The sequence below is a fragment of the Pelophylax lessonae genome, assembly GCF_965119305.1.
Source record: "Pelophylax lessonae genome assembly, chromosome: 1".
NCBI classification, from domain to species: Eukaryota; Metazoa; Chordata; class Amphibia; order Anura; family Ranidae; genus Pelophylax; species Pelophylax lessonae.
In genome coordinates this window covers 357,921,914-358,066,092 of record NC_138768.1, presented here as the reverse complement: position 1 = coordinate 358,066,092, position 144,179 = coordinate 357,921,914, and positions in this window count along the sequence as shown.

Below are 144,179 nucleotides of genomic sequence, written 5' to 3'. Positions count from 1 at the left end.
TTACTTATACGGACTATTATTGAAACACACATATGTTATAACTGTTAAAAGCATTCAAGCACTTTAATAGAGCATTTCATTTGCTGATGTTTGAACATTATACATTGCTTGCACTTTTTTTGCATTTGCAATTTTTGTAGAATAGCACTTTTTGATATGCATTCCAAAGGAGTAAGATGGTGAGACCACTTAGTTTTTTTTATAGTATTGGTCATTATATTTATTTTGTGTTTAACACCAATAGTAGTGCACATTTTTTGGTGTGTGGACTTGCGCTACTTATTTTGTTTTCAATATCTATTTTTATTGATTTTTCTCAATAATTAGTGACAGCGACAGTCCAATAGAATAAATTTAGTACACCTGTCTTTGGCGCTGTTACCCTGATACATTGTTACCTTAAAACAAAAAGCTATTATAAATCACATTACAACATTCCGGTCACAGCATCTTTGACAAGGCATAGGCCCAGTGTCATTAAACCCATAGCTCTTAAGGCAAGCCTGCAAAATGCTGTCGTAAAATTGCCATGTCATAAATCCTGTAGTAGAGCTCTTATCAGTCTGTATCCTGGTCATAATTGGCTGTTGTAAAGTCATTTTGAAACAATATGCATTGAAAGTGATTGGTAAGGCAGAAGGTTTTTTTTTTTACCTTATAGCATTCTATGCTGTAAGGTAAAAAACCTTCTGCATGCAGTTTCCCCTGCAGCCCCCTTAAATACTTACCAGAACTCAATCTTGATACAGCGATACAGCGGTACAGCGATACAGCGATACAACGATGTGCACGAGATCCGAGGTTCTCTCGGCTCTTTCCCTCCTCATTAGCTCAGATAAAGCAGCAGGAGCCATTGGCTGAACTTCTTTGAATTTCGCTATATCCTGCTGGTACTGAACCCAAGGCAATTTAGCTATTTATTATCCCTTTTTATGTATCGACTACACCCCCTCTCCACTAAACTGCATTACAACGTTGACTTCCGCTGTGTTTATGTAACAAATTATTTTTCAAACTATGATGATAAAGATAATAAAACAGAATTATTACGTATTATGCATTACATGTCAAACTGCTTGTATTTGATGCACATATAAATAAACCTTCTTTTAATGAGCATACACACATCAGTTACTGAAACAGTGCATAATTTAATATTAAAGTATTAAGGCAACACTAACATGGGCATAGGACATGCCATGTCATCAGGGCCAGATTTAAATGACCTAGGCCAACTCTCTTATGCCACCCCTATCCTACCCTGAACCACTGGCTTGTATCAATCTAACAAAGAAAGAGACTTACTGAAAGAGGAAATTCTATATGATTAAACCTAAAGTTAGAGATCCCGCCTTAACTATACCAGGCCACATGCTGTCAACATGGGGGGTGAGTACTGTGGGGCAGGGGGGGGCTCTGCCACCCCCCCACCCCAAAGCACCTTGCCCAATGTTGAAAGAGACATGGGCCTCATCCTCACAACCCTGGGCTGTGGTTGTGGGGGTCTGTGGGCAGGGGGCTTACTGGATTCTGAAAGCCCCCTTTAACAAGGGGCCCCCTAGATCCTACCCCTACCTATTCACCAAAAAAAGTGTGACAAAGTAATGAAAACACAGTGACAGATTTTCACAATTCCTTTATTAAATTAAAAATTAAAAAACAGTGTCCCTCGATGTGAATCCATTGGAAATCACAACGCCTGGCCCACCGCTGGACCCGAAAAAGAAAAAAAAATGATCTAGGCCAACTCTCTTATGCCACCACTATCCTACCCGAAACCTCTGGCTTGTATCAAACTAACAAAGAGACTGAAAGAGGAAGTTCTATATGGTTACACCTAAAGTTAGAGACCAGAACAACAGGGCAGATTGTCACCCCACCCAGCCAGCTGTTTGCAGTGCACTATGCTATCAAGGACAATATAGGACATGTAAGGGCAGCAACAATAAATACTTGTCTGTATGTTGCTGACAAGCAAATGCATTTATGTATGAAAAGAATGACTGACTGATATGTTTGTGGCTGGGTACCTTCCATGGCACCCTGCAGTCTTAGGCCATGTCTACAGCAGCAGAGTTAAGCTGGCCATGATTGGACCATTTTTTTAACGGTTAGCTGGCTGATCAAAGAGTTAAAGATGAACGAATTCCCCCATCCACACATTCAAGATGGTTTGAGGAATTTCCCTCACTACACTATTGTAGAAAGCTTTTAATACAGTGCAATACAGTTATGTAGCCTATACACCCAATTTTAATAGCATGTTTTCTAGGTGGCGACTGAGAGAACTAGGGACACTGGACGTAAGTCAAAGCTTGACCCACAATAAAGGTCTTATTTATAGACAGTCTCGATTTAAACCACTCTGTAATTGATTTGGAATGCTTTTATCTATATTTAATTTGTCTGTGGTCTTTATTTTCTTTTTATGGCCTAAAATAAAGTAGCATTTCCATTACTATGTCTACAGCACAAATAAACATTTTCAGACATACTAGTAGGTAAGTAAATGCATTGTGATGAGATAATTTTTTATTTGTGTGAGTGTGTCATTTATCAAAATGATGGACTATATTGATGGTTTCTGATCCAACAGCAGGAAAAAAAGATATAAGTACCCTTGAAATCTGCTGCAAGAACTACTCAATAAACCAGTAATAACCAAATATGAAAGCCTATGCAATGTAATTTTATATTTGGTTTGGTGGTCAGTAGTGTACATCAAAAATATCCCACCAGGTATATAAGTGTATATAAATGTATATAAAAGTGTCTCTGGGTTAGACTGTTACTTTATCATGGAAAGATGACTTTCATACTCAGAAATATGTTAAAAGGTAACTCCAATTTTGTAGGGAACAAAATCAGCAAATAAAGAAAAAACAATATAGCGTATACAATTACGACACAAATCATATTGTAAATTAATTTTATTAAAAATTACCTTTCCTTTTCAATCTGCAGCTGTTGTAATTTTCTGAAAATGCAATGCAATATGGCTACCTGGAGCTGTTGTGTATACAGAATGTGTACTGACCACACCCCAGGAACATAATTTCCTGCTTGTGTGATTGGCTCACCTATTTTCCCAGAAGTCTGCCTAAGATACAAGTCAGATTTCTGGCATCTCTGCAACAAAAATGTCATTTTTGGTGAGATACTCCCAATAGGAACACACCTAAAGGGATGCAGGCCCAGCAGCTTCTCTCATTAGAGCTCTGCAACTGCCAAAGCTGAAAGATAATTAGGAAACCACTCCCATTAGACTCACACAGCACAGAGGCACAAATGAACAAACAATGATTTCTTCAGATTAACAAAAGGCAGGAATATGCAACAAAGTTTGTTAAAATCCTTGTAATGTACAGAGATCACTCAGAGGGGAATGTTTTTTTCTCAACAAAAGTGGAGTTACACTTTAAGCTTTGACAAAAAAAAAATGGAAGCTGATTGGTTTCTAGGCAGAGCCCAGTATTTGCACCATACATGTAAAGTATTGCCACGAGATGCACATCGGATACCAGGGAAGCGAGGGCCTCCTGGCTCTCCTCCACGCACCTTTATTCTGAGGTTCCTTCACTATGGTGACCGGGACACTGTTTTACGAGCAGCCCGCGCTCAGGGTGAAGTGAAATACGAGGGTGGTAAACTTTTTATTTTTCCAGATTATTCTGTTGAAACACAGCGTCAGAGGAAGTCATTTGATCAAGCCCGTTCTAAGTTAAGGGAAAAGGGGTTGAAATATAGTACTCTGTTCCCAGCTAAATTGCGGGTACAAGATGGTGAACATGTGCGTCTTTTTTCCTCCCCAAAAGAGGTGTTATCCTGGCTTGAGACATACAAGTAGGACTGAAACTGAACCCTTTTTTTTTTTTTTTTTTGTTTTTTTTTCCTTCCTCTTGACCTCTCACAGTTTGCTTTCCCAAATTTCACACGATAGTTGGGTGAATCAAGATACAAGTTTTTTTTTTTCCTTATCCCTTTTTGAACGCCGGAGTCTTCTCCCTCCCCCCCCTTTTTTTTTTTTTTCTTCTAAGGGGGGGGGGGTAATATAGCGCCTCTTTTTTGACACTTACCCCCTAGGGTGGACTATGAGGTCCGCGGTGGGTGGGATACAAACCCTCTCCAAATTTGGGGAGATGGGTGGGGTGGGGGGGATGGGGATGTTTGAATCATTACTCTGTTATTGTATTTATTGTATTTTTCAGTTGTTTTCCCCTTTTTTTTTTTTTTTGGACATTGGCACACAAATATATATTATTATATATATGTTGTATACACTGTTTTATGAGCGGATATGGAATCTTTAAGGGTGATTTCTTGGAACACTAGAGGTTTGAATTCCCCGCAGAAACGCTCTTTAGTATTTCAATATTTAAAAGCGTATAATCCCCACATATGTGTCCTGCAGGAGACCCACTTGTTGGGTACCCGAACGCTGGCTCTTAAGAAACCATGGGTTGGGCATCATTACCACTCTACGTTTTCTATGTATGCTCGTGGAGTCAGCGTTCTTATCCACAAGTCTCTCCCGTTTAGACTAATGGGTCTTTCCCTGGACCCGGATGGACGATTTGTTTTGCTCAATCTGCAGATATCATCTTTTACTTTATTGCTGGTAGGGTTATATATACCTCCGCCGGCTTCAGTCAGGCTGTTATATAAAATTTTTAAAGAAATTGCAAAATATGAGAATGATAACATACTTATTGTGGGTGATTTTAATATGGTTCCAGACCTGAACATGGATAGAATGACTGGAGATTCTTCCACCAGATCGGATCTTGCTGTATGGGCTGAGACCTATGGGTTGACAGACCTATGGCGTTGGCACCATCCCCATGCTAGGGAATATACCTGCCACTCCGCCACTTATAAATCCTTTTCTCGAATTGACTTAATGTTTGCAGGTGGGTCATTACTATCTCGGGTGCGGGAGATTCGGGTTCTTCCTCGTGGGATCTCTGACCATGCTCCACTTCTCTTAAATATGGAATTATCTGGTAACCCCTCTCATAGACTATGGCGTTTATCCAGATATTGGATCTCTGATTCTGATATAAACCCTTTAGTCGAACCCCAGATAGCGGCCTTTTGGGAGATAAATCCGGGCACGTCATCAGTGGCTATGGTCTGGGACGCTTTTAAGGTTTGTACCCGGGGGTATTATCAGACAGCTATTGGGAAGATCCAACGATATAGGCGAACAAATCTACTGCAAAAAGAAAAGGAAGCTAGAGATATGGAAAATCTATACATACAAACTAGAGACCCCACTCACTATACACGATTTCAATCCTTGACTAGGGAGGTAATGGCAATACGCACAGCCCTTACACAGAAAAAACTGCTTTCTCAATCTCAACATATTTTCGTACATGGAGAGTATAACGGTAAAATGCTGGCGCAAATTTCTAGGGAACAGACAAGTGGGTATAGTATAGCACATATTCAGGATCAATCAGGTACTCTTCACTCCAATCCAGAAACTATTAATCATAACTTCACTGATTATTATCGGGCCCTATATAATACTAGGGTTAATTATTCAGGAGATGAACTCGATCATTATCTACAGGCAGTGGACTTTCCAGTTTTAACTGGTAGAGATAGGGCCAAATTAGATGCCCCTATTACTCTTTTGGAGATCCAGGAAGTGGTGGCCTCCCTACAACCCGATAAAACACCAGGACCGGATGGAATTCCTGTTGAATTCTATAAGGCCCATATGGACCTTTTGGGCCCGCATTTATTAGCCACTCTTCTAGGATCTCTAAATGATGGGGAACTCCCTAAAACAATGAGCGAAGCGATTATTGTTGTGATCCCTAAACCAGGGAAGGACCCATCATTATGTTCATCATACAGACCTATCTCTTTATTAAATGTTGATGGGAAGATCCTTTCAAAAGTCTTGGCCACTCGACTTAATAGTGTTATCACAGGCTTGATTCATCCGGACCAAACTGGATTTATACCTGAACGGGGCACTGATATCAATATCCGGAGATTGTTTACACATATGGCCTTGGCGTCGGGGGAGGGAGCAGGGGTGGTCGCCTCCCTCGACGCCGAGAAAGCATTCGATTCTGTTGAGTGGCCATTTCTTTGGAGGATCCTAGCTAGCTTCGGGTTTGGCCCTAATTTTGTCTCATGGATTAAGCTTCTCTATGAGAACCCTACGGCTAGAGTACGCACTAATACATCTCTGTCGGATAAATTCCCTCTACTGAGGGGTACCCGACAAGGATGTCCGTTATCCCCAGCCTTGTTTGCCTTGGCTTTGGAGCCGCTCGCGATTATGTTGCGAGCGGACCCACAAGTCCGAGGCATTAAGGTGGGAGTCATTGAAGAGAAGTTGTCTTTATATGCAGACGACACCTTGATATATTTGGCGGATGCTTCCACATCATTACATAGGGCCTTACAATTATTTGACATCTTTGGTCGTTTTTCAGGTATAAGTATTAATTGGTCTAAGTCCGTCCTCTTTCCACTACACCCATCGATACCTTTAATCGATACTCAGACACCGTTGAAATGGGTACAGGATATGGTGTACTTAGGCATCAAAGTGGGCCCAACATTGGAGGTGTACCAACAAAATAACATTGACCCTTTAGTTTTACAATTAAATAAAAAGTGTGCGTCTTGGCGCATGCTTCCCTTGTCCCCCGTTGGCAGAATTAATTTAATAAAAATGAATTATCTTCCGAAATTTTTGTATCTTTTTCGTAATTCCCCCATTGATATGACTAGAACCTTTTTTTCGAGATTAGATAGTATTGTAACAACTTTTGTATGGGCTGGGCGAACTCCACGAGTCGCAAGGCGCACGCTATATCTTCCTCTTGCAAGAGGAGGTTTAGCGCTTCCTAACTTTAAATTGTATTTTTGGGCGGCTGTTCTGGTGACGGTCCGGTGGTGGTTCTCCCAGCCCAAAACTAACTCCGCAGTTACACTAGAAGCAGCACTACTGGGTTCATATGCGGCCCTTAGTAATCTTGTTTTTCGGGGTGAACAGGCACATCCTCAAATAACCAGTCTGATGAAGACTGTGCTGCGGATATGGACTCGGGCGCGGGTGATATATAACACACCATTGCACATATCCCCCCACACTCCGTTGTGGGGTAATCCTAATTTAAAACATCTATATCATCTCCCTGATCCACAGGTATGGGCTGCTAGAGGGATTTTGACTATGAAACATGTTATTAAAGATGGAAGACTTCAGGGCTTTAATGTTCTTCAGTCTACCCATTCATTACCTCCCACCATGGGGTTTCGTTACCGCCAGCTTAGTCATGCTATGCGGGCTCAGTTCCAGGGCCTTGTTGTCCTGGAATCAGACCCCTTGGAGAAAATGTTAACTTTTAAGGTAATAGGGAAAACTCTCTCTGCTATATATTCCATACTCTCAACAGATCATAGTCAATCCTCTGAGAAAACCTATAATAAATGGAAGGAGGACATTCCAGATCTGACTATTGAAGAGTGGGAGGACTCGGTGAATAATTATATTCCCTCAATGATAGCGGCCAGGGACAGATTTATACAACTTAAATTCTTACATAGAGCATATTATACGCCGCAACGTCTTGCTAGGATATATCCCATGAAAGATCCCTTGTGCATTAGATGTGGGCATGGAATAGGTACATTCTTACACGTTGTTTGGTCGTGTCCCGACCTGGCAACCTTTTGGAAAGAAGTGACGGACACTATTGGCGAAATCTTTGACATTATGATCCCTTTGGACCCAAAGGTAACTTTATTGAGTAACCTTACAGAACTGGCAGGGGACAAATATGCTAAAAAGTGCATTACATATACCCTGTTTTATGCCAGGAGAGAAATCCTTCTGCGATGGAAGTTACCCGAACCTCCTACCCGATTATCCTGGATAGCTGCCGTTACTAAGACACTTCCATTCTACCGTTTCACATACGGTAGTAGGAATTGCCCAAAAAAATTTGATAAAGTCTGGTCAGCCTGGATTGACGCAGTAGGTGTGCCAATGTCACCTGTTCCATAATGACATAAGTAGGTACTTATTAACTAATTAGATGATAATTAATTTTTTTTTTTTTTTTTTCCTGCTCCTAAACTGGTTTATTGATATTCCCCTTCCCTTCCCATCCCTAAAGAATATATTTTTTTTTTTTTTTTTGTGTGTGTTTATATGTATGGATAATATCATGTTTTGTGCAGAGTAATGTATTGTATTGGAATATTTGTGTTGTTTATATGTTTAACAATAAAATAAAAATTTAACTTAAAGGGTCGCCCATGGATAATTTTAGGTACCGTAGTTTGTCATCATTCTACTGGTGTGCACAATTCTAACTCTTGACATGTTTAGTTTCTATTTACTCAGTGCAAAATCATCTTTCACATTTTATCAAAAAAATTGGGTTATACACTATATTACCAAAAGTATTAGGACGCATGCCTTTACATGCACATGAACTATAATGCATCCCAGTATTGGGTCCGTAAGGTTTAATTTTGAGTTGGCCCACCCTTTGCAGCTATAACAGCTTCAACCCTTTAGGAAGGCTGTCCACAAGGTTAGGAGTGTGTCTATGGGAATGTTTGACCATTCTCTCAGAAGCACATTTGTGATGTCAGGCACTGATGTTGAACGACAAGGCCTGGCTCGCAGTCTCTGCTCTAATTCATCCCAAAGGTGTTCTATCAGATTAAGGCAGGCCAGTCAAGTTACTCCACCCCAAACTCTTTCATCCATGTCTTTATGGACCTTGCTTTGTGCACTGGTGCGCAGTCATGTTGGAACAGGAAGGGGCCAACCCCAAACAGTTCTCATGTTGGGAGCATGAAATTGTCCAAAATGTTTTGGTATGATGATGCCTTAAGAGTTCCCTTCACTGGCACCAAGGGGCTAAGCCCAACTCCTGAAAAACAACCCGACACCATAATCCCCCCCTCCACCAAATGATTTGAACTAGTGGGCAAAGCAAGGTCCATAAAGACATTGATGAGTGAGTTTGGGGTAAGGGATTTGAGTGGCCTGCACAGAGTCCTGACCTCAACCTGATAGAGCACTTTTGGGATGAATTAGAGCGCAGGCTGCGAGCCAGGCCTTCTCATCCACATTAGTGCCTGACCTCGCAAATGCACTTCTGGAACAATGGTCAAACATTCCCATAGACACACTCCTAAACCTTGTGGACAGCCTTCCCAGAAGAGTTGAATCTGTTATAGCTTCAAAGGATGGGCCAACTCAATATTGAACCCTACGTACTAAGACTGGGATGCCATTAAACTTCATGTGTGTGTAAAGGCAGGCGGCACAATACTTTTGGTAATATAGGGTATAACCAATTTTTTTTTATTGCGGCACAATACTTTTGATAATATAGTGTATATTGGTTTATTTACTAAAGGCAAATCTACAGTGCACTACAAGCATTTTTGCTTGCACATCATTGTATGATAGAAATAAGCAGAGCGAGGCGCATGCACGGTGGCTCCTGATACGGCTGCTTAATGCAGGAGCTGCATTTGGCTCTGGCAGACTGAAGCCTCCTGGTGCTGAAAGAACCCCTCGACAATAGCACTAACAGTGGCCAGACCTCTGGGAGAACCCTCCGGCCTCCTCTATGTTTGCAGGGTCAGCACGCCGGGATCTCAACAGCCAGTTTTCCGTAAGTGTAGACCGGGCCACGGATCCCTAGATGGTGGATGGCACACAGTCACACTCACAGGCTCTCCTACAGCCTCCGCAGGTGGTGTCTCCTAAGGTGAGCCCCGCACCTGCATCTTCTGTGAGTACTCCTTTAGTGGGCCCTGCATCCCCAGCCTCCACTGAGTCACTCATTGGGGGCACATTGGAATATCTATCATGCTCTCCTATGGAAGCAGGTGCTTTCCAGACCCACTTTATAACCCAATCCGCAGGATTTTCACCTGGTAACCAAGACCCAGTATCAGCATTGTTCACTAAATTTGCTGAACTACTAGATCGATGCCTAACTAATACTGCCTCCAAAATAACAGGTGACATTAAAGCAGACCTACAAAACATAGGGTCCCGCATAGAAGCTATCGAGCAGAAACTTGATCATACAGTAGCTAGAAAGCAGCAGAGCTTCCCCTCTTTTCAAATCTTCCTCTCAGATCTACAGCACTGCACTTCCAAATGCACTTGCTGTGCACTTGTACTGCTCAGTGGATTTGCCTTAAGTAAATCTACCATATTGTATTTGGAGGCACCAAAATTAATTTCGGTGTATTCTTTCTGAAAACGTGCATTTGATAATGGCTGTGCAAATATCTTATCAAACATATTTTATGTGACATAAAAAAAAATGCAACAATCCCCATTTAAATCTCCAGGGCCTCTGCTTTCAGAAAATATATACAATTTGGGGGTTCAAAGTATTTTTCTAAAAAATTAACATGTAAGTGAAAATTTTCAAAATTGCCCTAGACGACAAGTATTTGAAGTGTGAGAGTAATTATCCTCAAGTATTCCTGAATCACTACATTGTTGATCAGAGTGCTCTAACAACTAAAGAGTTTGGAAGAAAAACAAGTCTCAGTTTCCTGTGTTAATAAATAATTCAGCATTATCTTCCCTTTCAGCTAGTTTTTTTTAACACTAGTATGCTGTCATGTAGACATCAGTAAACTAGAACATTGTATAAATACCTACTGTAATTTTCCTGGTGCCTATTTATGACACCCACCCTCAGTCTGAACATCTTTACTAACAGGCATCAGGGAGGTTGCAGTATTACCTTATGAATGTCTGTAAGCTGCCATTCTTTGAAAAGGGATTAAAAAAAAAGTCTAGCCAAAGCTTCTTTTGCCATACTTCTCTTCTTGGTCATAATAATCCAATAATTTTTGTTCTACTGTGACCCAAAATCAGCCCTCAGTGTCAGCTGATGTCACAGACTGGCACCAGGCCCTGAAAGGATCCCCACCATATTGTTGAGATCGATCTGGATGCCCTTTTTGGCAGTTGGCTCAGTCTCTCAGGCATCACTGAGAGCCAGAGTCAGCTGCTCTTGCCTTCTCCCAAAGCCAGTACTCCAGGAGCGGCAGAGAGGAGAGCGATGACTGACAGTCACTGCTCTCATCTCCAAGTGGACCAAGGACTGAGTAATCAGCTGTCATGTGCTTGCTCAGTTCTCTGGCTTAGAGCCAGTGATGGCCAGTTGCAGCATCAGACTAATGCAGGGAGGTAATTATGTATGTTAATTTTTGACAAGTCTATAGTTCTCCTTTGAGTTTTACACTGGTCCTTCGAGTGGGGATAGGGCTAATGCTTTATAATAAGTATTCTGTCATGGATGGGCACCAGCAAAGGAAAATTACAATAGAATTATAGACAATTTTCTGGTTTCATGGACAAGTGCCATAGATACCCAAATATAAGGTCAGCACAAGTGATGTCCACCCAATAGATTAATTAATATGCTTTTCACTAATCGATAACAATAAGCCCACAAGATGATAGGTCTCTAAGATGTTCAGACTTCAACATGCTATCGAAATACCATAATTGTTTGTAAATCATTCTTAGGACAATTTATCCTTACTGCCCAGCATTTTCTAGTCTCACTTATAACAGAGCTGATACCAGTTGTTGTAGCATATTAAAGAGGACATAAACTGTGGAACCTGCTCCCAGCCCCCTAAATAAAAAAAAACAAAGGAGTAATTAACAGTATTGCCGGTGGTTTTCCTGCAGCTGAGCTTTTATTCTTTACTAATCCATCATGCCTTGTTCAGTACTGTGTCACTTTGTGGAGGCAGACATCTTTGTAGAGGCATGGCTTTTCTTCCTCATGTCAGAGCAGGGAGATGCAAGCACTGCAGATCCTCAAGTATGTAAATGTCTAGAGAGCACAACGCCTTAGGTCGCAAACTGCAGATATACAGCTATGAGGCTGTAGACATAGACATGCACTGGTCATTTTCAGGAAGAATTTAGGAAAAAGGGTATATTTTCAGAGTACTGCTTTGCTTTTCTAGATTTTTTCACTTTTTGCATTTAAATCCAAAACTGGTTTAGAGAAATCAATATTGTAGACCTCGATTTGCATAAACATTTTATGGAACCCACATAAGGATGATGAATAGAAGTATATCACATCATATTCTTGTTCAAGTTTTCTATTCGGCTTCCTCCAGTAAGTGCAAAAATTGTCTAGTTTCCTGGTCCATGACTATAGATTACAAGCTGTGATGGCAAAAAATAATAATTGCAATGTTATCTTGCATATAATTATTTGTCCTCATGACTGCTAAGGTGCTCTTGAACTCTTTATAATCAGGATGAAAAAGAACACTCATAAAGAAATGTGTACATGCATCTTGTTTAGCAGTGTGTGATGTAAAAGGAAAATATGCCTAATAATTCCTAATAATAGTATTATTTAGGCTGCTGTGTTATTTGAGCTATAGTTTAACAAGTATGAGCATAAAACAATTGAGCCTATGTATATTTAAATACTTTAAATATTATATCTCTTTAAAATACTTGGATTTAGTTTATAATTCTTATTTCCCGTATGTGCCAAAATTTACCAGGTCCTGGGGGCAGACACATTTAAATGTTTCCAACTGAAAAAGGTTTTGTAAACATAGTTCTCATAGCTTTCTGCAATTTATAAGTATATATTTTTAGACTGGCAGATAACATTAGAAGAGCAAAAAGGCAAACAAACATGTTTCTTAAACTATTAAAATGTAATCTTAGCACATTCTTGATATTTCCAATGGCTGTGCCCTTTAAAGCAGAAATACCATGACATTTGATCTACTGTCATGGTGGAAGATCATGTGATAGAGAGAGGGAAAGATTGATAAAACACCTCCGTCACCAGCAAGAGACGAATTAGATTGTCTTGTGCAGAATGTAAAATTATGATAGATGGAATAATTAGCCTGTCTGCCTTTACAAAGAAAAAAAATAGAACTGAAGGAAATGTTATACAATGAAACCAAGCTATCACAAAAATACTGAAAAAAAATGTATTTGATTTCAAAGTTATCATAATTTAAATAAAAAAAGTCCTATTAAAGTGAAACAATATAGTAAAATGCATTTATTTCTGATGCAAGATTTCCCTAATGTTGGGAATGGATGCATTTTCCAGAATGTAAATAATGAAGGTATTTTATTTGAGAAAAAGCTTATTAATGTAAGCCATATAGAGAAATGCATGTTTTCTATTTAAAAAATAAACATAAATACAGATAATGATAATAAAAATATAGTCATGGCTTTAAGTGCCGGTTCACACTTCCGCGTTTGCGGAGATCGCATGTAATTCGGAGCGCACTGCTCCTAATTACATGCGATCTGATGTGCGGATGCGAGTTCAGCCATACACTTTGTATGGCTGAATCCGCACTGTATCCGCACCAAACATGCACATGAGGCTTTTTTTGAGCCTCAGTAGAATCAGATCGCACAGTGGTTCACACTTGTGCGATCGGATTCTGTGCGTACTTGCAGATCGCACTGCGATATGCGATTGCAACTGGCGGTGTCGTTAACTTTTAATTGACACCCCCTGCGTATCGCATATGGCAGTGTGAACTGCCCGATGTGCGGATGCGATGCGGGAACACGCTGCATATTCGCAGTGTTCCCGCATCCCAGAAGTGTGAACCGGCACTCAGTCTCTAACAGCAATATAGGATAACCCCAGCCTTAATTACTAAGAAATTTAGAGATTAAATTGTCCATGGACGATGAATGAACTCACATTCAAGATTGATTGGGGATACTAAAGGACTGGTGTTGAGAAACTCTGCATTAAAGGAAACCTGTAAGAAATGTAAGGTCTGTCATTGCAGCACTTCTTCCTAAAATGTAGGTCACGTGGCAGTCATTTTGATCCTTTGATTTAAATCTATTTGGCTAAGGCAGTTATTGAGGGGATATATACATGCCATGGGCAGAATACTCTGAATTGTGGAGTGGCAAAAATAATCCCCCATCAAGTTTGATGGGCAATACAGGATGCCGAATGTGACCCATTAAAGTGAATGGGGCCACACAGTAACTGCCCTGCAAGCACATGAACTGTATGACAGGCATGTCTGTATGACTGTATGACAGGCTAAGTAAATCTTTGGCTTTTTTTATGTCTTGGAAATTTGCTGCAATTAGATCTCCTGACTCTCTTCCTGCCCACCTGGGAGTTTTCAGGTGTAACAGCTGCATAAGGAAAAATACATATAAAATCCAACAAGGATTGTAGAACCCCCTAAGAATGTTTACAGCAGGTATACAGACCCAGAATATTGGGACCAGATATTTTACAGATTCCTTAAAAATATAAAAAAAAACTTTTCAAGTGGTTTAGGGGCTCGTTCCCACAGGCATACATCCATGTGAGGGTGGTGTTTTGGCTGCATGGGATGCACAGGTGCATGGTGGGTGGGTGCATGTCCCTAAACATAGTCTATGTTTGGGGACATCTTTACCCACACAGATGCCAGACTAGGAGTAACAGCTGCATCTCAACTGACATGAATGGGATCACCTGCACTTAGATGCAGGGAACACCTGTGCATCCCATGCATGCAAAATACCAAACTCACATGTATGTATGCTTACGTACACCCATGTAAATGAGGCTTAACCTTCCAGATTCTACCAAAAACTGAAATATTAATTTCATTGGAATGTCCTAAAGAGCAGAGTTTTCAAATTAATGTTAATAAAATATAACAATCAAAATATGAAATGTGAAATAGAGTAAAATCAGAAATTATCTCTAGGTAAACTTTCAGCCCATTTTCCCTCCATGTTTCAATGCTTCCCTTTTCTATTAAAAAAGAGTTTACCAAGCACTACTTCCCTCTTCTTTATTTCAGCGGTAACCTCCAGTATTCCTCTACCACTACTGTTGGTAGAGTACTACAATGCTATGTATGACACACTCTTGGGGTGCATCTTCGCACAGTATAAGTCTGCATAGAACAGCACTAACATCACTACATAAGCACCATTCTATGGGGCAGTGAGGACCAACCACTGCCAAAGTTGACAGAGAAAAAGGACCCTGTTTGTTACTTAACTGTTAGAACACACACATCTGGAATTTACGTAATTATTTATTAAAATTAAAGTGAAGGGGTAGATTTTGGGGGTAAAGGGGTGTGGGGCAAGCTGGAGTTAGGGTTTTATCATAATTCAGAATATGTTCTTAAAATATACTATAGTTTTACAATAGCAGCTACTTACCATCCTCATTCCAGTGGTGCATCTCTTACACAGTTCCAAGAATTAGCTGTGGCAAATCAAGCCTATCTTTGTCATTCAGGTGAATCTCGAAAGGAATATCTAAATCCACTGTGTTTTGTGGACAGTCATCCATGCAAAATTTCTCCATGTGTTGTTGAGCCCCCACATGTTTCTCAGGCCTGCACCTCTTCTGATCCTGAGCCACCCTTTGCATTTATCACTGCTGCCTGATCCATGCAGTTTATAGATTATTGGAATTCTCCATAAACTATAGTTAATTTATTAACAACTATTCCACCTAGGTGGCCTCCATTACAGCCCTTGCTAGGAAGAGCTTAACGATGGCCTAAAAACATTATTATTATTACTATTAAGAAACTCAAAAAAGCTCTCCTTTCAGGTCTTGCTTTATCAAGACTTGACCCCAAAAACCTTTTCTTTTTGAAGTGGAAGTTTCTTCCTTTGGTGCCAAGTGGAGCTTCTTCATGCTTCATGCTTCTTCATGCTTTGGGCATCATTTTTTTTTTTTAACAATTATCCTGTCAGGAGCATGCAACGCTCCTATTCCATGGTAGCTGCTGGTCTCATTACAGCATCCTTGTTTTGGCTGAGCTGCACTCTTCTTGTCTGAATGTCCATCTGCAGGGTGATTGGTCTAGACTCTGGGTGGAGTACAAATTTGTTTTATCCTGCTAAGTCCTTAGTGTCATGCTTGTGATAGTGTTTGCAACACATGCTTTAAGTTCCCTGTTTACCTGCCTTGTGCCCGTGCTTTGACCTTTACTTTAGCATGATCCCGCTCTGCCAGCTAGTTTGGATTTCCTTGTTATTGATCTTAGATTGGACCTAAGACTACTCTCAGAACTCTGCCTGCCTTTTGATCACAGATTTCATCCTGGTTACTCTCTGAAAGCTGCCTGCCCTGAACCTGGACTGCCTTTAAACCACTCTGCCTGTCTGCCAACTGCAAGTACCTGTTTGTTGTGCTTAGCTCACGCCTGCACTGGCATGGTGGGCAGGCACTATAGCATTGTGTATAAGACCTGGGGGCAACTAAGTAATGGTAGGTCTGCTTGCCTTATGGGAAAGGGGGCTGCTATAGGTGAAGAACACCAGCTATAGTGTCTAAACACAAACACTAGAGGTAGGTGTGACTTATCCTAATTAAAACCTCAGGATGAGTCTTTTTTTTTTTTGTGGTTTTTAGGAAGCATCCTTAAAATCAACTCTTTTTTTTTATCACTTTGGAAATACCAGCTGCCACTCAATCTACTATATTTTGTCTAAAGTAACCAACTCATTCATTCAGGTAGCTCAACATCAAAAACGTTTTGTCAGTTTTTGCTGGGCAGCACCTATACCAGTGACAAGGTTTAGCTGACTATGAAAAATCCCCACCTCAAAGATCCCTCAATCAAGCTTGCACCTCTCTTTATTGGTCGTAATGAAGTATTTGCCAGAATTAATATGGTTACCAACAGAATGTTCCTTTTTCCCACCTTTCATATTCCCTGTTTTTTCATGATTCATTATTGATACCTTTGGTTTTTAATCAAAAAACCTCTCCAGCCATCTCTCCGTTATGAATATTTGGAAGAAATTGAGGTCCAGACCATCTTGAAGTTCAAGCTCAAGAACAAAAAGCTGAATTACTTAACTGGTTGGAGGGGCTTTGGCAAAGAAAAAAAATACTCTGTGCTGGCCTCCACTTTTTTGTTCCCTACCACATTTGCAAATTCCATCAGTGGTTCCCTCTTAAGTCAAGCCCCTGATGTGTGGGGAGACCCCAGAAGAGGTCTAATTACCTTCTCCTTCCTGCTGATACTGTTCCTGGTATCTTTTCCCTGTCACTCCTGGCTGAAGGCACTGTTCCTGGTACATTTAATTTGCCAGTCTCTGCTCCTCTGAACCCTTGAAGCTGGAGACATCTGTTCCTGGCCTGCTCTGTTCCTTAAACTCTGCTGTTCAAAGCCTTAACAGTTGGTTCTCCCAACAGTTTCCTGTTTCCTCACAAGTTTCCTGACCGTCTCCACTGATGGTCTTATTGCATCTTTCTTATACATCTGCCAGCATACGGGGAAGCAACCTGGGAGTAGGAGCTGTGAGGGGGTCCCTTGTGAATACTGTCAATTTCTTAGATTCTGCGGCTCCAAAAACACGACTGAAGTCTGGGTAGGGTCCATTTCACTCAATTCATGAGATTACGTTTCAATGTTAATATCTCTATAAAATATTTGATTTTCTTGTCGCCAATGGAGTTATTTTATAGTAGTGTTTCAAATAATGCAATTATATGCTAGGTTTTATGATTGTATTTCAAATTTCATGTGTCCTGTATTTGAAATTTGTGAAGAGTATTTAATTACAGTCGGATTTATCAAACACGAGTTCTGGTATTAAAACCTGCAAGAGTGGTTTAGTTTTATATCCTTTGGGAATGGCATAATGCTGAGACTGGATATGGTGTTTAACACTTTAATGAGTCATTAACAGAAAGAATTTAATCTCTCTGTAGCTCCTTAATGGATAAATTATATTTAGTTGTTTGGTAATTCCAAATGCTATGTGGCTATGGGGTTTTTCAGCTCTACCTAAAATGTCACATAAGAGACTGACACATAAAAGCATTACATGGTGAATTTTTATTTAGCTTAATAAATGAGGTGAGGCTTTGCTTACTTCAATCATCCAATCATATGCAAAAAAAAAAAAAATATGATATTTTTTTTTTTTAATCCTCCTTATGTGTAATTGAGCATTCTTCGCAAAATAATTTTATTTACCACAATTTTTAAGCTAGGTAAAAATTCCCTGGCAAAATGAAAATTCACTCTGGAAGTGAATATTCTCTATGCCTTTAGTGAATCAACTCCATGGTGTAAATGAATCTGTTTTAATATTTTAAAGCAGTGGCCACTGCAACAATAATTGTGAATCAGTCCACCAAAATCGATAATATAATGTAATTTATAGCTCTAGTTTCTGGAGAAAATAAAACTAGTGTTGCCTGAGTGTTTTTAAAATAAAAAAAGCAGCTCTGGCTACATTACTTACCATGCCTCAGTGCTGTCCTCCATATACATACCTTTCCATCAACTCTTTCTGGTCCTTTTCCTGGTTGCATGATGCCCAGCATCATTTCACCTTCTGTCTGTGAGTCCAGGGCATCAAGGACCTGTGCCCTATGGAGTTTTACCAAGCCTTCCTGTGCTCACATGGTATTATACAGAGAATGGCATCACCTCATTATGTGGTACCATTCTCTGTAGAGATCAGGATCTGCCTACCAGCTAGAGGAAGAAGCAAGAAAATGAAAAGTACCCAATGTATCATGTATAAGACAAGTAAAAATGTTTTAATTAAAAACATGAAAGGGTAGACTGATAGTCATAGGTACGAGGAACGCCTAACCTGGACTTGGGTTTCAATAACATGATGTGGGGAAATATAACATAGTTTAAAACGCAATACATTTTTTTCAATGAACAAAAATGCTAAATTCTACAGCCTACATCTCGTTCCTATCGCTCCATCACTCTCAAGGGGTGCTGTCTCAGATAGGACTGTAAAAGCATAGCATAGCTTTGTGTTATAAAGCCTTTAGATGATTCAGCATCCCTAATGAGACTGAAAATTAAAGTTGGAGATAGATGCCATTTCAAAGACTTACTCTGTGCTTCAACAGGGTGGTGTAACTGCAAATAATAGAAATGCATAGAAGGTGGTAAATTGTACTTGGCCTGTAGGACAGAGATTGTCAGGAGTACCCCATGGTGAAATATTTGCTTGAGGTGTGTCAATCCATATTTTTTCCACCTAGCACAAGACTGCAGTTTGGCTAGCTCCATAAAAGTGTCATTTAGCCAAATGGGACTGAATTTGGTGTAACCCCTTACCTTCTGAAGGTACTTGGTTATATTCCAAACCTTCGGAATGAGGTTATTCGTTTGGTAAAGTTTGTGGAGTTTTCTGAAAGCTTAAGACTCTAGAGCTTGGGGGATAGGACCCCTATGAGTAGTGTCCAACATCACTGCCAAAGAAGAACTATGCTCTGTGCCTACCAACTCCTTATTTGTGCTTATGGCGCCAATAAGGTGCTGTAGCTGAGTTGCCAAATATTACAACCATGGGTTCAGCAGGGCCAACCCACTGTCATCTTTGGGCCTCTGTAGTGGTAGTGTGGTCCTTCCAAATTAGGATACTGAAAAGGGAGTTGACTATTCTAAAAATCTTAAACGGGATTATCATGGGTGTATTATGAAGAAAGTAGAGTAACTGCGGCATAAGTATCGCCTTAATAAAATTCACCTTCCCTGCAATGGATAAATGGAAGGAGATCCATGTTTTAATTCGATCTCTCAAATGCTGGAGAAAAGGAGAGATATTATTTGGATGAAATTCCCGGGGTAGGGGGTCACCTGGACCCCTAGATACTTAAAGGAGGTGGTAATAGGGATAGGACACGCAGAAGCTACAGTTTGTGTGGCATCTCCATCTAGAGAACATTAGAGCAGATTTCAACTTATTAATAGTAAGGCCTGAGAATCCACCAAATTCTGTAATAGTGGCCATAGCTTCATATAGGGAGGCATCTGTGTCTCCTAGAAGAAGCAGTGTTTCATTAGTGTATAACATCCCCTTTTCCTGTATATTACCATAACAATACATGGATGGGACCCAATCCTAATTGCCAGAGGCTCAATTGCCAAGGTGAATAGGAAAGGAGATAAGAGGCAGCCTTGCCTTGTACCCCTACTCAATGCAAAGGTGTGGGACAGTTTACCAAACGCCCTGATAGCAGCTTGCAGTTGACTATAGAGAAGACGTAACCCAAATGTCTCAATACCGCCCACAGGTAGGCCCAGTCTGTGCTATCAAAGGCCTTTGTGGCATCCAATGATAGCAATGCCCTACTTCCAACATGATCATCTGGAGACTGCATATTCAGGAACAGCCTTCTTAAATTAATGGATGTTAACCTATTGGGCATTAAGCTGGCTTGATTGGAATGCACAATGAATATGACAACCCCATTCAGTCTGGTTGCTAACACTCTTGTCAGGATCTTCACATCGCATTGTAACAGCTAGATCAGCCTTTATGATCCTGGGTCATTTGGGTCTCTGCCCGGTTTCAGAAGTAGGATAATATTTGCCTTAGACATAGATGGGGCATAGCTCCCCATTCCAGGGACACATTGAAAACCCTCAGCAACCATGGCAGCAACACTTCAGAATATTGTTTATATATCTCTATAGGGAGACCATCTTCCCTAGGTGCCTTACAATTTGGAAAGGAGCTAATTGCCTCCTGGAGTTCCTCAGTGGTAAGTGGGGCATCCAACCTCTGCTTCTGGGCAACTGTAAATCTAGGAAAGGATAAACTTTGCAAGTAGTTTTCAAGTTCACCCAGGGATGTAGGAGGTACCAGGGAGGTAAAGAGTTTCATAGAAGCGTACCAATTCCTGCATGATCATGTCTGGTAAATGAACTAAAGGAACTGCCCAGGATTTCATCACTCCTAAAGGAGGGGAAAGTTGCTGAGAGGTAGCAATCCTCGACATATTCACACTTAAAATGCAACCGTAAAAGCAATATCACACTAACAGCTGAACTGAATACTGTTAACAGATGATGTTACAACATTTGCTTAACTAACACAAAGAATACCTTTCTGGTTTACTAAACAGTTTTTCCTATTCTCGAATTCCTGCCAAGCAAACCAGATGGTATTTATTATTGATCTCAAGGTAACCTATTGATTTGTCTTTTCACAGTAATGAGATATAATTCATTCATCAATTTACACTAAAGAAAAGCCGATTGTTCCATACAAAAAAGAGGAAGTACTGAGATACATGTAATAGGGAATAGTAGTTACCAGGTGACTACATATAGTGAAAAAATAGGTGTATGTTCTACAGAATTAAGATGAAATCCCTTTAGGAAGGTCCAAACAGCTTTATTTGAAGAGCATATTTGGATATAACAGAACAGCATATAGGAAACAGTGCATGCTTATCTTATTTTTTTTTTTTTATTCAGGTTACTTCAGACTTTATCCACTTCAGATTATAAATGTCTACACAAAAATGATATAGGGCAAGGCAATGCTTATAACATACGCCACCCATACAAAATATTCAGCTTATACACAAACAAATTAAATTATGAAAACCATTCATGATAAGCCCACATATTTTATGTGCTCAGTCATATTGTCCCTAATCACTGCGACACCAGTCATATTGTCCCTAACCACCGCCACACCAGTTACAGTGTCCCTGATCATCACCACACCAGTCATTTTGCTCCTGATCATTCCACACCAGTTACAGCTTCCCTGATCACTGCCACACCAGTCGCAGTGTCACCACACTAGTGTAAGCCAGCAACGGTGTCCCTGATTGTCACCATACCAGTCCCAGTATCAAATGACCAGTGTAAGCCAGCAGCAGTGTCCCTGACTTCTGCCACTCTAGTCCCCAGTTTCACCAGACCAGTGCAGCCAGCAACAATTTTCTAGATTACCCCCACACAAGTGCAGTGTTGCCTCTACCTGCTTCCTGTACTGCTCCTGGCCTGTTTATTGACCATATTTCTGCCTAGATCGATCCTTTACCTGTTTGCTGGCCATGTCTCTGCCTGCAGCCTGAACTGACTCATCTGCACATCCAACTAACTATATTCCCCTGGGGACTGCACTAGTGGAATAACAGTAACTCTTTTGTTCTTCTTTATTCCAGACTCCTGTACCTCCTGGCCAGTGAACATAACATCCCTGGGGGCAGCCATGTACCAGTAGGCTAGGCATGCATGGCTTATAGGAGCTGGGATTGCTATATGTGTGTGTGAGAAATATCTTATTAAATTGCCAAATTGCCAAAATTCTCATTTTCTTTCTGCTTTTTCCAAAAACTTGTGGCAAAAATTAAGTCTTCAAAGGTTTCATCATGGCAAAAATACCTTAGAGTGTTTTTTTTTTTTCAAAATATGTACCATTTGTGGGTGTTTCTATTGTCCTGGTGCTCTAGAGCCTCCAAAAATATGATAGGTAGTCAGGAAATCAAATGCATAATTTATCCCCCTAGAATGCCTGAAGGTGCTCCTTGGATTTTTGGACTCTATGTGGCTGGACTGTGTAAAAGGTCTCACACATGTGGTATCACTATACATAGGAGGAGTAGCAAAATGTGTTTTGTGGTGTAATTCTAATTATGCCTATGATGTATGTTAGAAATATCTTATTAATTGACAACTTTGTGTAAAAAAAAAAATAAATTTTTCTTTTCTTTCCTGAATTTTCCAAAAATGTTGGGCAAAAAGTAAAATTTTCAAAAGATTCACTATGCCTGTCAGAAATACCTTGGAGTGTTAGCTTTCCAAAAGGGGGTAATTTTGTAGGTGTTTGTACTGTCCCGGTGCTACAGTGCCTCCAAAATATGTTAGGCAGTCAGAAAATTAGATGCGTAATTTACGCTTCTTGAAAGCCCAAAAGTGCCCCCTGGATTTTGGGTCCCTCTTTGCATTTAGGCTGTGAAAAAGTCCCATACATGTGGTATCCTTATACCCAGGAGATATAGCAGAATGTGTTTTAGGGTGTAATTATAAGTATTTCAATGCTGTGTGTGAGAAACGGCTTGTTAAAATGACATATTTGTGAAAGAAAACAAATTTTATTTAAATTCTTCATTTTACAAAAAATTGTGACAAAAAAAAAAACAACTTCAAAGAACTCACAATGCCTCTTACCAAATAGATTGGGCTGCCTACTTTCCAAAAAGGGGTAATTTAGGGAGTATTTGTACTGTCCTGGCATTTTAGAGCCTCATGAAATGAAATATGCAGTCAGTACATTTTCAAATATATACATATATATATATATATATATATATATATATATATATATATATATATATATATATACACATAAAACAAAGTTTTTAGACTCTATAACATTCACAGAGACTAAATATTATACACTAATTTGAGTTATTTGTGCCAAAAAAAGTAGCAAAAAATAACAAAAACCCAGTTATTATTAAATGCCACTAAAGAAAGCTCTATCTGACTAAAATAAATATAAATATTCCATTTGGGTACCGTGTTGCATGACTGAGTAATTGTCATTTAAAGTGTAAGAGCACTGAAACCAGAAAATTGGCCTGGGCAGGAAGAGGATGAAAGTGTCCAGTATTGAAGTGGTTGAGCTGGATGTTCCACAAGCTAAGTCATGATGAGCTCAGTATAGACTTTATGCACAATTAACCCTCCATACAATTTCTTAACTCTTCCTTTAAGTCCTCTCAGATCGCTAAATATTACTCAGCAGGGACATCAAAAGAGAAGAGGAAGCCTCTCATAGTGTAAGCCTTTCATAGTGTTGCATGTAAACCTCATGCAAAAAATAGGTAAATATTGCACTTAAAGTGTGAATTTAGCTAAAGGCCATATGAAAGTGGAACCAGGAATGGCGCTGTGCCATCTAGCGTGCATTTCAAGGAAGTGAAAGTCCTTGGGCTAAGTTTTAATGCTTGCAAGGTGTTAGTGCTATTCCCCCCTATATGCTTCACCGTGTGTCTCTCCACTATTGTGGAAGTCCACAGTGAACAGTGAACCCCCCCCTCCCCCCCTTTTTTATCTATCTCTCCACTCTCTCCTTATATTCACCCTCCCTCCCCCTCCTAAGTTCTCCTCCTTTTTTTTATCTCTAAGACAAAAGATAAAACATAGAAAAGTTAAATTCTAAGGGAACCTATTTGTCATTCCTAATTTCAAACCCTTGTAACTGTTATATATTCTGTATCGCAAATCCTTCAATAAAGTTTATTGAAAAAAAAAGGAAGTGAAAGTCCAACCCTATGTATTTCGTCATTGGTATGCAACGTCTTCAGGAGCCTCCCTTTACCTTTTTAAGGCATGGGGTTTAATAAAAGCTGATTACACTATGAGAGGATCCCTGTTCTTCTCTTTTTGATGTCCCTGCTGAATAATTTGTGGTGGTCTGAGGTTACTTAAAGGAAGAGTGTAGTATTTTCCGTATTGGATGGAGGATGCGGTTAATGGTGCATGTAACCTATACTGAATTCAGCGTGACCTAGCTTCTGGAACATCCAGTTTAAATAAGCACAATCTGACTTTCTTGTTATATACAGGGGGTCAACATGATCTGGTGAGTGCGGTGTGGGGTGGAGAGGTTCATGCACATTTTTTTTTTCTTCTGAGCAGATGTGTCCTAGAGTAAGCATACAGAGCACATAAAATATGTACATTTATCATACATGGTTTTCATGATTTCATTTGTTGTGTATAAGCTGCACATTTTTAAGGTTAAAGGTAAAGGTTTATAATTTGATTTATAACAAGATTTCTTGTTTCATGACAGCAGCTATATATATTTTTATTTGTATTATTTTTCTTAAGAATATTTTCATTTGTAGGGTTACACGGGTGTTACTATTTATATATTTTATCCACTACAGGACTGGTCATTTTCCAGTTTTCAGAGTTGTGATAGTTTTACTGACTTACTTGAAATATTATTACAACTATGTTAATTTCAATATCATTTTTTGCGATTGATAGAGATTCATTTTGGTAGGATTTATTTTTGTATTTTTTACTATATAAAAAGTCTTAACATTTACAAAAAAAAACTTTCTCTTACTTTCACACATAAAAATATTTCTTGGGAATTTATTAAAGCTTTTATGGTAAATTTTTAGGCAAGCATTTGCGCCACTAATGGTAACATTACCAACATAGGTGACAAATTCAGGTAGTTCTTACTACCACCAGATTAAAAACCTGGGATGGTGGTTCTGTCATGCTTTGCATGGTCAGTTTGAAATAGGAAAGCAGGGGGACTGACAGGATCACCAGATATTTCACACAAAGGAAGCAGATACTGCAGAACACTTTTTATTATAAGTAGGGATGATCAAACTTTTCAAAAGTTCGGTTTGGCCAGAACATCCGAACTTCCCGAAAGTTCGGCCCGAATTTTAGAACCCCATTGAAATCAATGGGACCCGAACTTCGGTAATCAAGAAACACCATTTTGAAGCCCTAAAACCCAATAAATGCCCCTAAAAAGTGCCTAGGGTTCTGGGTCATGCCCCAGGGACTATTAATCACACCAAAAAAAGTTCTTATAATTTTTCATTTTTGATAGAGAGCCAATTATTGAAAAAAATTATAAAAAAAAAAAAAATCTTTGGATTTAGTATCTGGGGGGTCTAAAAAGTGTACCTGTGAAGTTTCAGCTCTGTAGCATGTCCAGAACCATAAAAAAAAAAGATTGTTTGTATTATGTCACTTATAGAACAGGGATATGGCTCCGCTATTTTCACACCTTGCCGGTTTAGTAGCAAGCGTTTTTTTGGGCATTTTTTGGGGGTTATTGGAGGCAGGCAAAACATCAGAACTTCTGTGTAGGGGTAAATATACACACATACTTATATGTATATATACCCATACACATATATAGGTGTGAAAGGAACAGAACACTATACTTGCGCTATTTAAATAATTAACACCAATATGGCTCCGCTCCTATAACACCTATATATGTGTAAGTGTAAAATACATATAAGTGTGTGTGTATATATACCACTATACACAAGTTCAGATGTTTTGCCTGCCTCCAAAAACCCCCAAAAAATGCCTGCAACAACACACCTGGGCGTTTTTTTTTTTAGCGCTATCGTTTTTTTGGGCATTTTTTTGGGTTCTTTGGAGGCAGGCAAAACATCTGAACTCCTGTATAGGGGTATATATATATACACACACACTTATATGTATTTTACTCTTACACATATATAGGTGTGATAGGAGCGGAGCCATATTGGTGTTAATTATTTAATTAGCGCAAGTATAGTGTTCTGCTCCTTTCACACCTATATATGTGCAGGTGTATATATACATACATGGGTGTGTATATATAATATACCCCCTATACACATGTTCAGATGTCATGCCTGACTCCAAACATGTCCTCAAAAAATCCCTATAAACTCCTGCAGCCAAAAAGCAGGCTGACCGGCGAGAAGCTCTGAATGTGACATAAGAGAAACGATCTTTTCTCTATAGCGGTCACCCTGATATGGAAGGGTTTGGTCACCCTGCCATAGCAGTCAGAGTCAGTTCACCCTACACTACATTACGGTCACCCTGGCACGTAACACTTTCCCTACAGAAACTAATTTTTTGCATCTAACTAAAGTGAAAAAGAGCACTCTAACTACATTAAATATCCCTTTCCTCACACTAATAAATGCTAAATGACACTTTTGAAGCAAAATTAACAGAACTGCTTCCACTCTCTTCCATGTCCCTGTATTACAATGCTAGGAATTTGCCGGGGCTATCTTATATACTGGGGGGAGTATTCACTAATGATTGGCCTAGGGACCCCCTAGTCACTCCAATCACATTCCTAGCATTCTCCTGCCCCCTCAATTGGCTTTTACTAATGGTTCTGGTCCAATCACTGGCTTTTAAAGCCCACTTCCTGACCCATTGCATTTTGGTCGGTTCTGGTTGCCGAATTCCGAACTTTTTCAGCAAAAAGTTCTAAATTCGGCCGAACCTCGAACAGCCAATGTTCGGGTCAAACCGATGGTCGACCCGAACCGTTCAATCATCCCTAATTATAAGTACATGGCAGAAAAGACACATATCAGGATGGAACACAATATGTTGGGGGTAACATACATTTTAAATGCCAGGACAGTCCAGACACCTCCAAAGTGACCCCTTTTTCAAGGGGAACACCCCAAGGTGATCTTATATTTTTGCAACAAATTTCTGCAAATGAAGAAATATGCTGGTATTGAGGTGGTAAAAAATAAATAATAGTTCTCTTAGCGTTTAAAATCACCTACTGAAGCCAAGTAAAAAAACTTTTGTTACTGGTGGAAGGCAATTGAGAGGGTGAAAAGCTGTAAGGTTGAAATTGCATTGCACTGAAATTACATTGGGGGTCAGTGAAATTTTAACCCCCCCTATCATTGGTGTTCAGTGGTACTTTACATCTACCTCCCAAAACAATCTCGGTTAGTGATCAGTGGAATTTCAAACCTTGAAAAAAAAAATCCCACAATTGATGATCAGTGGTAGTTTAACCACTGGACCACTGGAAAGTTTTACCCTCTTTATGACCAGGGCATCAGCACTGTGCTACTTTAACCACTTAAGCCCCGGAGGATTTGGCTGCTAAACGACCAGGGGGTATTTTGCGATTCGGCACTGCGTGACTTTAACGGACAATTGCGCGGTCGTGCGACGCTGTACCTAAACGAATTTGACGTCCTTTTTTTCCCACAAACAGAGCTTTCTTTTGGTGGTATTTGATCACATGTGCGCTTTTTGCGCTATAAACAAAAAAAGAGCGTAAATTTTGCAAAAATAACAATATTTTTCACATTTTTTTATATGAAATTCCCCCAAAAAAATGTAAAAATCAAAATTTTTTAACATTTTCGGCCAATTTGTTTTATCCTACCTATGTTTGGTAAAAAAAAAATCGCAAAAAGCGTATTTTTATTGGTTTGCGCAAAAGTTATCGCGTTTACTAAAAAAGGGAAAGATTTTTGTCATTTTTGTTGTTTTTTTTTAACGCGTAATGGCGGCGATCTGCGATTATTTTTGCGGTACTGCGACATTGTGGCGGACAGATCGGACCCTTGACTGACATTTTTGACACTTTTGGGGTTACCAGTGACATTTCTACAGTAATCAGTGCTATACATATGCACTGTTACTGTAAAAATACACTGGTAGTGAAGGGGTTAACTTTATTTGGGAGGGAGGGGCTGTGTGTGTCCCTAGGGGCGTGCTTTCTACTGTGATTGGCTGTGGCTTGAGCTGTAAGGACACTGATCAACGGTTCTACATAGTAGATCCGTCTGATCAGTGTTTTTACACCGAGGAGAATGACAGGCAGCTTGTTTACACAAGCCGCCTGACTTTCTCCCTCTCCCCCGACGATCGCCGAGTGACCGGCGGACATCGGGTCTGCCAGTCACACGCGCGGGGGGGTCCGTGACCGCGCGGGAGCGGGAGCGCACCTCCGCGGGCACGCGCTCGCTCCCCAGACCCTCCCAGGCTAGTGACGTTAATTAACGTCACTCTGCCTGGCCGGGGCTGACCGCCGCAGTAAATCTACTTGCGGCGGTCGGCAAGCGGTTAATTGGCAATTTCTCGGTCATGCAACACCGTAAACAATTATATTTATATCATTTTTTCCACACAAATAGAGCTTTCTGTTGGTGGTATTTCTGTTATAAACCATATCCAATAAAATCAAATGTCTTGATAAATTTAGGCCAAAATGTATTCTGCTACATGTCCTTGGTAAAACAAAAGTACGTTGGTTGGGGACACTAGTATAGTTCTGATCATAATCAAGATACTGATCTATATATACACAATACTAGTAATGGCAGGGGTCAGCAACCTATAGTGTGACTGTGATAGTGTGGCAGGCAATCTGGTGCTAGCAGGCACTGGCAAACTGACACTGACATTGCTAGTGACACTAATACAGTGATCAGTGATAATAATGTACACTATACTAATAACACTGGCTGGGAAGGGGTTAACACTGAGGGGGCAAACAAAAGGTTAATTGTGTGCCAAACAAGTGTATTGTGTGTTGCTTTACTCACAGATCTGACTGTTTTTTTCTCCCTGAACTCAGAGTTGATTTCAGAGAAAAGAAACAGCCAGATCAATCTCTGTGTACAGAGTTCTGTGTGTTTGTAAACACAGAACTATGTGCTGTGTCTGGCCACAGCCAATCAGCAGGTGCACAGCCATAATCATTGGCTGCAACCTGCAGAAAAACTTGTGCTGTGTCCAATCACAGCATGGGTCAGCAGGGGGCGCACATGTGTTTTTAGATTGTTTTTAAATTGTGACAGCGGATGCAGGGAGAGGATCCCCCACCTGCTGTCACACTGAGGGATCGGCGGGGGGGGGGGGGACTGCTGCTTTGGTATCATGCTATATGTTACTACTTGGATAAGTTTACATCTACCATGCTACTAAAGGTGAACTTATTCTATAAAAATGGCACAGAAATGTGTATATTTGTTTATTATATATTGGTGATATTCATATGCATTTAATATTCTGTATGGGAGGGACTGATGCGGCAGGATCATTGCCCTTGGAGATGTGCCCATTCCTACAATGTAGAGAAATTATTCCAGTGTAAGCCAGTTTCCATAGCCCCAGAGGACATCTTTTTAAACACGTAAATAGGGAGGAAATTTAGGTACTAAGGACATTGTGTTACTAGTGCCCATGAGCAACAGATTTGTTATATTTAGGCTGGTATTTTAACTTTTTTTAAACAAATGGGATATGGCAATCAGTACAATTGGATGATTTATTTGTTTCCTTTTTGGGGACATCCGAGAATTACTTTTTACCACTTATTGCTGACAACTACTAATTTACATCATAAACTGTGTTGATAACTTTAGGCTGGACATTTTAAATATATGTTCTTACTGACCTCCAGTGAGTTTCCATCCATATTTGTGGTGGTGATTTTGTTCACATTCCAGGGAAGTCTCACTCCAACACTTTTGGTATTTGGATTTTTTTTTTTCACATAAATGCATACTGACCTCCAATTTTCATGAGGTCTGAATTGCCATTCATTTTTAAGGTGAAGGGGATATTTAAATTTTGATATTGATGAACAGAGTCTCACGTATAACACTGCAATTCTGAAAATGTAATCTAGTGGTTGTAAGTCAAATTAACTGGACTTGTTCTGTAATGATAAAGATATTTCACATCCTATCTAAGTCATGTCTAAGCCATGAATTTGAGGAATATACATTAGCTTTATAGCCAAACAGGTAACTAACTCAGTCATTTAAATCTAATCATAGACCCTGTTGTTTTTAATATCTTGTACACATTTTATTTTTCTAAGTAAAAAGCAACTAATTATTTTTCACTGTTTTGGACATTCCTGTTCAGGTTGGGGGCTTTTTATGTTCCTGTGGCTCCAGGTGAGTTGAGATTGTGGATTTCTCTTTGGGAACAAGAGGGGCTCAAGGGGAACTAATCGAGAGTCAGCTGGGTGGTCCTGACTGGCTTAAGCTCCCCTTTGTGACCAGAAGTAGAAGGAGAGTCCTGTGTACTGGATGAAACTCTTTGTTGGTCCTGAGCCTAAAGAGTACAGGTGTGTGGGGCATTAGCTGTTTTATTTATAGAGTTTGACCCAGTGGGATGGGTCAAACCTTAATGATAAACATCTGGTGCATGCTTTTGAAAGGGACTTTGCCTGTTGTCTGTGGCATGAGATGGAGGTCATGGGTGTGAGCTTTACCCATGCTGATCCTTCTGAGGAAGCCTGGGATACTGAAGTAAAGGTGTAAACCTCCACTGTTTGCTGCAGTCATCTATCTGGTATAGACAAAACACGAGAATCTCTGTTACATTAGAAGTTACTTCAGCCCACTGTGTATGGTAAAATATAAACATTTATCCAAGGACTGTGAGCCAGAGATCTGCCATTATCTCTTTGGGTAATCGATCCTTCTCCAATCCAAGTTCTATAAAAAAAAAAACCTTTAAAGTCATTTAGGAATTAGACCTTCCCTTTTTTTGAAAAGGATCTGAGTGGGTGAATCTGCCTGGGGACAATATTTTTTCCCATCTACTTGGAAATACAAGACCCATCTGAGCGGGGGGACTGCAAGGAAAGTGTTAAGTGAAGTCCCAATACTCCCAATTTTGCACAGGCTCAGTTTTACATGACTCACAGGTGCATTTGGAAATCAAAAATATCTAAGTGATCAACGATAGGGCTATGCAAATATGTCAAGTTTGGATGGAGTGTACCTTTAGGATCATAGGAAAGTAGCAAGGAGTATGTACTGCATGTGAGTGTTTAAATTCATTTAAGTTTAACAATGCACAAACAAAGCAATTATATCCATATATTTTATATATCACACTTGTATCCAGTCTTTAGAATATTGCAACAATGAACAAATGTAAAGAGCTAAACAGAAAAAAATGTATAGAGCTTACAATTTTACGATGATGACATTCTTAAAGCTTTCGTCATAGGTTCTTTATATTAGCGGAAAGCAGAATTCAACTCTCCATGGAATGTTAAACAAGATTTATTTCTCCTTGCATGGCTGACTTCCTTAGTCATTCATGCTTCTGCCTCATTCTTCTGCTCGTGAGAGAAGCAATCATCCAAACGAGTGAAAACAAATCATGTAGAACACCACATCAAAAAAATAAATGTGCCTGCATGCAATATTCATGCATAGTAAAATATAAATGTGTAGAAAAAGTAATCTGAGCATTCTCTACTTGGACAAATATGGCACAGACCAGCCATTATATTTCACAGTTATACTTAGTGAAAAGTTATATTCTGGCTTCCTTATGTCTGAAAGGGAAATAAAGAAAAAACACTTCCATATACTATGTGTTTCCTTATAAAGTACCTTGTCTGAAGGAGCTTTGATTTGAAAGGGCACTCAAGAGCAAAGTTGAAGCAAAGGTCTCATGCATAAATAAAAGACCAAATGGATAAACTCTTTTTAGAGCTTTGATGTCATACAAATTACGCAATCATACTGTTGCATGCCTATTTAAAAAGACCGCTTAGAAATCTTGCCACCATTTGCCAAGCAGAAATTTAGAATTTAGCTTGAAGTTATGTTCTTAAGATATGGCCTTTAAAAGTAAGAAATATTTTTGAAGGTGGACTCTACAAGATCATTCTGAGTAATGTAACTCCTGGCCAGGGTGTAAATGTGATGGGGTCTATAAATTCACACTGTTGTGCTGTGTTAGTGCACATGCGTGGATCTCTGCTATTCTCTGTATCAACATTTATTATTTTAAGGGAACCCATTCATGTGAATGCCTGACAAATGCAAAGGTACAAGCACTATTTTTGGTAACCCAGCACACTACAACACATAGTAGTGCTTTACTGTCCGATGAACAACAGCTGGCAAAGTGAGCTGTGGTGCTACATCACACCAACACATGTGACATGTGCTGTTGGAATGCACATCTTACTGCAGTAAAATCTTTAAAGGGTTCAGGTCTCCACTGTTCATTCGAACGAAATGCATATTGTTGACCTGCATCTAAAAACACTAGTTTTCTGGGTATCATGCTGACTCAGGAGGTGATTTACTAAAGTAGAATACGTTCACCAGTCAAAGTAAATGTCCAGTTAGTTTAGTGAATAAAGGGAAGCTCTGCCCACTTCGAATGAATCCCAGATAGTGTGTAGGGGATTAATAAGACAAAAGGGTTTTGATTTGCAGATAAGGAGCTCTCGTTTCTTGCTGCATACTTTTAGGCTCCTTTCACACGGTCCGCTGTGCGGTGCGGACCGTTCTCTGCTCAGCAGGGATCAATCCGCCGATCCCCGCTGAGCAGGCGGATGACAGCTCCATCTCTGCTCTGTGTGCGGAGAGGGAGGTGTCAGAGCCCCGCTGCTCTCTATGGGGGAATCGGATGAGAACGGACCGCCTGTCCGCTCTCATCCGATCCCATCTGATCCGATCCCATCTGATCCGATCCCCTGGACGGATGGAAAATAGGGTTTCCATCCATCCAGATTTCACGGACTGGATCGGATGCGGATGGCGGCGGGTGTCAGCAGACATGTCTCCGCTGGCATCTGCTGCCCATAGGGATGCATGGAGGATCCGATCAGATCCGCCTAAAAAACTGACAGGCGGATCTGATCAGATCATTTGTGTGAAAGAGGCCTTAGTCAGTGATTCAAGACATATTGAAGCAATTTGATCACCTAGACACTATGTTTAATACTTTCACAGGGAGGTCAGGAATAGGAATGGGCTCTGCGTTTGAGTTGAACACACAAACAGACACAGGTCTATCTAGTTCAACCAATAAAAAAGGAAAAGAAAAAAATCATAAAATCCTATATGCGCAGTCCTATACCCACAGTTGATCCAGAGGAAGGCAAAAAATACCCCAGCAAAGCATGAATCAATTTGCTACAGAAAGGGAAAAAATTCCTTTCTGATCCCTCGAGAGGCAATCAGATATTCTCTGGGTCAACTTTACCTATAAATGTTAGTATCCAGTTATAGTATGTACATTTAGGAAAGAATCTAGGCTTTTTAAAAATGACATAACTGCCAAAACACCTAACTATTAGACTTATCATCATAGCCATCTATATAGCCCAAAGGTATAGTAATACAGCAAAGATAGGTAATGGTCACAGGAATTGTTAAAAATGATTATGTCAGTGTCTGAGCGATCAACCATATACAGGAACATTGATTGTTCGCATCAGGCCCTTGCAAGTAAACAAAGTCCCACGGTCTGTGTACATTCTTTGCTAAGCACCAAAGGAGGTGTGTTAACCATCCACCAATGGCTCTGTCTGATGTGCATTAACGCTGGGCAGAAACGCATGATGCCAGCAAAGCGATAGCCACCAGGCTGTGTTTTGTAAATGCTGTCAAAGTGCAGTGTAAAGAAACACAGGAGGGAGGAGGAAACAAGCCAAAAATGTACAGAACATAGAAGAAGTAAACAGAGTAATACGTGGGAAATGGCATGCAAGAAAGAGTAGAGAAGAATATGTCTAATAAGTTAAATAGGGGACTTCTGAAGAAAAGAGATAAGCAGACTGAGATCCTACAGAGCCACATGAAAATGACAAGGAGGAGTTACATGGGAAACTCTCCACATAAAGGCCTTAATGAAGGAGTGGGAGGCCAATGGTCTCCAAAACAAGATAGAAAGGGCAAGACTGTAGCTAAAACATTAACAAGTGTTTATATTCATAGGCAATAAGGTGCCAAGGATATACCACTGGCTGGATGACAATATGTAAGAAAAAGCCTTCAGTGCAGCAGGGGGTATTTGTGGCTGAGAAGCTGATTTTTAATAAAATGAATCAGACCTAGATTTTATAGGGCTACCAAACACCCACGGCAGATTTTACAGATAAAATCAAGTAATGGAATATTTAGAGTACACAGTGTTTTCTCATTTCTTTTTTTTTTTTTTGTAATGGTTGCAGTGAAGTACTGGGAAAAAAGACAGCTCTTGTATGAACTGTCAGCAAAAACTGCCTGATGTGCCTCTCTAATCACCCCAAGCTAAAAGTTATAATCTAAAAAAATGGAATAGACCCTAAAAAATAGATAAAAAGTAGTTAATGTTTTGGCAAACAAGGAGCTAGCTATCAATAGTGATGTCGCGAACCTAAAATTCGCCGTTCGCGAACATCGGCAAATGTTCGCGAACCGGCGAACCAGGCGAACCGCCATAGAGTTCAATAGGCAGGCGAATTTTAAAACACACAGGGACTCTTTCTGGCCACAATAGTGATGGAAAAGTTGTTTCAAGGGGACTAACACCTGGACTGTGGCATGCCGGAGGGGGATCCATGGCAAAACTCCCATGGAAAATTACGTAGTTGACGCAGAGTCGGGTTTTGATCCATAAAGGGCATAAATCACCTAACATTCCTAAATTGTTTGGAATAACGTGCTTTAAAACATCCAGTGTGTGAATACGATCAGGTATGATGTTTTATCGGTCAAGTAGTGTAAGGGTTACGCCCGCTTTACAGTGACAGACCAAACTCTGACAGACCAAACTCCCCGTTTAACAACAGTCAGTCAGTCCATTTGCACAACCGCAAACTCCCCATTTGCACAAGGTTGGATACCAAGCTAGCCATGTCCCGTTCCTTGTCCTCACTGACATCATTGAAGGTCTCTTCCTCCACCCAGCCACGTACAACACCAAGGGTCCCCGAAAGGTGAGAACAAGCCCCCTGGGACGCCTGCTGTGGCTGGTATTCCACCTCCTCAAAGCCACCTTCCTCCTCTGACTTCTCTTCTTCAGACTCCTCTCTCTGCGTTGCCACAGGTCCAGCAATTGACAACAACAAGGCTGCTTCTGGTGGTGATGGGGAGTGGACCACAACTCTTCCTCTTCATGCTCATCTACAGCCTGATCCAGTACTCTTCGCAGGGCACGCTCCAGAAAAAACGCATATGGGATGAGGTCGATGATGTTGCCTTGGGTTCGACTGACCACCAGGGTTGTCACCTCCGCAAAAGGACGCATGAGCCTACAGCCATTGTTCATGAGCATTCAGTAACGCGGCCAAAAAATACCCAGCTCCGCAGAAAGAATGAAAGAAAATGAATGTTTTTTCTATGAAAAATTATCCTGCGGATCGCTTTTGGTCTGTTCACAATGAAGCAACGACCTTATCATCTGGGGTGTGCCAACACACTCCTAGAGGTGATCGCTTCATTGTGATACGCAAGCCCCTTCACCACGACAAGGTAACGATCACGAAGGGGAATTGACACATGTATGTGCCTTTTTTTTTTGTTTTTTGTTTTTTTGCAGCCACAGAGGCCAGAAAAATTAGGCATGTACACATGCATGAAAAAGCAGGTATTGTTGCAGCCGCTGCTGTAGCAGCGGCCTGAAAAATTGAGGTTTTCAAGGCAGAAAGTGCACTAAAACATTGCGGCTTGAACCGTAGTTGGTGGCGGAGACGTCACGTAAGTCATCCGGCATGCAGAGAATGATTAAAGACAGCAGCGTGTGGACCATTTTTAGGCCAAGGCATCTCAGTCATCACCAGGCCTTTTTTAGTCAAATGCATCCCCCACTGTCAGTCCCTTCGGGATCCATGCCTCATTCATCTTAATAAACGTGAGGTAATCAAGACTTTTTTGACCTAGGCGACTTCTCTTCTCAGTGACAATACCTCCTGCTGCGCTGAAGGTCCTTTCTGACAGCACACTTGAAGCGGGGCAGGCCAGAAGTTCAATGGCAAATTGGGATAGCTCAGGCCACAGGTCAAGCCTGCACACCCAGTAGTCAAGGGGTTCATCGCTCCTCAGAGTGTCGATATCTGCAGTTAAGGCAAGGTAGTCTGCTACCTGTCGGTCGAGTCGTTCTCTGAGGGTGGACCCCGAAGGGCTGTGGCGATGCATAGGACTAAAAAAGCTCCGCATGTCCTCCATCAACAAGACGTCTGTAAAGCGTCCTGTCCTTGCCAGCGTGGTTGTGGTGGTAGGAGGAGGATTACTTTTACCTCTTCCCCTGTTGGATTCCCGTTGTGCTGTGACATCACCCTTATATGCTGTGTAAAGCATACTTTTCAACTTATTTTGTAGCTGCTGCATCCTTTGCGACTGCCGGTAATTGGGTAACATATCAGAGACTTTCTGCTTATACCGGGGGTCTAGTAGCGTGGCCACCCAGTACAGGTCGTTCTCCTTCAGCCTTTTTATACGAGGGTCCCTCAACAGGCATGACAGCATGAAAGACCCCATTTGCACAAGGTTGGATGCCGAGCTACTCATGTCCAATTCCTCGTCCTCACTGATGTCATTGAAGGTGTGTTCTTCCCCCCAGCCACGTACAACACCACGGGTATCAGATAGGTGACAACGAGCACCCTGGGATGCCTGCTGTGGTTGGTGTTCCTCCTGCTCAAAGCCACATTCCTCCTCTGACTCCTCTTCCTCACACTCCTCTTCCAGTGTTGCCGCAGGTCCAGCAAGCGATGGTAAGGCTGTTTCTGGTGGTGGTGATGGTGACCACAACTCTTCCTCTTCCTCTTCACGCTCATCTACGGCCTGATCCAGCACTCTTCGCAGGGCACGCTCCAGGAAAAAAACATATGGGGTGATGTCGCTGATGGTGCCTTCGGTGCGACTTACTAGGTTTGTCACCTCCTCAAAAGGACGCATGAGCCTACAGGCATTGCGCATGAGCGTCCAGTAACGTGGCAAAAAAATACCCAGCTCCGCAGAGGCTGTCCTAGCACCCCGGTCATACAAATACTCGTTGACCGCTTTTTCTTGTTGGAGCAGGCGGTCGAACATTAGCAGTGTTGAATTCCAACGTGTCGGGCTGTCGCAAATCAAGCGCCTCACTGGCATGTTGTTTCGCCGCTGAATATCTGCAAAGTGCGCCATGGCCGTGTAGGAATGCCTGAAATGGCCACACACCTTCCTGGCCTGCTTGAGGACGTCCTGTAAGCCTGGGTACTTCTGCACAAAACGTTGCACAATCAGATTCAACACATGTGCCATGCATGGCACATGTGTCAACTTGCCCAAATTCAATGCCGCCAACAAATTGCTGCCATTGTCACACACCACTTTGCCGATCTCCAGTTGGTGCGGGGTCAGCCACTGATCCACCTGTGTGTTCAGGGCGGACAGTAGTGCTGGTCCGGTGTGACTCTCTGCTTTCAGGCAAGTCAACCCCAAGACAGCGTGACACTGTCGTATCCGGCATGTGGAATAGCCCCTGGGGAGCTGGGGGGGGTGCAGTTGGTGTGGAGCAAGACGCAACAGCAGAAGAGGACTCAGCCGAGGAGGTTAGCAAAGAGGATGGAGTAGGAGGAGTAGAGGAGGTGGCAGCAGGCCTGCCTGCAAGTCGTGGCGGTGTCACCAACTCCTCTGCAGCAGAGCCACGCATTCCATGCTTGGCAGCCGCCAGCAGGTTTACCCAACGCGCAGTGTAAGTTATATACCTGCCCTGACCGTGCTTTGCAGACCAGCTATCAGTGGTCAGATGGACCCTTGCCCCAACACTGTGTGCCAGACGTGACATGATTTCCTTTTCCACAATAGAGTACAGGTTGGGGATTGCCTTTTGTGAAAAATAATTTCGGCCGGGTACCTTCCACTGCGGTGTCCCAATAGCGACAAATTATTTGAAGGCCTCAGACTCCACCAGCTTGTATGGTAAAAGCTGGCAGGCTAAGAGTTCCGACAAGCCAGCTGTCAGACGCCGGGCAAGGGGGTGACTCTGTGAGATTGGCTTCTTACGCTCAAACATTTCCTTGACAGACACCTGACTGTGGGCAGGTGAGCAGGAACTGCTGAAGGTGAGAGGCGGAGGGGCGGGTTGTTGATAGGGGGCATGGAGGACAGCAGTGGTTGACGTGGCTGAAGATGCTGGACCAGGAGGAGGATGGTGGCTTTCAGTTTGTGTGCTGCTTTTACTCATGTGTTGATCCCATAGGCGTTTGTGATGTGAGATCATGTGCCTTCGCAAAGCAGTTGTACCTAGGTGGGTGTTGGACTTCCCACGACTCAGTTTCTTTTGGCACAGGTTACAAATGGCATCGCTGATATCAGAGGCAGACACACAAAAAAATGCCACACTGCTGAGCTTTGCAAGGACGGGATTCTGGTGGTGGCAACAGCTTGCGTTGATTGGCGTGCTGTCTGGCTGACCCCGGGTGCCGAATCTACATGCTGTCTGACTGCGCCACTAGCTCCTTGCGATGACCTCCTCCCCCTGCTTCCAACTCGTCTCCTCCTCCTCTCTGTCTCCCCATCTGAACTTTCCCCCTCTTCTCCTGCTCTTCGAGCAGGCACCCAGGTGACATCCACAGACACATCGTCATCATCAGCCGCTTCACTTGACAACTCAGCAAAGGCAGCAGCAGCAGGTACAACATCATCATCATCATCATCACAATGTACGTCCATGTGTATAATGCTGCCTGACTGAGACACATCCCCGTTATCTACATCCTCTGGCACTAATAGTTGCGCATCACTTATTTCTTCCAACTGATGTGAAAATAACTCCTCTGACATGTCAAGTGAAGCGGCTGTGGTGCTAGTGTTGGTGGTGGTGCCGGCGGGCTGGCGAGTGGTAAATTGAGAGGTGCCCGAAGCTGAGCTGGAGGAGGATGGTGCATTAAGGTTCCGAGCGGAAGCTGTAGACGATTGGGTGTCCTGTGTAAGCCAGTCAACTATGGCCTCAGAATTTTTTGAGTTCAGGGTCTGTGGTGGCCTCTGAACACTGGGCATTATTCTAGGGCCTAAGGAAATCACAGCACCACGACCACGACGGCCCTTGCGGGGTGGCCTGCCTCTGCCTGTCATTTTTTTTTAATGTGTTGTGTACTATGAGTGCAAGGTGCTGTGCCACCCTATAGGAGTGTTGGGCAGTGGGTACAGTACACTCTGTGGACCTGACAGTCACTGGCACCCAGGCAACTGCAATTAAAAAATATATATATTTTTTTTACTTTGCAAGCTGCTGTGCCACCTTATATATCAGTGGTGGGTGGGCAGTGGCACAGTACACTCTCTGTGGACCTGACAGCAGTCACTGGCACCCAGGCAACTGCAATTAAAAAATATATATATATTTTTTTACTTTGCAAGCTGCTGTGCCACCTTATATATCAGTGGTGGGTGGGCAGTGGCACAGTACACTCTCTGTGGACCTGACACTGACAGCAGTCACTGGCACCCAGGCAACTGCAATTAAAATATATATATATTTTTTTTTACTTTGCAAGCTGCTGTGCCACCTTATATATCAGTGGTGGGTGGGCAGTGGCACAGTACACTCTCTGTGGACCTGACACTGACAGCAGTCACTGGCACCCAAGCAACTGCAATTAAAATATATATATATATATTTTTACTTTGCAAGCTGCTGTGCCACCTTATATATCAGTGGTGGGTGGGCAGTGGCACAGTACACTCTCTGTGGACCTGACAGCAGTTACTGGCACCCAGGCAACTGCAATTAAAAAATATATATATTTTTTTTTACTTTGCAAGCTGCTGTGCCACCTTATATATCAGTGGTGGGTGGGCAGTGGCACAGTACACTCTCTGTGGACCTGACAGCAGTCACTGGCACCCAGGCAACTGCAATTAAAAAATATATATATATATTTTTACTTTGCAAGCTGCTTTGCCACCTTATATATCAGTGGTGGGTGGGCACACAGTGGCACTGCAGTGGGCACAGTACACTCTGTGGACCTGACAGTCACTGGCAGCCCAGGCAACTGCAATAATAAAAAATATTTTTTTTTTTCAATTTGCAACAAGATGCTGTGCCACCGTATATATATCAGTGGTGGGCAGTGCACTGCAGTGGGTACAGTGCACTCTGTGGACCTGACACAGCACTCACTGCAATTATGACAGAGGAAAAAAAAATATATTTTTTAAAATGCAAGGTACTGTGCCTGTGCCACCCGAAATGAGTGTGGTGTGCACACAGTACAGTCTGTGTAGGTCTGTGGCCTCTCACACACAGCGGGCAGGCAACTGCAGTGTACAATATATATATATATATATATATATATATATATATATATATATATATATATATATATATATATATATAAAGAAAAAACTCTATTACCTTACCAGCCCTTAAAAGGGCTTTTGGGGACACTAGATATATATATATATATATGTATATATATATATATATAAATAAAAAAAATCCTCAATTACCAGCCCTTAAAAGGGCTTTTGGGGACGCTAGATATATATATATATATATATATATATATATATATATATAAAAAAAAAATTACACAAATACCAGCCCTTAGAAGGGCTTTTTGGGGTGCTGTCCTTACAGCAGTAGTGGACCAAGAACACTGCAAGACCAGGAACACTGACTAACTGTCCCTAGCTTAACAGCAGCAGCAGCAGCAGCTCTCCCTACTCTCACTACACACACTGCTTCAGAATGATCTAAGATGGATGCTGCCCTTGCTTATTTATAGGAGGTGGGAGGGTGTGGGAGGGAGGTATGCTGATTGGCTGGAAATGTGCCTGCTGACTGTAAAGTTCAGGGTCAAAGTTTGCCTCAATGATGTATTATGGGGGGCGGACCGAACATCGCATATGTTCGCCCGCAGCGGCGAACACGAACATGCTAAGTTCGCCGGGAACTGTCCGCCGGCGAACAGTTCTATACATCTCTAGCTATCAATCGGTTGTTACAGACAGATATTGGTCCTTAACCACTTGCCGACCGCCGCGCGACTATTTACGTCGGCTGTCAGCCCCTCACAAGCAAAGTGACGTAGTACTATGTCGCTAGCCTGTGATGCTCTAGAGGGCGAGCGTGCGCCTCTGGAGGCGCGCTCCCGCCCCTGATTGTTCACGGACCCCCCCCCCCCCGCGTGTGAGTGGCGGACCGATGTCCGCCGCTCACTCGCGATCATCCGGTACAGCGGGAGAAAGGCAGGCGGCTAATGTAAACAAAGCCGCCTGTCATTCTCCCCTGTGTAAGTACAGAGATCGTATTTCTCTGTAGTTACACACTCAGCCACATCCAATAACAGTAAGAAGCACGCCCCTAGGGACACACTTAACCCCTCCTTCTCAAATAAAGTTAACCCCTTCCCTGCCAGTGTCATTTTTACAGTAACAGTGCATATGTATAGCACTGATTACTGTAGTAATGTCACTGGTACTCCCAAAAGTGTCAAAAATGTCAGTCAAGGGTCCGATCTGTCCGCCGCAATGTTGCAGTCCCGCAAAGAAAAATCGCAGATTGCCGCCATTACGCATTAAAAAAAAAAAAACAACAAAAATGACAAAAATCTTTCCCTTAGTTAGTAAACGCAATAACTTTTGCGCAAACCAATCAAAATACACTTTTTGCAAATTTTTTTACCAAACATATGTAGCAGAAAACAAATTGGCCTAAAATGTTAAAAAATTTAGATTTTTACATTTTTTGGGGGGAATTTCATATAAAAAAATGTGAAAAATATTGTTATTTTTGCAAAATTGTCGCACTTTTTTTTGTTTATAGCGCATAATCAAAAAATCGCACAGGTGATCAAATACCACCAAAAGAAAGCTCTGTTTGTGGGAAAAAAAGGACGTCAATTTCATGTCGGTACAGTGTTGCACGCCCTGGTCAGGAAGGGGGTAAAATCTTCCGGGGCTTAAGTGCTTAAAAAGGATTTCTGGGTGTACAGATCTGTGTCCATAGGCACATAAGAACACGTACCCCTGCCCTGTAATTCGAAAAACTTAAGCATAGTTTGTTCAAGTAGAAGCAAAACCCAACCACCTAAATCTCATAAAAGCTTTACCATGGTCGCTTCACGTGGAGAGCCTATTTTTATTTAATCATTAGCTATAATGAAAATAATAGCTAGTGGTACTAATGTAAAAGTCCTTGTTTTTGCACTTTGTATTATGGAGTGACAACACTTTACCCATCTCCCACAATCTAATGCCTGTAATCATTCTGTCACATGCTCTCAAACTAAACTATAAGATTCTGTGCTGGTGTACAGGCACTGTTATCATTATTGGAAGTAGGTTGGGGTGCTAGCACTGAGAAGTACGGTTGTAGATGTTGCAAGTGAGGAGGAGAGTTGGGAACTGGTGCTAAAGAGAAGTTTTGGAGTGCTGGCAATGATAAGGAGGAGGGTTGAGATGCTGGTCCTGAGGAGGAGGAAGTTGACAAGAGGCTTTAATAGGATAATTTCACACCTTCCAAATACTGCCACAGTCCCAGTCCAATGTGCCCCATGTTAACTACTTCCGTACCGCTCACCGCATATATACTGTGGCAGGGCGGCCCGGCTGCGCAAAATCACGTATAGGTATGTGATTTAGTGCACGGGCTCTCAGGGGCGCGTGTGCGATGCCGGAGCACCCCCCCCCCTTTGGTTAGACACTTTGGAGGCAATCAGCCGGCCACTCGCAGTTATGCAGGAGAATGAGAGAACATCTGTCTGCCTTTGTAAACAAGGTAGACGGCTGTTCTGTCACAGAGGGAGAGAGATCTTGTGTTTCAGCTAAGCTAAGATAAGCTGAAACACAGATCTCTCTTTTCCTTTAGTACATCCATCCCCCACACAGTTAGAAAGCATTCCCTAGGAGCACATTTAACCCCTTGATCATCCCCAGTGTTAGCCCCTTCCCTGCAAGTGTCATTTACACAGTAGCAGTGCATTTTTTTAGCACTGATCACTGTATTGGTATCATTGGTCCCCAAAAAGTGTCACTATGGGGGAGATTTACTAAAGCTGAAGAGTGCAAAATCTGGTGCAGATCTGCATAGAAACCAATCAGCTTCCAGGATTTTTTGTCAAAGCTTAATCAAACAAGTTGAAGTTAGAAGCTGATTGGCTACCATGTGCAGCTGCACCAGATTTTGCACTCTCCAGTTTTAGTAAATCTACCCCTGAGTGTCAGATTTGTCTGCCGCAATAAATTTAATTTTCCCATCGTACACCTTCCTGGATATAGGCACATATATATTGGGTGCTGAAGCGATCACCATCTGGACACTGGATCTATCACAGGTACATACATATTCATCAGCACACCATGGATCTTGCAAAAGCAGTCCAAAAGCTTTATTGCAAAAAGGATCACATCAGAAACAGTGCAACGTTTTGGAGCCATGCAGGACCCTTCACTTGTCTGCCGCAATATCGCTGTCCACTAAAAATCACTGATCTCTGTCGTTACTAGTAATAACAATAAAAAAAAATAAAAAGTCCATAAATGTATCTCATAGGTTGTAAACGTTATAACTTTTGCGCAAACCAATCAAAATTCACTTATTAGGATTTTTTTTACCAAAAATATGTAGCAGAATACATTATGGCCTAAATTTGATTTTTTAAATTTTCATATTGGGAATGTTTTTTAGCAGAAAGTAAAAAAAATATTGTTTTCACGAGGGAAGGTAGACAGTTGTGAATGTATTACACAGGGCCTGAGACACCAGGATGTTCTCCTCTTCTTTCTGCTGCCATGCATCCAGTCAGTGCCTGGTCTATTACACCATGCATTGTGTTTCAGCAGGAACACCAGAGGCTAATCCTGGCTGGGTTGCTACTTCTCCTTCTGGTTACCTCTTCGAATGGTGACAAGACAGTACACAATTCTGTAAGTAGTACACAGTAATTTCCTATCACATCTAAAGCACATTGTCAATATTGTTGCTGAAAACCCACCCTTTTATTGTGAGAGGACTGGCTTATCCCAACCTCCTCCTTTTGTAACCTTTAATCCAGCTGATGTAAGTCCAAAGTCCAATCAGTGCCTTAAGGTTACTGTGGCAAATTCCTCCATTATTTTGCTAGGGCTATGCACCTTAAACATGCAGGATTCATCCCAAACTCATGGTAGCAGCAAAACCAAACCTCAGTATTAGAGACCAACCTCCAAGAGGGAATATCACTTCACTCTGGAGTGACCGCCCTTTACTTACTGTTGTGTGTCTGAGACAAGAAATAAATTGAAATCTCCCTAGTAGGGAACTCAGTAAAGCTGTTGCAAGAGTTATCTGGTGGTAGATTCCTTAAAAACTACCTTCTTCTAATTCAGGCAAGAATTTGCGACTGGTTTTGGTAACATTACCAACACATGCTGCAAATTTTGGTGGCTTTTATTATCACTGCATTAAATATCTGTTGCTATGATAGTGACAGGTTCTTGAAGAATTTCCATCACTGGGATTAGGATGTTTACATGATTTTAAAACTTTGTATAATAAAATACCTTTTTTGACATTTTTATCCAATTGGTACCATTAAAGTCCTTACTTTAGTTTGTTAGGGTTTTTTGTGCAATTTATTTCACACAATGTGTGTGAAATGTGCCCGGTAGGCAATAATTGTCCATTGTTAGAGGGTCCCTTCCAGTGGCTCCTCCTCTCATTCCATTTTTTCTTTTTACTACAACTAAGATACTACAGATGATACAGCAGTGTAAAATTGCAGGTTAGGCCAAACTGGCTTATACCTAACTTTTATGTATATAAACACTAAGGAATGTATATATAGTGTGAGCTGGTTAGGGTCTTGCACTTAGTTTTTATCTTTTAAACAAAACAGTGCTGTGAAAAAAGGCAGGCCCAAGTGCCCTGCATGGAGAGCACCTAACATAAAAACCTATTAAAGTGTTACTAAACCCAGGACCCTGCATTCATTATATCTGGTCTCCCACAGTACACAGAACATGGAAATGTAATTATTTTAGTAAAAATAAACTGCTAATAACCCTTTCTCGTCAGCAGTATATAGTATGTTTAAGAAGTATAATAAGTCTTGTGACTTCTATCAGTGTCTGGTTAAAACTCTGACTGTCCTATGAGGCTGCAGGACCCCTGACTCTCTGTCTGGACCATGCTAATTGGCCCTGTGCTAATCACATGCACCCTCCAAAAAAAAAAAACTCTCTAGCAATACACACCAAATTGAGCATGTGCAGAGTGCTCCCAAGGCTCTGTACTATCAGGAGATATATTGGGGAGAGTGGAAGAAGGGGAGGATCAGAGAAGACAGGATCAAACGGCCTTTTTACACAATGCATAGGATAAACCCCTTAGGTTCCACAGTGAACATAACAAGCATGTTTTACTGCATGTACAGACTGATTTTAGTGTTGAGGTTTAGTAACACTTTAACATAAAACCACAAAATAGAATGAAAGGAAAAAGGCCCCCAATAATACAAATAATAAATAAGGCAGCAAAAGGCCAATTGCCTAACTAGATTGCAAAGAAAAATAAATGACCCTGACCCTAATCTATCTCTGTGCAGTTATTCCCTTTCCCTGATTTCAATCTAATGACACTATGCCCCCCTCCTTTTTTATAGTAAGGGCCGAGGGTCTGGTTGACTAATAGTCCTTTTATTGGCGCTACTAAGCCTGCTGACCATAGTTTAATAATCTGCAAATAAATTATCTGGGGCTGCAAATATCAAACCTGCAGAATTTGAACCCATTGAATTCACTTTGAAACTATGGTGGCAGGCAAAACTAAACTCCATCCCTAATGTGAATACATAATTTCATATTTGCTCATTAACTTTACTCAAAGTTTGGTTAAGGTAGCAAATCAGGTTATTGTAAGCTCTAATCAGTAATATAGCATTTTAAAATTGCTCTGTCAAACTATTTGAAATAGCTTGTAATTACTGCTGTTACAGGGTGGATAAAGCAGCAGGGCAGAGATTGCAGATTAAAATAGCAGAATATCATAATACAATCAAGAGCCATATAGCTATATTTATATTGTATAGTCTTATATGTAAGCTATGTTTATATCTCTATCTATCTATCTATCTATCTATCTATCTATCTATCTATCTATCTATCTATCTATCTATCTATCTATCTATCTATCTATCTATCTATCTATCTATCTATCTATCTATCTATCTATCTATCTATCTATCTATCTATCTATCATCGGCTGTATATTTGGTGCATAAGTATATTAGATAGTAAGAATTTTTTTGTTTTTGCTGCCAAATGTGTATTAGCTTTTTTTTTTCACTATGATATTCTTGAAATATGGTGAATGTGAACTAGGGGAATGGTTGGGGAATATCGCCAGTACAGTAGCTGTAACCCCTTTAATGTTGACCAATGAATGTCTCAGCTGGAGTTTTTCATAAGGCTTAAGCAGTTTTAAATAGTTTTTTTGCATAGGGAGTTACATTTTTTTTCCCTCACTTTTAATATTTTTTTTAGATAGTTATAGTTTATTTTTTAATAGGGTATAAAAGCTTTATCTTCCTCTGCTATCAAATCCTTTAGAGTGAGATTCCAAAATCAGTTTCTGTTGTGCAGGGAAAGAAAAATATGATCTTACGGTATGTAATGAAACTGTAAAAGAGGTGGAGAGGGAATGAAAATTTTTCCCAGCTTTCAATTTTGAATTTTTTATTTTTCATTGTTTTCCCTTGACATTCAAGGTTCAATAGTAACCTAATAAATTCCAAGCCTGTGTTAAAAATACAGGTTTAGGACGGGAACATGTGCAGACTGAGAAATCATGAGGCCCCCAGGCAATATGAGATCATGGGCCCCCCCCCCCCAGGTTTAAAGATGACCACCACGTGGCAGCAACTTTTATGATGCAACATTAATGCGGCAGGGCCGTGTGGAGGATCACCAAGCTTGGTGACATGCAGAGTGGCAGGAGACACTTAAAGCTGGTGATCCAATTAAGGTACCAGGAGCCTCTTATGGGCAGGGCCATCTTAACAGCATCATGGAACCCTGAGCAAAGTAATGCACTGGAGGCCCCTGCCAGGGAGATGGTAACCTATGGCTATGGGAGTGGCACGGAGCATTGGGGGTTGTTTCCAGGCAAAAAGAGAAATCGGAATCAGTGCAGCAGGTGGGGGAAATAACTGGGACCGATCTTTTGTGACTCTCATTGAAGCAGCTGGAGCAGATGTTGGCTTTCAGCTGCTGCAGTGAGAGCCACAAAAGATCTGTTTGTTATTTCCTCCACCTGCTGCACTGATTACCCGATTTATCTGCACACAATCCCCCATGTTGGGGGAGGGAACTGCAGGGGTCCCCCATGCACCTGGGGCCCCTGCTCATGGGGCAAGGGCTGCCACCTTTTCTTCAAGCCAAACCCAAGCACTTTAGTGGTGCATGGCAATTTTATTATACACTATATACATTATAGTAAACTCTATAGGATTGAAAAAGACCTGGGACACATTGGGGTACCCAAAGGATAGTAGAAGTGCAGGGTACATAGCAGGCCACGGTGAACAGTGGATGTGGCCAAATTGTGTTAACAGTAGGAGGGGTTTAAAGGGGCATGGTTAAATAAAACAAAAGCATTCTTGCACCCATAATATATGCTTAGATTGCTGTGCCACAAGTACAGTAAGAGACTCACAGACATGCATAAGCCTCAGCACAATAAAGATCTTCCTTTACATATGACTTTGTGTACACTGAACCAGATAGGCGGCAACCCTAAGGCCCCTCCTTCTCCTCCAGACTCCGATTACATCAGCAGGTGATCTGTCTGCTGGTTCTTCTGCTGATAAGAGCAGAGTGGGCGGATGAAAGGTCTATGTCTGCTCACTTTTTGCGGTGTTATTGGACTACTGTCTGTTTACCTCTGATCCCACTAGACAGAGGGGAATGGATCTACTTCTGTTTCTTTTTAGCAGATCAGATTGGAGGTAGGTGGGTGTAAACAGACACAAGTCCCTGGAGGGGAATGTAGGGTCCGATCAGGTCCATCTGAAAAACTGACAGGCGGACCTGATTGGACCCTTGGTGTGAAAATGGAATAACTGTGAAAAGAATCAGAAAATGGGGGAGAACAGTTGAGCTAACCCTTGTGTGCCATAATCCTAATTGTATGCAAAAACAAAAAAGAGTTGGTACAACATAGTTCTCCAACGAAAAATTTGCGGACTTTAGAGGCACATACTGAACAGGCAAAATTTGTTTGGTTAAAAATGTTTAAATTTTATTCAGCACATTGTTTAAAAAGAGAAATTAAATCAAAAAAGGCATGTATGCATATATACAATAAAAAACTAACTCTGAATAGAAAAAACCTCCATACAGGTTCCAAGTGGTTATGCAAATATTATATATGATTTTTACACAAGAGGTACATATGTTGTGCTGGTCTGGAAAGGTCAACGTATTTCGCATTACGCTTCTTCAGGACCACAGACGATTAGGTACTCTCTTAACAGAATAAACAAAATATGTAATTAATAACAAATAAACATTGTCATGTGTTTACATCTTTCATTTGCTTAACATGATAGAAAAGGTTTCAAAACCAATGCATACACCAACCTCCTTCAATGCAATACACCACGTCATCCATAGCAGATCAACGGCTAATGGGGGGCAAAAAGGGAACTAAACACCCACCTATATTGTAAAGTAATAGAAAATGTATAAGCTTTAAACATTACTCTAATTAGGGGCAGTATCCCAGATAGTGATTTGTTCCATAGTTACCTATGGTTCCAATTAGTCTCACACAGAGGGCGGCGGGGCAACGGGAAACACCTTAAATCAGCAGGAACCAGGTTAGTGCCTGATGATAGAAGGTATATGTATGTTATATTATACTGATATAGTATACTGGCGTCCCTTTTAGGCAAATTAAATTTACATTTACCTTGTAAAGCTGCGATTGTCAGCTCATAGGAATATTAGAATTCTCCCTTTATCTATTTTTATTTCTATTTTCGTATATCAATAGATAGACGGTTCCAATATTCTGGAATGGAAAACTCCCAACTAAATCTCCTGTATGATCTGTGTTAACAATACATAAAGATGTAGATTTTAGTGGACAGAATTGTCAGCATAAATCATTCTCAAAGCAAAGGTAGGTACTTATATACTTACAAGCCGCACAGGGCAACAAGCACCCAAATCTGATTAATTTCAGTTTGAAAACAATAATAAGCTTAATTTGACTGGCAGAGAGAAATTAGCCAGTAGTTTGCGGAGGCTGTCCCTGTTCCCACTTACAGTGGGTACGGAAAGTATTCAGACCCCCTTAAATTTTTCACTCTTTGTTATATTGCAGCCATTTGCTAAAATCATTTAAGTTCATTCTTCTTCCTCATGAATGTACACATAGCACCCCATACTGACAGAAAAACACAGAATTGTTGACATTGTTGCAGATTTATTAAAAAAGAAAAAAACTGAAATATCACATGGTCCTAAGTATTCAGACCCTTTGCTGTGACACTCATATATTTAACTCAGGTGCTTTCCATTTCTTCTGATCATCCTTGAGATGGTTCTACACCTTCATTTGAGTCCAGCTGTGTTTGATTATACTGATTGGACTTGATTCGGGAAAGCCACACACCTGTCTATATAAGACCTTCCAGATCAAAATGCATGTCAGAGCAAATGAGAATCATGAGGTCAAAGGAACTGCCTGAAGAGCTCAGAGACAGAATTGTGGCAAGGCACAGATCTGGCCAAGGTTACAAAAAGATTTCTGCTGCACCTAAGGTTCCTAAGAGCACAGTGGCCTCCATAATCCTCAAATGGAAGACGTTTGGGATGACCAGAACCCTTCCTAGAGCTGGCCGTCCGGCCAAACTGAGCTATCGGGGGAGAAGAGCCTTGGTGAGAGAGGTAAAGAAGAACCCAAAGATCACTGTGGCTGAGCTCCAGAGATGCAGTCAGGAGATGGGAGAAAGTTGTAGAAAGTCAACCATCACTGCAGCCCTTCACCAGTCGGGGCTTTATGGCAGAGTGGCCCGACGGAAGCCTCTCCTCAGTGTAAGACACATGAAAGCCCGCATGGAGTTTGCTAAAAAACACCTGAAGGACTCCAAGATGGTGAGAAATAAGATTCTCTGGTCTGAGGAGACCAAAATAGAACTTTTTGGCCTTAATTCTAAGCGGTATGTGTGGAGAAAACCAGGCACTGCTCATCACCTGTCCAATACAGTCCCAACAGTGAAGCATGGTGGTGGCAGCATCATGCTGTGGGGTGTTTTTCAGCTGCAGGGACAGGACGACTGGTTGCAATCGAGGGAAAGATGAATGCAGCCAAGTACAGGGATATCCTGGACAAAAACCTTCTCCAGAGTGCTCTGGACCTCAGACTGGGCCGAAGGTTTACCTTCCAACAAGACAATGACCCTAAGCACACAGCTAAAATAACGAAGGAGTGGCTTCACAACAACTCCGTGACTGTTCTTGAATGGCCCAGCCAGAGCCCTGACTTAAACCCAATTGAGCATCTCTGGAGAGACCTAAAAATGGCTGTCCACCAATGTTTACCATCCAACCTGACAGAACTGGAGAGGATCTGCAAGGAGGAATGGCAGAGGATCCCCAAATCCAGGTGTGAAAGACTTGTTGCATCTTTCCCAAAAAGACTCCTGGCTGTATTAGATCAAAAGGGGGCTTCTACTAAATACTGAGCAAAGGGTCTGAATACTTAGGACCATGTGATATTTCAGTTTTTCTTTTTTAATAAATCTGCAACAATGTCAACAATTCTGTGTTTTTCTGTCAGTATGGGGTGCTATGTGTACATTCATGAGGAAGAAGAATGAACTTAAATGATTTTAGCAAATGGCTGCAATATAACAAAGAGTGAAAAATTTAAGGGGGTCTGAATACTTTCCGTACCCACTGTATGCTAAATTTTACAACTACTGGCCAGTTTCTAGAATATAATGATTAGCAATACAAATCAAAATAAAGCTGGCCCCAGTGTTACAACTCAAACCCATGGAACACAGAACAGGTTTAGAGATGAATGCAGCCGAAAGAAACCCAGTGGAGCCTGGTATAAAACTAGCAAAAGAACAAGAGAAACAGCCCAATTGACTAACTCAACTAAAAGTAAATAAACAAAGATTAGTGAATCACACTCAAGTCCATATGATAATGTTGAGCAAGCCCACATCCGATCTCAAGAAGCCAGTGGATTAGCTGGTAACTATCATGGGGTCAGAACACCGATCTGTTCCAGTCCAATCCACTTGCATAAGAGACCAAAGGTACAGCCTGGCCATCTGTGTGAAGTTTGTTTTGATGGTTCCAAGAAAATGTCATGGCTGATTCTAAGAGATTCTGAACAGTCTCTCAGTGTCTTTCTCCCCACACAGACCTCATGAACATATAGTGCAGAATGGTGGTTCTCCTTTGCAAGGACAGACAGTGTATAAATCCAGTCCACAGGTGATTTGTTCAAACAAGACATGCAGCCACAGCTCTTTCAGAATCAGTGTCTCTCAAACAATACCAGCATACAGTGGCGTACCAATAGGGGGGGGGGGGGCGGTCCGCCCCGGGTGCCACACATTAGGGGGGTGTCAGGGAAGATCAGGGTGACACCCGGGGCCGGCCGCCAGACTGCTTCCACCGCGGAGGAGGAGGAACTGTTTAAAGCAGAGAGGATGTGAGAGAGACTCACTGTCACTCCCGAGCCCTGAATACACAGCGATCGGCGCTGCCGCAGTTTACTGTGCTGGTTAATGAGAAGGCTATTGGTTGCTAGGACCGCCTATCAACCAATCACCTGCTCATTAACCAGCACAGTAACTTCTGCAGTTCCCGCCGAGGCGCCGATCGCTGTGTATTCAGGGCTCGGGAGTGACAGTGAGTCTCTCTCACATCCTCTCTGCTTTAAACAGTTCCTCCTCCTCCGCTCTCCTCCTAAAAGGGTAGGGGGGGGCTTTGTATTGTAAAGGGGTTATTTTGAGGGGGGGCTTTGTATTGTAAAGGGGTTATTTTGAGGGGGGGGGTGACTTTGTATTGCAAAGGGGTTCTTTGGAGGGGGGGGCTTTGTATTGTAAAGGGGTTATTTTTTGGGGGGGTGGCTTTGTATTGTATAGGGGTTCTATGGGGGGATTTATTGTAGAGGGGTTCTATTGGTGGGGGGCTTTGTATTGTAAAGGGGTTCTTCTGGGGAGGGTGGCTTTGTATTGTAAAGGGTTTTTTTTTGGGGGGGAGTGGCTTTGTATTGTATAGGGGTTCTATGGGGGGGCTTTGTATTGTATAGGGGTTCTATGGTGGGATTTATTGTAGAGGGGTTCTATTGGTGGGGGCTTTGCATTGTAAAGGGGTTATATTGGGGGGCTGTGTAATGTAAAGGGTTGTATGGGGGATGGGGCTGTGTAATGTAAAGGGTTCCAATGGGGGGCTGTGTAATGTAAAGGGGTCCAGGGGTACGGAGGCTGTGTAATGTAAAGGGGTCCAGGGGTAAGGGGGCTGTGTAATGTAAAGGGGTCCAGGGGTAAGGGGGCTGTGTAATGTAAAGGGGTCCAGGGGTAAGGGGGCTGTGTAATGTAAAGGGGTCCAGGGGTACAGGGGCTGTGTAATGTAAAGGGGTCCAGGGGTAAGGGGGCTGTGTAATGTAAAGGGGTCCAGGGGTACAGGGGCTGTGTAATGTAAAGGGGTCCAGGGGTACGGGGGCTGTGTAATGTAAAGGGGTCCAGGGGTAAGGGGCTGTGTAATGTAAAGGGGTCCAGGGGTACAGGGGCTGTGTAATGTAAAGGGGTCCAGGGGTAAGGGGGCTGTGTAATGTAAAGGGGTCCAGTGGTACAGGGGCTGTGTAATGTAAAGGGGTCCAGGGGTACGGGGGCTGTGTAATGTAAAGGGGTCCAGGGGTAAGGGGGCTGTGTAATGTAAAGGGGTCCAGGGGTACAGGGGCTGTGTAATGTAAAGGGATCCAGGGGTAAGGGGGCTGTGTAATGTAAAGTGGTCCAGGGGTACAGGGGCTGTGTAATGTAAAGGGGTCCAGGGGTAAGGGGGCTGTGGAATGTAAAAGGGGGTCTCCATACATTTTACACATGACACGTCAATTTTCGTCACCTGGGGGGGTCCCAGATATAGGATCCGCCCCGGGTGCCAAATGCTCTAGGTACGCCCCTGCCAGCATAGTTTACCTGTTGACTCTGCATGTAATACCCTTCCAGTCCTGGCATAACAACACTTACTCATCGTTCTATATCAGGACAACAGAAAACATGATATGACCCCCCTCCCCCCTCTCCGATTGTCCATATTGTCCATACATATACGTGAGCTGTTTTACCTGCCAAAGGATTTGTATTTTTGTCCATCTAGTTCCAAAATGTACACAGCTGTGCCAGACAGCACAATCAGGCTAGGGGCCTAACTTTTTTTTATGTTGCAGTTAAACAAACCAAATATTGTTGTCCCTTGCTCTCTGTTTGTGGCTAACAAAATTTGTCACTTTTATTTTGAAAGTTAGGAAATTCCTGGAGGTGGTGGCAGTGGGTGATCTGTTCTGCTGTTGAGTGGTGACCTTCATGAGTGACACCAGGCACAGGAAAAAGCAACTCTCACATCAGTTCTACTTCTTGAATGTTGTTTTGATAGTGCTGTGATGCCCTCCTAACATGTGCGTGTAACTTGCATCTGCTTACTAATTACTTAATAAATGATATCACGCAATCAGATTTGCCTTCTGTTTCATGTTCTATTTATGGTATGGTGAGATAACTGTTCCTTTGGTGCTACAGATGAGCCTCAGATGAACAGTTTTGGTCTGGCATTTGATGTGGGGTTGTCATTGCCAGTCTAGAGTGTTGCTTGATCTTTCATAATCAAAAGGTTTACTTCATATGGGAGTTTGTTTTACAGCTGGTGGTGGATGGGATCTTTGGCTTTAAAGATTGTGCTGGGAATATCTCACTGGCTACATCATGAATAAAGGGACTAAATTTGTTTTTATATGTTACACTTTGCATCACGGATGTCGGATTTTGACACATCTATAAAAAGTAATATCATTACTTTGTATTCATTTATTTTGTATTGGTAACTTCACAATGATACACTGTTTTAGTTTCTATGTAATTGTGTATTGTTGGTTTACATTTTTTTAAAGATTTTTTAACCTAATTTTTTTTTCTAAATTTTATTTGTGTGATAAATGAAAATGATGAAAGCTGCATACTTAACTATCCAGAGCTATTTAGCACTGCACCCTTAGAAGACAGCAAAAAAACACTTTAATTTTTAAAGGAAAACATTTTCTGAAATTTCAAATTTATTTGCCCAAATTCTGCGAAATGAAGACTTGAATTATTCCTAATATTAAAGTGGTTGGAAGGCACTCACCTGTCTTCCTTAATGCTATGTGCCCAGTATATCTGTTTTATTTAAAAAATGCCATTCTATACTGTATTTCCTACTACCACTCCGCGCTCACATGACTGGCCGCTGCTCCCTCTCCCAATCTGACAGCTAAAGCAGGAGGGGCTAAGAATCCCCCACTGACATCAGTCGGGAGGAGGAGAGAGGTGGCTGGTCATGTGAGCACCAAGCAGCACTCGAAAATACAGTATAGAAAAGCATTTTTTTATTAAAACAGATACACTGGGCACGTAGCATTAAAGTGGTTCTAAACCCTAAAAAAAAAAACAACCTGCAAGACAAAGGCATAATGAGCTAGTATGCATCGCATACTAGCCCATTATGTGTAACTTACCTTAGAACGAAGCCCCGACACGGACCCCCGGACACCGCTGCGGGCGCTGCCATGATCCCTCGCCGTCTCTTCCGGGTTCGGCGGCTCCGGCGCGGTGATTGGCCGGAAGAGACGGCTCCGGCGCGATGATTGGCCGGAGCCGCGATGACATCACTCCCGCGCATGATTTTCTGGCAAGCTCCCGGCAAACATAATTGAAGGTCCCCCCGGACCTTCAGAGCGCAAGCGGCTGCATGCACTACAAATATCTCCTAAACCGTGCTGGTTTAGGAGATATTATTTGTACCTACAGGTAAGCCTTATTATAGGCTTACCTGTAGGTAAAAGTGTCAAAAAGCGGGATACTACCGCTTTAAAGAAGACAGGTGAGTGCCTGGAAAAAAACACAGTTATTTCTGCAGTAGGGGAGTGGTGGGCCCTGACATAGCTGACAGGCAGGGAGGGAGGGGGAGGACAGGGGAGAGTTGCGGATGACGTAGGCACATAAACTGGCCATGGTGTTAGGGCTCAGCAGTCTTGAGAAACCATGGTCGTTTTACAGGGGGGAGGGCAAGACCAGGCAAGATCAACCAGGTATTTTAGGTCAGTGGTTCTCAAATCCGGTCCTCGGGACCCACTAACAGGCCAGATTTTAAGTATTACCTTGGGGGATGCAGACTAGAATACTGCAATCACTGAGAAGCAAATGAGATCACCTGTGATGTAATTTAGTTATCTTGCAAACCTGGCCTGTTGGTGGGTCCCGAGGACCGGATTTGAGAACCACTGTTTTAGGTGATAGAGAAGGCTAAATTACACAGCACAAGCACTGTGCTGTATAACATGCTTTAAGGGAACAGGATCGTTTATGTTTTTTATTTTTTTTAGGGTAACAAACACTTTAAGCAGACTTTTTTTGTAGATTAAGCTTTAGATACATAAAATTAGGGGCCCCGATAACAAAGATACATTTATAACCATTTGTAATTTATACAAAAATGTGTCACCAGGCACAAGAAAAAGGCACTCTTACATCAGTTCTACTTCTTGAATGTTGTTTTTATAGTGCTGTGATGTCCTCCTAACATGTGTGTGTAACTTGCATCTGCTTACTAATTACTTAATAAATGATATCACACAATTGGGTTTGCCTGCTATTTCATATTCTATATATGGTATAGTAAGTAAAGTAGTAAGCCCCGCCCAACACGTTTCATCACACTGACATCCTCATTGACGTATTCTCAACTGGTACACAGGAGCTCCAAAGGATTCCCTCACTTAAAACCAGCAGACTGGGAGCTTGTATTATTATCTGGGTCAGGGACAGCAGTGTCTGGTTTGAGAAATATATAAAAAGATTTAGAGTAACCTGCTAATGTAATGCAGCAAGGAGCTAGGTAATGTTGGCCAAATAAAGAAAATAATCTGCGCTAAGTGTTGTGATCTAAAATCAGTATTGATTTAGTAATGATTAATAAACAGCTACACTCAATGTAACACAAAATAATCAAAATCCTGTAGTACTCACACACCGATGAGAATAAAGTGCTATAAGTGAAAAAAAGAAAATTCATCCATACTGTATATACATGTAAAGCTGTAAACATGCAAATTATTTTTTTAAATAAAGTGCCAAGCAAGGTATTCAGATTGTATATTTTCAATTTACATGCCAATTATTCTGTCCCAAGCATAAAAAACTCAAATAATGTTTATTCAAAATGGCAAATCTTCACATGTGGGGGAAAATTGGTAAATGATATAGACAGAGGAATCCCAATTCCAAGGGAGCAATCCTTAGCTCAGCCACTGATGGCGAAGCAGCCCTATTACACCAGAAAATCCAAATTGGTGACCTGACTTCTCTTATTACAATTAACCAGCACAGTCTTGTCACCGGCTCACAGGGCTGAAGGTAAGCATTTTAGTGTGTTGATTACCATGATAGGACAGAGACAGTATATTTATAGGACAACTGAACTAAAGGTGAATTTTTGCTTTAAGACTAGCAATGGCACACATACTGAGCTAAGCAGGTTCCTTACTGAGGGAAAGCATTAAAGTAATATTGAGCCCTCAGTTTTCTAAGCACTTTCAATAACTGATTCAATCCCATCCTAAACCTGCAGCTTCTTCGTCTTTTAATTTCTGTTCTTGTTTAAGCTGGTTTTTATGACCACTGCCCCAGGTTTTCTGGCCCTTCCTCGTTCTTTACCCCTCCCTTCTCCAAGCTAGCAGACTGATTGGAGACTGCACTGTCCAGTGTTAACTCCAGTGTGTGAAGACTGGAAGTTCAGGTACGCAGTATCGAAAGAGCAAGAGCCAGCAGCATTAACATTTTTAAACTGCAAGTGCTGGGGTAAGAGTTTTATCAAATAGTTTATTGGGGAAAGGTTATTTTTTGTGCTCAATGTGTTAAAATAAAAAGGTCCATATATCATGGGCACATATATCACAAACTCATATAAAACCTAGCAACAGAAATGTATTCCAGGAAACGCCTTGGGACTTTACCATTACCAACTTTCCATATGTGTAATGAAACCACCCATTATTTTCAAGAGACCTGTATCGTTTGTTTCGTTCAGAATCAAAATTCAGACAAATTTTTCGTTATGAGGAAATTCAAATGTATCCGATTTTCTGAATTACAATAGTAACGGATTTAAACTAATCTGAAGTAACAAAGAATAATTCAAATTCAAATAATTTTAAAATAGAGTTTGAACAGTTTCTAATCGAATTTGAATAGTTTTTGAATCAAATTTGAATTCGACTTTCAGAAGAGAATAAAATAGAATATAAAATGTGGGAATTCATAGGAAAAGAATAGAATAGCATAAAGTAGAAAGAATATAACCATCTTCCAGATTACGAATTTCAAATAAAATAAATTTGAATTTGAATAGGAAATAATATAATATAATAAAATAGAAAATAAAATAATACAAAATAATAGAATACAATAGAAAAAAACAACAGAATAGAATAGAATAGAATAGAAAGCATTTTGCAATATAACCATCTTTCGAAATTCAACTTTTGAATAGAATAATTCGGAATTTGAATAGAATAGAAAAAAATAGAATATAATAGAATATAAAGGAATAGAATAGACAATTAAAAAAATAGAAAAGAATAGAACTGAATTGAAAAAACAGAATAGAATGAAATAGAAAGAATATAACCATCTTCTGAAATTAGTATTTCGATAAGAATAAATTTGATTTTGAATGGAATTCAAATAGAATTCAATTTCAAATCAATATAAAATTTTCCGAATTTAGTTGAATTGAGTTACGACTCGACTGAAATTGGAAAATTTTATTGATTCGAAACCCGAATAAACAAAACTAATTTAACTAAACAAATTTATGTAAATAATGAATCAGAACAAAACACATTTTTTTTCATTCTGCACATGTCACATTTTCAATATTAAATATTGTATTTACTGTATTTACACAAATAAAATTTCAAAATCTTGGTAAAGTTCATATATTGCTCCAGTGACTATCCTCCAAATGGGTTGGGGGGGGGTATAAGAAGACAAATTAAAGAGAGCTTATATTACCGTATTACTAATAGTGAGGAGCCTTGCTGCATTGGGTTCAATTCAGCAAACAGCAACCCTATTAAAATCAATTTTAGCCAAAAAAAAAAATAGCATGGAAATTAACTCTGCCCTAGCGAGAATGTACCAATGCAAAAAAAAAAAAAAAATAATGAATAGGGTCAAGTGCTGTAATTTGTTTGATGTTTACAATAAAAAAAACTGTTGAAAAATTAAAAGACAATGACTTGGAAAGCTGTCGATAATAGGTTCTAAAAAAAAAAAAAAAAAAAAAAACAGCATACTTCTGGACCCAAAGGACTTGCCCCTTTAATGACCAGGCCATTATTTGCGATTTGGCATTGCGTTATTTTAACGGAAAATTGCGCGATCGTGCGACAATGTACAAAAATAAAATTGATCTCCTTTTCTTTCTCACAAATAGAGCTTTCTTTTGGTGGTATTTGATCACCTGTGCGATTTTTATTTTTTGCGCTGTAAACAAAAAAATAGCGACAATGCTGAGAAAAAAAACAATATATTTTCACATTCTGCTAAATAACATTGAAAAAAAATTATACAGTGATATATAACGAAGCTGCGCTCAACCAATTTCATACACTGTATAAAAAATTCCTCAAATCATAAGAAGTGTGATTAACAAGTGCACTAGAATAAAGTGCAAATATCAAACCTTATGATAAACAATATAAGATGGAAGCCAAATGTGCATATAAGTATGTTGAATAAATATATTAAAGTTAAAGTGCTCTAATCCAGTGCAATGTATGAATAAATAATATATTGCATACTAAAATCAATAATAAAAAGATAATAATAAAAAATAAAAGTTCTGTAAGAAATTAGTGGGATATAAAGTGCAATGTGCAAAAATGAGAATCCAATCAATTGCTGGTGTGTGGAACCATAGAGCAAATTGTTAAATCCAATAACACCATCCAAAATAAATAGAGTCTCTGAAGGGATCTCTCAAAAACACTTCTTAGGTCTTCAACACCTCCACCAAGACACAGGACCACCCGGTGTGCACAAAAATGCTTACAGACTGAATGAATGAACGGACCCCTTAATTATAGGGGGTCGGTTCAGGCTGGAAAAGTTGTAGACAGGGTGAGTGATTCAGTTTCCAGTAAGTAGCTGCAACCTGTATAAATCATCCACCTGGGGGTCTCCTCACAGCCAGGAAGCGTATTCCTCAATTTACATAGTAAAGAGAACAAGGAGGGCTCTCATGGTGAAGTAAGTAAGTATGGGTTTATTGAATAAAAGCAGATGATCAAACGTCCCAACGTGTTTCGTCAGCACATAGCTGTCGTTATCAAGGGTCATTATATATCACTATATAATTTTTTATCACGTTTTCACATTTATGTTGCGGTTCCTAATTAGGATGTATTTCCTTGCACTTCACAATTTTTTGGATTTATTATATTATTTACTATTGCTCGGGTACTATTGGTGCTGAACACCAATTTTTCCTTTCTATGCTATATAACATTCCCCAAAAAAAAATAAAAAATCAAAATTTTTCATCCTTTTAGGCCAATTTGTATTCTGCTACATATTTTTGATAAAAAAAATCGCAATAAGCTTATTTTGATCAGTTTGCGCAAAAGTTATCGTGTCCACAAACTAGGGGAAAGATTTATGTAATTTTTATTTTTATTTTTTTACTAGTAATTGCGCGCGAACTGTGATTTTTAGCGGAACTGCGACATTGCGGTGCACAGATCGGACCCCTGACTGACATTTTTGAAGCTTTTGGGGAGACCAGTGACATTACTACTACTAATCAGTGCTAAAAATATGCATGGTCACTGTAATAATGACACTGGCAGGGAAGGGGTTAACCTAGTGGGTGATTAAAGGGTTAAATGTGAGCCTAGGGGAGTATTTACTAACTGTGGAGGGAGGGGCTTGTGAAATGACTATAGAGACATGTGATCCTATATAGAAGGATCGCAGGTGCTCTGTGATCATTTCAGAGAGAAGAATGGTCGGCTGTGTTTACAATGTAAAATGCATGTATCTAGTGGGGGCAAGTGCTCACTCCCCAGTACCAAGTGCGTGACCTACATAAGGCTACGTCGGTTCGCGCAGGAAGGCCAGCCTGCCGCAGTAAATGTGCAGCGGACGGTCCGGAAGCTGTTAAAGGAGGCTGGCAATGCAGATAATGAAGGTAATTTGCTGTCAGTTGAAATATCCCTTTTTCTTGCTGCAGCACATCCTTATCAGAAGCTGAATGCTCCCTACAAGGGGCACCTAGACACTGCCCCCCCCCCATGTGAATTAGTATTAGTATTTTTAGTTCACAAAAAAAAAGTTGTAACCTAGAAATTGACATCTAAATGTCTGACAAGTCCTTTTTAAAAAAAAAATTGTTAGGCCTAGGTAGGCCTTCGCTTTATCCTCTGCTGTGGGTGTGTACCCTCTGATGAGATGAAAAGAGAGACATTGATCTGAGTATCATACTGGCTGCATATGGACTAAGATGAAGGGAGCGTAAGTGAATCTGCTGTGAATTTTCATCTAAATGAAGTAGTATTCAGGAGTTCATCTAAGGAAGGATTTTAGTGAACACTGCATGCCGCAAGAAAGATTAGTCCACACCAGGATCCTAACATGTGTGTGAATAGATGGTTACAGCTTTAATGTGATACTAGAGATTATATACAGTATACTATATTACCAAAAGTGTTGGGACGCCTGCCTTTACACACACATTAACTTTAATGGCATCCCAGTCTTAGTCCGTAGGCTTCAATATTGAGTTGAGTTGATATATAAAAAAGAGATCAGCGCTAGATATACATATAGCTGCTAGCAAATGAGGAAACACACAACCCTCTAGTGAACAAATATACAAAAAATTGCACCACTGCTAAACAACAAATATTAGTGATTGACATTTAAAGTGCAATAGTCCTGCTTGGGATAGTAACACCAATGAGTATCTCAAACTGAGAAGTTAGTAAAAGTCCATAAAAGGTATATTGTGCAATCGTCCTTCACATGTAGAGGTATGGAAGAAGTAGCCACTCACCAGAAAGAACACAGCTCACTCATTTAATGCACTACAAGTGCCACTGTAGATCTCCAAAGGGAGCCCACTATTAATGATGGATGTTTATGTCTCTTCCACAGCATACCATAATAAGCCAAAAAGAAAATCTCATAGTGTAATAAAACATAAAAGTGTATATTGAAGTAGATAGGGAGGATCACATGTGAAAATGGCAGACAATGTTGACTCCCGCATCATCCTTGCATGCAATGCAAACTCACCAAAATAAAACCAGTAAAAATACATCGAATGCAGCCCAATCAGCTCAGAAGGGAATTGTTCCAAGATTCTCAGTAGGTAGGTATTAAGGGACACTCAGCTGCTCACACCACATCATAATACCAGTTAAAAGAAGAAACAAGGTATCATAATGTAGTAATATGTATTGAAAAATAGCCAGCTTAAAACAATAGTACAAGTGTAAATATATCATGAGTCACTCACACGTAAACACCACTGCGATCAGCAATCGCGGCATCGTGAGGCCATGAGCATTGACTGGAAACACATTGGACGGTGCCATTCACATGACATCACATCACTCATGGGTAATACTATCTCAAGGAGGACTATTGCACTTTAAATGTTGATCATGAATTTTTGTTGTTTTGCAGCACTGCAATTTTTTATTTATTTGTTCAAAATTGAGTTGGCCCACCCTTTGCAGCTTTAACAGCTTTAACTCTTCGGGGAAGGCTATCCACAAGGTTTAGGAGTGTGTCTATGGGAATTTTTGACCATTCTTCCAGAAGTGCATTTGTGAGGTCAGGCACTGATGTTGACAAGAAGGCCTGGCTCTAATTCATCCCAAAGGTGTCCTATCAGGATGAGGTCAGGACTCTGCAGGCCAATCAAGTTCCTCTACCCCAAACTAGCTCATCCATGTCTTAATGGACCTTGCACTGGTCCAAATCATTTGGTGGAGGAGGGGTTATGGTGTTGGGTTGCTTTTCAGGGGTTGGGCTTGGCCTCTTAGTTCCAGTAAAGGGAACTCTTAAGGAGTCAGCATACCAAGACATTTTGGACAATTTAATTCTCCCAACTTTGTGGGAACAGTTTGAGGATGGCCCCTTCCTTTTCCAACATGACTGCGCACCAGTGCACAAACAAGGCCCATAAAGACATGGATGAGTGAGTTTGGGGTGGAGGATCTTGACTGGCCTGCACAGAGTCCTGACCTCAACCCGATAGAACATCTTTGGTTTAAATTAGAGCGGAAGCTGCAAGCCAGGCCTTCTCATCCACAACGGTGCCTGACCTCACACATGCACTTCTGAAAGAATGGTCAAACATTCCCATAGACAAACTCCTAAACCTTGTGGACAGCCTTCCCAGAAGGGTTGAAGCTGTTATAGCTGCAAAGGGTGGGCCAACTAAATATTGAACCCTACAGACTAAGACTGGGATGCTGATATGTTTTTTTTTAAATGTTGCACAAAGATTGATAAAATCTGACTGACTAAACACTTGATGGGTTTTCACTTGTTTTGATTTTCTTTCAAACCAATAAAGAGAAGTTTAAAGTTTATGCATAAATTATTTTTACTACCATTTCACATAATGTGTTGCCACAGCAGAGCACCCTTGTTGTTGTTTATTGTTATGTTTTGTGCCTTGGTACATTCCACTGTTTTCCCCCTCGTAATGATGTGCACTAATTAGACCAGCTTCTAGTTACCACTATTTGCTTTTCCATGTTTTCCATCCTCACGGAATAAAGTCAGAAACCTGCTATACTTTCTGCACTGCCTCGGTCTTAGGAGGTATGTTCAATTGAATTGAGGGAAACCAAACAAATAATACATCTTTTTTTTCTACTGATTGCACTAATAAGGACAGACATTACTGTAAACTGAGATATAAATGAAAATATTCAAGAGAACTTATATTTTAACTTTACATTGCATACTACTAATACCTTTGATTAGCATAATATTGCTGGTTCTACAACAACAAGCTTTTCATAGTGTGCTAACTGATAATGGTTTATTTTACCCATTAATTTGTGGCTGCTTTACCTGTCAGAATGTACAAATATGAGATCTGCTGGAGAGACACAAGTCGTTTTACAATGTAGCATTGATGTCAGGCTAACCTTTGTTGGCTGACCACTCATGGTTTAGGATTTTCTCCCATTGCTAGTCATTGTCATTTATAATTCATCTTTACACATTTCCATCAATTATCTGTCTACATCTCTTCCCACTGAATCTGTTTCAGTCTTACCACAAATTTTTGTGACCAGAGACATGTGAAAGGTTAGGATGAGGCGACAAAGAGAGAAGAGATATTACCTACCTAGTTATCTTCAGTACTTAACGCATAATTGCTAGTTCTGGTGGCAATGACTTTTTGTGCCACCTTTATAAAAGTATTGTGTAAAAGTTCTATTGATAAACATTCTGTACTTAATTTCTAAAGAATCTCAGAGACAAGGGTAATTGCACACAGGTTTCTAACATTCACATTGTCAAAAGCACTTCTTATTCTTTCAGAATTTAACATTGTTTCCAGATTGCTCTAGTGAAACAATCAGCAGTTTGTTACTAAGATTATAGATAATGGTGAACATTTTCATCTTTAGGTACACACATTTCTAAGCATTCAGATTCTAATTCTAAAATATCTTTCTCACTCAAGCTGTGAGAAATTTTCTTTATAGACAATGGCAGAGTTGCCTTTAGGATTCAAGAAAAAGTCAGAGCCATGTCTCTGTCACATTTATTACCCAGAAATTGTTTAATCAAGAACTGCAATCATATACATCTTGGACTGATTCAGCCCTTTTCTCCGAAGGTCAGGTTATGTTCTAGGCTTACTTTCAAATCCTCTGCTAAATTTTCCCCTATTATGAGTGGAGCACCCAAACAATCATCCTCTATTTTCATACAACTGTTTCATCAGCACTAGGGTTGAGCGAACCCGGACTGTATTGTTCGGGATCGTACCGGACTTTTGGGTATTCGGTACCCGGACACTGACCCGAACATTTTACTGTATATTCGGGATACAGTCCGTTGTTCGGTAATTTTATTTCATGTTTTGGCGCGGTTTTAATGGCGTGGTTTTAACAGCTGCAGGGCAGCCAATCAACAAGCGTTTAACTAGTGTGCCCTTAGAAGCCATCACAGCCATGCCTACTAATGGCATGGCTGTAATTGGCCAGTGCAGCATGTGACCCAGCCTCTATATAAGCTGGAGTCACGTAGTGACTAACTACTACCTAACTACTGTAGGGTCAGGTTCCTGCTGCTGCTGATATGAGGGAGAGATAGGAGATTATTTTAGGGGCAGGCTGGAGATTGCTTTCAGGGAAAGAATAAGAGAATCTTCTTTAATCACACAGCGATCTACATGGATTTTATTGTGTGGAGATACAGTGCACAATCTTTTTGCCCTGATCTGAGCCCAGTGAGGAGGAGGGAGAAAAAAAAACTTTTATCAGTCTGTTAGGTTGGCGGCATGCAGCGTTCAGTGTGCAGCGCGCAGCGGCCATGTAATGCAAGCTCAGTGCATATGTGTCTGCTTAACCACTTGCCGCCCGCTCGCCGTCATATGACGGCGGGACGGTGCGGCCATTATCCTGGGCGGACGTCATATGACGTGATCCAGGAATGCAGGGCAGGCGCGCGATCCCGTGCGCGCCGCCGTGCACTGCCGGTGTTGGCGTGTCCCCGGGACACAGCCGGTCACCAGCAGGGGGGAAACAGCCAATGGGCATGGCTGTTTCCCACGTGATCGGCTGTGTTCCAATGACACAGCCGATCACAATACAGTAGCCTGGAAGATGACCGCGCATGCGCGATCGGGAGCGCGCAGCGCAGTCATGTCGGTGGCGCTGTGTTCCATAGGAACACAGCTGTCACCGGCAGTAGTAAACAGTCACTGACAGTGACTGTTTACTAAGTGATCGGCTGTGAATCCATTCACAGCCGATCACAAAATGTAAACAAAGAGCAGTAACTCACTGTTACTAGCTCTTCTCCCCTCACACAGTTTCCAGTGTGAGGAGAGCAGAGCTAGAAATAGTGAGTTACTGCTCTATACACATGTCAAATGTAAAAGCACACAAATAAAGGTCCCCACACAGTCCTCAGCCCCCCCCCCAATTGCACCTGTCACCCAACAGTCACCTCATCAGTGCCCAGAAATTGACACCCATAAGGCTACGTTCACATGTGAGCGTAGCGATCGTAGGCAGAATCACAGCGATTCTGCCCGCGATCCGGAAATCATTGCAAATTGCGGGACGCCTGTGCATTGCCCGTGATTTGCAATAGCACCCCAAACACTGTGTGATGCCGCGATTTCCACCTGCCGAATCGCGGTAACATCGCGCAAACAACGCATGATGCCCAAAAAAGGTACAAGAGCTTCTTTGGGGCGTCATGCGTTATTTGCACGATGTTACCGCGATTCGGCAGGCAGAAATCGCAGCAACATCGCACAGCGTTTGGGGTGCTATTGCAAATCATGGGCAACGCACAGGCGTCCCGCGATTTGCAATGATTTCTGGATCGCGGGCAGAATCGCAGTGATTCTGCCTGCGATTGCTACGCTCACATGTGGACATAGCCTAAAGTTCACCGGTCACCAGAGACTGCCATCAGTACCGCTGTGCACCATCGCCCGTCACCTGTCACCCATCAGTGACCATCGCCCGTCACCTGTCACCCCATCAATCACCGTCACCTGTCACCCCATCAGTCATCGTCATCTGTCACCCTATCAATCATCGTCACTTGTCACCCAATCAGTGATCGTCACTTGTCACCCCATCAATCATTGTCACTTGTCACCCCGTCAGTGATTGTCATCTGTCACCCCATCAATCATCGTCACTTGTCACCTCATCAATCATCGTCACCTGTCACCCCATCAGTCATTGTCACCTGTCACCCCATCAGTCATCGTCACCTGTCACCCCATCAGTCATCGTCACCTGTCACCCCATCAATCATTGTCACCTGTTTGCCATATACATGCAATCACTTACCAACCGCCTAACGACTATATGCGTCGGCCATTAAAAGCTAAATACTGGGGTTATGGCAGCAGATATTTTTTGAAACGGCGGGCGGTCGGCTTTCAGATAAGGGTGGTCCCAGTGGCGGATTCGCCGCGGAATTACCCTTACGGTGCAGGGGAAGAGGTGCCCCCCCCCTCCTGCCGAGTCCCAGACATTTTGCCAGCTTACCGGACCCGCCGGCAGCGGGGAAAATTATCCGGTCCCGGATCCTCAGAGACAGGAAGTCGAGTGAGGGCAAGATGGCCCTCACTCGACTCTATGGTCTTGGCGGACCGGAGCTATGTCAAAAGACGTTGCCTAGCAACCGGTTCAAAGGGCCGCTTTTTTTTTTTTTTTCCTTTTTCAACAATTTTTTTTTTCTTTTTTAGTGTAGTTGTGAGGTGTGAGGTCTTTTTGACCCCAGATCTCACAATAAAGAGGACCTGTCATGATCAAAACATTTTTTTTAAACTGTGTAAAAATAAAAAAATAATAAATAAAATAAATAGGAAAAAAAATTAAATCGCCATGTCCCCGTTAGCTCGCTCGCAGAAGCAAACGCATACGCAAGTCCCGCCCACATATGTAAACGGTGTTCAAACCATACATGTGAGGTATCTCCGCGATCGTTAGAGCGAGAGCAATAATTTGAGCCCTAGACCTCCTCTGTAACTCTAAGCTCGTAACCTGCAGATATTTTTAAAATGTTGCCTATGGGGATTTTTAAGTACCAATGTTTGGCGCCATTCTGTGAGCATGCGCAATTTTGAAGCATGACATGTTGGGTATCTAATTACTCGGCGTAAAATTATCTTTCAAATTAAAAAATTGGGCTAAATTTACTGTTTTCTATTTTTTAGTTCAAAAAAAGTGATTTTTTTTCAAAAAAATTGCATTTGGAAGACTGCTGCGCAAATATGGTGTGATAAAAAATATTGCAACGATCTCCATTTTATTCTCTAGGGTCTCTGCTAAAAAAAATATATAATGTTTGGGGGTTCTAAGTAGTTTTCTAGCAAAAAAAAATGATTTTAGCTTGTAAACACCAAGTGTCAAAAATAGGCCCAGTCTTAAAGTGGATAAATGGACAACTTTGTGAAAAGTGCTACTTGGATGTTAGGCCTATGTATGTGGCCAGGCTGTGAAAAAGTGTTACACATGTGGTATCACCATACTCAGGAGGAATAGCAGAATGTATTTTGGGGTGCAATTTTTGCTATGTACATGCTATGTGTTAGAAATATTGCATAAATGGACAGCTTTGTGTAAAAAAAATGTGTTTTCATTTTCTTTCCACATTTTCTAAAAACTTGTGGAAAAAAATGACATATTCAAAAGACTCATTATGCCTCAAAAATTATACGTTGGGCTGTTTGCTTTCCAAAATGGGGTCATTTTATGGGGGTTTCCATTGTCCTGGTGCTCCAGGGCCTTCAAAAGTGCGATAGGTTGTCAGTTAATTTGTGCTCCTAGAATGCCGGACGGTGCTACTTGGATGTTAGGCCTCTGTATGTGGCCAGGCTGTGAAAAAGTCTCACACATGTGGTATCGCCATACTCAGGAGGAGTAGTAGAATGTGTTTTGGGGTGTAGTTGCAAGTATACATATGCTGTGTGAGAGAAATAACCTGTTAATATGTCAATTTGTAAAAAAAAAAAAAAAAAAATCTTCATTTTGCAAAGAGTTGTGGGAAAAAATTACAACTTAAAAAAACTCACCATGCCCCTTATTAAATACCTTGAAATGTCTACTTTCCAAAAAGGGGTAATTTGGGGGGGTATTTGTACTTTCCTGACTTTTTAGTGTCTCAAGAAATGAGATAGGCCTTCAGTACATCAGGTGTGGTCAAGTGTGATAAATTTTCAATGATTAGCGCCATAACTTGTGGACTCTATAACTTTCACAAAGACCAAATAATATACACTTATTTGGGTTATTTTTACCAAAGATAAGTAGCAGTATAAATTTTGGCCAAAATTTGTGAAGAAAAATTACTCATTTGCTAAATTTTATGACAAAAACAAAGAAAAATGCGTTTTTTCACAATATTTTCAGTCTTTTTTTATTTATAGCACAAAAAATAAAAAACCCAGTAGTGATTAAATACCATCAAAAGAAAGCTCTATTTGTGTGAAAAAAAGGACACAAATTTTTTATGGGTACAGTGTTGCATGACTGAGTAATTATCATTCAAAGTGTTAGAGCGCTGAAAGCTGAAAATCAGTCTGGGCAGGAAGGGGTGAAAGTGCACTGTAGGCAAGTGGTTAATCTGGATTAAAAAAAAAAAAAAATTTCCTTCATATTTTACAGTGACATACAGTGTTTAGACACAGCTGTACTAATGTGCTATTAAAAAATCACCAATGTAAGGGAAAAATAATTATTTTTCAGTTTTTAGGGGAAAAAAATAATTTTTCAGTTTTTCATTCAAATGGGTTTTTTTTATTCAATAGCGGAATAGAACAACAACCGTATCCAACCTGTTATGCGTGTGGCGTGTAGCAGCCATGAAATGCAAGCTAAGTGCATGTGTGTCTGCTTAATCTGGATTTAAAAATAAAAAAAACGTTTTTCCTTCATATTTTACAGTGACATACAGTGTTTAGACACTGCTGTTCTAATCTGCTATTCAGAAATCACCAATTCAAGGGGAAAATAAAATTTTTTCATTCATACGTTACTGTGAGATACACCCGTTGTATACTGTTGTTCTATTCTGCTATTCAATAAACACCCATATAGGGAAAAAATATTAAATTGCGGCCTAGTCTGCATATGTTACTGTGAGATACACCCGTTGTATAGTGTTGTTCTATTACGCTATTCAATATACACCCATTTAGGGAAAAAAAAATTAAATTGCGGCCTAGTCTGCATCTGTAAGTGTGAGATACACCCTTTTAGATACTGTTGTTCTATTCTGCTATTCAATAAACACCCATGTAGGGGAAAGAAAGATATTAAATTGCGGCTTAGGCTGTATCTGTACGTGTGAGATACACCCTTTGTATACTGTTGTTCTATTCCGCTATTCAATAAACACCCATATAGGGAAAAAATATTAAATTGCGGCCTAGTCTGCATATGTTACTGTGAGATACACCCGTTGTATACTGTTGTTCTATTCCGCTATTCAATAAACACCCATATAGGGAAAAAATATTAAATTGCGGCTTAGTCTGCATATGTTACTGTGAGATACACCCGTTGTATACTGTTGTTCTATTCCGCTATTCGATAAACACCCATTTAGGGGACAGAAAGATATTAAATTGTGGCTTAGTCTGCATCTGTACGTGTGAGATACACCCTTTTAGATACTGTTGTTCAAGTCTGCTATTCAATAAACACCCATTTAGGGGAAAACTCATAATTTTGCAGCGTTTGCTGATTATGTTACTGTGAGATACACCCTTTAAATTTATTTGGCGCATCTCCTTCAACCCCCAAGGATTGCAGGGCGCTGCAGTTTGCCTCCTCATCCTCTACCGCCTCCGCATCCGGAGCAGTGATCATTTCCAAGGCTTTCAGGGCAGTCATTCACAAGTGGCTCTGAGGGTGGGTTCCTGCACCCACAAACACCAGGTACACAATTGTCCAGCAAGGGCACAGTTATGGAGGATGACGAGGTGGAGGATGAGATGGAGTAGGAGGAACCATGTTCACAGCAGGGTGGCACCCAGATACCTGATAACAACAGATACTACACTTGATCTTAGCCAAAAGGTCGAGAAGTGATGCTGGTGGCATTCCCACCTGACAGAGGGGGAACAGTGGAAGCACAAGGCGAAGGCAAAGGAGGAGGTTGCCAATGCAGCTAGGGCACCGCCAGCACCTCAGAAGGCAAGGTTAGCATGTATGAAATGTGGAAAAGCTTTGTCAGCACGCCACAACAACCAGGACCACCAGCTGTTTTTTTTGTTTTAAGCCCGTGGTGTGTGAACACACTCAGACTATCACCCGGTGGGTGCATAAAAAAGTGCACACCAAAAAAGTGCACAGGGTGTACACATGGTCCCTGACCCTGATCCCCCGGGGCGTAAGGCTCCTGGCAGGGACTGGGGTACTTACACTGGATAACCTTGCCGAAACCAGGCAGCCCCGTTCTTTAGGAGGTCTGCTGAAACAGACCACAGCAAGTACTAGGTGGGGCTCTCCCCAAGAGACACCCCATGAGAGAGGGTGAACCAAACCAGAAGGCCATATCCACCCCCTCCCAAGACTTTCAGGGATAGGCCCAAGGACCTACACCCTACTAATCAAGCTGTGCAAAATAAAGTGTACTGCCACAATAAAAAACACAAAACATGAGACACACAACACATAAAAGTGGGGAAAGGGATAGTGAAGAAGAAGTGCAAGGTTAGTGCCACGTTGCAATACTATGGCAGGCCCTTCAGTCAGGAATAAAAAATTCCTCTGGTCCTGACTCCTGACCAAAAGGCCCTAGAGGCCCTAGAGGCAGGTGTGCAAAACGTGTGTAGGAAGTGCAGTGTCCTTGGTGCAACTCATAGTTTTGCCATCCACTGTGAATTATGGCACCCCCAGACTGCCACTCCAGGGGCACATACACCAATACACCACAGGCTTTTCAGAATCTTGGTCCCTGGCAAGACCAGTGCAGCCCCGTCCCTACCAGAAGGCCTCAGAACTTAGACAGCTTTGGGAGAGCCCGGCCCACAACCAGGGACACATACCTTTTCCAAGGCCAGACTCGACCCAGAAGGGGGAAAAAAGCCCCCCTGCCACCATCACCGCTCCTTACCATATACCATATACAGTTCCTTACTGTTCCTTACGTACTATACACGTACTGAATGACGCGTCTGCCCCCTTGAAATTCTGGGTCTCCAAATTGGGCACATGGCCTGAGCTTGCCCTTTACGCCTTGGAGGTGCTGGCATGCCCTGCAGCCAGTGTATTATCTGAACGTGTATTTAGCATGGCTGGGGGCGTTATCACAGACAAGCGCAGCCACCTGTCCAGAGCTAATGTGGACAAGCTCACTTTCATTAAAATGAACCAGACATGGATCCCACAGGACTTGTCCGTACCTTGTGCAGAATAGACATGTATACCGGCCTTACCCAGCCATTGTTATATTTGATCTTTCTTACTCTTTTGGGGTGTACCCTAATTTAAAAAAGAATAAAATTAAAAACCAAAACCAGTGTTGGCTACCTCGTCCTCCTCCTCCACCGCTGCCGCTTCCACCTACACCGCTACATCCACCGCCACCTCAACTTCCTACTCCAAAAGGTGCCTCGTCCTCCTAGATCAAGATGATTATTTTTTTTCTGTTTTTTATGTTATTTTAAGTTATTTCCCAATTCACATTTGTTTGCAGAGCACTTGCCGTGCTCTTAAGAATATTTTGCTGCCATTTTCAGCCCTCTAGCCCTTTCCATGTTTGTTTTAGAGCCATTTTAGTGCTCAAAAGTTCGGGTCACCATTGACTTCAATAGGGTTCGTTATCGGGGTAAAGTTTGGGTTAAGTCCGGGTCATGAACCCAGACTTTTTTTTCAAGTTCAGCCGGACCCGCCAAACCCGGACATCCAGATGTTCGATCAACTCTAATCAGCACACTAACTCATAGTTATAGCTATAGTGTGCTTCCCAGACAACACCAACTTCCTGCTGGAGCTCAATGGTGGACAGTGACTGGTCTTTTTAACAAAATTATATCGCTCCCCAACTGCAGATAGCAAGTACCCTGTGCTTTATAGGTGAACCTTGCTGACCACGTTTATTGACACCCACCTAATGTTCTGATGTAGCCACCAGTGATACAGACAGAGTATAGGGGTGATTCTTCACTTCTCCTGTAAAAGGAAATTCCACTTCTTCTCTGATTCACCACCACCATTGTGTCCCCTCTTATTTAATTATCATGGGGTCAAAAACTTGTCATGGAACAAAGGACCCCAACAGTTACTACCAGACACTGGAAGCCCAAACCTCTCCAAGTTGTCCATGGCAGCCTACTCCTTCATTGACACTAGGGTTGCAATTTTCCCATAATCAGGCTTCATAATCAAAGAGAGTTTTTTTAAAGCCAGGTCATTTCTGCAGACACAGGGACCAGTTGTCCCAAGTCACCCACAGCCTTCCAGTGGGTGTGCAAATCTAACACTGGGAAACACCAGAAACATACCTCTGGATACATATTTAACAGAACAAATATGCAATCATCAACTTTTGTGAAGGATAAGTCACACTCTGAAGCCTAATGTAAAATCTTTGCTTTGCAAGATGTCCATCTTACATTAATGTTAAGCGGATTCTCAGCCTAGAAAATGGGTGCCCCCCACAGTCTTTTCCACTTTAAATACACTTCTTATTTTGAGGAAACATTATTGTCCTTTGCCCCAGCCATGGTTAGTCCTGCTCCACCTCAAAGCAGGAACCTAAGTCTATAAGATTTATATTTATTTTTGTGGTCTAGTCCCTCATTAAAAATTTTCTCCTCAACAGTGTTTTTCACTGAGCAACAATCCCATATGCCGTATATACCATTCCAGGCCTACAGAATGGGTGACGGAGCGCACTGTGAGGCTCCTCACTTCTACACAAACTTATGGGGAAGATTAGAAGGACCACTTGGTCTTTGGTCCACCGTCACTCCTTTATGTTTCTATATTTTTAAGGCTCAGTGCTTGTGACTAAGTCCCCCCCTGCCACTTTGCAAGTGAAAGTAACATTCATAAATTGATGGGACTATGGAAGAGCCTCCAATAGAGCACTGACCCACCAGTGGCGGGGTCTTTATACAATTAAATATTTAATATGTTAGCAATTTACATTTTACAATATACACAGTGTTTCTTAAGTATACCAACATGCATTCAATGATAGCAAAAGAAATTGCCATTAAGGTTAAAATCTAATGTTAACAAATATTCTTTTGATGTCCTTTGTGTAATTGCAGTAATCCAGCATAAAACAACTTCTGCACCTCACCAAACAGCTAAATCCACAGTTCATATGCTCACTGTATGCTTGCTGTTTTATCTTCTGAGGAATTTTCAATTTTGGACTGCCATTTTAGTAATTCAGTTATATTAGTCAGCAACATCCCTCTAATATTCACTAGGTCAGCTCCCTGCTCACTGGACAGATATGATGTTGCTAGTTCAATTTCCTATGAGAAGGCTGGAGGCAGAGACATGAAATAGAAAGCTGTATTTCTGGACCAAGTGTGTCACTTGCCTAGCTGTAAACTATGGAAAATGTGTGTAAATCACAAGACTGGCTGGAAAAATTAAAAAAAAATTTGCAAGCAACCAGTAAAGATATGTATTTAAACCATGCATTTAACTGTTTGCCCAGTGTCCTGCTTTAAAGAGTCTTGAATCTTCATACTAAAGGCTACTCTCTGATTTGTAGACTATAAAAGGCTTTCAATAAAAGTCCTGTTAGATATAACTTTTAAAACTTTTCTGGGCCTCTGTCAAACATCTTTAATGCATTTTTAAAGATATTGTAGACATTTAAGGAATAATCATACTTCTTTGAATGTGCCTGAACTTTGCCCTGTCAGCGCCAAAGAATAACTGCAGGTGACTTCTATCTCTTGCTGCACACAGAGTGCATGATTGTGTGATTAGAGCACTCCTGCTCCACTTTTCCCAGAATACCTTTTTTTTTATTTTTTAGAAAATTGTTCTGAATTGTACGTTAAAAATGTTCTTTCTGCTATACATTTTGAAAAGAAACTGAACTGTCAAGGCATGCAAGCAAAATAAAACACTCTCACTTTTTGTAAGGAAAGGAAAAAAAATAACAACTCATTTAATTTAACATTACAGCAGAACTGGTCAATTCTTGACATAAAAATGTTAAGTAGGATTTTACCAGGTTATTGTGGGACGCATTAGGATTAAAAAAAATGATTTTAATACCAAGAGAAAACAATATTGTGCAACATTTACGCATTAAAATGCACAGTCTATGTAGGATGCTGAGGAAATTTTTGATAAATCAACATTAGAGACTAATAGTTTTTGTTATATCTTGGATTTCATTGAAAAACATTTTATCTCTTCTTGATGACAGCAACATAAATAGTATTGCGGTACTGCTGTGCAGAATGAAAGAAATTAAAGCATTCCGTATATTTTGTTCATTCAGTAACATTTTCTCATGTTTTATTTTAAAGGCCCTGAAAGTGCAGAAAATACCTGTTGATCTGCCAGAAGTACAAACAGCTTTTATTTTACATTTGTAAAATTACACCACCCGTCTTTTTGTTGACTGAATTTGCAGGACTGATAAAGTACTGACTGATGCCCATTCTCCTGATCTCCAAAGCATAGGGCCAATTGTTCTGTAGTGCATGATAAGAACTGGGAGAACTAAACACAGGAACCGTGCACAGGACACAAGACAACACAGAATTTTGATCAAAAGGTACTGCAATTGAAGCGGTTGTAACATCTAATTTTATACTAAAATAAAAAAAGAGGCTATACTTACCTGCTGTGTAGAAGGCTATTGCACAGAGCAGCCTAGAACTTCCTCTTCTGGGGTCCCCCACCATCACTCTCAGCTCTGCCTCTTCCTGCCACCATAGGAAGCCTGCTCCTGACCCGGGCTGTGTGCATCCATAAACACACAAAGCATGGCTTGACCACAGCCCCCCCCCCCCCCACTCCCCCTCACAGGATTTGACTGACACAAGCACTGCTCTCAGCCAAGCCTGTGGGAGAAGGGACAGAAGACCTGCAGAGGGGGACAATGCTGGATTGATACAGGTAAGTATTTGGGGGTGGGGGGGGGGAGTAATGGAGGAACAACTACTGAAAGGGATTTATTTTATCTTAATGCATTAGGGAAAAAGACTTTTGACTTTATAACCACTTTAAAGTTTTTGTTACCCCAACATTTTTTATCCGTAATATGTGCCTGGTTTACCCTGTTCTTTTTGCATTGCTTCTTTAGTGTAAAATGCCTGGTGATTCTGCCAGTCCCCCTGCTTTCCTATTTCAAACTGACCATGCTATGTATGAGACCACATCTATCCCAGTGTGATCAGTTTTCTGGCTGTGCTGGGAACTCAGCTTGCCTATCCTCCAATGGCCAAGGCTTGAGCTGACAAGCCCCCTGTACAGCTCTTCACTTTGAAGATCAGTGTACTGTTCTTTCTCTGCCTCCTGCTGACATACCCCTGTGGTCTCCATACTCACCAATCTAAGCACATTAGCTAAGAACAGAGGTTATGTGATCACTTATTCAAAATAATTTTTATTGGGTTTAAATGTAGCATAAAAAGAGTACAGTATACAACAGCTACCAATAATGCCATCTGGCAAGTCAATTGTAATGTAACTATGTTCAACCTAAAGAATGGCAATACGTCATCATTGTGCATTTTACTCAAGGGTAAGTCTATACAAATAGTATGATTGACCATTACTAGTCAGAGAACACCCTAACGGTGCATCATATACCAAAAAAGGACAAAGAACAAAGGAAAAAGAGTGCAAATATTTAACACAGGACCAAATAGAGAATAAAGTTGAAGGTGATACTCCACCAATCAGAAACATCTTCTGAAGGCTTTTCACAAAGCCCATCTACATTTAAATTTCCCATGTGTGCTATCTTTATATGCCATCAGTTATGCGATCACTTAGATAAAATGAAAAAAAAGGTATTTATAAAGTATATACAGTATCTCACAAAAGTGAGTACCCCCCCTTACATTTTTGTAAATATTTTTTATATCTTTTCATGTGACAGCACTGAAGAAATGACGCTTTGCTACAAAGTAGTGAGTGTACAGCTTATATAACAGTGTAAATTTGCTGTCCCCTCAAAATAACTCAACATACAGCCTTTAATGTCTAAACCGCTGGCAACAAAAGTTAGTACACCCCTAAGTGAAAATGTCCAAATTGGGCCCAATTAACCATTTCCCTCCCCGGTGTCATGTGATTTGTTAGTGTTACAAGGTCTCAGGTGTGAATGGGGAGCAGGTGTGTTAAATTTGATGTTATCGCTCTCACTCTCTCATACTGGTCACTGGAAGTTTCACATGGCACCTCATGGCAAAAACTTTCTGAGGATCTGAAAAAAAGAATTGTTGCTCTACATAAAGATGGCCTAGGCTATAAGAAGATTGCCAAGACCCTGAAACTTAGCTGCAGCGCGGTGGCCAAGACAATACAGCAGTTTAACGGGACAGGTTCCACTCAGAACAGACCTCGCCGTGGTCGACTAAAGAAGTTGAGTGCACATGCTCAGCGTCAAATCCAGAGGTTGCCTTTGGGAAATAGACATATAAGTGCTTCCAGAATTGCTGCAGAGGCTGAAGGGGTGGGGGGTAAACCTGTCAGTGCTCAGACCATACGCCGCACACTGCATCAAATTGATCTGCATTGCTGTCATCCCAGAAGGAAGCCTCTTCTAAAGATGATGCACAAGAAAGCCCGCAAACAGTTTGCTGAAGAAAAGCAGACTAAGGACTTGGATTACTGGAACCATGTCCTGTGGTCTGATGAGACCAATATAAATGTATTTGGTTTAGATGGTGTCAAGCATGTGTGGTAGCAACCAGGTGAGGAGTACAAAGACAAGTGTGTCTTGCCTACAGTCAAGCATGGTGGTGGGAGTGTCATGGTCCGGAGCTGCATGAGTGCTGCTGGCACTGGGGAGCTACAGTTCATTGAGGGAACCATGAATGCCAACATGTACTGAGACATACTGAAGCGGAGCATGATCCCCTCCCTTCGGAGACTGGGCCGCAGGGCAGTATTCCAACATGATAACGACCCCAATCACACCTCCAAGACGACCACTGCCTTGCTAAAGAAGCTGAGGGTAAAGGTGATGGACTTGCCAAGCATGTCTCCAGACCTAAACCCTATTGAGCATCTGTGGGGCATCCTCAAATGGAAGGTGGAGGAGCGCAAGGTTTCTAACATCCACCAGCTCTGTGATGTCATCATGGAGAAGTGGAAGAGGACTCCGGTGGCAATCTGTGAAACTCTGGTGAACTCCATGCCCAGGAGGGTTAAGGCAGCACTGGAAAATAATGGTGGCCACACAAAATATTGACACTTTGGGCCCAATTTAGAAATTTTCACTTAGGGGTGTACTCACTTTTTTTGCCAGTGGTTTCGACATTTATATCTGTGTGTTGAGTTATTTTGAGGGAACAGCAAATGTACACTGTTATACAAGCTTTACACTCACTACTTTACATTGTAGCAAAGCGTCATTTCTTCAGTGTTGTCAAATGAAAAGATATAATAAAATATTGACAAAAATGTGAGGGGTGTACTCACTATTTTAAATCGAATAGGATGTTTTAACAGATAAGAGTTTACATACACACTATATTACCAAAAATATTGGGATGCCTGCATTTACACGCACATGAACTTTAATGGCATCCCTTTCTTAGTTTGTAGGGTTCAATATTGATTGACTATAACAGCTTCAACTCTTCTGGAAAGGCTGGCCACAAGGTTTAGGAGTGTATCTTTGGGAATGTTTGACCATTCTTCCATACGTGCATTTGTGAGGTCAGGCACTGATGTGGACGAGAAGGCCTGGCTCCCGGTCTCCGCTCTATTTCACCCCAAAGTTGTCCCATTGACACAGGAAGCGACCAACCCCAAACTGTTCCCACAAAGTTGGGAGTATGAAATTGTCCAAAATGTCTTGGTATGCTGATGCCTGACGAGTTCCCTTCACTGGAACTAAGGAGCCAAGCCCAATCCCTAAAAAACAACCCCACACCATAATCCTCCTCCACCAAATGATTTGGACCAGTGCACAAAGCAAGCCCCATAAAGACATGGATGAGTGAGTTTGGGGTGGAGAAAGCCTGCACAGAGTCCTGAACTCAACCCGATAGAACACTTTTGGGATGAATCAGATCGGAGACTGCGAGCCAGGCCTTCTTGCTCACATCAGTGTCTGGCCTCATAAAATGCGCTTCTGGAAGAATATTTAAACATTCCCATAGACACACTTCTAAGCCTAGTGGACAGCCTTCCCAGAAGAGTTGAATCTGTTATATCCGCAAAGAGTGCGCCAACTCAATATTGAACCCTATGAACTAAGTCTGGGATGCCATTAAAGTTCATGTGTGTGTAAAGGAAGGCGTCCCAATACTTTTGGTAATATAGTGTGTATATATATATATATATATATATATATATATATATATATATACACACACACACACACACACGCACAAATGTTTTGCCTTGCATTACTATTTTAAACTGAATGAGTTGTTTTACCAGGTAAAGGTTTACCTTACATTGTGTACAATGTAAGGTGGCGGGGCACTGGTGGTGGTGGTGGTGGCAGGGGCAGTCACATTTTTAATGAATGGTTGCATCCAGTGGCTGTCAAGCCATGTGTGCTATGTGTTGGGGTGTCTTGGGGACCTTCCATTATATATTTCAGCAACCATAAGCTTTTAACAGAAAGGAATGCAGAGGGCATATGAGTTATTGAAGTGACCAGATAAAAGCATTCTTTTTCTGAAGTATGCCTTACATCTTTGACAGCAAAAAGTTTAAAGCTGATTTTTTTTTTGTTTTGGACAGAGTCAGGAATGATTAAAACCCCTGTCAGATTTTTACTGCCTGTGTCTCATTGGCGAGATTTCCCTTTTATAAGCTGGGTATACACATTCATTTTTTTTTTTTTTTTTCGTTCAGCAAAAGGCTTGAATGAAAAGAAAAAAACTGACAGATCCCCACATCATCTGTATGATGCAGGGATCTCCCCAGCTGGGCTCTTTTATTCTGGCAGTGGGGACTCCTCCTCACCAGAATACACAGATTAGCTCCTGCAGCCATTGGCAGCAAACTCTGATCGAATGCTGGTATTCCAGCATGACCGTTTGACAGAAGATGGCTGTTAAAATGGTTTCTGTTAAACAGACAGCAGTACACACCAACTAAAAGTCAGCTGGTTCTTTCTGAACCAGCAAATTTCTGCTTCATGTATGCCCTGCTTTACCCACCAAAACGAGTGCCCCCCCTTAAAAGACATGCCCTGTAATACCACTAAAGGGTCAACTGGGAAATTTTGAATCTCCCATCAGTTTCTGCCTTGTTGACAATGTTCACCTGGACAAATAGAAAGGATGTATTGCCCTGCAGGTCACAGACAGCAACCTGAAAACAGTTGTAACTTTCCCACACAACATTAAAAACTGTAGAAATCTTGGCATTAGATAAACGTCTTAATTTCCTTGCAACCCTGGCTTAACAGTTGTGCTCCACTATAACCACAGTTATTTATTACACTTACATTTTCTATTTCCTTGAGAAGCAACAAAAGAAGAATAAAAATTAGTGAAAGCTGGCTCAACGCAAAATACTTTTTTTTTTTTATTGCTATTATTACCTGCTGCTTCTTCACATTTGCTAGTGCATGTTTGTTTATTTGTCTAGAATTGTCACAATGTTTAGCTAGCAAAAAGTACAAAAAAGGTATATTTCTTGTAGCAGCTTTACTTTTCATTGTATAAGGTGGAGACAATATAAAATGCTTAGGAATAAATGTGTGAAAAGTGATCATTTGCACTCTCTGCCTTGAGCCATAAAAATATTTACTTGAAACTGTAGATGTCATTGCTACATAAAGTGGAAGCGCAGCTGAAACCTATTTTATAGTATTAGAGGGAGGAAGGGTGTCACCTTTGTTAGGTTTTTATTACTGTCTGTATACCTATTGGAGAGTTAACACTTGAATTTATTTATTTTTTTTTTTAATCAGCGAGCATACTGATCAAAAAACTGAACAGATTTCCACATCCACACAAGAGAGGTTGATTGAGGGATCCTTTCCCCTGTGTTATTGTATTCCAACAGCAAGGACCCCTCTGCTCTCAGAATGCACTGATCATTACTGCAGCCATTGATCGAAGGAAAAGTTTCCAACAGGCCCGTTCAAGAGAAGTCACTTGTTAGAACAACTCCTCTGGCATGGGAACTGCCATAGCTGGATGGAAATTAGGCCAGTCCCTGCTGAACCGGACACACTTTAAACCATCTATGACCAGCTTTACCCTTACTTCCTGTCCTGGAAGTACAACAGGAAGTGAAAAGGAATCTCCAAAAATGAGGGAGAATTTCACTTTTTAAAGCTGTCTAAAGCATGTGCCCCCATGTTTACTCCTGTCCCTAATGACAACTGTAAGTTTTAAGATTTACTTTCATTTTCTCTGTTGCCAGTGCAGAAAATGAGAATAAATCTCCTCAATCTTTTCAACAGGGTCATAGGTAGCAATAAAAAAAAAAAAACATATGACAAAGGTTATAACCCAATGCACACACAAATTAAAACAAAAAAAAAAAAAGTTTTGTTTGGATTACTTTAACACGTTTTGGACCGCCCGCCGCACATTAACTGCGGCAGGCTGGCCTTACTGCGCGAACCGACGTAGCCCTACATCGAGTAGATACATATTCGCCAGCACACCAAGGATCTATACTGTAGCCCTACATCGGTCACGCACTTAGTGCTGGGAGGTGATTAGGCAGCGGGGATGCCGATACATGGGGCTGGCAGGGGCAACATAAGCTAGCCACCCACGATCGCTCCCCGATGAGAGAGAAGGACGGTCAGCTGTTGTAAACACAGCTGACCGTTCTTCTCTCTGAAATGATCACAGAGCGCCTGTGATTCTTCTATATAGGATCACAGGTCTCTATGGTCATTTCACAAGCTCCTCCCACCCACAGTTAGTAAACACTCCCCTAGGCTCACATTTAACCCTTTGATCACCCACTAGGTTTACCCCTTCCCTGCCAATGTCATTATTACAGTAACAGTGCATATTTTAGCACTGATTACTGTAGTAATGTCACTGGTCCCCCCAAAAGTGTAAAAAATGTCAGTTAGGGGTCCAATCTGTCCGCCGCAATGTCACAGTCCCACTTAAAAGCGCAGATCTCCGCCATTACTATTTAAAAATAAATAAATAAATTAAAATGACATAAATCTTTCCTCTAGTTTGTAGACGTGATACATTTTGTGCGAACCAATCAAAATACGCTTTTTATGATTTTTTTTTTTTTTACCAAAAATATGTAGCAGATAACAAATTGCCCTTAAAAGGATGAGAAATTTTGATTTTTACATTTTTTTTGGGGAATGTTATAAAGCAGAATGTGAAAAATATTGTTTTTTTCAGAATTGTTGCTCTTTTTTTCTTTTATAGCGCAAAAAATAAAAATTGCACAGGTGATAAAATACCACTAAAGAAAGCTCTATTTATGGGGGGGAAAAAATATATAATTTTTATTTTGGTACAGAGTCGCCCGACCACACAATTTTCCGTTAAAATAACACCATGCCGAATCGCAAAAAATGGCCTGGTCATTAAGGGGGCCAATCCTTCCGGTCCTGAAGTGGTTAATATAAAAACCCTTTTTAAAACTGGAGAAGTTTTTTAATATTTGGGGCTTTTGAACACAGGTTGGCTGAGCTCATTCAGCATAATTGCCTGCGTATTTCCTCCTCCCAGGCACCCCCGGTACAGTGAATAGCCTTGCCATTGTCATGAATGGCTCTACACTGCTTTGCTTGTGCATATGGCAGTGCTATCCTAAGCATGAGTGCAGAGTAGGCATGTATAAAAATAATCCTATACTTGCAATTTTATTTTAACAGTCCCTGACCGAATCATCTTCTGATAATGTCCAATGTAAAAATGAGCATTCACATTACACTGTGATGTGGACAAATCTGTACTAAATTTATGGCTTTGGGTAAATACTTACCTTAGTAAAATAGGCTGTTATACATTGCATTCTCTATATCACATGTAGGTCCCCATTTGTACAACTGCATTTTCATTTGTTTTTTGTGCATTTTTTCAAGAGTTTTTCAATGTGTATTTGTGTATTTTGATCCATTTTACATGCGCTCCCATTCAAGGCTTTGGGGCCAATGCTCCAAAAATGCACTATATTGCATCCAAAGTAGCACCTGCACCTTTTTAAATCACACAGAAGTGTACTGCATAGGTGTGAATTGCCCCCCCCCCCCCAGATAATAATGGGATTTATTTTGTCATGCATTGCAATGTGATGGCCAAAATGCAACAAATTGCACAGGTTTTTATAAACATGCACAATTTATTGTTTTCAACAGAATCCACTTCCACTAATGAACTGCACAGGGGAAAAATGTCATGCATAATGCATTATTGTGTGTTCCACCATTCATATGAAACCAGTAAGGTCCCAAAATTATATAACAAAATGCATTTGAAACGTGTAGCAACGATAGCCGCTGCATGGATTTTCAAATATATCTAATGAGAATGAGCCCTAAGACACCTTTGGAATTAATCCTTGATAGGTACAAAGTGAAAGATATAAACTATCATGTTCTGATGAAATATGGTGTATGTTTACTTTCCATTTGTCATTTCACAAGCCTGAGAGGTGTTGGTTCATATAGGGCTCTTAACAATAAGATTCAATTTTGTAACAGAATCAGTAACATGTCATTAACAGACAAGTGGCTACCTCTCAGGAAACCATCAGTTATCTTGTGAGCCTAAGATTTTTAAAACCACTTATGGATTATGACTAAGACAAGTGCTTCCGCGAATGTACTGTGTTTGGAGGAAAACATTTTAAAATTACAGAGAAATGTTTTCATTCACTCCAATGTGTTGAACAGTTCAGAATGTGTGTGAAAACAATGTATCTAAAATCAAGGTAAATAAAATGGAGGAAAGACTTAAGACTTTAAATCATGGGTGTCCAACCTTTTGGCTTCTCTGGGCCACATTGAGTGTAGAGAAATTTTCTTGGGCCGCATATAAAATATATACTATAGTTAAGGTATATAAATAATAAAACACCGCCGCGCTCTTCCCACACTGCCTCGCCTCCCCCCCTACACACTAATTTAACACAACTAGAGGATGACCATTGAAATGGACTTAGTATACAGAGGTTTACTTCTTCTGAGAGATATTAAAGGAACACTCTAACCGCCATGACCACTTCAGTGATTTGAAGTGGTCATGGTGGAAGGAGTCAGAAACACTGCACATGCTGAGATATTTACAGTTATGTGCTGGGGGCTAGTCGCACCCCTAGCACATATGACTTAGGCAGCCAGAAAATGTCATGTCCTTATTCATACATGTATGAACAAGGACATGACATATTATGACAAACACAACTAGTTATTAAAAAACATATTGCAACAATTTACACACGCTGATGCACATACCTTTTCTACTTATTTTGCAGACTGCTGGCGAGTACTACTGGTGCGGTTACTGCTGGCGAGTATTGCTGGTGCGGTTACTGATGGCGGGTACTGCTGGCAGTTACTGCTGGTGGGTAATGCTGGTGGGTAATGCTTCCTGTATGGCTCCTGTCACAGGCAGAGTGCATTTCATATCACTCCGCCTGTGACAGAGCCGGAACTAAACAGGAAGCAGTGGCTTTGTCACTGACTGCAGACAACCTAAGTCTCCCGCAGCAGCGGGGAGATCACACGGCACTTGCAGCCTAGTGTGTGCCCATCCAATGCAGCCTAAACAGTGCCCATCCAATGCAGCTTCACCAGTGCGTGCCCATCCAATGCAGCCTGATCAGTGCCCATCCAATGCAGCCTCACCAGTGCATGCCCATCCAATGCAGCCTGATCAGTGCCCATCCAATGGAGCCTCACCAGTGCATGCCCATCCAATGCATCTTGATCAGTGCCCATCCAATGCAGCCTCACGAGTGCGTGCCCATCCAATGCAGTTGCAGCCTCTGCCTACAGTTGGTTGGAAGCCGCTGTGGCCTTGCCCCTGACTTGACTTCCATCCTCCCGAGAACAAAATAAAAATTGTCAGGGGGCAATGGGACGCATTGGCTACAGTTCCGGGCCGCATGCGGCCCTCGGGCCTCAGGTTGGACATGCCTTCTTTAAATAGAACCAAACATATAAAATAAAAGTGCTTATAATTACAACTGACTCTAGACAAGGGATACATTTTTCAGAATATGACTTTTAATGGCTTATACTAGAAATCAACAGAGTTTTGATGGAAATGTTTGAACCACTTGTACTGGCCAGTGCTGTTTGTTGGAACACCCATGCTGCTTAAACAGCCAGTTAGGAACGACTGGTTCATCAGACACATTACCCATATAAAAGCATTGCAGGAGTGCGTAACTTCTCTAGTACTTCTCTCTCAGTTCCACTACTCAGTCATCACCATCAATTTGATTCAAAATTGCCCTTGTTCACTTTTATTTGTCAGTATATTTAAATTTTTTTAAAATATACCATGTAAACAGGCAAGCAGGCATTGGAGATTTATAGTAGCATTTAAGTTAGGATATAAACTGAGTTTTCTCATCTGTGATATAACTAATTTAAAAATTATGTGTATGTTATAACTCTTGTGTTACATGGAAAATCTATTTGCTCCTCAGCATTAAATCCATCAATCCATCAATCATAATGAAAGAGAATATAATGTATACAATATATAATATAGTGTACAGTATATCTATCTATCTATCTATCTATCTATCTATCTATCTATCTATCTATCTATCTATCTATCTATCTATCTATCTATCTATCTATCTATCTATCTATCTATCTATCTATCTATCTATCTATCTATCTATCTATCTATCTATCTATCTATCTATCTATCTATCCCTTAATTTTTGGCATTCCTGTTATATATCAGTGTCTGATTGAACTAGAGATATTTTTTGACAAGTCCCAGCATACTGCTAACTATGAATGTATATTTATCTGACTCTCTGCATGATCCAGACTTGAATCTTTACTGTGGTTCTTCCTCATGTCGCAATAAACCTATAGATTAACTCACTGGGTCAACTTGATAACCAGGGGTGACAGTGTATCACATTTGCATTCATGAGAACTATGGCTTTATGTCCTTGGAGAAGTATTTCCAATCCTAAGCTGCAACAAAGCCAACCACTTCTTTTTCTCCTCGCTATTAAAGATGAAGTACTTTTGCCATTCTTTACTGCACTTGTGAGCTTGTAGGACAGAAGCTGCACAGAAGGCAATCTGTTAGAATGTTCCCACCAGCATGTTACCCATTCACATTTCTTTTCCCTTTCCAGTGATGTTATCTGGTCATGACAATGACAAGAACATTATTGCTGCACAGATTATGGGGAATCTGACCTTCATCTGATAGTGATTACTTTAGGCTAGTTTTATATGAGTATATTCAGGGTTGTATATGACAAATTTGCCAACAATGAGAACACATCTTGAAGATGTCATCATCCTCAGATTTATAAAAGAGATGGCAGATAAAGGAACTCTTTCAGGGCCATGGATACTGTATATGTTATACACCAAGGAAATAGTAGTCTTGAGTAGGGATGATCGAACTTTTGAAAAGTTCGGTTTGGCCAGAACACCCGAACATCCTGAAAGTTCAGGTCCGGATTCCAGAACCCTATTGAAATCAATGGGACCCGAACTTCGGTAATCAAAAAACACCATTTTGAAGCCCTAAAACCCAATAAATGCCCCTAAAAAGTGCCTAGGGTTCTGTGTCATGCCCCAGGGACTATTAATCACACAAAAAAAAAATCTTAAAAATTGTCGTTTTTGATAGAGAGCCAATTATTGAAAAAATTATTGAAAAAAAAAATAAGATTTCTTTGGATTTAGTGTCTCGGGGGTCTAAAAAATGTACTTGTGAAGTTTCAGCTCTGTAGCATATCCAGAACCAGAAAAAAAAGATAATTTTTCTTAGAATTTCAATAGCACAGGGATGGAGCTACGCTCCTTTCACACCTGGGCGTTTTTGTTTCAGGCGTTTATTGAGCACCAAAGACGCCCAAAAAATGCCCAATAAACGCCTGAAACAAAAACGCCAAGGCGTGAAAGGAGCGGAACCCTATCCCTGCGCTACTGAAACGATTTCAGTAGTGCAGGGATGGGGTTCCGCTCCTTTCACACCTATATGTGTGTATGTGTATATATATATATATATATATATATGTGTGTGTGTGTATATATACCCCTACACAGAAGTTCAGATGTCATGCCTGCCTCCAAAGACGTCCACAAAAAAGCCCAATAAACGCCTGAAACAAAAACGCCCAGGTGTGCCCATCCCTGCTCTACCAATAATTCTAAGAAAAATTATCTTTTTCTTCTGGCGGTCACCCTGACATGGATGAGTTCGGTCACTCTGGCATAGCAGTCAGAGTCAGTTCACCCTAAACTACACTACGGTCACCCTGACACCTAACACTTTCCCTACAGAAACTAGATTATTGAATCTAACTATAGTGGTATATAGTACCCTAACTACACTGCATATTCCTTTCCTCACACTAATAATTGCTAAATGACACTGGAGCAGCAGGAGTAACAGAACTGCTTCTACTCTCTTCCACAGCCTCTCTATTACAGTGCTAGAGATTTGGCGGGGCTATGTTATAAACTGGGGGCGTATTCACTACTGATTGGCCTCTGGACCCCCTAGTCACTCCGATCACATTCCTAGCAGACTCCTGCCCCCTCAATTGGCTTTTACTCACGTTTATGGTCCAATCACAGGCTTTTAAAGCCCAGTTCCTGTCCCATTGCATTTTGGGCGGTTCTGGTGCCGAATTCCGAACTTTTACCGCAAAAAGTTCGGAATTCGGCCGAATTTCGAACAGTCAATGTTCGGGTCGAACCGATGGTGGACCCGAACCGTTCGATCATCCCTAGTCTTGAGCTTGTTTTAAAATTAATCTAAGGATTTTCCCTTGTTAAGTTATAGTGATGCAAGCTTTCATATGGGGATGTATCTATCAACCCAATACTTCCAAAAAATTGTGCAAGCAGCTTTGGAGGCTCACCAAAAAACGATGACACTAGAAATTGTGTATTTATAAATCTGATATAATTTATATTTTATATTAAATAAAACAATTTGGAGATTATATGGTATTTTTTTTACTGAAAATACAGATTTCATAAATATTTGCAAACATAATGTACAACATGCAAAGACAAGACAAATATTTTATTTTATATGTCTGCAGATTTTAGAAAATATAGAGTTTGGAATTGTTAATTGCCAAGTTTCTATTGCCATGTTATTTTGTTGGGTCTTCCATGCAGTTTGTACAATAATTCAGAAATGTTTGGGTTGACAGATACAGTACATCCCCTTATGAAAGCCTGAATCACTTTTAATAATATGGAAAAAAATGGAAAAATTGGTCTGGCAGTGAAAATGTTAATACATAAAGACAGATCAGAAGCCAATTGTCGGTGTAAAGCCCAGGTTGTCAACTGACAGCAAAGAAAATAATGGAAGCCAGAGATTATGCTCACTGGATAAGTCACAGGATTCCGCCCCTTCTAGGCCTTCCTTCCAAACCACTATTTCTTTTAATTTATGTGTTTCTGTGTTTCCGTTGCTCACTTGTGTGAGGTAGCACAGAAGAAAGTAGAAGAGGATGTGAAGGGTCAATATCTAATGAATATTTAAGCATAGGAAGGAGTCAATGACATCACTCTAGTTTTGAAATGAGCTTACCTACTTTCTTGCAAACATTTTGGCAATGACCACCGTGATAACAATTACAGTGAGGTATAGAGAATAAAGCTATTATGATTTTAGACTCAGAAGACACTGACAAACATAGCAAGATGTAAGTCCACCTGTTTCTGGAATGGCATTTTAATCAATATAAAGCAGAAAGATGGACTACTGTGTAGCTTCTTTTCTGCCTTTTAATATAGAAGACAGAATTGAGAATTTCAAGTTGTACGAAAGCTAAGCTGAATTTAGACAGTATCTTATACAGCTCACTATGTTGCAGCTTGTAGCATCTTTCACCAAGTACAGTAGATTACCACAAGTCTTGTTCTTGACAATGCGAGCTTTCCAAAACCAAAACAGTGTTTTCACATATTGGTCACATGATATCAGGATTTTTCCCTGCCACCAGAAAACTCAGGCCATGACTCCATGAACTAAGGTGTAGACAAATTGGATAGGTTATCTTAGCTGGCCCAGGTTACCATTAAGCCCCCTGCCCCTCATATGTGCTAAAGGACAGAGTATGTACTGCAGCTTACAAAATTGTATGGAATAGGTTAACCTTTATCAAAATGAATTAGACCTAGTTAGGTGACAGTTTTTAGCAACATACAGTGCCTTGCAAAAGTATTAGGCCCCCTTGAACTTTTCGACCATTTGCCACATTTCGGGCTTCAAACATAAAGATATAAAACTGTAATTTTTTGTGAAGAATCAACAACAAGTGGGACACAATCATGAAGTGGAACGAAATTTATTGGATATTTCAAACTTTGTTAACAAATAAAAAACTGAAAAATTGGGCGTGCAAAATTATTCAGCCCCTTTACTTTCAGTGCAGCAAACTCTCTCCAGAAGTTCAGTGAGGATCTCTGAATGATCCAATGTTGACCTAAATGACTAATGATGATAAATAGAATCCACCTGTGTGTAATCAAATCTCCGTATAAATGCACCTGCACTGTGAGGTCCGTTTAAAGCGCAGAGAGCATCATGAAGAACAAGGAACACACCAGGCAGGTCCGAGATACTGTTGTGGAGAAGTTTAAAGCCGGATTTGGATACAAAAATATTTCCCAAGCTTTAAACATCCCAAGGAGCACTGTGCAAGCCATAATATTGAAATGGAAGCAGTATCAGACCACTGCAAATCTACAAAGACCTGGCTGTCCCTCTAAACTTTCAGCTCTTACAAGGAGAAGACTGATCAGAGATGCACCCAAGAGGCCCATGATCACTCTGGATGAACTGCAGAGATCTACAGCTGAGGTGGGAGACTCTGTCCATAGGACAACAATCAGTCGTGTACTGCACAAATCTGGCCTTTATGGAAGAGTGGCAAGAAGAAAGATATCCATAAAAAGTGTTGTTTAAAGTTTGCCACAAGCCACCTGGGAGACACACAAAACATATGGAAGAAGGTGCTCTGGTCAGATGAAACCAAAATCGAACGTTTTGGCAACAATGCAAAACGTTATGTTTGGCGTAAAAGCAACACAGCTCATCACCCTGAACACACCATCCCCACTGTCAAACATGGTGGTGGCAGCATCATGGTTTGGGCCTGATTTTCTTCAGCATGGACAGGGAAGATGGTTACAATTGATGGGAAGATGGATGGAGCCAAACACAGGACCATTCTGGAAGAAAACCTAATGGAGTCTGCAAAAGACCTGAGACTGGGACGGAGATTTGTCTTCCAACAAGACAATGATCCAAAACATAAAGCAAAATCTACAATGGAATGGTTCACAAATAAACATATCCAGGTGTTAGAATGGCCAAGTCAAAGTCCAGACCTGAATCCAATCGAGAATCTGTGGAAAGAACTGAAAACTGCTGTTCACAAACGCTCTCCATCTAACCTCACTGAGCTCGAGCTGTTTTGCAAGGAGGAATGGGCAAAAATTTCAGTCTCTCTATGTGCAAAACTGATAGAGACATACCCCAAGCGACTTACAGCTGTAATTGCAGCAAAAGGTGGCGCTACAAAGTAATAACTTAAGGGGGCTGAATAATTTTGCACGCCCAATTTTTCAGTTTTTTATTTGTTAAAAAAGTTTGAAATATCCAATAAATTTCGTTCCACTTCATGATTGTGTCCCACTTGTTGTTAATTCTTCACAAAAAATTACAGTTTTATATCTTTATGTTTGAAGCCTGAAATGTGGCAAAAGGTCGAGGGGGCCGAATACTTTCGCAAGGCACTGTATTCTACTTTTTACTTTTTTAAATAGCTGGTGCGATCTAACAATACAACAAAAGTTTTGTGGGAAGTATCCCCATTAATAAATGCATTATTCATATATGTACACATATTATTAGCAAATATGTTTGACAGCACCTTGTCATATTCATTTACACATGTGAAATGATAATTTCCAATAGAATACTGTTCAGTGATCACCACTGCTTCTTACACATTGTATACGATAGGCTCATATAGTCTCATCAAAGCTCCAGCTTAAAAAAATTTTTTTGGCAGGACAAAACTTTTATTCTTGAATTTTTAATATAGTGTGGGAGGATTAAGACCCCTGTCAGGTTCTTTCTGTTTTCCAAGTCTTCCTTACAAAGATTTTCCCTCACTTCCTGTCTGGTGAAACCATCCAGTGCACTTCCACCCTCCCTTCTCAGCCACTGCACCTGTTACACTGACAGGTAGTGGCCGGGGAGTTTTGTAGTAGGGGTGGGCAGAGACTGATGCAAATTGAGAGACTAGTTCCCCATTAGATCGGCCTGGCTGCTGATTGGCACTGTCAATCCACAGACAGGTGAACCTGGCCACCCAGTGATGTCATTTCCTAAATAAAGGCATTGCAGTATTTGGTTATTGACATCCCCAGTATCCCCAGATATCATGGCAACTGCCCAGCACAGACATGCTCCAACTTATTCCAGCTCACTGCCATCCTAATTATGACTAAAATTCAGAATCCTACAGTCTGCACTAATGGATAACTGGGCAGCTAGCAAAGGAACTAATAAATGGTAATACCAAAGACTTCTGAGAAAATTGCAGCACCAAAACTCTAAATCCAGATTTCACTTTTCAAAAAAATTACATATGCATTGAATAAAGAAAAGCATTTGTAATACAGTGCAAATGAGTCAACAAAACTATAAAGAAAATATCTAAATAAATATAGTGTCTGAACAAATCATATAACATCCACAATTAGAAAACCCAATGTGTAAATAAAAAAGTGTTCATCAAAAAGTTCAAAAAAGTGCAAAGTTGGGGGGGGGGGGGCATGGCTTAGGTTTCGAGCAAGACGGCCGCTTGATCCTCCAGCTCCGCTTGTTTAGGGGACAATCTGGCAAGTGTAATATCGCTGCAGCATCAGGTCTAGTCCATCACCTACCATTCACAGAATCCTTCCCTTTTTTTCCAACATGGCATTTACGATTACTTCTATAAAAGCAAAAGGACTTAATAATCCCTATAAGAGGGCAGGGCTATGGAAAGAGGCATTGCTTCAACACACAGATTTCCTACGCATTCAGGAAACACACATTGCTACCTACAAAACCCCTCTGCTCATGCAGAAAAAAAAAAAAAGAGAGAGGCGTCATGTTTGCAATACATTGCTCAATCTTGTTTCAATGCCAACATATAGAAACTGATCCTCAGGACAGTTTTCTCATACTCTCTGCATCTTTCAAAGATCACCCATTGGTTATTGCCAATATACAGTATATGCTCCAAATTCTAACCAAAATTTATTCTATAAGCTCATCATGGGCAAGTTATGTTGCTACCAAAAAGAGAGAATATTCCTTTGTGGAGACTTAACAATTCATACATGTTAAATTCCTCAAACACGCTCAGTCCTTTTCTCCCTGATCCAAGTGTAAAACCTATATGACCCAAGGAGATGTTTGCGTAATACAGAGAAGGACTACACCTTTAACTCGCATTAGATAACATTGGCTCTTTGGAGACAAGACACAAATCACAACCCAATGATAAAGACACCCATAAGTTACGAGATAAACTTAGAGAATTTGAGAGTCGAGAGAGTTGAAAGATGAACTTAGAGAATTTTTTTTTAAAAAGATTTGATTTCTGTTTTAAAATGCTATGCCTAAATTGGTACGCTCATGGCAGTAAATCAGGAGCCATTCTAGCCAACTAATTATAACGTTAAATCACCCTCACCAGAATACCCTATCTTAACAATCCACAAGGCATACGTTTAAGTAACCCAAACAACATCTCTAATTGTTTAAGTCATTTTTATTCTAAGCTATATGACCTAAACTTGTCTTCTTCCAACCCCCCCCCCCCCCCCCCTTCCACTTCCACTTCCACGCACATAATATGCAAAACCTTGCATCTATACATTTACTGTCACTTACGCCCAAGCAACTAGGTGAAAACTCATAACTGTTTTTAGAATCTAAATTCAAAAAGGCTATAACTGCTGTCCCTCTGAATAAGGCCCCAGGACCAGATGGATTCTGCAATGAATGCTATAAGACCTTCACTGACCTACTTGTACCTTACCTATGCAAATTCTTTAATCTCTTTGCAACATATGGTGATATTCCCATAGAGTCCTTTGAAGCCCTCATTAATACCATAATCAAACCTAGCAAATCTCCTGAAGAACCTTCTAACTACAGGCCCCTCTCCCTGTTGAACATCAAACTTTATGCAAAGCTCTTAGCATTACAGCTTTCAAAACTCATACCTACCCTAGTCTACTCTGATCAAGTGGGCTTCGTGGAAGGAAGACAGGCCTCGGATGGGCTAGAAGATTCATCAACTTAATAAAATGGGCTGAGTACCATAAAACACCTTCTGTTTTTCTTCTCTGGGCGCAGAGAAGACATTTGAGAGTACATTGGAAATACCTAAAAGCGGTTCTCATCAAATTTGACTTCTCCAAGTCCATTTTGTCAGACATTCTGGTCTTGTACTCTTTAGTTAGCACTAGGGTCTGGATCTCTGGGCTAGTTGGAGCCATTTACTATAGCTAATGGCACCAGGCAGGGATCCAACCTGTCTCCCCTTATATTCCCCTTGTCATGTAGCCCCTTGCAGAATCAATCAGAATCAAAACACCCTCATCTAGGGTATAAAAGTCGGCAACACTGCTCACAAAATCGGAACTTTATGCAGATGACATCATCATCTCCATTACAAATCCCATACAATCCCTCTCTGCTCCCCAAATCACGCTGAAACATTTTGGCTCCATATCATTCAATAAAATCAACTTTAGCGAGTCCTCTACAATGGATATCTGTTTCGATCCATTAACCAAACCACTTATATCAGCTTCTACTCCTTTCCCGTGATCTCCAATCTCCAAATTACCTTATCTAGGGATTCTACTAACGTCACCTTCTTTCAAACTTCTCCACCTAAACTTTGACAACCTACTTAAGAAACTTCAGGATGTGAGTGCGCACTATATATCTTGGGCTAGTCGGATTGCTCTCACAAAAATGTATCTTCTTCCTCATATTTTTTACTTCTTCTGAACTACTCCTATCCCAATACTGTCGAATCAGCTTTCTAAACTGCAAGCCATTATTAACACTTTCATATGGGATGGGAAATGCCCTTGCATAAAGAGCTCCGTTTTTTGCCCCCTCTCCTAGCCTATTATCAATCCTCTTGGCTACAAATTGAAAGAGCTGCCATAGCAATTTAACCTAAAGTACTTTTGAGCGCTCTTTGGCCTAATTTGAACCTTCCACACTCCTTCCTACATACCATTAATGCCACCTTAAGTACTTGGAGATTAAAGATGTAATGGCATGCCACAACTGTTACCACTGCTACCTCTGGCCTCCCTGGAGCTAATAATTCCCAACTTGTTTCTTTCTGCCTGGAGTGCTGATGGTCTATAACACCTAGGCAACTTCTTCAATGGCTCCTCCGTAGACTTATTTCAAAACCTGAGAACACAATTCCCTATTAATAGCAATGACTTTTACAATTACCTTTGCATTTAGCATGATCTCTCTTCTATCACATGGACTGGGAACACAATACCTTTGGAGATGATTACATTTTAAAACCATTCCAAAATCATGCAAAAAGTAAATTAAAAATCTCTTTTATTTACGAGCTTCTCTCAAAACAAACTTCCTCTCTCAAAACACTATCTATGGACTTCTGGGAAAAAAACTTTCATCTTGAATTCACCCTCATGCAATGATATCAATCCCTCCAAAAACCCGCAAATTCTCCAAGCGTGTCACACATTGGGAAACAGTACAGAAAAAAATGTCACAAATGGTACCAAATCCCCTCTAAGTTGGTGTCCATTCACCAATCTCTCTCAGCCAATTGCTGCAGAAGTTGTGGCATCGACAGAACTCTGCTTCATATACTGTGAAATTGTCCTATTATTGCTACATTTTGGTCTGCAATTCATGATTTAATTCTTTCTGTTTCGGGTACCTCTGTTACATTCACCCCACAGTTGACCCTACTGAGTATAGGAATTGATAAATGGCCTATGCCCCTTCAATCATTTATAACCCATGCACTTATAGCAGCTAGACTGTCTCTTGTTAGGAATTGGAAGAGTATCATCCCTCTTAATTTGTCACAAACGATAACTATACTTGATGAACATTTCTTATTAGAATACATGTTTGCCAAAGTCCACCAAACAGCTAACTGATTCTACGCTTCTTGGGACCTTTGGCTTAGAGACTGTAGAAGCACCTTTGTCTACAGCCCAGTTCTAAAGCGATCCCAATACTCACATTGGGTAACAGCTCCATGTTGTTTTTGATATGATAATTTGCCTTGTACCCGTATTTGCCTTGATCATTTGCCTTGTACCTCCTCTGCCCTTCCTTTTTCTGTTCATGTAGTAAATATATTACACCCTCCATCTGTACCGTGCATTTGACTTGATCATTTGCCTTGTACTTCCTCTGCACTTCGCTCAAGTAGTAAATGTATTACACCCTCCATCTGTGCAACATCTTCTGTAGATATCCATGCCATTCTCATCCTCACTTATGTCTATTAAGCGCTTTTCACCTGTATTTGCTTTTTTCTTAGACATTGTTTGGCACATAGATATATTGTTACGTTTTCTGATAACCTTTTATGCTTATGCACTGAATATAGGTATATTATGCAATATTTCTAATTTTCCTTGAGACTATTGATATTGTCTAAACATACATGCATGCTATGGGCCTTTGTATGTTTTCTTTTTATTATTTCAATAAAGTCTAATAGTATTTAGTGTAGATACCATGACATCTAAGTCTTGGATCTGCAGTTATCAGGGATCGAATGCCCAATACCTGGAGGTAAGTATTTAGTTTACCAGAAGCTCTACGTTATGAAAAGTGGCGGACAGTGTGTGTAACAAGCCCAGGGATAGATGGATCTTTCTTTCTATTTTTCAATCACACTGCAGCCTTGATCACAACAGCTTTCATCCTTCACTAGGGTCCTTGTCTTGCCAGTTATGTGCCACTCAGTAACGTGATAACTAAACAGGACAAAAAGAGGGCTCTCATAGTGTAGTACTAAAAAGCTTTATTAAAACTTTAAAGATACAGCACCAAGTCAAACAACTAAAAACACTTACAAGCCGCCACTGCCTGGCTAGACTTTTTAACAAAGCTTTTAGTACAACACTACAAAAGCACTCTTTTTGTCCTTTTTGGTAATCACATTACCGAGTGGCACACAACCAGCAAAACAAGGGCTTTATTGAAGGATGAAAGCTGTTGTGATCCAGAATGCAGTGATTGAAAAAGGAGAAAGATCCATCTATCCCTGGGCTTTTTACACACACTGTCTGCCTCTATCCATGAAGAAGAGGTTCTGGAAAGCTGAATAATTATCAGGTGTTGGTAAGGCTATCCCTGATAAATGCAGATCCAAGACTGGATGTCATAGTGGGGTTACTAAAGCCAATCAGCTTCCAGGTTTTTTTTTGTCAAAGCTTAATTGAACAAGCTGAAGTTAGAAGCTGATTGGCTACCATGCACAGCTGCACCAGATTTTGTACTCTCCGGTTTTTGTAAATCTTTTTTAAAGTGATAGTAAAGTCTTACTTTTTTTTAAAATAACAAACAGGTGTATACATACCTGAGCAGGCCTGAACCTCTTCTTCTCAGGTCCCCCACAGGTGTTTCTGGCTCCCCCTCCTCTGCCTCAATAGTAAGCTGCTTGATATGGTGGCACTCTTTTGGGCTCAATCCTGAGCAGCACTGCCTGCATCTATCAGCACAGACAGCTTGGCTCCACTCCGCCCCCCCCCCCCCCCCTATTGTCACAGGGTTTGACTGACAGCAGCAGGAGACTTTGGCTCCCACTGCTTTTAGTCTGTCCTATGAGAGAAGGGAGAGACGGCAGAACAACTGCAGACAAGTGCATCGCTGGATCAAGTGAACTTGGGTAAGTATAAGGGGGGCTTCGAAGATCAATATTGATGCCTAAACATTTTTTACCCCAATACAGGGGATGCATTAAATTCAAAAATATTTAGGCTTTAGAACAACTTCAATTGAATTCCCTAGATAATGTTTTGTGGGTTTTAAGTATTACTGAGGCCTAAAGGTACATTTTAACATGTGTGCAAATAAATAAAAAAATAGTTCTGACAGCAACAGGGTTAATGGAAACTAAAAGGGTAGATTTAGACATGTGCTCCCTTTCCTCTGAAGTCTGAAGCCCAATTCGTGTTTGGGTCAGACTTTAGAGCAGTGGTCTCCAAACTCTGGCCCGTGGGCCATATGTGGCCCTTTGCTTGCCTTTATTCGGCCCTTGGTTCACTATTCCTCCCATTGATAGGAGCCACTATTCCTCCCACTGTCAACAAGTTTGAGGCACCGTTCTTTGCACTGACACCAGTAGTGGGGCATTATTCCTCCCATCAATACATTGATGGGGCATTATTAATCCTTCTACTAACTAAATGCGCTTTGTACTTTTTTTTACTCCTACTGACCACCAAACCCGAGGAATTGTTTGCTCTCACTGACAGTGGGGTATTTTCTACTTCTACTGGCCCCCTTAAAGTCTGAAGGACAGTAAACTGGCCCCTTGCCTAGAAAGTTTGGAGACCCCTGCTTTGGAGGCCACTGACAGTGGGTGAGTAAACAATGCAATGCCTCTTTACTGCCTGTTTTAACCCCATTTTTGCAGGATATTTGTGGCTCTTCCCCATTTGCTTAAATATGAGAGAGTGGGGAGTAGACCTGTGAGTGAAACTGCAAAGAAAAATCTATGTGATAGAAATGTATTAATCTTATGACTGGATGGACAGAGATACAAATAATTTGTCAGGTAAAACAGCTGTTATATATGTATTTCACCTGTGAACTTAAGTGTTTGCCTGGAATTCAGCTTTAAGCAATGTGAATGTTCACTTATATACTATTGTGTAAATGTCGGCATGCAAAGAACTTACAGTGAAGCACTCCATAAATATAAATCAGAAACACTGTATAAATAAATTAGTGTTCATAATAAGTAGTTAAACATGCATAAACATAAATTACAAATAATTGTGTTCAAGTGAAACAATGATAGTATACAATATTGTGTTGTGATTTTTTTTTTTTTATCGAAATTGTATGTGTATCAGTCTCTTCTTGACCACAACCACCATCTTGTTACCCTCCACACTCACCAAATATGTGCAAAGTTGGATGCTTACCCTCTTTAGTAGACCTCTTCACTCAACTACAGGAGGTCAAGAATAGCCTGCTCAGAACAGCATCACTCTCCAGCAATGGAGCCACCTTGTTAAGGAATGCAAACAACCATCTGGTCAAAGCTCCTCTTCCACTATATCACATCTCCTTGATGCTCGATAGTAACATATAAACACAAAAAAGGGTAGATCGAATGCTCTCTGTTTGAATGCTATTTATCAAACAAATCCAATTGCACTTACAGTATAGCAATCACAGACGAGGCATGTATATTAAGCATCTGGCATCTTCAGTGGGTTCATTCACATGTCCCATCCTTCAGACGAGTTGTTTGGGTAACAGCACCCATTCACTGGATGACGTCACTATCAGAACCCTGCTTTATATAATATATCTAGGGGACTTCCTCAGATGATAGGAGCCAAAAGGATTGCAGCATGCTTTTAAACACACGCTCACTCATTGCAATAAAACCCGTAAACAAGACCTCCCTGCACTCTCTGTACAGCACAGTTGGAAGCTCATCAGTAAGCAGCTCCAAATGTGGCTATAAATTGAACTGTTCAATCTGATTGTACAATTTCTTTTAGATTTACCATCAGTTATGTAGTGTAAGGGCCTTCCTGATTTGATACAAATTGACTGGATTGTTCATGTGTGTACTCCTATTACATAGTTTTGGTAAATCTAAAGAAAATGGTACAGAGGTTGTACAATCAGATTCTATAATGTATAGCCAGCTTAAGTATGGTATGTATTAGATTTTTTTTTGCCGTGCAAGATTCTACTTGCTATGGAGAAGGGGTACTCACTTCACATTTCTGTAAAAGCAAGTGGCATACCCTATGTATTCATTTACTGGAGCAATGCCTTTTGAGTATGAGAAAGGGTTAAGTTTTTCTCCCAGTCCTTAGAGTTGCTTACTGATCAGCTTCCTGTTGGCTTGTATAGCAAGCCCAGAGAGGTATTGCTTATAGATTTCTTTGCAACAGGTGGGAGTGCATGAGAAAGGGTTACGTTTTCTCCCAGCTCTTAGGCTGTTCATACATTAATTAATCACTCAAATCTCCCATCAACACATCTAGTGTTGATGAGAGAATTCCTCCTGCTGAACTATTGTGTTCTGACAGCAGAAAGTTTTCCTGCCAAGAGAATACAATAATTACTGCTTCCGGCAACAGATTGACTTCAATACAACCAGCCTGCCCCATGGATGGATCAGCAGGATTTGGATCCATCTATGGTCGGCTTAAGCCTAGTACACACATTTAGAAAATAGTATGAAAAAATACCACCTTCTAAGGGATTGTACGATAATCTGATCGTTAGTACACAACTTTTGTCGGAAATTATCTGAAGGGACAAACACAAAAAACTTTCTCAAACAATACCATATTATACAATTTTTGTTTAATCAGTACAGTTTTTGCCTGAAAATACAATACAAATACAAGATAATGCATTACATTACTTCCAAATTTTCGTAACTTTAGTAACCTCTTCATTATTGATATGGAGACTAGCATGCAAAAAAAAAAAAAAAAACGGATGGTCATTTCTCCAATAATCTCATTGTGTGTACCAAGCTTTAGAGTTGCTTACTGATCTGCTTCCTGCTGTGCTACACAGCAATTGCAGGGAGAACTTGTTTATAGGTTTCCTAGCAATGAGTGGAAGTGGTTTTAAAAGCATCCTGCAGTTCTATTGGCCCCTAGTTTCTGAGGAAGTCCAACAGACGTAATGCTCAAAGCAAGGTGCTGATAAGTGGATGCAGTTCCCTGAACAACCAGTCCGAAGGACCAGAGTAGTGTATATGTGAATAAACCCACTAAAGATGCCAGCTGCTTGGTATATATGCCTGGCCTGAGATTGCTACACTGTAAATCCAATTGGCCGCATTAGATCTTCCCTTTTGGGTGTTTATATACTACTATCGAAAATCAAGGAGATGGTAATATAGTGGAAGAATAGATTTGACCATGTGGTTGTTTGCATTCCTTAACAAGGCAGCCTCATTGCTGGAGAGTGATGCTGTTCAGTTCAGTTTATTTTTGACCTCCTGTAGTGGAAGAGGTTTGATTGATGAACAATTTTAATTAATGAACATTGTGGCACTTTTTGTGTGCATGCGATGCATAATACACACAATTTCTTTAGTTTTTTTTCTGATTTATAATCCTGGATCATTGCACTATAAGTTCTTTGTAATTGATCAAAAATGAGTTTGTGTGGAGAAGTGTGGAACATACAGGTGTGCAGGCTGGCTCTCAATTTACTGGGATTTTGAGTTGCTGTGCGGTGATACACATTTTATAAAATTTCAGTATGAGCAACTTAGCTCTGTAAACAGGCATTTGAGGATAGAAGGTAATGGAGAACTAAAAAAATGATTGAAAAGAACTTTGAAGTCCTGCTGATTGAAAATATGAATACAAAAAAATAATATACAGGATTTCATATCCACCTGAATCATTTAGTCCTGATCATAGTAAAAAAAATATATGAATTCAAACAGAACAACTATACATTCACTTCAAAGTATTTATTATTAAATAATATTTTCAATATATTAAATTAGGAACAATAAATATTTTTAAATATGGATAGGGTATCTTTTTTCTTGTTCAATATATTTTATTGATGTAAAAATTGATATACCATTATCATCACAGGATGACATTAGGTAATGTAATTACAATAACTCACAGCAATCCCAAGTAAAATATAATATGTCGATCAAGGAAACAGGAACGATAATTCCCAACTGGAGTTGGGACAGTAGACATGCTAATGACATCATTGCTGCTGCAGGTAAGTTACACAGGAAGCATATCTGACAAGCCTTATGGCTTAGCAAAACAGGTATACCAAGGAATGAAACATGGATAGAAGAACAAGGGGAAATGGGGGGGTTAGGTGGGGCTAGGACCATCCCAGGAGGACTCTAGTATACTAACCTTGTAGAGAGAGAGTTGAGTAATAGGCTTATATAGCTCTATTAAGCGCCAAGGGAGAAGAAATTATTTATTAAAATAAGATGGTAAGTATTGATGTACCCAACGTTGCATTAGTCGCGTCAGTAACCTCTTGGTTATCTTTTTATGTGGTCTTCAATGGTACCAAAAAAACTGTTGCCTGTGAGCTTCAGGCACTGGTTCTGTGGGTAAGTGTGCCCCTTCCCAGTGTTTAAGAGCAGATGATACACGGTGGCCATTCTGCAGGCTCAAAGCCTTCAAGCCTTGGAAATAAAAACCTCCATGCAGGTTGTAGTGATTTGATATTGCTTGTGAGAAGGAATAACCTATTTTTTTTGTAAAACATGTAAAAAAAAAAATCAAACATGATTTCTAATTCCGTAGTCTTTGAAAACACATAATCAGCACTATGGACAGCTCACAACTTTGCTTATGCAACTACAAATGTGTCTTGAACCAGTATTTGCTTACAATAAATGAAAAAATAAAAAATCAAGAAAAATAAAGCAACATATTCAGTGAATGATGTATTAACAATTGACAACCTTAATATGCCTCACCTATTGTAGAGCCCAACGATAGCAGAATATCTTAATTCTTGACCTAAATTCTAACGTTTTTGATTCCCCCCCTTCTTTAAGTTTTGGCACTTTTTGCACCTGTACTTTTTTGACATGTAACTGCTCCTACTTCTGGTCAGTTTGATCAGACCGGTAGTTCCCCCCCTTTCCTTTTCCTACACACACGACAGGTCCCAGAAGACTGTCAGACCATTCACAAAGCTCAGCATGCCATGCACAGTGGGAAGCCGGCTGTGAAGCTTCAAGCAGTCACAGCCCACTTCCTACAGTAAACATGCCCGAACCTAGACCCAAAGACCAGTGAAGAGCTGGCTCAGATGAGTACTGCACTGGGTGCCTGGACGGGTAGGTGTCCTATTATTAAAAGTCAGCAGCTACAGTAAATGTAGCTACTGACTTTTAATTTTTTTGTTTCTCGGGTGAAGAACCACTTTAAATATTCTGAAAGGTTCTCATTAGGGCCTCATTAATATGGGATGATTACACCCATTCCCCTATGCAGGACCATGTTTTCCCAGCATGTGAATGCACATGGATGTCATATTGGGACTCAGCAACTGTGTCTGTGCAGCTTCTGTGTCCCAATAGACATGAATGAGACTGCTGGCATGGGGCTCGGATGTACTAAAAGCACACTATACTATATCTCTAACTGCTATCTCTCTATGACCAAGCTTTTCCCCCCATGCTCTGTCTCAGTTGTCTTCTTGCTATCACTTGCTGAATCTCCCCACTTTATCACTTACCTGTCATGGCTGTTTGTATCAGTGGAGAGGCAAAGCCAAGGAGACTAGAAGGAAAGCAATATGCAATGAAAAGAAGCGAGGGAGACATATTGCAGCCAACAAGTGGAAACCTGATGAAAACTCTATCTTTTAATTAGTACCGACCTGCCAGGGCTTATGTTTGCTCATGATAGTAAGAGAACTTCAGAAATAAGAATACAGAAGCTAAAGCTTAAAGTAAAATGAATTCTAAATTGGTCTGTTTAAAATTAAGATGTTGGTTCCTGAAAAAATATTATGCATTACAGGCAATGTTTTTTGAACAAACCTTTTAATTTTCTGCAGGATTTACCTTTAAATCATTGCTTCCCCTTGTGATTTTGTTAATACTGCTAACCTTGAAAATAATTTGTTTCCAAAACTGTTTTCTGGCCTTATTAGGCCTTGTTCACATCCAAGAGAATCTGTAGAGTATTGTCAAAAGGAAGATGAGACACCAGACCCAACAATGCAGACGAGCTGAAGGCCGCTATCAAAGCAACCTGGGCTTCCATGACACCTCAACAGTGCCACAGGCTGATCGCCTCCATTCCACAACGCATTGATACACTAATCTATCTATCTATCTATCTATCTATCTATCTATCTATCTATCTATCTATCTATCTATCTATCTATCTATCTATCTATCTATCTATCTATCTAAGATATATATATATATATATATATATATATATATATATAGATATATAGATATATAGATATAGATATATATATAGATATATATATATATAGATATATATAAAGATATATATATAAATTATCTATATATATATAAATTAACTTTTTGATGATAAGTTTATGAGATGCATCTGCATATATATATATATATATATATAGATAGATAGATAGATAGATAGATAGATAGATAGATAGATAGATAGATAGATAGATAGATAGATAGATAGATAGATAGATAGATAGATAGATAGATAGATAGATAGATAGATAGATAGATAGATAGATAGATAGATAGATAGATAGATAGATAGATAGATAGTATAATGCATTTTATATAGAAGAAAGGTTTAAAAAAATTAAGTTTTATGAGTTGGGGTAGCGGCAGCCAGTGAATCTCACAACGTCATCCACTTGGTCATTTATCTATGCACCTAGCATCTTGTTCCTGTTTAAAATATTAAGGTATATTAATATACACATATATATATATATATATATATATATATATATATTACAAATAGAAAAACGTTTTGGGACTTTGAATGAGGCATAGCCACCTTCGGGCTAAATGCCTCCATCCCTGGATCATAAAGAAGCATTGGGGAAGGGGGGAAAAATTAAAAGGGGGGTGTACTAGGCAATAGATATAAATTGTAACATATGGTCAACTAAATGAAGTGTGGACATTCCACAACATAATCATAATCAAGTAACATAATGACAAAGAACTAGTTGCCTAACATCCCAGAAGGCTGGGAAACATGGGAATAATGAAGGGGGGAGCAGGTGGGACTTTAAATGAAGTGCATACAAGGGGTTGGGATGCAAAGGACTCATATAGGTATACAGGTGGGTCCACAGTAAAATAACGATAAACAATTTAATGTGTGTCATCAATCATACAGATATACAATGTTGGCATAGGTACATACATGTGATGGTATACAATAATACAGTTAAAACAACATGATTAGAGAATGACATATGGCTGGCAAGGCCTAAAATGGTTGAGGCATTGGCTGTAAAACGGGCATATGCGAAACCCTGAAATAGATACATAAGTAACCGTATAAGTATACAAAAGGGATTGCATCATAATGAGCTCAACGCGTTTCGTGGAGTAGATTCCACTTCTTCAGGAGTGGATGCATCCCATGTCACTGCAAAGAGTAAAAAATTCCCCTTTTAAAATAAAATTATTATAGATAACAGGGATGGATATGTAATCCCAGTCCAAGCCAACTCCACCCAATGTACTTACAGCCATGAAAATCATGTAAGTATAGAATGTTGTGGGCAGCGGTCCAATGGGGATTGACGTCTAACCGGGAGCTGAGGAAGACCAATAAATGGCCCGGCGGGAAACCATGAGAGGGCATTCCGGAAGAAGCAGGTGTGTCCCAATAAAAGGAATAATTGTGATGAAGATCAATAGAGGTCTCCTGGGGGGATGCCATATGCAAATAATCTATGCAAAAATAATATAATTGTGGGTTATAATGGTGAAATAGCAGGATTAATATACCATATAGAAAACCGCATACCCAGACAAAGGATCTCCGTTATATAAGATGTAAGTAGGTGGTGATATGGGGACAACACGTGTGCAAGAATTGAAAAATATTGACCAGTGTAATACAGGTGAAGGACAAAAGCACCAGTAGTTGGGGAGGGATAAAACCAGGAACCCCATAGTATTGTATAGACCTAGAGTGGTAGAAAACACCAAGTGCAAGAAGGTTGCCAAGAAGAAAGTGGAAGAGATGCTGGAGGAATGTCCTGAGATGGTGCCCACCTGTGGCCACGAATGGCTCCCAACGTCACGGAGCACTACTAAGAGGGGGAAGAGGACGCCGCACCACCTGTGGCTGAAGCCGAACAGGACTGCGGCGCCGAGGAATCCCCTAGTTATAGTGCATTGACGGAAAACACACCTGCCGTCGTAATGGCGCATTGACGTCACACGTACGGCAGGGGATCCGTGACGTCGATGCACAATGGGTATGACCCGCCCATATCCCCGCGTCAAAAGGCGAGGGGAAGAGGGGAGGGCCCCCGGAGTGCATCGCAGCTCCCGGTAACTGACGAAACCCGGCGGGTCCGTAGGTCCACGGAAACGGGGTATGTAAACCCCATATGTAAACCGTTTGCCAGAGTAACAGATAAATAATGATATTATTGTCAACCATTCAAATTGGATGTGGAGCCACCTATAATAAATGCAATAGTCACACTAATTTGGTAGTCATATCACCAGCCCTGTACGCACTTCCATCCCTAGATCAATAATACAAATAGAAAAACGTTTTGGGACTTTGAATGAGGCATAGCCACCTTCGGGCTAAATGCCTCCATCCCTGGATCATAAAGAAGCATTGGGGAAGGGGGGAAAAATTAAAAGGGGGGTGTACTAGGCAATAGATATAAATTGTAACATATGGTCAACTAAATGAAGTGTGGACATTCCACAACATAATCATAATCAAGTAACATAATGACAAAGAACTAGTTGCCTAACATCCCAGAAGGCTGGGAAACATGGGAATAATGAAGGGGGGAGCAGGTGGGACTTTAAATGAAGTGCATACAAGGGGTTGGGATGCAAAGGACTCATATAGGTATACAGGTGGGTCCACAGTAAAATAACGATAAACAATTTAATGTGTGTCATCAATCATACAGATATACAATGTTGGCATAGGTACATACATGTGATGGTATACAATAATACAGTTAAAACAACATGATTAGAGAATCACATATGGCTGGCAAGGCCTAAAATGGTTGAGGCATTGGCTGTAAAACGGGCATATGCGAAACCCTGAAATAGATACATAAGTAACCGTATAAGTATACAAAAGGGATTGCATCATAATGAGCTCAACGCGTTTCGTGGAGTAGATTCCACTTCTTCAGGAGCGGATGCATCCCATGTCACTGCAAAGAGTAAAAAATTCCCCTTTTAAAATAAAATTATTATAGATAACAGGGATGGATATGTAATCCCAGTCCAAGCCAACTCCACCCAATGTACTTACAGCCATGAAAATCATGGCATATGGCATCCCCCCAGGAGACCTCTATTGATCTTCATCACAATTATTCCTTTTATTGGGACACACCTGCTTCTTCCGGAATGCCCTCTCATGGTTTCCCGCCGGGCCGTTTATTGGTCTTCCTCAGCTCCCGGTTAGACGTCAATCCCCATTGGACCGCTGCCCACAACATTCTATACTTACATGATTTTCATGGCTGTAAGTACATTGGGTGGAGTTGGCTTGGACTGGGATTACATATCCATCCCTGTTATCTATAATAATTTTATTTTAAAAGGGGAATTTTTTACTCTTTGCAGTGACATGGGATGCATCCGCTCCTGAAGAAGTGGAATCTACTCCACGAAACGCGTTGAGCTCATTATGATGCAATCCCTTTTGTATACTTATACGGTTACTTATGTATCTATTTCAGGGTTTCGCATATGCCCGTTTTACAGCCAATGCCTCAACCATTTTAGGCCTTGCCAGCCATATGTGATTCTCTAATCATGTTGTTTTAACTGTATTATTGTATACCATCACATGTATGTACCTATGCCAACATTGTATATCTGTATGATTGATGACACACATTAAATTGTTTATCGTTATTTTACTGTGGACCCACCTGTATACCTATATGAGTCCTTTGCATCCCAACCCCTTGTATGCACTTCATTTAAAGTCCCACCTGCTCCCCCCTTCATTATTCCCATGTTTCCCAGCCTTCTGGGATGTTAGGCAACTAGTTCTTTGTCATTATGTTACTTGATTATGATTATGTTGTGGAATGTCCACACTTCATTTAGTTGACCATATGTTACAATTTATATCTATTGCCTAGTACACCCCCCTTTTAATTTTTCCCCCCTTCCCCAATGCTTATATATATATATATATATATATATATATTTTTTTTTTTTTATCAAGTTGATCTTTTTTACACATGTATGAGAAAAAAACAGTTATTACCTACAGTGACCAGTTCCAATCTTGTCTAATTTTTCAATGAGTGTATGGTGGATATGCATTGATTGCTATTGCAAGAAACACCAATTCTGGGTGCATTTATTTCTCTATTTTTTAATGAATAAAGTGCACAGACCATGCATTATATGACTGCATGTGGTTTAAGACATTTACAATTAATATGTTAAAGAGACCCTTTTAGGTCTAAAAAATAATTTAAAGCATCAGGTCCCTGCAAGAGAGTATGTGTGTCCTACATCCCCTCCACCTAAAGTCAGTCCATCAGTGTCTTCGATTTTGACACTTTCAGGAGTTTCCTATGTACCCCACCACAAAGGTTGGAGGAAGGAACTACAGAGCACAGTTTGACACACTCCGGATGTTGAGTGCTAAAAACACTGACTGACTGGAAAGGAAAGAAAGTATGACACACAGACCACTGGGAGGGGAGATCGTCTCTTCTTTTATTCACATTTTTTAGAGTCCTGACAATGTCTCTTTAAATAGGTATAATAGATGGCAAAGGGCCCCTTAAGGGTAAAATTCTCCAGTTTTCTTAGACATCATAAAGGCTCTATGCGTACCCAGTAACCTAGCTGAAGCTGCCACGTTAATCCTCTCCCTAGTTTTAGTTAAGTTGCCCATGGATCTCCTTTGTTGCCGTAAGGATCCATTTATACAGTATTTGCGTAGTGTGTTAGCATGCATTATGACACTAGTTAACATGGATTGTGTTAAGGAAGTCCATGGAAATTCAGATTCAGAATACTTTATTACAATGATTAAAGCAATGCGTTGCCAATGAACCTAAATGTCCCAAAAAATGGACATCCACAGAAATCGTAACACAACACACTACAATGCAAAATTCATGGCATTGCAATGTAGCAATGCATTTAATAAAAAGACATACATGAGCCCTGGTTTGTTTTTGTCCTAAAGCAAAAGTTGACCCATTAGTCTTCTTTGCACTACTGATATATTAAAATCAGCATTATTACTGATATTTCTCAAATCTTAGGATACCACATTTTAAAACTGCTACATTTTGTTGGCATATTAGTCAATTATTTCATTCTATAAATGAAGGTGGTGAACTCTGACTGGACTTACAGTGTGGTAAGTACTGCAGGTATAAAGCTGAACTGAGTCATGTAGAAGGCTTCTGGTAAAAGTGGATATTTATTTTAAGACACAGGTCCCATGAGCTACTATGATGGTGGATGGCTTGTTTATATAATGAGCTTAGCCACATCTGTTTACAATTCTCTATGGCTGTTTATGGAATACTTACCTATACTGACCATTACTTTTCTTAGCTTCCCTCAGGGAACAAAGAAAATGTAAACATTTCCCATTGGACATTTTGGATACTGGAAGAGTCTTTACAGCCATAAGGTAATGCACTGACTCATCTATTATGCAAAGCTGATTATTCTACTCCTGTGAATGTCAATTTCACATTTTTAGCATGGTAGACTTTAAATGCCAATGTAAGGCTTACAACAGTTAATAGTTGACCAATAGTAAATAATGTCTGAAGTTCTGTCTTCTCATTATCTGTTGAGTTTTTGTGGAGTTTGTTTCATGCATTTCTTGATAAGTATAAAAAAACAAAAAACAAAAAAAAAAACTCTATTCTGTTTTGGTTTGTGGGTTTTGTTGTCATTCCTTCCTAAAGCGCTGTTTCCTCACATTTACATCTATCAGCCTCTTTAATGTGATATTCCATTTAAACTGCCTTTTAATTGTACGTGCTGCCTTGGCAGAACATGACTGATGTACTAGCGTTAATTAGGACTCCAGTCAGCAGCCTGTGCCAGCTGGAAACTGAGAAACAAGCGTAAATTATTCTGTCATCAATCAGCTCGAAAATGTTTGAATCACTAATTAGTTTGCAATTTGGGTGACAGTTTATCTGACGCAGGCGGGGTCAAAAACTTCAGATCTAAGATGAATAATTTGCCAGCAACAAGCACATATTCCCTGCTTTTAAATACATAAAGGTTTATCTGCATGTTGAAAGGTGGCTCAGCAGTCTTCATTAGCTTCCAACTGGGACTATGTAAATGAGGAATCAGTGTGAGGCACTTCAGTCTGCCGTGGCTTAGTAGATGGTATTTAGAAAAAGAAAGCCTCTTTTCTCTCGCTTTTTATTAATAATTCATAAACTGATAGACCAGGATGTTTGGGCTTTAACAGCTTAAAAAAAAAAAAAAAAACACAGTGCAACGTTAAAAGGCAATCACCCCTTTTTACATGAATGCATGTCGTTCTGCATCTTGCTGTTTAACTGATTTATTCTTCCTTCTTGTCATGTGACAAGAATGTTAAACAGCTAGTGATTAGCCCTTGTCCTTTAAAACAAAAGTATTACTGAGTTTTTCTCTAAATGGCTACCTTGTGCTATCTTCTGGAGGGATGCAGACACAAGTGGCGTCTGACAGCAAAAAAAAAAAAAGAGAAGAGGGAAAAAAAGATTCATGTCTTAAAAGAATGGGTTTTAAGCAATTTCCAAGAAGACAATAACGTTGGTGTAAGAAAGTTTCTTCTCACTTCTGAATTATCTGCCTGGCAAATGAAATGGAGTTTTCATCTTTTTGAAGAATTCTGATCTTCAGCACATTTAATAGACAGGTTTAAAGTCATTCAAATACAGAACCTAGCATCTCAAGAGGAATTGGCTCCAAAAAAATCTTGTGAAATAAAGTTTATGCATCAGTAACAAAATGTTATATGTAAGGCATATTCACTATAGGACCAAAAGTATTGAGAAAGCCTGCCTTTACACACACATGAACTTTAATGGCATCCCAGTCTTCGTCCGTAAGGTTCAACATTGAGTTGGTCCACCCTTTGCAGCTATAACAGCATTAAATCTTCTGAGAAGGCTGTCCACAAGGTTAAAGAGTGTGTCTATAGGAACGTTTGACCATTCATCCATTTGTGATGTCAGGCACTAATGTGGACGAGAAGGCTATGTCTCACAGTCTTCTCTCTAATTCATCCCAAAGGTGTTCTGTCAGATTAAGGTCAGGACTCTGTGCAGGTCAGTCAAGTTCCTACACCGCAAACTCGCTCATCCATGTCTTTATGGACCTTTGCTTTGTGCACTGGTGCGCAGTCATGTTGGAACAGGAAGGGGCCATCTCCAAACTGTTCCCACAAAGTTGGAAGCATGAAATTGCCCAAAATGTCTTCCTATGTTGACACCTTAAGTGTTCCCTTCACTGGAACTAAGGGGCCAAGCCCAACCCCTGAGAAACAACCCCACACTATAATTCCCCCTCCACCAAATTATTTGGACCAGTGCACAAAGCAAGGTCCATAAAGACATGGAGGAGTTAGTTTGGGGTGGGGGAACTTAACTAGCCTGCACAGAGTCCTCACCTCAACCCGCTAGAACACCTTTGGGATAAGTTAGAGTGCAGACTGCGAGCCAGGCCTCCTCCTCCACATCAGTGCCTGACCTCACAAATGCGCTTCTGGATGCATGGTTAAACATTCCCTGTGACACACTCCTAAATCTTGTGGGCAGCCTTCCCAGAAGAGGTGAAGCTGTTATAGCTGCAAAGGGTGGGCCAACTCAATATTAAACAGTACTAACTAAGACCGGGATGCCATTAATTTAATTGTATTTTTTATTTGATTTTCAAGAACAAACAAAAGAAAACATAAAGAACAAAACAAAAATAAGACATAGCACAAAAAAAGATGTCAAAAGTAGCACTGAACATAAAATCTCTGCAGGTTTCACAGATGCGGAATCACCAAATCAGTACAAGAAAACAAGGAGGTCAGAGCTCAAATTACTCACAAACTAGGCTCATGAAATCAAAAAACCATTGTGGGTACGGATTCAAGAAATGTTATGCACAGCAACATGAAACGGCAATTACAGGGGCATAAATCAAGGCAAAGGGGCACCAAATTCTGACTGATTCCTGCACTCCCAGATTTTATTAAATTGTGGAATATCATCATGCACAGTAGCAGAAAGGTATTCCATTCTCCAGATTTCAGCTATGAGCTGAAGAAATCGAGACTAAGACAGAGGTGTACTTGACAACCAGCAAAACGGAATAACTCTCCTGGCATCCAAGAGAATGTAAGAAATCAATCCCTTAAAAGGCTTGGCAATACTGGAGAAGGGAAGGCCCAGTAAGTAATCTACAGGATCACGTGGAAGAGACAAATCTAATACTTTCTGGAGCAACATCATCACCTCAGTCCAAAAGGGCTGTATCATAGGACATTGCCAGAAAATATGAAACAATGATCCTACCTCAAGTCCACAATGCTAACACAAGGCTGAGCAGGAAGGATCCTGCCTATGTATGACCCCTGAATTCCTTTATCAGAACATCAGGATTTTAAGAGTTGCCTCTCAATGCACAACGCATTTGTAGGATTTAAAAGCAGAAGTCCAGATCTTATGCCCCATTTGAGAAGTAATAGGTTGCTCTTACAGGTGTGCCCATTTGTGCATGTAGGAATGAGTGTCTTCAGTTAGAGGAGTAGCTTCATGGAGAATGTGGTACATAAAGGACACTAAATGTAATTGGTGGGGTCCCTGGGCACACAAGAATTCAAAAGATGTAGGTTTATCTAAAGTTAAAGACGGGGACAAGAAATAGAAAAAATTTCTGAATTGTAAATAAAAAAAAAAAACATGTGTGTAGGGATATCACATGTTTCCCGAATCTCATTAAAGGTATATAACCTACAAGTGACTGGGTGTACCAAGTTTCGAAGTTGAAATAGGGAAGCCTGCATTCACCATAGTATGCAACCAAAAGAAAGACTGTCTGGTATTATCGGATTAAAAAATACCGTAGCAAGAGGAAGTCATGGTGAAGAGAGAGAGAACTTCTGAAATTATTTACACCAAATTGTTAGGGGCAAAAAGCATTGGGTCAATACACATATGTCTCAATATAGAATCACCGTGTAAGGACTGTGACCATATAAGGGAACATGGGTGAACCGAATACAGGGAGCCCCATTCGAGCAGGAGCACTCAGTCCTCCCCTTGTCCTCAAAGAAAAGACCACCGAACTTGCAATGCGTCCTCCCATTCCAAATAAGTTTAAGAAAACCTCTTTGGAGGTCTTTAAGTTGGGATATAGGTCCGGCAGAGTCTCAAATAAATAAAGTAACCTGGGCAATATGGACATTTTCAAAACATCAACTCTACCCAGAAGAGAAAGGGGGTAGTTTACCCATTGATAGAGGGAGCGGAAAATATCCCGTAGCAAAGGAGGATAATTGGTTGAATACAGGGTGGAGTAAGAGGAAGGCAAATTTATGCCCAAGTATTTGAGAGATTTAGAACACCATCTATATGGATATTTTTATTCAAGTTGGGCCAGAAGAGTTGATAGTATATGTAATGATAGGGCCTCTGTCTTTATCGTGTTGACCCTGTACCCTGCTATAGCACCGAATGAAGATAAAAGGTCATGTAAAGATGTAAGTGACATCAGGGGATTAGTGAGAGTGAACAAAATGCCATCTGCAAAAAGAGACAATTTGTACTCTCTCTGTTGCATCAAAACCCCATGAATATCCAGATTAGATCTAATGGCCTCAGCTAACGGCTCCAGACATAGAATAAAAAGCAAGGGAGATAAAGGACATCCCTGCCAAGGGCCATTTGTCATGGAGAAGAGAGGCGACAGGAAAGAAGACATCTGGACTTGAGCTGTAGTATGAGAATATAATGCTTTCAGTGCATCAAAAAAAGGACCCCTAAAACCATATTGTGTTAAAGTGGAGAAAATATATGGCCAACTCAGCCTATCAAGGCTTTTTGGGCATCTAAACTTAATATAAGAACTGGGTGGGGAAGTTTATTAAGGAGATCTATCAGGTCTATAGTACACCATGTGTTGTTGCCAGGGTGTTTGGTCGGCACAAAACCCACTTGATCCTTATTGATTAGTTTGAAAATAAGCTGGAATAATCTAGAGGCTAGGATTTTTGTAAAAAAAATTGTAATTTGAGTTTAATAGAGCTATGGGTCTATAATTGTCAGGAAGAGAAGGGTCTTAACCAGGTTTGGGAATGACAGAAATATATGAACGCATAAACTGCAGATGTGGGATTTCCCTTCAAATAGAGTGCCATATATGCGAGGCCAGGACAGGCAGAAAAGTCTTATAATAAATGTAAGGAATTTGGGGGCGTGGTTAGCAAGTGCGGTGGATGGACGTGTAGCTTCAGAGCTCCACAAATGACCCAGGGTTTCACGGCTTCAAGATACACTCCAAGGTGGCTTTTTCGTTTCAAGATAGAGCGATCTGCCTCCCGTGACTGCATCTCTAAGTCCCACAGACAGAGGGAACAATCTTGCCCAAAAAAGCTGACAGCCTTCTTCCACTAGGCCGGTGGGAGCAGCAGGCCAAATAGGGCCGGCTCTCCTCTCCCATGAGACAGGGTCTCCAGCTGCGGCTCACTCTGGTGGCTCTCCCTTTCAGGGAGCATCCGACACATCTCCCTCTCATGCAGCCTCTACACCATTAAGCAGGAGCCCAGCCAAATCTAGACCTCGGCTTGATGACCTCAATCCAGCACATGGTGAGTTCTCTGCAAGTTCTGATTCACTAAATTTCAAATTTCACCAGGAAACTCCCAGATTCTATCCCATCTTTCCCAACTGCTAATCAGCCGCTGATGGACACAACCATGAAGGATATGGTAGTGTCACTGCATAGTTCAATCCATGCAGACATTCTGCACTCTACTAAACACTTCAAAGAGGAAATACATTCCTTGGGATCTAGAGCAGATCATGTGGAAACCAAAACGGACAAATTCGCACACACAATAAATAATCTCATAGATGCACATGGTGAACAATCAGACGGCCATCTATGGATCAAAGCTAAATTTGCAGATCTGGAAGACAGATCTAGGCGCAACAATCTGGAAATAAGGGGTATCTCAAAAACTGTGCAACCATTTGCTTTATGCCAATATGCCCTAGATCTGTTCAAAACCTTATTGCCTGATGTTCCCCAGATTGAACTGGCCATAGATAGAATCCACCACATCCCCAAACCACCTTTCATCCCAGATAATGTCCCAAGGGATGTGCTAATGCGGATCCATTTCTTTCATGTAAAAGAACAGCAAATTCTTTTCCTGCTCCATTTTTCCCAATACACTATGCAACTACGCGGAAAGTTGACAACCATCACAAAAGCTCTGCATAACCACTCCATTACAAAAAAATGGGGCAACCTACCAAAATGTTGGTATACAAAGATGGGGAAAATCACATAATATCCTCGGTGGAAGCTGGGATACAACTTCTAAAAAAATGGGGGATCAACCCTGATTAAGTTAACACCAAACAGACCAAAGTGCCTCAAAACTCACCTATTGAATAGCACCAAACCCCTCCATCATCAGCCAATTGTCACGCCGAGCGCTCCGGGTCCTGCAGCGTCCCCGGTGCACTCGAGGCGTGCTGCGGGTAGCGGCGCTCCGGTCACCTTCCCCGACCGTGAGCACCGCTCCCCCGCATCTTCGTTACCGTCTCCCCGTGCGGCGGGACGTTCCCGTCCGCGCCGCACACTCACCTCCCGCTCGGTCCTCGCTCTGTCTTCCTCCCGGCCTTTTGTGCCTTGAGAAAGCGTTTGGTGTATCATTCCCTGCCTGTGTATCTGACCTTCTGCTGTTGCCCCTGACTACGAACCTTGCCGCCTGCCTTGACCTTTTGCTCCGTCTGACCTTGCCTTTGCCTTGTCCTTCTGTACCGCGTCTGAATCAGCTGTCTTTGAGGTTGAGCCGTTACCAGAGGATACGACCTGGTTGCTACCGCCGCAGCAAGTCCATCCCGCCTTGCGGCGGGCTCTGGTGAAAACCGGTAGTAACTTAGAACCGGTCCCCTGGTACGGTCCACGCCAATCCCTCACTGACACAGAGGATCCACCTCCAGTGCAGTCACCTGCCGCTTGTCCGGACCCTGACAGTAGATCTGGCCATGGATCCCGCTGATGTGCCCCTGCCTACTCTCGCTGACATCTCTACCGTGGTTGCCCAGCAGTCCCAGCAGATTGCTCAGCAAGGTCAACAGTTGGCACAGCTGACCGCCATGCTGCAACAGCTTCTTCCCACACGGCAGCAGCCGCCTGCCTCTGCTTCTGCTTCCGCTCCACCTCCGCAGCCGGTGGCCGCCACCTCCGCTAGAATCCGTTTGTCTCTCCCGGACAAGTTTGATGGGGATTCTAAGATGTGGCGGGGATTCTTGTCCCAATGCTCCCTGCACCTGGAGATGTTGGCCGACCAGTTTCCTACGGAACGATCTAAGGTGGCCTTCATGGTCAGCTTATTGTCTGGGAAGGCCTTGGCCTGGACCACGCCGCTCTGGGACCGCAACGATCCTGCCACTGCCTCCGTCCAGTCTTTCGTCTCTGAAGTCCGCAGTGTCTTCGAGGAACCTGCCCGTGCCTCGTCAGCAGAAACGGCCTTCCTAAACCTCGTCCAAGGAGACGCTACAGTTGGCGAATATGCTATTCAATTTCGCACACTGGCCTCCGAACTGACTTGGAACAACGACGCCCTCTGCGCAACTTTTAAAAAAGGTTTATCCAGCCATATCAAGGATGCTCTGGCCGCACGAGAGATCCCTGACTCCCTGACGGAACTCATCCAGTTGGCTACTCGCATAGATATGCGTTTCATTGAAAGACGTCAGGAACTTCGCCAAGAAAAGAATCTGGTTCGCAACAGGTGATTTTCCACGCCTGGCACCTCTCTTCCAGCAACCTTTGCAGCCGGTTACTGTGCCTTCCGCCGAGGAGGCCATGCAAGTGGATCGGGCTCGCCTGACCCAGCAAGAAAAGTCTCGCCGGAGGAACGAGAATTTATGCAGCCATATCAAGGATGCTCTGGCCGCACGAGAGATCCCTGACTCCCTGACGGAACTCATCCAGTTGGCTACTCGCATAGATATGCGTTTCATTGAAAGACGTCAGGAACTTCGCCAAGAAAAGAATCTGGTTCGCAACAGGTGATTTTCCACGCCTGGCACCTCTCTTCCAGCAACCTTTGCAGCCGGTTACTGTGCCTTCCGCCGAGGAGGCCATGCAAGTGGATCGGGCTCGCCTGACCCAGCAAGAAAAGTCTCGCCGGAGGAACGAGAATTTATGCTTATACTGTGCGAGTTCCGAACACTTCTTAAAGGACTGTCCAGTTCGTCCACAGCGTCAGGGAAACGCTCGCACCTAGCGACTGTAGGAGAGGCGTCGCTGGGTGTAAAGTCTTCCTCTCCACGCTTGATTGTTCCGGTACGGATTTCTTCTGCCGCTAAAGTCTCCTTCCCTGCAGAGGCCTTCTTGGACTCTGGCTCTGCAGGAAACTTCATTAAAGCCTCCTTCATCAACCACTTTAGCATTCCTGTGATCCGTCTCGTCAAGCCCTTCTTCATTACTACAGTTAACGGAGAGAATCTGAACTGTACCGTGCATTACCGCACAGAACCGGTGCTCATGACCATAGGAGTCCTCCACCAAGAGACCATTGAATTTTTTGTTCTACCGAATTGCACTTCTGATGTCCTTCTTGGCCTGCCCTGGCTCCAGCGCCACTCTCCTACCCTCGACTGGACCTCTGGGGACATTAAATCATGGGGGCCTACCTGCCACACTCATTGCCTCAAATCGGTACCTACTAGACAAGTCTCCATCTCCTCACCATTGCTCGGCCTTCCTAAGGCCTATCAGGACTTTACTGACGTTTTCTGCAAGAAACAGGCGGAGGTCTTACCACCACATAGACCCTATGACTGTCCCATCGATTTGCTTCCCGGTACCACACCACCTCGTGGCAGGATTTACCCGCTCTCCATTCCTGAAACCAAGGCCATGTCGGAGTACATTCAGGAGAATCTCAAGAAAGGTTTCATCAGGAAATCTTCTTCTCCTGCCGGAGCAGGATTTTTCTTTGTTGCCAAAAAGGATGGCTCACTACGCCCATGTATTGACTACCGGGGTCTCAACAAAATCACGGTAAAGAATCGCTACCCTTTGCCTCTCATCTCGGAGCTCTTTGATCATCTGCGCGGAGCGAAGGTCTTCACTAAGCTTGACCTCAGGGGCGCTTATAATCTCAACAGAATCCGTGATGGAGATGAGTGGAAAACCGCTTTTAATACCAGAGATGGCCACTTTGAGTATCTCGTCATGCCCTTCGGCCTGTGCAACGCTCCTGCAGTCTTTCAAGACTTTGTCAACGAGATCTTCCGGGACATGTTGTACACCTGTGTAGTGGTCTATCTTGACGACATTCTAATCTTCTCCTCCACCCTGGAAGAACACCGTCGCCATGTACGTCAAGTGCTCCAGCGCCTTCGGGCCAACCATCTTTACGCCAAAATGAAAAAATGTCTTTTTGAACGCAGCTGTCTTCCGTTTCTGGGATACCTAGTTTCTGGACAAGGTCTCCAAATGGACCCCGACAAACTCTCTGCAGTTTTGGATTGGCCACGCCCCTCAGGACTTCGCTCTATTCAGCGCTTCCTTGGATTCGCCAACTATTACCGCCAGTTTGTTCCCCACTTCTCCACTATCGTGGCGCCTATTGTGGCACTCACCAAGAAAGAAGCGGATCCGAAATCCTGGCCTCCCCAAGCTTAAGAAGCCTTTACTCGCCTTAAAGCCGCCTTCGCCTCCGCTCCAGTCTTGAATAGGCCCGATCCTCTGAAACCTTTCTTCCTGGAGGTGGATGCCTCCTCTGTTGGAGCCGGAGCAGTTCTTCTTCAAAAGTCTGCTAAAGGAAAAAACGTCACCTGCGGCTTCTTCTCAAAAACTTTTTCTTCTCCTGAAAAGAATTATGCCATCGGAGATCGTGAACTACTAGCCATTAAGTTGGCACTAGAAGAATGGAGACATCTTCTGGAAGGTTCCCCTCATCCGATCACTATCTACACTGACCACAAAAATCTCTCATACCTTCAGTCTGCCCAGCGCCTTAATCCGCACCAGGCCAGGTGGTCTTTGTTCTTTGCCCGATTCACTTTCCAAATCCATTTTCGTCCTGCTGATAAGAACTTTAGGGTGGATGCCCTATCACGCTCCACCGATGCCTCTGAAGACGAAACCGTTCCGCAACACATCATTCCTCCTGAGTGTCTGATTTCAACTGCCCCTGCTTCGCTGGTATCAGTCCCTCCAGGGAAAACATTTGTTCCTCCACGTCTTCGCCTACGGACTCTCAAATGGGGTCACTCCTCTCACCTGGCGGGTCACGCCGGAATTAAAAAAACAACTCAGCTAATTGCCCGACACTATTGGTGGCCCTCCTTTGAGAAAGACGTAACGGAGTTCGTTCAGGCCTGCACTGTCTGCGCACGTGATAAAACTCCCCGCCAGAAGCCTGCAGGTCTTCTCCTCCCTCTGCCAGTTCCGGAACAGCCCTGGTCCCACATAGCAATAGACTTCGTCACGGATCTTCCCATATCCCATGGCAACACAGTCATATGGGTGGTGGTTGACAGGTTTTCTAAAATGGCACATTTTGTCCCTCTTCCTGGTCTCCCTTCTGCGCCACAGCTGGCGAAGCAATTCTTTTTGCACATTTTTCGTCTCCATGGTCTCTCAACACATATCGTCTCCGATAGAGGCGTTCAGTTTATCTCAAAGTTTTGGAGAGCTCTCTGCACCCAATTAAAGATTAAATTGAACTTTTCTTCTGCCTACCATCCTCAGTCCAATGGACAAGTGGAGAGGGTTAACCAGATCCTTGGTGACTATCTGCGACATTTCGTCTCCTCCCGGCAGGATGATTGGGTCGACCTGTTGCCCTGGGCCGAATTTTCTTACAACTTTAGAGACTCTGAGTCATCCACCAAATCTCCGTTTTTTGTGGTGTAAGGCCGTCACCCGCTGCCCCCCCTCCCCATTCCCACTTCTTCTGGAGTTCCTGCCATTGATGACTTGACCCTGGACTTCTCCTCCATATGGAAAGAGACTCAAAAGTCGCTCACCTTGGCTTCTTCTCGCATGAAGAAACATGCAGATAGGAAAAGAAGAATTCCTCCTGTCTTTGCCCCTGGAGACAGAGTGTGGCTCTCTTCCAAATACATCTGGTTTCGGATCCCCAGCTACAAACTGGGTCCGCGTTATCTCTGGCCTTTTAAAATCAAAAGCCAGATTAATGCTGTCTCTTACAAACTCCATCTTCCTCCCTCTCTCCGTATTCCTAACTCCTTTCAAGTATCCCTTCTCAAACCCCTCATTCTCAACCGGTTTTCCCCCAAGGTCACCGTTCCTGCTCCTGTTTCTGAGTCCTCTGACGTCTTCTCAGTGAAAGAGATCATCGCCTCCAAAGTCGTCAGAGGTAAAAAAAATTTCTTGTTGACTGGGAGAATTGTGGTCCAGAGGAGAGGTCATGGGAGCCTGAGTCCAATATCTTCGATAAAGAGCTTATCCACAGATTCCTGGGTTCCAAAAAGAGTGGGAGACCGAAGGGGGGGGGTACTGTCACGCCGAGCGCTCCGGGTCCTGCAGCGTCCCCGGAGCACTCGAGGCGTGTCCTGCGGGTAGCGGCGCTCCGGTTACCTTCCCCGACCGTGAGCACCGCTCCCCCGCATCTTCGTTACCGTCTCCCCGTGCAGTGGGACGTTCCCGTCCGTGCCGCACACTCACCTCCCGCTCGGTCCTCGCTCTGTCTTCCTCCCGGCGCGCGCGGTCCCGCTCCCTAGGGCGCGCGCGCGCCGGGGCTCTGGAATTTAAAGGGCCAGTGCACCACTAATTGGTGCCTGGCCCAAATCAGCCTAAACATATAAAAACCCACTTCCCCTTCCTGTCCTTGCCGGATCTTGTTGCCTTTTGTGCCTTGAGAAAGCGTTTGGTGTATCGTTCCCTGCCTGTGTATCTGACCTTCTGCTGTTGCCCCTGACTACGAACCTTGCCGCCTGCCTTGACCTTTTGCTCCGTCTGACCTTGCCTTTGCCTTGTCCTTCTGTACCGCGTCTGAATCAGCTGTCTTTGAGGTTGAGCCGTTACCAGAGGATACGACCTGGTTGCTACCGCCGCAGCAAGTCCATCCCGCCTTGCGGCGGGCGGTAGTAACTTAGAACCGGTCCCCTGGTACGGTCCACGCCAATCCCTCACTGACACAGAGGATCCACCTCCAGTGCAGTCACCTGCCGCTAGTCCGGACCCTGACACCAATATCTCATAAACGCCTTGGATCACCCAATAAAGAGGTTCCCCCTGGGCCTCATGTTGAAAATCAATGCCTTTAACAGGTGGACTGTTCTCCCACACTACTGGTGCAGTTCCAATCGTTTCTGCACATGGATGTTTAACCACTTGCCGACCGCCCACAGTATATTTACTGTGGCCGTCAGGCCCGTACAGGCAAAGTGACGTAGTACTACGTCGCTAGCCTGAGAGCCTCTAGGGGTTCGCTCGTGCCCTAACATGCCCGCGTGTGTGACCGGAAGACCCGATGTCCCGGTGGAGAGGGAGAAAAGCAGGCAGCTAATGTAAACAAAGCCGTCTGTCATTCTCCCTGATGTAAGAACAGAGATCATACGATTCTACTATGTAGGATCGTATGTCTCTGTGGTTACATCACTAGCCACACCCCTTTACAGTTAGAAGCACGCCCCTAGGGACACACTTAACCCCTGCATCACCAATAAAGTTAACCCCTTCCCTGCCAGTGTCATTTTTACAGTAACAGTGCATATGTATAGCACTGATTCCTGTAGTAATGTCACTGGTACCCTCAAAAATGTCAGTCAAGGGTCCGATCTGTCCGCCACAATGTTGCAGTCCCGCAAAAAAAGAATTGCAGATCACGCCCATTACTCGTTAGAAAAAAAAAAAACAATAAAAATGACAAAAATCTTTCCCTTAGTTAGTAAACGCAATAACTTTTGCACAAGCCAATTAAAATACGCTTATTGCAATTTTTTTTACCAAACATATGTAGCAGAAAACAAATTGGCCTAAAATGTTAAAAAATTTTGATTTTTAAATTTTTTTGGGGGAATTTTATATAAAAAAATGTGAAAAATATTGTTATTTTTTCAAAATTGTCGCTCTTTTTTTTGTTTATAGCCCAAAAAGTAAAAATCGCACATGTGATCAAATACCACCAAAAGAAAGCTCTGTTTGTGGGAAAAAAGGACGTCAATTTCATTTGGGTACCATGTCGCACAACCGCGCAATTGTCCGTTAAAGTCACGCAGTGCCGAATCGCAAAATACCCCCTGGTCTTTGGGCAGCCAAATCCTCCGGGGCTTAAGTGGGGAATCAATTCTTTTAAATGTTTGTTAATGACTCTTTTTTTTCTGTTGTTTTCTTATTGTAACGCTCCTGCGTTTTTATATGGTGTGGATTTTCAGCTGCAGAAATAGTTCCACGTCAGTAGTCATGTAAGAGATATGCTGAGATACCATTCCCAACCTCAATGACTCATCATGTGTGGAAGGTCTTATTTCAGCCAGTAAATACACACAATTAGCAAGCTGGTTCTTAGAGTGACTTTATGCATGTGGTAACACAATGATGAAGGTTGAGGGATAGGTTGAGTGGAGGTGGTAGGTGATAGACACTTGAAGGTGAGACAGTAGCAGATGGATGCAGGAATCAGCGCAGCGAGGTTCCGTCAGCGAAGTAAGCTTGCAAGCATGGAAGCTTCAAGCAAGGTTAGCATCCAGATAAGGGTGTTTGAACGAACACATGTGAGTGAGAACCGACGCCTTAAATAGCCATCTAGTCCGGCGCTGAGTGATGACAGCTCCAGTCTTAAAGGTGTATGCGCACCTTTCCAAAAGTAAATGGTAGGGCGCATACACTTGTGGAAAGTGTAATTTAGGGTACCAAAGGTACCGGAACATTACAATACCCCCCCCCCTTAAGGCCTGCTCCTGAAGGCCTCTGGAGCTGGTTTGTCTGGGTATCTCGCATGAAAATTGCGGATTAATCTAGGGGCATGTATGTCAGAGGTGTTTAGCCAGGTGTCGTCTTGGGGCCCATAGTTCTTCCATCTAACCAAGTACTGAAGTCTTCTTCTGTAGATACGAGAATCCAGAATCTCTTTTATCTCGTATTCTTCTCCACCTTCAACTTGTACAGGAGGGGGAGGTGGAATATTAGGCCTTATTCCTTGGTCCGGAACATGGGGTTTTAGTAGCGACACATGGAAAATGGGATGGATTTTTAGGTCCATTGGCAATGTAAGCTGCACTGCAGCTTTTCCAATAAGTTTCTTGATTGGGAAAGGTCCCAAGAACAGAGGTCCAAGCTTTTTGCTAGGGATCTTCAGTCTCAAGTTTTTTGTTGAGAGCCAAACAAGGTCCCCGATAGTATACTGTGGAGAAGGTCTTCTACGAAGATCATAGTACTTCTTTTGTTGACTGTGAGCGTGTGCAATGGTAGTATTTAGTAAACCCAGAGAATCCTTTATTTGGGAAAGATAGTCTGAGGCTACTGGGTTATTTGAAGGAAGGATGCGTGGAGGGAGAATAGAGGGATGGAACCCATAGTTCAAGTAGAACGGACTCTGCTTGGTTGTACTGTGAGTTGCGTTGTTGTAGGCAAATTCGGCCAGGGGGAGAAGATCCAACCAATCATCCTGTTGGTAAGAAGTGTAACAACGTAAATACTGCTCGATGCATTGGTTGACTCTTTCAGTCTGTCCGTTGGTCTGCGGATGGTAAGGAGAAGTGAGCTTCCGCTCAATCCGTAGTATGTGACATAGTTCTTGCCAGAATTTAGAAATAAATTGGGATCCACGGTCAGACAAAAGAGTTTTTGGGATACCATGTAATCTGAAGACATGTTTCATCAGGAGTTCTGCCGTTTGTTTGGACGAAGGTAGTCTGCGAATAGCAATGAAATGTGCCATCTTTGTCAGATGGTCCACTGACACCAAGATGGTATTAAATCCTTTGGAAGGAGGCAATTCTACGATGAAGTCCAATGACAGAACCTCCCATGGAGTTTGGGGTATTGGTAGACTGCATAGTAGACCGGATGGTCTCGTAGTGTCAATTTTGGACCTGGCACAGACATTGCATGAAGAGACGAATTTTTGTATAGATGTTTTCATGTCAGGCCACCAGAATTGCCGAGAAATCAAATTGAAAGTCTTTGTCATACCCATATGTCCTGCCATAGGCACATCATGCGATAATTCCAAGATCTTGGTGCGTAGGGTAGGTGGTATGTAAAGTTTGTCGTTGTAGTAGAGGAAGCCTTCTGCATCGGTAGTTAGTTGTGGTGGGGGTGAATCCAACCTTATACCATGCAGAACCTCTTCCTTCAAGGAACGGACAACTCCAATAATGCGTTTGTGAGGTATTATAGGAACGGAAGGAATTTCAAAGTAGTTTTCTTCAGTTAGTCGTGATAGTGCATCCGCCTTTTTGTTCTTATCTGCAGGTGTGTAGGTCACTAGGAAGTTAAACCTTAGAAAGAATAGTGACCATCGTACCTGTCGATGCGAGAGAGTTTTGCTAGTCTGAAGATATTGGAGGTTTTTATGGTCCGTGTATATAATTATTGGTAATTGGGTGCCTTCGAGTAAATGTCGCCAATTCTCCAGAGCCAATTTTATAGCAAGCAGTTCCTTCTCACCCACGGGGTAATTTATCTCGGGACTGCTCAGGGATTTAGAAAAAAAGGCGACTGGATGAAGTGGTGAAGTGGGGGTAGGTCGTTGGGAGAGTATTGCTCCTACTGCCAGGTTTGACGCATCTACCTCCAGAATGTATTGGAGGGATGGGTCTGGATGACGTAATATGGGAGCGGAAGTAAACCTTGTCTTTAACAAGTGGAAAGCCTTATTTGCTTCTTCTGACCATTTAAATGGTATTTTTATGCTAGTGAGCTGTGTGAGGGGTCTCACAATAGCAGAAAAGTTTTTTATGAACTTCCTGTAGAAATGTGAAAATCCCAGGAATCGCTGTAGCGCCTTGCGTGTAGTTGGTGTAGGCCAATCCTGAATGCAGGATATTTTACTCATGTCCATCTCGATTCCTGTTTTGGATATGATGTAGCCTAGAAAGAGTACCTCATCTTTATGGAACAAGCATTTCTTCAGCTTCACATAAAGATTATGTGCAAGCAATCTCGATAATACAAGTCTTACATGTCTTATGTGTTCAGACAGGGTCCGTGAATATATAAGTATATCGTCCAGATATACCACAACACAGACATCTAGTAAGTCTTTAAAAATATCGTTTATAAATCGTTGGAAAACTGCAGGGGCATTGCATAGGCCGAATGGCATCACAAGATATTCGAACAATCCGTATCTAGTTCTGAACGCAGTCTTCCACTCGTGTCCATCACGGATTTGAATGAGATTGTATGCTCCTTTCAGGTCTAATTTTGAAAAATAGGTAGCTCCACGCACCTGCTCAATGAGCTCAGGGATAAGCGGTAGAGGATAGCGATCTTTTATTGTGATAGCATTCAATTTCCTGTAGTCGATGATAGGTCTGAGACTTGAATCTTTATTGCGAACAAAAAAGAGTCCTGCTGCTGTGGAAGAAGTGGAAGGTCTAATAAAACCTTTTTCCAAGTTCTCATCCAAATAGGTTTTGAGATGGGCAAGTTCATCCTGTGAAAGAGGATAAACATGACCGAACGGCAATTTGCTATTTGGGAGTAGATCAATGCTACAATCATAGTCTCGATGAGGAGGTAATGCTTGAGCATTTTTCTCAAGAAAAACCTCAGAAAGATCCTGATAACATAGTGGTGCAATCTCATCTGTCACCACAGACAGAATCTTCCCGGAAAACGGGAGGTTACACGTTTCCTCGCAATAACAAGAAGGGAAGGTCAAGGACCGTTTCTTCCAATCTATGGTTGGTTGGTGTGTGTGCAACCAGGGAAGTCCCAACACAATGGGAAAGTGGGGTGATGGTATTAAATCGAAGGTAGAAGTCTCCCTATGAGACTCGTTAATAGTGACTAGAAGTGCTTGTGTCTGATCGGTGATCGGACCAGAGGATAACGGAACACCGGTAATAAGACTTACTGAGACAGGTTTGAGTTTAGAAATAATAGGAATTTTATTTAAAGCAGCAAAACATATATCCATATAATTTCCACAAGATCCTGTGTCAATCATGGCCTTAGTAGTAATCCTGTTCTGGTCCCACTGTTATGTCAAAAAAACAGAAATGTAGGGGTTAGTGAATGAAGTTGTCAATCCTCCTAGAGAGACATGTGAACACTCACCCTTCCTTTTGTTGACTAGGGGACAGACGTTTATCTTGTGATCCGGGGATGCACAGTACAAGCAGAGATTTTCATTTCGTCTTTTGGCTTTTTCCATAGTTGATAGCGGTGGGCGTATGGTTCCTACCTCCATAGGAACGGCCAGACTCCGAGAGGAAACGGATAATGGCATTCCCATCTTTTCAGCCTTTCTTTCTCGTAGTCTTCTATCTATGGTAATACTGAGTTGTATTAATGCATCCAGGGTTTTTGGCAGATCCGCTCGGGCGAGCTCGTCCTTAACGGCTTCTGATAGGCCAAGCCTAAATTGGGTTTTCAGAGATGCATCATTCCATTCTGAATCAAGGGTCCATCTCTTGAACTCTGCGACAAAGTCTTCCACAGGCCTCCTTCCTTGTTTCAAGGATCTTAACTGAAGATCAGCAGTACTCTGCCTATTGGGGTCATCATATAGGCTAGTGAGCTCTGCCAGGAACAAGGCATAGGAGTTAAGAAGCTGGTCGTTTTTCCTCAAAAAGAGAATCTGCCTAGGCTCGAGAATCGCTTGATAGGTAAGAAATAATAATACAAACCTTAATGTGATCAGTAAGGTAGGTACGAGGTTTTAGCAAAAAAAGTAACTCACATGCGTTTTTAAATTCGCGAAATTTTTTGCGATCGCCTGTAAATACCAAAGGGGGATTTATCTTGGGTTCAGGGGACTGAGCAGAGGTAAGTTGTGTCAGTCTAATTACCTGCTGCGACAGAGCCTGATTGTCTTCTTTTAATTCAGCAAGTGCGTGTATTAACGCAGATACTTGCTGTTTTAATTGTGTCACCTGAGTGGTTATTTCTGGAACTATTTCTGCTGAATCCATTTTTAGGCTCGTTCAATCTGTAACGCTCCTGCGTTTTTATATGGTGTGGATTTTCAGCTGCAGAAATAGTTCCACGTCAGTAGTCATGTAAGAGATATGCTGAGATACCATTCCCAACCTCAATGACTCATCATGTGTGGAAGGTCTTATTTCAGCCAGTAAATACACACAATTAGCAAGCTGGTTCTTAGAGTGACTTTATGCATGTGGTAACACAATGATGAAGGTTGAGGGATAGGTTGAGTGGAGGTGATAGGTGATAGACACTTGAAGGTGAGACAGTAGCAGATGGATGCAGGAATCAGCGCAGCGAGGTTCCGTCAGCGAAGTAAGCTTGCAAGCATGGAAGCTTCAAGCAAGGTTAGCATCCAGATAAGGGTGTTTGAACGAACACATGTGAGTGAGAACCGACGCCTTAAATAGCCATCTAGTCCGGCGCTGAGTGATGACAGCTCCAGTCTTAAAGGTGTATGCGCACCTTTCCAAAAGTAAATGGTAGGGCGCATACACTTGTGGAAAGTGTAATTTAGGGTACCAAAGGTACCGGAACATTACACTTATTTCTTATTTTTTTAGTCTGAGATCTAATTTTCCGAAATAACTACAGCTATATGGAGATCCAACCAAGCACTGCTCCAATCGCCAGATACCAAAAGTGTTTTGGAGAAGAGCCTGAAGGATTTCTTTCAGATCAATACAGGTTCAGTTTTGGACCCATTCATGCTTTGGCATGCCCATATATCCTATATCCTATATTAGGATATATCCTATATTGGGGTATATTTATAAAACTTGGCTCTGGGGTTAAGAGGAGAAGGCAGCAGCGGATAGACTCTCTATTGTCAGACATCAGAGCAGTGAAAACACAAAATAAATCCCTTAGCGATAAATTACTCACTCTTAGGTCTGACCTCCGTGTCTTACTTTTAGAAATACATGAACATGCCATCAGAAGCATAAAAATGTTTTACTATGCAAGTGGCAATAAAGCTGGTAAGCTGTTAGCCAACAAGTTGCGAGGTCACAGAGGCAAACCGAAAATACCCCACTTATACCACCCATTTTCAGGTGAGAAAATATTTAACCCCCAACCGATCGCCATCGCCTTCAGCTCCTATTACAGCTCACTGTACAACTTACAGGAAGATACCTCCACACCTCAACCCTCACCTAGTGTTATTGACAATTTCTTGAGTAAAATAACATTCCTAAATTGTCACCTAACCAACTGGAAACAATAAATTCCCCCTTCACACTATCCAAAATTCATAAAGTTGTAGGGTCCTTGCCCAATAAAAAAGCACCTGGACCAGATGGTTTTAGTGGGGAACATTACAAAACATGTAAAAACATTCTTACACCTTATCTCGGTGAGGTTTTCAAATCGGCTGCTGCTTCCTCCTCTTTCCCTAAAAAAATGCTCAATGCCTTGATCATGACACTACCCAAACCTGGGAAATCCACAGACACTCCCCAGAACTTTAGGCCTATTTCTCAACTAAACAATGACCTAAACATTTATGCCAAACCTATAGCTTTATGCCTAATCAATATACTACTGACCCTGATCCACCCTCACCAAGCGGGTTTCACTAAAGGGAGAAAAAACTTGGATAACACCACGAGGATGATAAATATTAAACATCATGTGGGCCGGTCGAAAGTGCCTTCTCTGCTCCCAGCTCTCAGTGCGGAGAAGGCATTCGCCTGGGTGCATTGGGGATACCTTGCAGGAGTCCTCCAGAAATTTGGCTTTGCCGGTGCAATATTTTTGGCAATTATGGCATTATACACATGCCCCTCTGCCCAGGTGTATGTAGATGGTATGTTATCCCAATCTTTCCTTTTCACGAATGGCATCCAGCAGGGTAGCATTTTATCCCCCCTCATTTTTAACCTCCTGATGGAATCTCTGGTTTCCTATATCCACTCTCAACCCGACATTCAAGGCCTCAAAGTAGGTCCAAAAGATCATACCATAAGCTTATTTGCTGATGATATAATCCTAATGTTATCTAATACCAAATCCTCCTTACTAGCAGTTTATAGAGCACTACTACTATTTCAGGAGGTATCCTACTACAAAATCAACGCAAATAAATCTTACATTTTAGATTTAGGTTTAGACAGCGGGGATAGGAAAGCACTTGCAGCCACATACCCTTTTGGATGGGAAGACAAAGGGATTAATCATTTAGGAATTTCCCCTTACAAAAAACATCAACCTTCTATTCCGTTCCAACTACCTGCCTTTCTTAGTTAAACTAAACACACACCTTTCAAATATCTCCAAAACAGAATTATCTTCGCTTGGCCGTCTAGCAGCCTTTACGATGTTCATACTACCAAAACTTCTATACCTCTTCAGAACTCTTTCCATTTCTATATCCGCATCTTATTTCCAAAAACTACAATCCAACACCAACAGATTCCCATGGCAAAACAAAATATCTCGCTGCACATTTAGTAAACTCATTAAACACAGAAAGGCGGGGGGGTCTGGGCAATGTAGTTCTACAAGACTACTACTAAGCTTCAGTCTTAGCTTAACTGAAATATTGGTTCAAGCACCCCCAATCCTCCTTATGGTCCTCATTGGAGGCAGATTCAGTACCAGAAACCTACTTAAATTTCTGTTATCCCAACAAACAATCCTTATCTTTGCTACCACCCACAGTGATGGCATCTCTGAAGGCTTGGAAAATCCTGCTTTCCACGACAAACAGTGGACCAGCAACCACTATACCTACCCCCTTGGAAATATGCACACTACTTATCCCAAACATCAATCTAAGGAATTGGCATCTAAGGGGAATTTTGAAAATACAACATCTATACTCCTTAAATAATTTTAAACCTTTCTGTGATCTCCAAACCGAGTTTAACTTACCTGACACTGAACATTTACCTACCTTCAGATTTCCTCCCTTCTGAGAACACTTGCAAATACACACTGCACTCTTCCTAGTACCATTGCCACATACCTTCAAAAACGTGATATAACAAAAGGCGGTATATGCCTTATATTCCACTCTTGGTGGTAAACTTGACCTTGAAAAATTAATAGCTTGGGAAACAGATAATAATTTCACTTACTCTCTCTAACAACAGCATCATGCCATATGGGCAATATACAAATTTTCTAGAAACGCCAATTATTGGGAACTAATGCAAAAGATCACTCACCGCTGGTATCTGAATATTTACCGTCTATCCATATTTTATCCCCATATACCCAACATTTGCTGGAGAAATTGCAGCCAAGTGGGTACTCTATTCCACCTCCTATAGTCATGTAAAGCATTAGCCATATTTTGGTCTTTCATATTTCATCTTATATCTAAAGTAACTGCCATCCCAATGCAACAATCACCTGGACTAGCATTATTAAATTTAGATATAGAAAAAATTCCTATCCTAAATGTGAAAACAAACATCCTGTTGGCAGCTAGATTATCTTTAATGAGGCACTGGAAATCACCCCTAGTCCCCTCATTAGAAGCAGTGGTGAACTTGACACAACAATATTGTTCCTATGAATGAATATTTGCATCTGCCTCAAACACCCAAGCAATTGCAATAAACAAGTGGGGCCCATGGGTAGAGTGTCACAGTGCACACGATTGTAACACCGTAAAACTCAACTTTACTTCCTGGAATACCAATTACATGTGAAATGCTCTGGCTCATGTTACTTATTTACTCTTTCTATTTTCCTTTGTTCATGATGTTTGCAGTTTCTTTTCCTTTCTTTTATATGCAACCTCATTGTAACAGCTAATGTCTTTTAATCAACAAACTAGGTTTCCAGATGTGGGCTAGCACCTCTCTGTGTGGTCATTTGGTAACCTGTCTTTGCCAATACAATGACAATGTTTGTTCACTTATAATGTAAAATCCAATAAAAATCTATTGAAACTAAAAGTAAGGAAGTCCTATAGGGCCCAGGGATTTATGGAGTGAAAGATCCTTAATTATTTTTGTGAGTTCCTCAATAGAAACGGCCGTGTTAAATTTGACAAGGTCACAGAAAGACAACTTTGACAAAGAAAGTTCCTTGAAAAAGATATCAAAGTTCTCCTGCGTAAATTTAAATTGATTCTCAGGGGTTAAGCAATTGTAGAGTTTATGGTAAAAAGACCCAAAGGTCTTAGTCATAGTGAAGGGGAAATGAGTCGGGGTGCCATCCACCTGGATAAGGAAGTCTGAAAAATGAATGGAATGGGTGGGGGTGAAGTTTATTAACCAGAATCCTATGTGGCTTATTAGAAAATTAATTGAACTTTTGCTTGGCCCACAGAAGAGATTTTGCAGTCTTACTTAAAGCCGAAGATCTCAGTTGCTCATGAAGAGATGTAACTCTACGTAGGCTAGACACTGTGGGTTTGCACAAAAGCTGATACTCCGCCATTCGTAAATCAGCAAGTAAGGATTGCATGAGGCTAGTACTGTCCTTCTTTAGGCTAGAGAGCCTTCCATGATACAAACGCCATAGAAGAAGGCCTTGTGTGCCTCCCACAATGTAGACGTATCCTGAACAGAGCTCTTATTAAGTTGAAAAAATTCCTCTAAGTCCTTAGATAGTTTTTCTCCAATAACCGGGGATTGTAAAAGGTGCTCATTAAAGTGACTATAAAGTCTCATATTTAAAAAAAAAAAATAACAAACATGTTATACTTACTTGCTCTGTGCAGTTGGTTTTGCACAGGGAAACCTGGATCCTCCTCTTCTCAGGTCTCTCATTGCTGCTCCCGGCCCCTTCTTCCAATCAACTGCTCCCACAGCAAGCAGCTTGCTATGGGGGCACCCGAGCTGAGCTGCAGCTCCATGTGTCCATTCAGACAAGGAGCTGCCATTCGGGCCTGCCCCTCTCTCTCTCCTGATTGGCTAACTGACTTTGATTGACAGCTGCGGGAGCCAATGGCACCATGGCTGTGTCCCAGCAAATCAGGAGGGAGAGTCCCAGACAGCCGAGGGACTCATGGACATTGCTGGACAGAGAAGGACCTCAGGTAAGTATTATGGGGTACTGGGGAGGCTGCTACACCCAGAAGGTTTTTATATCCCCTGAGAGTTTTAAATTGATAAAAAATCAATCCACTTACATATATGAAAGATACAATCTGCCTCTAAAATTGTATGGTGAACGCAGCATCGGCGTGCGTTCCAACCACCGGTAGTGATGTCATAAGTTAGGTTCCTGCTTTACGCGTTGAAGCTCCAGATGACGCTCAGTAAGTGGATTGATTTTTTTATTAGAGAGTCATACGATCAAGGATTAACCATCTGAGGATACTACAGTCTCCATTGATCAAGAGATAAACATCCAGTCCCATCAGGAAAGAATACAAGAGTACAGACCCTTTCAATGCTTATATAAGCATTACATGCCCATCTTTCCCATTTATTTGGTGAGTGGGCACACAGGAGGGAAGCACTAAGTGACTCACGAGTACTTGGATTTCTAGCACTGGCACTTCAATGAACTGATTTATTGCATATATTGACATTGTATCACAAGGACTTTTTTCATAGCACTTTATGTATTTGAACAAGGTGTGTAAATAAAACAAAAGTCCCACGTACACACTAGCAGCGCTTAGAGGTTACTCTGTATGAGCCCCTTAATGGACTAAAATGACATCAAATCAAACGTTGGAGTTAAATATGTGCATAGTCCTAAAAGGTTACAATGTTTTGGCCACTTCACATAAAATTTAAATAAATATTAAATATAAAATATAGTCCCAGAGTGTGTGTGATGAAAAAAAGTCCTCAGTATTTCCAACACTCAAACGTAGACAGAATTCACCTCCGCCACACCTCTGTGAGCCCCTTAGATAGTAAAAACGTACCCTTAGTATATGAGTTTGGCGCCTTCTGTCATCATATACACCTGGCTCCCCACACTGTTCTATCTGGACACACCACAATCAAGGACCTCTTCTGGAAAAACGCCAAGACTCCTCCAGACACCTCTCAGTATTGGTGGCCACCTGCAAAAAAGTGCACAACAGTAATAGGTTCAAACATAGATCCAAAATATGTATATATTGGTGCTTGATTACACCTTAAAGGGAAATCAAGAAGGATCTCTCCTGTTCTTTTTGAATTGTATAGTTGTTTGCTCTCTGAGCAATCCAATTTGTATGCATGCTATACTTTGAGAATGTATCTTCTCATTTCCTTTGTTGTTTCCTTTACCTCTCAGGGTTAGACTCAGACGAGTAATGCAAGCATTGGAATGATTTAATGGACAGCCTGTTTCCTCTCCACACCTTTCACCTCTCCTTTGCCGGTAATCAGAGTGTGATGATACTCAGCAAAACAAAATAAAGAGGGATCTAGTGCTCTCCGTTTAAATAATTGATTGTAAAGTCAAAAGGAAACACACTTACATTTGCCGGCACTTCAGACAGTGTGGGCTGCAAACAGCTGATACTCTCTGCGAGGCAGAACCTCCCTGGGTCTGACGTTCACTGAGTAGTTTCCTCCCCTGTATGCGTTACGTCATGTGACTTAGTCAGCGGGCTTCATCGAGCACCAATATATACATATTTTGGATCTATGTTTGAACCTATTACTGTTGTGCACTTTTTTGCAGGTGGCCACCATTACTGAGAGGTGTCTGGAGGAGTCTTGGTGTTTTTCTAGAAGAGGTCCTTGATTGTGGTGTGTCCAGATAGGCTGATGTGGGGAGCCAGATGTATATGATGACAGAAGGCACCAAACTCATATCCTAAGGGTACGTTTTTACTACCTAAGGGGCTCACGGAGGTGTGGTGGAGGTGAATTCTGTCTACGTTTGAGTTTTGGAAATACTGAGGACTTTTTTTCATCACACACACTCTGGGACTATATTTAATATTTATTCAAATTTTACGTGAAGTGGCCAAGACATCGTAACCTTTTAGGACTAATGCACATATTTAACTCCAACGTTTGATTTGATGTCATTTTAGTCCATTTAGGGCTCATACAGAGTAACCTCTAAGCGCTGCTAGTGTGTACGTGGGAATTTTGTTTTATTTACACACCTTGTTCATTTTTGCATTACTTTTATTATAGCAGCTGCTGCTCACTGATGTACTAGTCGTTGGTGTTAGTTAATCTTTCACTAAGATGAGTTGTCTCCACAAGCGCTAAGTGGGGAAGTATTGATACTGTGGTTCCTATACTTGCTCTTTTTACTTTATGTATTTATTTATTTATTTCATATGCTTTTTACATATTTATATATATATATATATATATATATATATATATATATATATATATATATATATATATATTTATTACAATTTTGGAGCAACTTTGATATTTATTATCACAATAATTGTCACATTTTCATACTTGCACTTGGCACTTCTATGTATTTATTTATTTATTAGATTGAAAAATTACTTCACATCATAGAGCAGCGCTGATACTCATACTATCAAGTTTTGAAAATTAAAAGCTAGATGTTGATTGATTACCATGCACAGCTGCTCCACATTCTGGCTTCTTTGGTGTGAGTAAATTATTCACCTCTTCATGTTATTTGACATGAAAGAAGACCAGCCAATAGGAGAGGAGAACATGAAGGGCAGGGCTGGAGGGAGGAGTGGGTAAAAATTGCTTTAAAAACATGCTTTTTTAAAAAAAATAAAAATAATAATAATTAGGAAGGTTTAGGGTGCCATTATGTATTCAAGGTAGCTTAGTTTATTTACTGTTCTTAGAGGGTTTTTTTTCCTTTTAATGTATTAACTTTAAATGCCCAATCATGTACTAGCAGAAGTCTATTTTTTTTTTTTTTTAATTTTCCCCACACATGATTGGGCCTTAAAAAAAGAGAGGTCATCCAGGTTTGTTTACCAACGTTCACTAATTAAAGTGAATATACAGTTTGCAATAGACAGCCTCTACTCTAGTAAGTCAAATGTATACACTATTAACCCAAAGGAAAGGTGAAAAAGAAACAGGGACTTTACTTGTATTCCAGAGAAGAATTTGGGTACAGTTCATAACACATTATTTAAAACCATATTTTATTAATTTCGTAGGATTCATTATCAATTCTTCAGGATTAACAATAAAGCATTAACGTATTCATTATATCTAAAATTACAAAAATAATAACAAGCACACATAATAAAAAAAATTACAATTTTGCCAATTCTATTACTAAAGTGAACCTAGCAAACATTCGGGCAAAATTGTGCCATCTGCAAGACATAGTAAGTAGACAGTCCACAATTTTATAAAATGAGTAGGACAAAGGACAAAAGAAAAAAAAATAGGGGAGGGGGGGGGGAGAGAGCGAACAATTTCCCTACTAATTTCCACCATAATTCAACATAAACCTACAAACACATCAGATGAAGATAGAGATAACCCAGACCAATATCCCAGGACAATGTCACATACCTAGAGTCAAAAACATACTTGGGGTTTAACCAAGCCTCAGTTTATAGGGTGTATAGTTCACTATTTGCTAAGATCCATATATGATATGAGTCTATAAAATGTATGCTATTATAAATAATCTGGAGTTGTTTGATTGTATTTTACTAGTGACGCTGAAGGCAGTCCTTAATGGGGTGAAAACACTTTATAAAGAGTTCTTGTCACTGCCCAAAGCTATCATAAGGGGTGTCATTCATTCCTTGTGATAGCAATAATGTTAAATAAAAAACAAATAAATAAAATAAATTAAAAAAATTAAAGCACCCCCATCCCCCACCACCTGCAAATGTGAATGCGCATGTAGGTCTGACACACATATGTAAACAGTGATTGCAAGACACATGTGAGGTATCGGCATGAATGTGAGAGCAATAATTCTAGTGCCAGAACTCAAGATTACCTGTAAACTGACAACCTGAAAAGGCTTTGAAAGCATCACTTATATACAATTTTAGTTAACATAGTTTTTTGTCATTTCACAGGCATGTGCAATTTTAAATCTTGACATGTTTATTATCTATTTACTCAATGCAACATCATATTTTACAGTATATTTTACAAAAAATAAATTGGGTATTATATTGTGCTTGTAAGCACAAAAATTAATTGAAGTGTATTTTTTCCTAAATATTTATGTTTGATAAATGGCTGCACAAATTATTGTGTGACATAAAAAATTGCAGCACCTGCCGTTTTATTCTCCAGGGCCTCTGCTTTTAGAAAATATATAATGTTTGGAGGTTGTAAGTAAATTTTCTAGCACAAAAAAATGCTGAATTTATCATGTATGTGAAAAATCTCAAAATTGCCCCAGATGGCAAGTGGTGAAATAATGTGGTGTTAAATTTACCAGATTCCTTTCCTGGGGTACAAGTAAAGTACAGTAAACTCCATGCCTCTTTCTCACCTTTCCTTAATAGTGTATACATTTCAGTTATGGGATTACGCCCCTAGAAGATTTATATTTGCGTATGGCATGAACCCAGATTTATTCACATACTCTAGTAATTAAATTATTAGATACCTTTGTATTGTTTATTTTCTTTTTTTTTTTGCTTTTTTTTTTTTTTTCATTTTGGGGTGTACAATATGCAGCATTTTATTGTTGTTGACAATTTTTTCTTTGACCTGCAATTTGTTCACGACAACGTTCCTTTTCATCTTTGAATAAAAAAAAAAAAAATAAGTGAAAAAATAGTTAACCTCTCTCCATACCCCTACAAACCTGGTTGTGAGGACTGAGGCTCTAGTTTTCGCCAAAAGACAGCAACATGTTGTCTTGTTGTTGAACAATTTCTAACCATACCAAAACCATATGTAATAGCTCTAATATTTTTTGAAAAATTGGGGAAAATAGGGTATGGAGATGGAAACATGCAAGGAATGTACATATATAAAAGTAGAACGGGGCACTGATACTGTCTGAAATCAAGGCCAATAGCAAAAAATAAATATATTTATTGCCACAGTCAAAAATATGCTGCAAAAATACACTGTCACTGAAAAATCCTGCTGGTTCAAGTTATTCAAATTAAATTTCACTATTGTCTAAAAAAATACATAAATGCACAAATAAGAGAAAAATAAAGGAAATGTGTATATTTGTAAATTTTTACAGATTTTGGGGATATCTTTTTTCAAGTTTATTTATTACAGCATACATGTTCATGATCACACATGTGTCATATAAAAAGAAACATAACATTAAATACCCCCAACAAAAATGGGAAATTTATTTTTTACATATGTTGTTCTTTACCTTTTCTGTCCTCTGTCTCTTTTACAATAGCCTTAAAATGGGTAACAAAACAAAATAGCAACCCAAAAATTAAAAAAAAAAAAAAAGGATGTGCAAAATGTGTTATTTTTTCTCGTTTAATCTGTTTATTGGCATTTACAAAGGCATGCAACAAAATCTCAAGCTGTAAGATTACAGAAAAAAAAGGCACAAGGCACTCAAAACAGTAGACCTTCATGGACATTAGGTAACACAGGTGATGACAATCCAGAAACTTACAAAGTAGAATAATAGTCAATAGAAGAGAGAACCCAGTTTAGATCAATAAAATCTATCTATCAATATCAACCCAGTCTAGAACACTAAAAATAGACTAGGACGCTAGACAATAAACCACTGGGTAGCTGGAAATGGTAATAGAGAGTTATTCAGAGGCCACAAATGACAAGTTTGGACTGATAAAGAAACTAATAGGTATAGGAAAAGAAGAGAGGAGAAACAGAATGGGAAAAACAAGGGGAAATTATCATCCTGCACCCCAACGGGCGTGCTGACATCATCGCTATGTCCTCCAACCCGACGTACGTTTCGTCTCAATATCCTTCATCACAGGGGCAATGGAGATCTCCATAGCCCCTATAATGAAGTCTATTGAGACTAAATTTACATCAGGTTGGAGGACATAGTGGTGATGTCAGCATGCCTGCCGGGGTGCAGAAAGATAATTTTTGAATGCCTTGTATATTTGTTTTACTAGTGAGTAGAATACTGTTATTTTAATAAAATTCTTTTTTTTATGCTGGGAAATTAAGCAATGAGGAATTGTGTTCCTTTTTTATACACATGCCTGGTTAATGAATGATGACAACTAACTGGCCGCATTATCAGGTGATCTTTTTGATGACACATCTAACATAAGGATCCCGTGTAGGGAGTGTTACCTGAATACCCACAGTGGGGGGTGTTGCCCACTAATGAGTGGCTAGACCTTGTTTGTGGTCTCCTCATCTGGTAAGCGTCCATTCATTATTATATACTGTATGGTGGAGCACGGATAAGGGATCACTTGGAGCACTTTTGGAATGTAATTAGGCACCACCAGTATTTGGAATTAGGATTCCTCTGTCTATATCATTTAGAGAGTTATTTCCTATGATGTGCCATGTTGAACTTCCAGTGACCAGTATGAGAGAGTGAGAGCTATAACACCAAATTTAACACACCTGCTCCCCTGAGACCTTGTACCATTCTCACCTGAGACCTTGTACCACTAATGAGTCACATGACACCGGGGAGGGAAAATGGCTAATTGGGCCCAATTTGAACATTTTCACTTAGGGGTGTACTACCTTTTGTTGCCAGTGATTTAGACATTAATGGCTGTGTAGGGATAGGGGTTCTCAAATACCAATGACCACCAATAATTGTAGGATTTTTTTAGTGGAATTTACGTGCCACTGACCACCAATAATTGTGTTTTATTTTGGGTGAGGTTTAAAGGGTTTTGGTTTTAACCATAACATCTAGTCATTGCACACAATTGCACACAATACAATTTCAAAGCAATGAAATGTAATCATCCAGGAAACTTTCTTTCACAAAATAAATTTGGGATTGTGGGTTGGTTGGAAAAAAATATAATGGCTCTTTATTCTAGACCAACAGCAAACGTACTTACATCGGGAATATTATCTAAATCGGTTGGGCTAACTAATGGGACTAGGCAGGGATGTCCCCTCTCACCAGTTGTCTTTGCTTTGCTTATGGAGCCTTTTGCTCAGAGTATTAGGAGCAATGCGAAGATAACAGGCTGGAAAGTTGCTGAAGTTGAACATAAGATTAGCTTATTTGCTGATGATGTCATGTTAATCATTACAAATCCAGCGTCATCTTTAATAGAAGTAGAGAAAATGATAAATGATTTTAGTGCAGTATCATATTACAAATTAAACATTACAAAATCACAGATTAGAGATACCTATAAAGTACAGAGTAGTGGTTTTACATCTTTTATTAGCGGCAAAACTCTTAATCGCAAGAAGATGGAAATCTCAGGAGATACCATCTCCATCTGATATTGTTACATTACTTAATCAGCAATGTGAGATGGAAAAAATGATGGCTACTATAAGTTCGGCGAAGAAAATATTTGCGGTTAGATGGAATCCATGGCTAAACAATCTAAGATGTATGGTGACAATGGATTAGATAAGGTATGTGTATTATTGTAAGGATTGCTTAGTAGGAATGAATTTACTGATCTTGAGGTAAAATGTGAACGGGCTATGGGGAATAGGTCTCTCTTCTATTATAAGATCGATGTCTAGTGAGGATAGATCGAAAATAATGAGCATATATATATATATATATATATATATATGTATATATATATATATATATATATATATATATATATGGAAACCCCATTGTGTGACGGTTAAATTGAGTTGGATGGAAGGTTCCCTTTTCCTATTTCTCTCCCTGTCCTTTCCTCCTTTCTTCTTCTCCCCCCTTCCCCCCCCCCCCTTTTTTTTTTTTTTTTTGAGGTAAAATGTTATGATCAATAATTTTATTGCAACATCTTATGTTGATATTTTGCTGTTTTGTTTCTTTTGTGTATGTGTATTATTATTTTTTTTTTTTGGGAAAATTACAATAAAAGAGATATTGAAAGAGAAATAACAGAAGACTTGCATTTAGCTTCAGTGAATGACTTTCAAAGTGCACTTAACTTTTTTAGGCACCTCGGTACTAGCACGTTTTTTCATTCAAGGCAAATGCGGCAAATAATAGATCACTAAACATTCTGAATTATCTCAATGCACACTACTATAACCCATACATATTTCCACAAAATTCTGCATAAATACAGGGGTTCTTGGTTCACATATATTGCAATACATGTTCAAGATGGACATCTGAATCAAAGTGATCCTTGCTGGGCCAGTTCCTACTGTATTGTGCAAAATTGCATATATTTGCTGGCTTTTAGCACACTTTAATGAATGTATAGTGCTAATATGGGGCAGACAGACATGGCTTGCAGATATGGCTGCAGACTTAGGTCTGGTCACTTACTTGCACTATGCAAAAGAAGTGGAGATCTGACTATGCTCAAATCCAAAATGTTTACATATACAGTATATCACATATACCCCCCCCCCCCTCTACATATTCCAAGGCAAATTTATTCATAAAAACAGAGAATCTTGGCTCTCCTATATTGCAAATGGAGCCTAGCCAGTGTCCTGACTTCTATAATACTGGACTACTTTGTTGTCAAATTGAGCTTCCCTCATTACTGCATACTTTCAGAACTCCTCTCACTCAGTGAATCACGCCCCAGGTAATATTATATCACCTCCTTTGTGCCTCATTGATTGATTGACTGATTTTAGTTCTGCAGTTGATTATTTCACCATGCTCCACCAATATATTGGGGCACTACATTGATTGACAACAGTTCTCCATTGACTACCAAAGTAAAATGGAGCTTTACAACTGACCATTAATATAAGGAGGCTCATGACCACTGACCATCAATGCAAGAAAAGTTCTCCGGTAACCACCAAAACCAGGAGGCACTTCTCAGCTGACTATAAATCTTCACACAATCCACCAATGTAAGAGTAAGAATGTAAAGGGGCAGTTCTCCACTAGTCACCAATATAAGGGTGGCATTTATACTAACTATTAATCCAACAAAGGTTATTTACATTGTCCACCAATCTAATCGAGAAAGTTACACTGACCAGAAAATGAACTGGGGAAATGACAGTGACTACTAATGTGAAGGTGCTTTTTTTAAGGGGCCCTATCCTTTCTACAGGCTGTAAATTTACATGTTGCTTTTTTAGGGGGACTGACTATAAAGATTATAGAAGGGAAACATATGCTAAAGTTTACTACAAAGTAGAACATGTAAACAGTTTTCCATTGTACAGTATAGGCCAATGACCATCAGTGATAATGGTATAGAGCAGTGGTTCTCAACTCCGGTCCCCAGGACCCACTAACTGGCCAGGTTTGCAAGATAACTGAGATACACACAGGTGATATAATTTGCTGCTCATGGAATGAAGAATTCGGAAGCGGTGGTTACCCTTGAAATTGCCAACATCCCTGAATGAAGACTATTGCAAAAAAATCCCCTGGGGGTGGGACTTTAGATGGCAAAGACCAGAGCTTGAGTAGATTTTAACAACTTTTATTGATACAATCATGAACATTCATAGGAAAATCGTGAACATTGTTGTATATATGAATGGCAAACATAAAGTGATTAAAAACAGGTGGCCAAGTAATACATCACAGATAAGAATGGCTGGGATTTCTTGGAGCGAAGGGATCAGACGCGTTTCGGTTGGTAACCTTTCTCAGTGGTCCAGCAGAAAAAAATCTCAGATTAGAGATATAAAGCAAATTATAATCATTAGAAAAAAAGGCATAATCAAGGAATGTTGCATATAGAGACATTTACATCCATATTTTCTACAAGATGTCTGTTACACCCATATAGGGTCATCAAGCTTCACAGCATAACTTCATATCAAAAAATGTTTACATACCTTGAAATCCTAAATGTGATGTGAGAGAGAGGGCCACAAAACTTAAAAAACAAGACCAGAGACGCCTCTGGCTCCTGCTATCGAAAAGATCCACCGGGTATCAACCTCACCAGGTCTGTGTCTAGCCTTGGAACATAGTTTGTGTACCAATTGAAGTGTCTGGTAACAACGTATAGATGGCAGTATGAGACGAGGGGGATGCAACTACCCCACAAGAGACTCCCACGAGGATCACCTAGAAGGTGGCCCGCAATCTGCGGCGTCTGTGAATGGAATATTAATGGGTGTTAGTATGGCCCATATTGTGTGTCCAGACCTGTCATAGGTGTCATTCAGTCATCTGACGTTGTATACATACGGTAAAAGTAAGTGTCCAACGTTGATTGCCTACAAGAGGGATACAGTGGTGTAATCAATAAGTATGTGTCTCCTCTTGTGGGGGAGTTCCTGTATGTGACACAAAGAATAGGGTAGGTCAGACATCACAAGGGTCCTTATTCTAGGACAGGAAAATATGGATACTATCACCACCATGAAACATATAGAAATAGAGATGAGAAATAAATGAGACTTCAGACATCCCCTCAATGTTGGAGGGGTCTCTGATGAGAAATAGGTATACTTCTGTATAGAAATGGAAAAAGAAAATATAGAAAAAATACCAATAGTGGATAAAGGAAGTATAGAATCGTTGGGACCACTCAGTGCAGTGTGTATTTATGGGTGCTTTGTAATGCATACGATTTAATGCAAAAATGGGGTAAGTATCAATCATGTTTATCTCAGTCATTTACCAGTCTAGTAGAAAGCATGCAAAGCACTCATATGGGTTTGTATGGGGTACATTGGTATAGGTAGAGTAAGCTCATACCTTGTCACCAAACGTAGGAGAAAAGCAGCCAGTAAGATTGTAAAGAATTTGCTGCTCAGTGATTGCAGTACTCTATTTTGCTTCTCCCCAAGGTAATACTTAAAATCTGGCCTGTTAGTGGGTCCTGAGGACTGGAGTTGAGAACCACTGGTATAGAGAATTCACTGAAAAGAGGAAGAATGGGTACCAAGCCAAATAGTGGAGTTGTAACTCAAAATTCTGTCTTAGGGCCCTATGATTTGTAGTTGCCCCCTGCTTAAGTGAATATTTTGTGCTCTGTTTTATATTATTGCAGTCAATTTAGTTTTTTGCTAATGCTTGCTATTGTAAGTGCTTGTAAAACCATTACAACATATAACTTATCAATTTCTCTATCTCTCTTGGCTATCTGAAATGATGGCAGTATGTCATATACATAGGTTGCATATTTTGGCATATTAAGTGTCTTTCTCTTCCATCTCATAAATGTACTATATGTGATACATAAACATTTAAGGAAATGTATTCTAGGTACAAATATAATATGAATTAAGAGCATAACTGTGCTTGTTTTATTGTTCCGAGCACTCATTTATCAGTACTCTAAACACGGATAATCTGCAATATTAAAGAGGTCTCTCTAATATTATTTTCACATTCCTCATTTAAATCCCTGGGTTACAGTCTCAGAAACACAGATTTGTATAAACTGACATTCCACAGCCTTGTAATAAAAAATGGCTTACACTGGCAAATATACCACACAAACGTACTTAACGGACAGACAAGGAAATGTGCAAGTATTTAATGTAGAGGAATTTTATGATGGTGTCAAATTACAGATTTTACCTTTAATATTGTAGTCATATGCACAACCATGTTAGCATGTAGTACATTATTATACAGTAAACCACCTACATACACATGAAAGTTTGAGGAGATGGATTCACAATAATTGAGCAGCTTAAGTAAGAATGACCTAAAATAGCATTTAATTGAGGAATTGTTGAGATGATGAGATGATAATGGCAATAATAATAATGGTGATGATGGTGATGAGGATTTGCATAGTATCATGAAAATATTTTTTTAGGTATTACACTTGCCTGCTTTTTCATTTCAACCTTGGCTGTTCTCTATTAAGCATTGTTTAGCTTTTTTTTAAAACACAGTTTATAGACCCTCTGTGGTTTTAAAGACTTTGTTCATGGAATTTGGATGATGTACAACAATTTTAAGATACAGATGGCTATCTTGATTCTGTCTAAAAGGTACCGAAAACAGTCTGGCTGCTGTAAAATATTTTAATGAAAGATCATGGTAAAAGTACGCTCTTTCTCATCAGTAGAACTTAAATGTTTTTGCCTTTTTAGACAACTAAGCAGACATTTCCAATTATGTGTGAAAATAGCAATATGAATTGCCTTAAAGTGTATCTAAATCCAAGAACACAATCTTAATATATTGCAGCTTACCGGTACTTAGATATAGTGGCTTCATACATTTTTTTTTTTATTTAGGGTTTTGTTCCTTTATTTATTCTGATAATCTGGCCAGCAACACACCTCCTGTCTTAGGGGGACTATGCTCACTTCTTCACTAAGTTGCCTAGGTTATGTGTAAATGTGCATACACCCCAATCATTGTAGTAGTATGTACCTATACACATCTAGATCCTGAGAGATCTTACACAAAAGAGGTAGTTCTGTCCGCAATACACATTTATTGAAAGGGTTACATAATATATATATATATATATATATACACAAATTACACACTAAACAGTGTTTACAACACATTAACAGTGTAAGTCCCATGGCTTATATAATATTTACAAATCATACAACCATATATACAATACAATGTACAAGCATGGAGTTAGTTTACCTTTCCACTTTAGGTCAGGGCATGGTGCCTTCCGTGTGTCACCACACAAAAAGGGAGCAAAGCTTGGTGACAAAGAATTATATCCACTCTACTTTCTGTACTGTGGCTAATATAACTCTCCCTTATTGGTCACTGTACCTATCAAATGTATACAGGGCACAGCCTGATTGGATCAGGAAAAAGACTGCTGTTTACTACCCATGTAGTGATCAGGGTAAACAAAAGGCAACCTTTGAAGTGGAACAAATTACAGTAACACCAACGCAACACTCAATACTTTTAATATATTTATTTCTAATTGAAATATATTTCTAATTACAATATTATTTATAGCTTTTAATGGAGATTTCACATAAACCTATTATGTAACAATTGTATCCATGATGTGATGAGGGCTGGATTCTCAACAGAAATACAAAATACAAAGTACAATAATTCAAATGCTTGAAATATCACTATGAGGAAAAAGTCCAACAGATGCAAGTGATGATCCACAATAGAAGATCAAAGTCCAGCCACCAAGGAGTGGAATCCATAAGGTAGGAACATCAACACTGCGTGCACCAGAATGTAAAAGATGTCTGCTTACCAGAACCTCATGACCCCCTGTTAGGGCGGGTCAAATGAGCATGTAGTAGAGAAATCCAAGGAGGAGGTCCTCTGGGTTGAGGGAGCCAATCCGATAAGATCACTCCAGAACAAGCAGGTTTCCGGCATCCAGACACATCAATGCAGCAGATGACAATACCATACCTCAAAATGAAGAGGGAGACTCCAATGGCATAGTAAACTTAAATCTTTAATGTATAGGGAAGTAAAAAATGGCAACTCACAATCCGAACAAATCAATGCGCATGGAAATAGTAGCCTGGAGAAGCGTGTTTCAACATGCGGGCGTGCCTGACGTTTCGTCCCACTCAGGACATTTTCAAAGG